The 144,179-nt window shown below is 34.1% G+C and overlaps 5 protein-coding genes and 1 long non-coding RNA gene across 18 annotated transcripts; 3 read left to right on the top strand and 3 right to left on the bottom strand.

Annotated features, from left to right (window-relative positions):
- The first annotated feature begins 30,405 nt into the window (after positions 1 to 30,405).
- On the top strand, positions 30,406 to 77,236 carry tow (target of wingless repressor). 4 transcript variants are annotated; one of them, XM_075305723.1, is made up of 6 exons: positions 30,406 to 30,605; positions 45,514 to 45,817; positions 66,807 to 66,981; positions 67,051 to 67,108; positions 67,180 to 68,145; positions 75,090 to 77,236. In XM_075305723.1, the coding sequence occupies exons 2-6, from the start codon at positions 45,739 to 45,741 to the stop codon at positions 75,327 to 75,329; spliced, it is 1,518 nt and encodes a 505-aa protein (XP_075161838.1). In that variant the 5' UTR covers positions 30,406 to 30,605; positions 45,514 to 45,738; the 3' UTR covers positions 75,330 to 77,236. The 4 variants fall into 4 exon arrangements, with proteins under 4 accessions (XP_075161838.1, XP_075161837.1, XP_075161840.1 ...); XM_075305722.1 differs by having other exon boundaries at positions 30,406 to 30,736; XM_075305724.1 differs by lacking the exon at positions 30,406 to 30,605 and adding an exon at positions 44,223 to 45,125.
- LOC142237044 (uncharacterized) lies at positions 63,363 to 64,470 on the bottom strand. Its single transcript, XR_012722309.1, has 2 exons — positions 63,647 to 64,470; positions 63,363 to 63,589 (listed from the first exon to the last, which is right to left on the bottom strand). It is a non-coding gene; the product is annotated as an uncharacterized LOC142237044 (long non-coding RNA).
- A 7,149-nt stretch (positions 77,237 to 84,385) lies between the features above and the next one.
- Positions 84,386 to 91,701, bottom strand: LOC142236051 (uncharacterized). Its single transcript, XM_075307310.1, has 4 exons — positions 91,544 to 91,701; positions 88,412 to 89,751; positions 85,489 to 85,667; positions 84,386 to 85,408 (listed from the first exon to the last, which is right to left on the bottom strand). Coding segments are annotated over exons 1-4 (2,091 nt in total). The 5' UTR covers positions 91,546 to 91,701; the 3' UTR covers positions 84,386 to 84,838.
- Positions 91,702 to 96,201: 4,500 nt separating this feature from the next.
- On the top strand, positions 96,202 to 104,513 carry Exo70 (exocyst complex component 7). Its single transcript, XM_075308345.1, has 11 exons — positions 96,202 to 96,346; positions 96,412 to 96,577; positions 96,631 to 96,779; positions 96,845 to 97,216; positions 99,866 to 99,927; positions 100,007 to 100,175; positions 100,231 to 100,518; positions 100,579 to 100,870; positions 100,940 to 101,262; positions 104,048 to 104,181; positions 104,266 to 104,513. The coding sequence occupies exons 1-11, from the start codon at positions 96,302 to 96,304 to the stop codon at positions 104,366 to 104,368; spliced, it is 2,103 nt and encodes a 700-aa protein (XP_075164460.1). The 5' UTR covers positions 96,202 to 96,301; the 3' UTR covers positions 104,369 to 104,513.
- Positions 98,927 to 99,810, top strand: mtrm (matrimony). Its single transcript, XM_075308357.1, has one exon. It carries the CDS (start codon positions 99,008 to 99,010, stop codon positions 99,665 to 99,667), a length of 660 nt encoding a protein of 219 aa, XP_075164472.1. The 5' UTR covers positions 98,927 to 99,007; the 3' UTR covers positions 99,668 to 99,810.
- LOC142237032 (agrin) lies at positions 104,366 to 131,484 on the bottom strand. Of its 10 annotated transcripts, XM_075308355.1 has the most exons (8): positions 131,355 to 131,451; positions 123,678 to 124,158; positions 123,153 to 123,589; positions 106,396 to 106,787; positions 106,206 to 106,312; positions 105,619 to 106,131; positions 105,356 to 105,553; positions 104,366 to 105,160 (listed from the first exon to the last, which is right to left on the bottom strand). In XM_075308355.1, exons 3-8 carry the CDS (start codon positions 123,409 to 123,411, stop codon positions 104,617 to 104,619), a joined length of 2,013 nt encoding a protein of 670 aa, XP_075164470.1. In that variant the 5' UTR covers positions 123,412 to 123,589; positions 123,678 to 124,158; positions 131,355 to 131,451; the 3' UTR covers positions 104,366 to 104,616. The 10 variants fall into 10 exon arrangements, with proteins under 10 accessions (XP_075164470.1, XP_075164462.1, XP_075164467.1 ...); XM_075308347.1 differs by having other exon boundaries at positions 123,153 to 124,116; positions 131,355 to 131,484; XM_075308352.1 differs by having other exon boundaries at positions 123,153 to 124,116; positions 131,401 to 131,461.
- Between the last annotated feature and the right edge of the window lie 12,695 nt (positions 131,485 to 144,179).

The raw sequence follows: 144,179 nt of genomic DNA, 5'->3' as shown, positions 1-144,179 counted from the left end.
TGTTACTTTCGGTATTAAAAAGGACCTTAACAACAACTCCTTTGACAGCAGACTAGCCGATTTTGACGAAACGGCATCAAAAATTAGTCAAAAGATGAGAGGAAGTCGTAAACAATAGCGGAGAATACATTATTGATTAATTTATTATTATAAATTAATCAATATTAGAAATTTTGATTTCATTCGATCTTTCTTTGATTAAATAGAAAATAATTATTCAAGCTTGAGATCGTTTTTTATGCATTGGTTTCTTTATTCTTCAATATTTCGAAATTAAGTGGAAGCAATCATTAGGAGTAAATGTACAATAAAAATGATTGATGATATTTTTAATCATGGCATGTAAATTATATATCAAAAAATTGTTTATCAAATTACAAGAAATTATAGTGGCTTATGCTAATAAAGACTATTGATTTGATAATTAAAGATTTTAACAAATGTATATAAACAAGTATCAGAAGAACAGGAAAATGAAAGTCTTGTTGTATTTCGTGTTCTCCTGATACTTGTTGATATACGTTTGTTACATACTTTAATTGTTAAAATTTCAGGAAATCTTAGGATAATTTGAATTTTAATTTTGAATATAATAAGCTACACTCAAAAAAAAGTTTACTTGGATCCAAAGATTTTGACCTTCCTTTAAGGATTTTGGTATTGATTCCGAGCCAAAGATACGGCTTCTTTAAAACAAATATATTTTTTAGCGACCTATCTGGTTTTAAATCTAGGATCAATAAAATTATTAATTAAGATAGAGATTCCATTTATCGAATTTTCATTCAATTTTCGCGGTATACTCATAAAGCTATTCATTTACAAACAAATGACACCTTAAAAATCCAAATTATAACGGATACAAAATGTTTTCTTAATTCCAGAAACACTTTAAACCAAAAATGCTAAATCCTCAAAATAAGTCTTAGCCTATATTTGAAGCGTTTTTGTCTTAAATCTAAAGTTTCAATATTTCAGTTAATTTAAGGACAATTTCTTTAAATCAAAAATGTGTTTCTTTACTTTAAGGAAAATTAGCCTTAGTTCAAAGACATGCGCATTTAACGGAGGGACGCAAATTTACAAAATGTGTGTCCTAAATTTAATGAAAACAAATTTTGAAGCAAAGATTATAAACTTTATTTTAATTAAAATTTCATTATTTTAAAGAAATGTGTCCTTAAATTTAGGTTGCGAAATCTTCAATATCACGTAACTATTTTTTCAGTGTATAATATATCTCAAAATATCAGAATCCATAAGTGATGATTCAGTTATTGTACCCATGCTATTTTCGAGTATTCCATTTTAGACATCTAAATTAACTCTTTCATATTTACACTGCAAAAAAAAGCATACTCGGTTCCAGATTTTGTCTTTACTTTAAAAAATTTGGTATTGATTCCGAGCCAAAGAAGCGGAGAATACAAGTAAGGATACTTTTAAGACACAATTCTCTTTTAAATTTAGGTTTTGTGTACTTGCTTCTAGGAAGCAAATTTTAATTTTTCGCTTTTTCAGCTTTTTTCTTCATATGCTATCAAAATACTTTAAAAACGAGTTAACGGCAACTTTATTTTCCAAATTAGGACTCGACTTCGACTTAGAAATTATGCTATGTTTGAAGTAAAAAACTTCTTTAAATTAAAGGTTTGAAAACATGTCCTATATTTGAACGATTTTTTGCTTTGTAGTCAAGATGCGAAAAGACAACAAATTTAAAGAAAATTTCATTAAATTTAAAGAATTTTTGAATTATTAAAGTCAAGTTGACCTTAGCCTATAAATTTTTTCTTTCGTGTTAAGATACCCATTTTTAAGTCAAATCACTTTATTATAAGGACAATACGACTTCATTGAAAAGTTTATGGACTTTTGGACAAGGAAAATAACTTTATTTTAGAGAAATGCGTCTTCTATGCTAAGCAAAATTTGTATTCGTATTTTAAAGACATGAAATCTTTGACCTCACGACAATAATTTTTTCAGTGTATGTACATGTCAATTCTTGAATTTTGGAGAGATATTTGAGTCCTGGAATACTCCAAGACATTGGAAAATGCAAATAACTCAGAATCATATTAGAAAAATTAAATAACTTTGGAATTATAAAATCGATGTAAGCCCATACAAATGAAAGTTAAAACAACAAGTTTTTTTGGTTCAAATTTCATAAATACAAAATCTAAAGCTGAAACCCATAAAAAGGGGCCAAAGTATTATAAGCTTAAGCGCAAACATACCAGCACTTCAATATACCCAAAAATAATGGTAACAATCGAATTTGGCAAACAGCCGTTCTTTTACCCACGCTCAATGAAAACAAAAGAAAAACGCAGAGCTGATTTACATGTAGCCAGTCTTAGCTCTTAAAAGCTGAATCGACGAAATCGACGTAGCCCGAAAAAAGTCAATTATTTTCAAATGCTTATAGACAAGAGTAGTAATGCTATACTCTCCCTTCTCAATCATTTATCCATCCCCTGAAACCAATTTATCCATCACATCATGCTAGGATATTGAAGGATATCGATGGTTTTAAATGGGAAAATTGAAAAATACATCGGTCGAATAAGATATAAATTAAATGATTGATTTCTTACAAGAAATGTGGAGGAAAAAAAAAACATACAGGCTACCATCTCAAGAGAAGTGGGGGAAGAAGTAGGTAAACAAATGAAACAAGGCTAGCTGAAAAAAATTCGTAAAAATGCAAATTTTGTGCTTAGTTAGTCTCCCCCGTCATTGGTAGTGAATTTGTCTACCTCAAATGAAAAACAAAAATGAAGAAGACAAAAACATGAGTTTATTTATTTTTAGTTCAATATGGCCTCAATCAATTTCTCGTAATTGAAGCAAATGATTTACATAACAATTTCCACGAATAATCTCTATACACTGAAAGCAATATAGACCTAATATGAAGGATTATGCAAGCTAAATTTTAGAACACGTCATGTAAACAATTTTTGAAAGGGCAGGGATTTCCATGACCGACCTTCTTTAAGTACATTAAAAGAAAGGTTTTCTTGGATCCAAAGATGCCAGTACACAGAAAAAAATTTCCGTAGTTAAACTAACGCTAAATTAAACTTATTTTTATTGGAAAAAAATTATTTGTTTGTAGTTAAATTTTATTATTTTTTGCGAAATTTTCCACAGCCCAATGAAAATTTCGTGTTTTTAAGTATGTCTCAAACATTTTAAGAACTAAACGCAAATATAAAGTTCAATGACCATACTCATAAGTTCAATATGAACTAAAGCAAATAAAAATTTTCGTACGATTCCCAAAAATAGTAAGAATGAACTACTGTATGGTTAAAATGGTGATGATTTAGCGCCAATGATTTTTATACCCTCCACCATAGGATGGGGGTATATTAACTTTGTCATTCCGTTTGTAACACATCGAAATATTGCTCTAAGACCCCCATAAAGTATATATATTCTGGGTCGTGGTGAAATTCTGAGTCGATCTGAGCATGTCCGTCCATCCGTCCGTCCGTCTGTTGAAATCACGCTAACTTCCGAACGAAACAAGCTATCGACTTAAAACTTGGCAGAAGTAATTGTTATTGATGTAGGTTAGATGGTATTGTAAATGGGCCATATCGGTCCACTTTTACGTATAGCCCCCATATAAACCGGCCCTAAGATTTGGTTGCAGAGCCTCTTGGAGGAGTAAAATTCATCCGATCCGGTTGAAATTTGGTATGTGGTGTTAGTATATGGTCTTTAACAACCATGCAAAATTGGTCCATATCGGCCCATAATTATATATAGCCCCCATATAAACCGATCCCCAGATTTGACCTCCGGAGCCTCTTGGAGGAGCAAAATTCATCCGATCCGGTTGAAATTTGGTATGTAGTGTTAGTATATGGTCTATAACAACCATGCAAAAATTGGTCCATATCGGTCCATAATTTCACATATAGACCCCATATAAACCGACCTCAAGATTTGACCTCCGGAGCCTCTTAGAGGAGCAAAATTCATCCGATGCTGTTGAAATTTGGTACGTGGAGTTAGTATATGGTATCTAACAACCATGAAAAAATTGGTCCATATCGGTCCATAATTATATATAGCCCCCATATAAATCGATCCCCAGATTTGACCTCCGGAACTTCTTGGAGGAGCAAAATTTATCCGATTCGGTTGAAATTTGGTACATTTCGCTAGTATATGGCCGCTAACAGCCATGCAAAAATTGGGCCATATCGGTCTATAGTTATATATAGCCAATGGCCAATCACACAAAAAATTGGTCCATACCAAAACTAATCTACCAAAATTTTATTTCTATAGAAAATTTTGTCAAAATTTTATTACTATAGAAAGTTTTGTCAAAATTTTATTTCTGTAGAAAGTTTTGTCAAAATTTTATTTCTGTAGAAAACTTTGTCAAAATTTTATTTCTATAGAAAATTTTGTCAAAATTTTATTACTATAGAAAGTTTTGTCAAAATTTTATTTCTGTAGAAAATTTTGTCAACATTTTATTACTATAGAAAGTTTTGTCAAAATTTTATTTCTGTAGAAAATTTTGTCAAAATGTTATTTCTGTATAAAATTTTGTCAAAATTTTATTTCTATAGAAAATTTTATCAAAATTTTATTTCTATAGAAAATTTTGTCAAAATTTTATTACTATAGAAAGTTTTGTCAAAATTTTATTTCTATAGAACATTTTGTCAAAATTTTATTTCTATAAAAAATTTTGTCAAATATTATTTCTATAGAAAATTTTGTCAACATTTTATTTCTATAGAAAATTATGTCAACATTTTATTTCTATAGAAAATTTTGTCGAACTGAATTATATACGTATTTAATCGGCCTTTTTTTTTTTTTTGTTTAATATATCCCCCGATTGGACTAACTTACAATTTAGAAGACGGTGTTAAAGATACCTTGCCATCGGCAAGTGTTACCGCAACCCAAGTAATTCGATTGTGGATGACAGTCTTTAGTAAAAGTTTCTATGCAATCCATGGTGGAGGGTACATAAGATTCGGCCTGGCCGAACTTACGGCCGTATATATTTGTTTCTTCTATGAGAGGATGTAATTTCGTGAACTGCAGTTAAAAAGTACAACAGGGCCTTAAATTTTCCTGGTTTTAACAACGCTTTGTGGAAATCTCAAAATATGGAGTAAAATTTAGTTCAATTTTCGTGAGAGGTTGTTCATTCTTCCTATAAAACAGTTCACTTTTTTTCCGTGTACATCCACATATTCGATACCATATCAAATCCGTCAAAAGTGTTGGGTGCTATATATAAAGGTTTTTGTTCCCCTATACATACATTTAAATCTGATTCGATCTCGACAAAATTTGTTAGACTTCTACAAAATCCATAGACTTAAAATTTCAATCGGCTAATACCCTGGGGTGGAACGCAATGTTAGTAAAAAATATGGGAAACATTTAAATCTGAAACAATTTTTAGGCAACTTCAAAAAAGTGTATTTATGATTTATCGGCCGATATAAAGGGTGATTAAATTGTAAGGGCCGATGTTGAATGTAAACCACACCTAAACACCAAGTTTTTTTTAAGAATTTTATTTGACATTTCTCTATTTCAGAAATGGCAACAGTGGATAATCAATTTTCGAAAAAAATCATCTTCAGTGATGAGGCACATTTTCACCTTAGTGGATTCGTTAATAAACAGAATTGCCGCATTTGAGCGAATGAGAATCCAAGAGTGATTGTCGAAAAACCAATGCACCGACAAAGAGTGACTGTTTGGTGCGGTTTATGGGCTGGTGGTATCATCGGGCCGTATTTTTTCCAAAATGAGGCCGGTCAGGCAGTTGCTGTGAATGGTGTTCGCTATCGTGAGATGATAACGAACTTTTTATGGCACGAATCGGAAGATATGGATGTGGACGATATGTGGTTTCAGCAGGACGATGCCACTTGCCACACAGCTAACGAAACAATGGCTCTTTTGCGCAACAAATTCAATGGCCGTGTTATCTCACGTAATGGCGATGTCAATTGGCCGCCAAGATCATGTGATTTGACACCGTTGGACTTTTTTCTTTGGGGTTATTGGAAAGAAAAGGTGTACGTCGATAAGTCAGCAACAATTCAAGAGCTAAAGGATGAGATAATTCGGCACATTAACGGCATAGAACCTCCATTATGCCTCAGCGTCATCGAAATTTGAACCATCGGATGAAGGTGTGCCACCGCGGTCGCGGCGCCCATTTGATGGATATTTTGTTCCATACATAATTGAGTAATATGTCATAATAAAATAAAATTACAATAATTTCCTAAATAGTTTGTGTTTTATTCAAAATCAACATCGGGCCTTGAAATTTTAACCACCCTTTATATGTATTAGAAGTATAAGAAAATTTAAGTCATTCTTACAAATTTTCGAAGTAGCAGTGACGATCCGAAATCAGAAAACATATATGTATATGTAAGCTACATCTAAATCTGAACCGATTTTAACCAAATTTCGCATGCATACACTAATAGAAAAAGTTTCGTTATATAAACGAAATGTGTCGTTAAGTCAGCCATTGAAACAAATTCATTAATACAACGAAATTTTTCGTTATTATAACGAACTTTCTGTTAATCAAGGTAACGTTTCGTACTATTAACGAATATTTTCATAGTATTAATGAAAATGTTTCGTTGTATAAATGAAATTTTTCGTTGTATAAATGAAATTTTTCGTTGGCTGAATTTTAATGAAATTTTCTTTGTGTGTAGTTACAATGATAATTCTACACCCTGTGCAAAATTTCACCTAAATCGGATTACAACTTTGACCTCTGTGGTCATATTATTTTTTTCTAAAATTCGTAGAATTTTGTAGAGAATGTAGTTAACTCATATTTTGCGGACGGTAAAAGATAATTGCACACGCATGCAAACTTTTTTGTCATCGAAATCAATTCAAAATTGCGGGGTTGACAGCTAAAACAAAATGTCATACCCCCGAGGAAACCAATTTTCAGTGCCTACAGGTCAGCCACCGTGGGAGCCACCGTGGTGCAATGGTTAGCATGCCCGCCTTGCATACACAAGGTCGTGGGTTCGATTCCTGCTTCGACCGAACACCAAAAAGTTTTTCAGTGGTGGATTATCCCACCTCAGTAATGCTGGTAACATTTCTGAGGGTTTCAAAACTTCTCTAAGTGGTTTCACTGCAATGTGGAACGCCGTTTGGACTCGGCTATAAAATGGAGGTCCCTTGTCATTGAGCTTAACATGGAATCGGGCAGCACTCAGTGATAAGAGAGAAGTTCACCAATGTGGTATCACAATGGACTGAATAGTCTAAGTGAGCCTGATACATCGGGCTGCCACCTAACCTAACCTAACCTAACCTAACCTAACCTAACCTAACCTAACCTACAGGTCAGCCCGGGGACCCACTAGGGACTTTCACACACAGAATAAATTATGTTTATATCAAAAGTTGCAGAATTATTTCCAAAAAAGCGATTTGGAAACATTATTCGCTGGATGGTGTCTAAGATAAAAAAAATTGATTTTTTTTGCAGTAATCATGCAATATTTTTGGCAAGACTCTAGGACTAAAAATTTGATAACACTGTTGTGATTGCTTTTTCACAGTTTTAATAGAACAACCACAGTAGAACATTCGCATGACACAGAATTAATTAAGAAATTATATTCTTCTACAGCATTAATTAAAAACTTTGGTTATACTCGTATTTTAGATAAAAGACGACTGGTCGACCATCCAGCCATGCAACCAACTGAAGAAGGAACTAAAGCTCCACGTAAAATATACCCTGAACTGCTGTCTGTCTGTCTGGCCGGTAGTGTGGATATTTTTAAAATCATTAAAACGATGCCTTACAAAATTATGCAAATTGATAGCTGTGCGAAAAAATCCTTTCTACCATAATAAAACTGTAGTCCAACTGTTTTCATAAAAAAATAGAAATAATAAAAGCCCCTAAAACATTATCATCATTCTCATCAACAGCACCATCTCCAGAAATATCTCATTCTCCTTATGGCCCATTTAATTAATGCTTCATGCTTGTAAGAATGACAATTGTCACCGAAAAAATGAAAATGAAAATATTGTTTTAACAAAAATCAACAAGATTTCTTAAATTTCTTTTTTTAATAAAAATTCTTTGATGATGGGTGAAGGCAATGGCAAGTGTGAAAAATCAAAAAGGGCCATCAAACTTTTTTGGGATGTTGGAGAGGGGGGTATGGTCTACTTGAAATCTCATAAAAATTAAAACATAGAATGATTCCATCCAGCTTGGTGATGCTTGGTCAGTCATTCTGCTGGAATGACAAGCTTGAATTTTTTAAGATTTCTCTTATGGCCACCACGTGACAACACTCATTCCAATTTTGTTGCCTTTGCAGTGCTGTCCCACGGATGAATGACGCTCACTGGGAACGGGGATGGAAAATTAAAATATTTTTATTCCTTTTTTCTGTTATAATTCTCATATAATTTTGCATAATTATATTCATGGAAAAGTCCTCCCTGTTTTTTTTTTATCTTCAAAATGAAAAAGATTTCGTTCAACATTAAATTTAAAATTTTTAAGTTAAAGCATTGATGGAGATTTTTTTAATGGAGGAAAAAATTGTTATTATTTAATAAGGATATAGTTTTTAGTATAGCATAAATTAAAAAATGAAAACTTTTTTAAATCCCAAACATTGATTTAATAAATTTTAATGGAGAAATCGTAAATACATGCAATGGTATCAATACTCAGCTCAAAATCTTTGAATTCGAATAATTTTGTTTTAAGTGTACCATTCTACATTTCTTGTAAAGTTCTCATATAAAATTAGAAAATATCAGGCAAAGATCGAAAAATGGTACCTTAATTTTACACCAAAGCATTCCTCTACATAGTCTGAGTGTACATCAGAGAAGTTTTTATAACTTGGTTTTTTCATACTTTTAATGGATAATTTTTTTTTTATTCAAATAGGTTAAAAACAGAGTAAGCATTCATAAAATTGTACAAAATATTTGAATTTTGTCGAAAAAATGCTAAAACCAATCTGAAAAAATTGCGAATTTTTGAAAATATTTGAGGTCAAACGTTTCCGAGAAGCGTTAGGTTAGGTTAGGTGGCAGCCCGATGTATCAGGCTCACTTAGACTATTCAGTCCATTGTGATACCACATTGGTGAACTTCTCTCTTATCACTGAGTGCTGCCCGATTCCATGTTAAGCTCAATGACAAGGGACCTCCTTTTTTATAGCCGAGTCCGAACGGCGTTACACATTGCAATGAAACCACTTAGAGAAGCTTTGAAACCCTCAGTAATGTCACCAGCATTACTGAGGTGGGATAATCCACCGCTGAAAAACTTTTTGGTGTTCGAATCCACGACCTTGTGCATGCAAGGCTTACCATTGCACCACGGTGGCTCCCGTTAGAATCTATTAAAAATTATAAAAAATTATAACAAATATTTATTTGACGAAATATCACAGAATTTTTTAATTTACATCCAAAACATTGAATTCGGATCACACCTAAAGAAATGATGCAAATTCAGCGCAACGGCTGTTGAAATGGAGGACTTCCGTCACATGACAAGCCCATGTTAAATTCATCGCTTCTGCGTCAATTTTGCACCACTTCCGGATCCAAAAAGAACATTTTCATTACTTTTTTGGCGACGCGTTTTTTGCTGGGAGCTGGATAGAGGTCACAATGCGCAACATAGGGTACATGATTTTGTGGCCTAGCAATAGGCCCTTCCCGTGGCCCGTCTTTTGAATTTTAAGTTTTCCAATCTGCATGCATTTTCCATGCAACGTTGATGATGATACTGTGATACTATATCTGATGATCTACTGCCGTGATAATCCCTCCTCTTAAGTAAACTTAGCTGGACCCTCAACTTTTACATAAAAAAAAAATTGTGTAAAAAGGAAAAGAACGCTGACCGGACATCGTTTTCGTTAGTGAATAATGAATTAAAAATTAATTTTTCATTCAATGTAGGAGAAAAACACAATACTCCACAATAATTCATTCTCCTTTGCGATTTAAAGTAGGTTAACTAATATTATCATATCTCAATGCAGAGAGTGAGCCTAAAATTTCGATGAGTTTATATGTTGGGGATAAATAATTGTGTTACTATCTGGACGGGGGACTTACTTAGACACAGGTTTGTTTTTCAGTATATAAACCATATCGGTTCAGGCTGCCTTTATCTACTTCCCATACATCAATCCACCTACAAATTAACCTTTCATAAAAAATAAAACAAAAAACAAAAAAATCTACCCAAACTCACATGATGAACGACATTTGCAAATTGATTTCATTCAAAAAAAGATGTTTGACAGTTCACCGTATGTTTAACATGAAATTAATCCGCATCCCCCTTATTTTATTTCTTGTCGTCAAAGTCACCAGAAAAAAATTTCTCGACACAATGAAGGGATTTTTTAACCCCATTCCTTGGACAAAAATCAAACAATGCATGGGAAAATTCACCCAAAAATAGAAAGGACTCCACCAGCGAAGGATTCACATTCAAACAAGTAAAACAATTTTTCACTTCAGAGCATTTATTGTGTCGAACAAATGTCAATGGAATGCCATGGCGGTGGAGGCAGAACTTCTTAATCTACCACCCATGCTCTCCATTTGGAAACAATATTCAAATTTTCGGTTCGGTTCAGTTATGGTGACGGTGTGTCAATCCAAGCGCAAACATGGACAAATCTCAATTCCCCAACATGGCAATGCATCCTTCACGCACACATGGATGCTGCCAAAAGGGTTACCATCGTCATACCGATTTGGAAGGACACAATGTAAGCATAAATGCCAAATACGGAAGTGGGTGAAATCATATCCATAAAGTTATGCAAGTCTTTATCATATGTAAATCGGTAGATATTGAGGGATAAGCGATTTACAAGGAAAGAGTGGAGTGAAAAAGGCCTCTTACATATTGTGCAAAGCAAAAACCTATTGTATCACCTACCTTTCAATACATATACAATATTGTGTAATGACAAATTTCTTTGATATGAAGTTATTTTAATTGAAAGAAAACTTGTAATATTAGTTTCAAGAAATTCTTCCTCTTCGGCGTTATCGTCCTTTTGTTAAAATCAAATATTTCCGAAGCACAGCCAATTGACTTTATTATAAGGAAAAACCTTCATAGCTTAAATTCATAATGGAGTTAATCTTCGTACATTCAATGTCACACCAAATTCTTGTCTGAGGCCCACATCAAGACTTTATCTCTCAATATTACACTCCTGGTCTCTACCCGAAAATATGTGGCCGTTGTATGTATATGCCAATTCAGATGTCATCAACATGTGGAGTTGATTATAAAGCGTTTAAGCAAATTAACACCGAAGCTCAGGAACACATTAAACGGATTTACATACGGGTAATTCTTATAGATTGTGGAGAAGAGAAATTCGAATAAACAATTTGAGATATATATGTAAGTAAATCGCTTTTAATCTACCATGTCTTGGGGTATTTGAAGTTTGACATATCAATCCAAAATTAGTTGTTACACATCACGCTTTACGCCTAACATATATGCAATATACAGTGTAGCTGACGTCAAGTGATGAAGATAGAAGTCTTGTTTCACCACTTCCAAATTGTTTGAATGGGGCTGCGAAGTGCTGTCCCGTCCATAGCATTTCTTCCCGTCCAACTTGTTTTATACCCTCCACCATAGGATGGGGGGTATATTAACTTTGTCATTCCGTTTGTAACACATCGAAATATTGCTCTAAGACCCCATAAAGTATATATATTCTGGGTCGTGGTGAAATTCTGAGTCGATCTGAGCATGTCCGTCCGTCCGTCCGTCTGTTGAAATCACGCTAACTTCCGAACGAAACAAGCTATCGACTTGAAACTTGGCACAAGTAGTTGTTATTGATGTAGGTCGGATGGATTTGCAAATGGGCCATATCGGTTCACTTTTACGTATAGCCCCCATATAAACGGACCCCCAAATTTGGCTTGCGAGGCCTCTAAGAGAAGCAAATTTCATCTGATCCGGCTGAAATTTGGTACATGGTGCTAATAACCATGCAAAAATTGGTCCACATTGCTCCATAATTATATATAGCCCCCATATAAACCGATCCCCCGATTTGGCTTGCGAGGCCTCTAAGAGAAGCAAATTTCATCCGATCCGGCTGAAATTTGGTACATGGTGTTAGTATATGGTCTCTAACAACCATGCAAAAACTGGTCCACATCGGTCCATAATTATATATAGCCCCCATCATTAACGTAGCTAGACAATTTTCCTAGGGGGGGCTATAGCCCCCCCTAGCTAAAAATTTATAGGCTGAACTTATAGGTTCAATTATTGTTTTATTTCATAAAAAAGAATAAAAAATAGACATCAAAATAATATATAATAAAGCAACTAACTACTTTTACACTTTTCCCAGCAAAAAAAAAATTGGGATTTGTTTTAAAGGCACAACTTTAAAAGCACTTCCAAAAATGTCCTCACAAAGAAGTTAATTATATTAATTACACAGGAAGTTTTTTACTTCAGCTTTTTCATATTTTAATGCGTAATTTTTGTTTTCTTTTTTCAAATAGTTTAAAAAAAGAGTAAGAATAAATAAAATGGTAAAAATTATTCAAATTTTGCCACAAAAATTAAATCCATTATAGAAAAATCGATAATTTTTGAAAATATTCAAGCAAGCGTTAGAATGCATTAAAAATCATAAAAAATATAAAAATTACTATAAATTAATGTTTCTTGAAGCTCGAGGTCTTTATAAATATTTATATAATTCTAACAAAAGGTCGACGAAAAATCAAATAAAAAACGAATAAATAAAAATTATTTATTTGGGAAAATATATTAATTCACATTCAAAACTCTGAATTCGGATCACACCTTAAGAAGTGATGCAAATTTTTTGCAACGGCTGTTGAAACGGTGGACATTCGTTCTATGACGAGTTCCTATTACATTCATCGCTTCTCCGCCAATTTCGCACCACTTCCGGTCCCAAAAAGAACACTTTCACTTCTTTTTTTGGCGACGTTTTTTTGCAGCATTATTAAGATATTAATTTATGAAAGAATAGTTTTAATACCAATTACTATTTTTTAATTAAGATGACTAAACCAGACTAAACAATATAATAAAGGAGCTTTACAGCCTGTTTCTGTATGTCGAATAAGCTCTGTCGATCGACTAAAATGGAAACAAACAGCTGAATTTATAACCAAAAAACAGCTGTTTCTATGCATTTCAGTCGATCGATTGAACTCGTTCGACATACAGAAACAGGCTGTTAGTTATTTAACTAAACCATAAGTTCAATCACAGTTCTATTTCATAAATATCAGACTTCAAACATTGTCATCGGCAACTGTTACCACAACCCAAGTAATTCGATTGTGCATGAAAGTCTTTAGGGGAACTTTGTGCGGTTGTATATACTTGTTTAATTTTTATAAAAATGTAAAATCGTAAATAGGTTTTCAAATTCTGGGGGGGGCTAAATTTTTTCTGGGGGGTCTAAGCCCCCTCCCCAGAGGCCTTCCTACGCTTATGGCCCCCATATAAACCGATCCCCCGATTTGGCTTGCAAGACCGCTAAGAGAAGCAAATTTCATCCGATCCGGCTGAAATTTGGTACATGGTGTTAGTATATGGTCTCTAACAACCATGCAAAAATTGGTCCATAATAATAATAGCCCCCATATAAACCGATCACCAGATTTGACCTCCGGAGCCTCTTGGAAGACTAAAATTCATCTGATTCAGTTGAAATTTGGTACGTGGTGTTAATATATGGCCTCAAACTCCCATGCAAAAATTGGTCGGTATCGGTCCATAATTATATGTAGGCCCCATATAAACCGATCCCCAGATTTGACCTCCAGAGCCCGTTGGAAGAGCAAAATTCTTCCCATTCGGTTGAAATTTGGTACGTGATGTTAGTATATGGTATCCAACAACCATGCAGGAATTGGTTCATATCAGTCCATAATTATATATAGCTCCCATATAAACCGATCCCCAGATTTGACCTCCGGTGCCTTTTGGAGAAGCAAAATTCATCCGATCTGCTTGAAATTTGGTACGTGGTGATAGTATATGATATTTAACAACCATGCCAAAAGTAGTTCATATCAGTCCATAATCATATATAGCCCCATATAAACCGATCCCGAGAACTCTACATAACTTTTTTGTCTAATATATACCACGTATGGACTAACTCACAATTAAGAAAACGATGTTAAGAAGTTTTAAGATACCACAACCCAAGTAATTCGATTGTGGATGACAGTCTTTCGTAGAAGTTCCTAGGCAATCCATGGTGGAGGGTACATAAGATTCGGCCTGGCCGAACTTACGGCCGTACACGCATAGAAAGAACATGTTTGGACATAGTTGCCGCATCCATTTAATGCTTATTTAGAGTATGTAATTGTCCCGAAAACCATGTATTTTGTCTTTGTAAAAATAATTTTCGAGCGGGGAAAAATATATGTTGTCAATATGCATTTAAATGGTTCTCAAATGCCGTACCTGACCATTCAATTTTTTTTACTTTTTTGCAGAGAAAAAAGTATTTTTATAGTTTACGTATAGACATGTCTACAACCATTAATTTTTTAATTTTTTTGCAGCGACAAGAATTTTATAAAAACATTGAGTAGGTACACACGATTTTCATTTTGCGCGTCAGTCGTGTCTTGATTGTTTCTTGGAATGGACGGAGAATATGGAATTATTGTGTTTATTTATTCAGAAATGACACGTGGTTTTATGCGAATACAAAAAAAAGAAAGTGTAATTAAAAAAAAATTACCTGGTTTTTGTTCTGCATTTTGATATATGGTATAATTTATTTTTATTTGCAGTTACATGATGTCTGCATTGGTACATTTGATGGGTATGAAGTAAATATGGAATGATTACTTATTGTTGAAATTGAACCAAACTAGAGTGTGTAAAAATATGTGATGTTTGTGTGCACGATATTATAAATACAAATAAACAATGAATTAGTTTATAAATAAATAAAAACAAATAAACAAAGTTGATTTTGTGTTTTCTTTTCTCAAGTTGAGTCCTTTTTTCGACGACAAAAAAGTTTTTTCATAAAAATCAAAAGATTTTAGGTTGTGACCATGTTCTTTTAACTAGAAGAAAAACATTTTTGACGAATAACATAACATGTTAGATCGTGACCATTGTCTTTTAATGGAAACAAAATTCTTTTTATCAATATAATAACATTTTAGATGAGGACAATAGTATTTATACCCTTCACCACTACTGTGGTACAGGGAATAATTAGTTTGTGCATTTGTATGTAACGCCAAGAAGGAGTAATCATAGACCAACCTTTTAGTATACGGGTCGGCTTAGAATTAAATTCTGAGTCGATTTAGTGATGTCCGTCTGTCTGTCCGTCTGTCTGTTCATGTATTTTTGTGTGCAAAGTACAGCTCGCAGTTTTAGTCTGATTGTCCTAAAATTTGGTATAGGGTCCTGTTTCGGCTCAACGACGATCCCTATTGATTTTGGAAAAAATCGGTTCAGATTTAGATATAGCTGCCATATATATTTTTCACCGATCTGGTCATAATTGGCGTGTATATCAACCGATCTTCCTAAAATCCCGTACATCCGAATATTTTATGAGTCTCGAAAAACTTGCAAAATATCAGCCAAATCGGTTCAGATTTAGATATAGCTCCCATATATAGCTTTCGCCCGATTTACACTCATTTTCCCACAGAGGCCAATTTTTTGCTCCGATTTAGTTGAAATTTTGCATAGGGGGTAGACTTAGTATTGTAACTATGCGTGCCAAATTTGGCTCAAAGACGATCCCTATTGATTTTGGAAAAAATCGGTTCAGATTTAGATATAGCTGCCATATATATTTTTCACCGATCTGGTCATAATTGGCGTGTATATCAACCGATCTTCCTCAAATCCCGTACATCCGAATATTTTATGAGTCTCGAAAAACTTGCAAAATATCAGCCAAATCGGTTCAGATTTGGATATATCTCCCATATATAGCTTTCGCCCGATTTACACTCGTATGACCACAGAGGCCAATTTTTAACTCCGATTTAGTTGAAATTTTGCACAGGGAGTAGAATTAGCATTGTTGTCATGCGTGCCAAATTTGGTTGAAATCGGTTCATATTTAGATATATCTCCCATATATAGCTTTCGCCCGATTTACACTCATATGACCACAGAGGCGAATTTTTAACTCCGAATTAGTTGAAATTTTGCACAGGGAGTAGAATTAGCATTGTAACTTTGCGTGCCAAATTTGGTTGAAATCGGTTCAGATTTGGATATATCTCCCATATATAGCTTTCGCCCGATTTACACTCATATGACCACAGAGGCCAATTTCTTGCTCCGATTTAGTTGAAATTTTGCACGGGGAGTAGAATTAGCATTGTAGCTATGCGTGCCAAATTTGGTTGAAATCGGTTCAGATTTAGATATAGCTCCCATATATATGTTTTTCTGATTTCGACAAAAATGGTCAAAATACCAACATTTTCCTTGTAAAATCGCCACTGCTTAGTCCAAAAGTTGTAAAAATGACTCTAATTTTCCTAAACTTCTAATACATATATATCAAGCGATAAATCATAAATAAACTTTTGCCAAGTTTCCTTAAAATTGCTTCAGATTTAATTGTTTCACATATTTTTTACTAATATTGTGTTCCACCCTAGTGCATTAGCCAACTTAAATTTTGAGTCTATAGATTTGTAGAAGTCTATCAAATTCTGTCCAGATTGAGTGATATTTAAATGTATTTTTTTGGGACAAACCTTTATATATAGCCCCCAACACATTTGACGGATATGATATGGTATCGAAAATTTAGATTTACAAAGTGGTGCAGGGTATAATATAGTCGGCCCCGCCCGACTTTAGACTTTCCTTACTTGTTTTCTTAGAACCATGTTCACTGAGCCAACATGGTTGCAGGTTAAAATGTTACATGGTCGCCGCAAAAATAGCTGCTATCATATTATTTTGCTCTTCGAATATGATTGTGACAATCATGTTTCTTCTCTGCGTGTATATACTTGTTGTTCTTAAAATAGGAATGTGAGTTTTGCTTAGCATAGAATTCGCATGACGTTTGTGCCTTGTTATTACCTAACATATGGCGATTTCGATTCCAATAAAAGGTGCAACACTCTCGAAATTGGTTACAAAACATCAAGGACACTGTCATAGCTTTTAAGTACAGCACCCCTCAAAATATTATAATTTTGGTTTGATTCTATCATTTGGGTGAAAATAAAATGAGGGAAAATGTAGTATAACGCCAAGGCTACATACTTTTTCCCAGTCGAAATGATACTTAAATAAAGCCATACACTAGGCAGTATTTTTAGATCATGGCATCGACTAAAGCCTATTTTTTTAGCCCTCAAAATGATTACAAAACTAAATTAAAATATAAAAGAAGTTTTTCAATATGGCTACGATCACAGAAGATTGAACTTAATCCATTACCGCCCTCTATCCCCATATGAGAACAACTATGAGCTATCCGTTATTTTTGTAATTTTAAACACACGTATGACAACTTTATACTGCATCTGATCTATAAACGAAGACACTTGGTCGTTATATTCTTGTTATTATTCGTATAACATTCGTAAAATACTTTCAATAGTTTTATGTGATCTAAAATCTATAATTCTTCGCATATAATATATCGATTGTATGTAGATAAAATTGTTAAGTTTATTGTTTAAATAAAAAACTTTTAAATTTGTACTACCAGGTAATGGAGATTTTTGGAGATGTTCATAGTTAATCTGCCCAATGTCCACACTTGGGGACACGATTTTTTCGTTACTGATTTAATAAAAACTCATAAAATCAATTTTTGTCCGGCAACTTCATTTTGGGCGTTAATGGGTTAAGCTAAATGATTGCAAAGGGGTAAGCAGCATTGGTGATATCTTTGTCTTCCTTTCTGTATTATTGCACATTAAACTCTTTGTTGTATTCTTAGATTCTCTGGAGTATACCGTTTATTCTCCTTTTCCCTCTTTGTCTAAGTTTTTCACACTCTCAAAGTATACTTTTGTATTTGTTTGTTTCTAGGCTAAAAACTTATTGGACCCACACTCCTTCTCTCTTTACGAAAATCGATCTCAGTCACATTGAAAATCCTTAGCGATTATTACGTACGTTTACGTGCTTCAAATGAATGTGAGGTCATAAGACCTCACAGAAAATGCCCAAATTAAGATTTACATTCAGCATTCAGTTTATTTTCATCCAACAACTCATTGAAACCTCTTCAAATATCGATTCTTTTTGTCATCATCGACTTAATTGACAGCTCAATCGTCAATTAATAAATGACGTTAAGAGCATTTGAATTGTTTGCATTTTTTCCTTCATTTCATTTCATTTGGTTTCAAAGAAAATCACCCAATAACAATGAAATCCGTAATGGATCCCAAAAATCCATATTCGCCTTACAGTCCAAGTCATAACGCCGCATTCAACTTCGACTTTATGAGTGGGCGTATCATTTAAATTTCCTTCCCTTTGATATTTGTTATCCCCAAATCATGCCTTCCGAGATATTATTATGACCACGGATCCTTTCACTCTCCGCACTGATGAGACACGTGCCTTGGACACCCTATGCGTTAGTTTCGACACACGCTCTTGTATTTTGTATTCTTTATTGAATCAAAACAAACACGCGCGCCACACTCACTCATCGAATCACTCTCTCACCATTCACACTTACGTGCGGCAGCAACGGTAATGTTTGGTGTTATTGCTGTTGGTGGTGTTGATAGTGAGATGGTGGTATGGTTAACGGGTATTGAGTGAAAAACAAAATGTAAACGCGTGTTGTCAATGAGTCCTCAATCACTTCCGTTTCTCCGCTTATGTTTTCTTCTTCTTTTGTTTAGCAGCTACATCGTTTGCAGTATGCACAATTCGAATGCTTTCGTTTGCATGTAATGGAGTTAACGATCTAATTGTGATAGTTCAAATGAGAATGGAACAAGATGGAAAAATAATTCCAATTAATGAATGTAGCTGTTTTGTTTGGAGAAATTATGTATACTTAAGTTTTCCTATATGCATACCACAGACGATCTCGTTAGTTAGTTTCTTTTCTTAATCACAAGTTTTCAAATAGGCATCGCAAAATCTCAACAAAAGAGAACACAATATTATTTAATTTATCGACCTTATTCTTATTATTAACTTTTTTTGTATATATTTTTTTCTGGGCTTTCAAGATCATTTTTAAATGCGCATAAAACAAAAATTGAATTATTCCATTATTTTTCTCCCATATTTCGCTGGGATTATTTCCAACCCCATCAGGGATGACTTTTTATTGGGTCTGGTCAACATAATATGGAAATACCAAAGATAATTGATAAGAAGATGCAGTCTTGTCATAGCAAAACTGAAGCACCAAAGGACTCTGCCAACAAAATATCATAAAGTTTGCGTCGACGTGTCTCTCGAATGTACTGCCGTTTGCGTCGAAAAATATCAAAACATTTGTGTTTTTATAAATTTCTGAATAAAAATCCACAAAAGCAATACCAAAACGAGTGTAGAAAATTAAAATAAAACGTATGTGTATTTTAAAGCGAATATTCAATATGGTTTTATGTGAATATTCCTGTGCAGAGCTGCTTTGGAAAAAATTGACAAATGAAACAATTTTTTTCTCATAGCCCTCTACATCTTGACATTTGTTTTCTCTCTATAAGAGCACAATGCTTAATCTTGTTATACTCAATTATCTTTGAAAATACCAAGACAATCTAGAACAAGACGCAGCCTGATTCTCCAAGAAAGAGAAACAAATGTCAAGGTGTAGAGGGCTATGAGAAAAAATTGCTTTATGTGTCAATTTTTTGAACATTCGCCTACTTCTCATATTTCATAAAATTGTTAAAAGTGGTAAACCATTAGCCCTGTATGAACGTTTTTCATTCAGTAGATCTACAAGGAATCCTCAATTATTCTGTTTATATGAGGTCTTTTGTAGTCAGAATTGCTCGGTGCTTGAATGTATTGCCCTACTCTTTACGCATTTTTTCTCAATGTAGTAATGTCTTTCGCCTGAAACTATACGAATATTTCAATGCTTGATGTCGAATTTATTTCATTTATATCTTTTGTGAGGATTGTGACTGGACTATTTCTACTCTGCTGTTTATTTTTTTTTTGTCGCTAACACGGGCTTGTTTACTAGTTATTTATACATTTTTTATTCTCCTACTTGAATTATTTCAGTGTATTAGATTTGGGAAACCGGTTGTGATGTGTATTTACTTATTTTTAAGTTTTTTAATATTAATTTTTTTTATTCTGAAGCATATGGTTAGGATTTATTACTGTGTAATACACCATTTGGGCCACTAGGCCTTTGTATTATATTGAATGGATAAATAAATAAATAAAATAAATATTTTTTCCAAGGCAGCTCTGCCCAGGAATTAACTAAAACAGCAATATCGTCAAATCAACACAATAAATAGTCTGTTCCATACGCACATTGCACCGCCGACGGAGTTGCCATAAGAACGTCTAACGGAAACTTTTTTAAAGTTTTCCTAATAAAGGTAAGTACTATGTTCGCTTTTCGCGTTGAATTTTTCGTGGTTACTTTATTAAAACAGTTCAATATAAAGCAGACAAATTAACTCAATTGATGCGTAGTTTCTTGTTCCACTAGTTTTAGGCAAAACTTTACAGGAATAAGTTTGTTTTCATTTATAATTTTGATTATTTAAGGAAAAGTAATCGCAAAAATAAAGTGGTTTTCAACTCGAAAACCGAACATAGTACCTACCCTAACCCGGGCAGTAATTTTTGTTTATTTGTGTCGCAGCAGTTGTTCTTTATTTTATCGTTTGTTTCGAAACTTTTAGGATATTGAGGAGGAATATCAATTTACGCGTTGTCACAGTTAGTCCGATATTATCAAATCCACAGAAAGGTACTTTCACAGAAAAATTGGGTGATATGATAATTTTTCTGCTAGCAATGGTTGTCTGCAGAAAATTTAATTTTGAAGCGGCATAAAATGCTTAAATATACGCGGTGAGAAATTATCAAGTGATTTTTCAACTGTCTATCTTTACAACCCTATAAAATAGGGATCTATAAATCGAAAATCGATTAATCGATTATTCGATTACTCGAATTTTTTCATGAAAATCTAAAAAAATCGAAATCGATTATTAACCTAAAAATAGGGGAGCCACCGTGGTGCAATGGTTAGCATGCCCGCCTTGCATACATAAGGTCGTGGGTTCGATTCCTGCTTCGACCGAACACCAAAAAGTTTTTCAGCGGTGGATTATCCCACCTCAGTAATGCTGGTGACATTTCTGATGGTTTCAAAGCTTCTCTAAGTGGTTTCACTGCAATGTGGAAAGCCGTTCGGACTCGGCTATAAAAAGGAGGTCCCTTGTCATTGATCTTAACATGGTATCGGGCAGCACTCAGTGATAAGAGAGAAGTTCACCACTGTGGTATCACAATGGACTGAATAGTCTAAGTGAGCCTGATACATCGGGCTACCACCTAACCTAACCTAACCTAAAAACAATCGCAAAATCGATTTTAGATTTTCATCTAATTTTTAATTTTGACTATCAAAAATCGATTTTAGTGTTCTCTGTTTTCATATTCATTGGTTTCAATTCAATTGAAAAATACCGAGATATTTCTTAATTTTTATTTATAGAAGTCTATTACCAATAAGAATAAAAATACTTATTTAATTAAGTTAAATATCAAATTGGTTTAAATGAATCCTTTATGTTTTCAATTTCCTTGAATTTATTTGGGGAAATAATGATAAATGATTCGTACATGTTAAACATTTTATACTTAACATTTTAAAAATATATTAAAAAATTAAAAAAAATTAACATGACTGGAACACTAATTTTTGCATTTCTCTCCAACTCGCAAAAACAAAATAGATTTCATAAAATCGAATATTTTGTATAATCATTATTTCTATGAAATTCGATTACGAAAAATCGAATATTCGAATTTTGAATGGTAAAAATAATCGGAAATCGATTTTTGATTAAAAGTCAATAATCGAAAAGTCGAATAATCGATTATTGGTTTGTACTATAGATCCCTACTATAAAATAAACTGCCACTTAACAGAAAGTATATTGCAAAAAAAATCCTCTCCGGTTAACTTTAACAGACAATTTTTTAGCAATTAAAATCCTAACTGACAAATATATCCATAGCACGGTTCAAAAGTTCGCTGATACCATACCACAGTGTTGAACTTCTCTCTTATCACTGAGTGAGACTGAATGAGGTTATAACATACACTTTCATTTTCTTAATGAAAATTTTTTATTATATCAATGAACAATGTTCGTTGGTTCAATTTACCTGAACTTTTCTTTGTGTGTATGGGAGCCAAATCACGACCTTGTGTATGCAAGGCGAGCATGCTAATCATGCAACCACGGACGGACATTTGTAAATCGACTCAGGGAGTGATTCTGAGCACATTTTCCGAAGACACCATGTGTAGGTATATCCACTTTCCAACTTATAACGCGCTGTTTCATAGAGCGTATAAAACTCGGAATTGGAAGAGATACTTGAAACGTTAAGCTTTAAATAACTTCACAGCTAAATAGGCTCTACTGATATAAACATTGGTGATAAAGTAACAGTATGCTCTTGAAACATGTTTGGAATTATGAACGTCCCTGTCTACTCACACTACTAGTTATCGTCTAAGAAATGTTTTCTTATATGGTCATTTAATCCAACTAGCAGATAGTAAATCAATACATTCCATATGAGACGTACATAAACCTACTTCCAATTTCAATCAACCGCCAAGAAATCCGATAAGATGATATAGCACAGAAAATCCTATTGTCTGAAAATGAAGTGACCTTTAACCTGATTGTCTTCATCGAGTCGAAATATAGTTACAGAGGCACACGACCAAAGTAATAAACAACGCAAAAAGAACAAAAACAGGAAACATTTCCATTTCGGCTGACAAAAGCACATGAGAACTGGCTATTAAGTGCAACGACTAGAGCTTACAATTGCCTCAAATCATAATTCGAATTTTCATAATAAAAAATCATCCTCTGTCACAGAGACACATAACCACACCCCTTGGCCACTGGACCATTACATTGCCAAATTTATCCTCCCCCAAATTGGTAAGAAAAATGCAATGAGGTTACATTGGAATTACTGAAGGCCTTTTTGCCGATTTTACTCTGAATTCTTTGTTTGTAATTCTCCCTCATATGACGTCCTTAATTGTGTCTAGAAAATTTCCACCGCCTGCATCCAAAGAAGGAATAAGATCATCTATTAGAGCACAATCCTATTTTTGGGACGGTGAGCAAATAACATATTTGTCTGACTTTTGCGGCAAACATTGTCTATGTACACCATCCAACAGTAACATTTTCTCTAAGATATTATAACAACATTCTAAAGTAAATATGATAGAACTCTTCTGTGAGCGAGTACCTTAAAGAACCGTTGAAACACTCATAAAAGTCGGCAACATTACGATGAGTAGATAAAACACCATTAAACAAGTGTTTCTTGGTTGCACCCAGAGAAGGAATATGATCACCTCACTCATTTAACATGTCGAACCCTGTTATTTTCGCGGAAATGGCGAGAAACAACATATTTCCATCAAAAAAGGCTCCGTAATACTCGTCAAAAAAAAAACATTTTTCTCTTGAAACATGTTTGAGGGTGATCATATCCCTTGTCTGCATATGGCCGGGGACTGCAATAGAACCAAAGACCATTTGCAATTATGCTAGTCCGACGTGTCAATTATTGCACGCCAGTGGCTCTCATTCCCATATCTATCCCACAGGCCTTTGAATTCCAAACCCTGCCAAGTTTATTCTCCGAGAAACCACTCAATGATAGTGTGGCCTCCTGTTTGCTTGTTTAAGTTGTCATCATTATTTATGAAATACGACAACAGTAACGACGTTCAGTTTTTCCTTTCAGGAGTGAGTTCTACTACTAATACTGCTGCCAATATAGTTTCCCAGGACAACAAAAAGTCAGCATTGGCAATGGCACCCCAAGTTGGGTAAATTCTGAAGACAACGTGTGTCGAGTGTTTTGATTTGTAACGTTTGTCACTTTATTATTTGGCGATATTTTATTACATAATGAACACCAACAAAATGGACAATCGAGAAGGGGGGTACGGATGAGACAGACATCTATTGAATTAGAGCATTACAGCACTGTCATATTTTCTCTTTTTTAAGCGAATGTACGGTTTAGTAGAATGGAATGAGGGTTGGTATTCCCATGCATTTTCCACGATACCGTCAACATTCGTTTTCCCTTTTCCTTGCAATGATGTATTGGTTGCATTACTCCATCATATCCGGTCAAGTTATCTTTTTATACTTAACTATCATGCAAAGATATAAAACTAAAATCATTAACGGTGTGGACAGCCGTCCTCAATAATTCGTAATTGTGGATACCCCACAAACCCACGGATGGGTGCGTAGTCCGTAAATACAACATCAGCGTTTCATCTCAAAACTCGGATACCTAGATTTGTAGGTTGTTGTGACAGTGTGTTACATCTATCGTTCAATTAGTTTTTGTTCTATGCATATGGATATCTATGCAGAATAGATGATGCTCCACTAGAGTCAGAATATCCTCAAAAGCGTCTTGTCCAATCGCAATGAGTAAAGGTGTGAGCATGATACGAAACACACGCCGAGTGTCGTGAATCGCATTGATGGCAAAAGCTTGAGCAATTTACCAATCAAATGTCGTGCATATACGTGAGCCACGGAATAGTTTGTTCGTGAGTGTGCGTGAGTAACAATTTTCGGTAAAATACGCTCTCGAAAATACTCAATGCTCACGAGTCACACAATAATGTTAATAAAACTCTCGATTTTTATCATACTCACATTTTCAATAAAGTTCACCACATAAATTACTCAGGGTTGACCATATATTTAACAACGGATAATACAACCTCGACGGGGAACATGTTTCTTATTCGCGTCTATGTATTCTCAAAAAATACATTTCACACGTAACATACGACTCAATTGTAAGTCACGACAGTTATTTGAACGAGGAGAATTTTTGGGAGTGGTGAAAATCCATGTGAGTCTTCAAAGTTCTTCGTAAGTCACGACATAACAGGTTGGCTGATAAGTCCCCGGTCTAACAAAGAAAAACACATTTTTTTTGTCAAAATTCGTTTTTATTATTAAACATAGTTCCCTCAAGAGCGATACAACGATTATAACGACCTTCCAATTTTTTTATACCATCTTGCAGGTACTCCTTCGGTTTTGCCTCAAAATAGGCCTCAGTTTCGTCACCTCTTCATTGCAGCCAAATGTTTTCTCTGCGAGCATCCTTTTGAGGTCTGAGAACAAGAAAAAGTCGCTGGGGGCCAGATCTGGAGAATATGGTGGGTGGGGAAGCAATTCGAAGCCCAATTCATGAATTTTTGCCATCGTTCACAATAACTTGTGACACGGTGCGTTGTCTTCTTCATATGGGGCCGTTTTGCCGCGGCTTCGACCTTCAAACGCTCCAATAACGCCATATAATAGTCACTGTTGATGGTTTTTCCCTTCTCAAGATAATCGATAAAAATTATTCCATGCGCATCCCAAAAAACGGAGGCCATTACTTTGCCAGCGGACTTTTGAGTCTTTCCACGCTTCGGAGACGGTTCACCTGTCGCTGTCCACTCAGCCGACTGTCGATTGGACTCAGGAGTGTAGTGATGGAGCCATGTTTCATCCACTGTCACATATCGACGGAAAAACTCGGGTGTATTACGAGTTAACAGCTGCAAACACCGCTCAGAATCATCAACACGTTGTTGTTTTTGGTCAAATGTGAGCTCGCGCGGCACCCATTTTGCACAGAGCTTCCGCATATCCAAAAATTGATGAATGATATGACCAACACGTTCCTTTGATATCTTTAAGGCCTCTGCTATCTCGATCAACTTCATTTTATGGTCATTCAAAATCATTTTGTGGATTTTTTTGATGTTTTCGTCGGTAACCACCTCCACTGCGTTCACCGTCCTCCGTGCTCATTTCACCACGCTTGAATTTTGCATACCAATCAATTGTTGTTGATTTCCCTGGGGCAGAGTCCGGAAACTCATTATCAAGCCAAGTTTTTGCTTCCACCGTATTTTTTCCCTTCAGAAAACAGTATTTTATCAAAACACGAAATTCCTTTTTTTAATTTTTTTCACAATAACAAAAGTTGCTTCACAAAAGACGCTCTATCTCACAAACTAATTGACTTACAGACGTCAAATTTTGACACGAATCATTTGAAGGTTGGTAGTATATAAAAATAATATGCATTTAATACTAGCGACGCCATCTATGTGTCAGACTTATCGGCCAACCTGTTATTCTCAAAAAGTACATTTCACACGTAACATACGACTCAATTGTAAGTCACGACAGTTATTTGAGCGAGGAGAATTTTTGGGAGTGGTGAAAATCCATGTGAGTCTCCAAAGTTCTTCGTAAGTCACGACATATCTGTTCGTTAGTGCATTCGTGAGTGTGAGTCTTTAAAAGGTTGTCGTGCGTGAGTACGAATTAAAAATTTTAATTTTCCAACGTGAATGTGCGTGAGCCAATAGTTAATAATGATGGAACTGCGACCTTTAGAAGAATCTTTAAACAATCAGCTCAGATGCAATACGTGTTTTTCTTCTGGTAACGAATAGAGGAATTACAAAACCCTTCCTATCCGTTTTTTTCATAGTAACGAATAGAGGAATTACAAAACCCTTCCCATACCTTTTTTTTCATAGCAGTCAATAACAAAAGCTTCAAAGGTTTTGAAAGTAACTAATTCCATGACAACGGAAACTAAATGAAGAAAACAGCCCTGTATTGAATATGAATTGCTTTCAAGCTCTACATAAATGTGAATTCAAACATTCTACAAAAGAGTATATATTTAGAAGGAAATTGCATCAAGTTCGAATCGAAAATTCGAAGTTTTCGAACTCCGTCCAACATTGGATCCCGTAAATTTTGGGTACAGTGTTGTATTTTGGATTTATTCACACTAATGTCGTTTGTTTTTTACGAAATTAGATTGGCTCTATATTGCCACAAACATTTCATCAACTTTTAAAATGTGTAATATATATGTATAAAATACTCTTTTCAATCTCTTCAAATATGTCTTCTCTGTTTGTATATACTCTTTGGTAAGGCATCTTTAGAATATATGTCTTCTTCTAATGTGTATAGCAAAGACCAACACCATAATGAATCATGTGCAACCCTGGGTTATTTCTTGTGTAGCAACGACATAAACCAATTCAGTCCAAAAAGGGATGCCGAATTAGATTTTAGTCTGATATACTCAAAAGAACCGATTGAATTTAATGTAGAAGTAGTTGATATCCAATGTGGAAGTAGTTGGTATCCATTGGCGTAGCTAGGGAGGTCCTAGGGACCTCAGAAAATGTTAACTCCCCCCCAGAATATTTATAGAGTTTTGTTTAGATACGTGAGTTTGTGAATCGAAATAAGATCCAGATATGTGATTTTGTGATATAAAATATAAGGGGAATATCCGACGAGATATTTCTATTTATGTAGCTTAAAGGACATCGGGCGAAAAACTTAATTTTTTTTCTAGGAAACGAAAGTTTTCATTTATTATTAAAATTGTTTCTTTGAAACGAAACAAAGTTTGTTAAGGGCAAATGGGTACCATAAAATATAATTTATTTGCAATTAAAGAAACATCTTTTTTTGTGCAGCACATCTAGGTAAAAGGTACAATGCCTTCATTAGAACCATACAAAAACAGTCTGATATAAAGTGGCTCCAAAAAAAATTAAAAATTTATAAAAAAGGGTGTTAAATTCTAGAACAAGCTTCAACTTTTACACGGATGAAAAAGACTGTTTTTCATATGTTTGGCTATAAACATTATATGTTTGGAACACAAATTTTTAAACACACTATTTTTGAGTGCAAGCATATAATGTTCATAAACTAGCATAACATGTTTGGGACATATATGTTAATATGTTAGAACATATTATGTTTGGGACATAAAATGTTTGTAAATATAATATGCTTGGATGCATACATATATTAATTTAGAAATAGCCTATAAACATATATGTGTTTAGTAGCTTGGAGCGCTATTTAACAGGGAGCGATATTGAATTAAGTTGGTGGTTGTTGCTTGTTATTACAAAATTAACATTTTATTTTTCCTTGGGCAATTGATCAGCTACTTCTTTGATCCTTACAAACTGTGTGGTCCGCTGTTCGAATCCCCGTCCGGCAAAAGGTAAAATTAAAATAAAAAAATCATACAATTGAATAATTTCTTCTACAATGTTTGTATTACAGAAAAAGGTGCTAAGAACTAAAAAATGTCGTGGAAGTGAGAAAGATGTGGGGGAATATACAATTAGGCAGAAACAAAATTTTGAGCATTCAGGTCGAAAACCTATGTTGTTAGCACCAATATTACCTGTTTATTTTCATAATTCATTATGATTGTAAATATATAAATAAATAAATAAAATTTTGAGCACAATATTGTTTGGGAGAATTTTTTTTAAGCATATAATATTTTTGGGTGCAAAATGCTTCCAAACATATTATATGTTCACATAATAACATATTGTTTTTTGGAAGACAACATTATTGAATTTGGATGCAAAAATACAAAATGTTTGGAAATTGACTACCCAAACATATATTGTTTAGACCAATATGCTTTCAAACATATTATATATTGGAAGAGATCAAACATATAAATGTTTGGGCAATAGCCAAAAATGTATATGCTTGAAGCAAAATATGTTTGGGAGTATATGTTACAGAAGCGATTTTTTGTGAGCGTGTAGAAGTAATGAAGAATATGTTTCAAAAATCCAATAACGGCGGAATTGTATTTCAAGGAACACGTTTTAGCTGGTATTAGTTCCTCTTTCAAGTTATAACAAAATGTACCAAAAATATATAACTTTATTCTGTTTTTACTGATTCGTATTTGATTTTAGCGTATAAGCTCAAACTTAGAACACATCTTTAGGGAAAACTGCTGAAAGAAGAATTTTCATTTCGGAACAATGTCATTTGAGACAAGCAAAGATTTCTTTTGACGCTAAAAACATTTTTTAAAAGCAAATATATAAGATAAATATATAAGCTCTAGAAGAAAATAATTTAATAGAAAGGCCAATTTCATTTGTCTATAATTTCGCTCCGGAGGAAAGTATGTTTCCTTTGGGTCTGGATATGAAAATCCTATTTGTCCATATATCGTTTTGCCTGAGTCGCGGATTCAACTCCCAAAACTGTTTTTGACATTGCTCATATAAGTAACATTTTTAGATAGTTCCTCCTAAAATTATTCTTACAATATGTTTAAAAATTAAACACATAAAAAAGTATAGTTGTGAGCCCAATTATCTACTTCTTTGGCTAGAGAGCAATCCCAAAATCATTAGTACTTTTTTTAGTGTATGAAATTACTGTTTTCATTTGAACTATTTTGAATCGAAAAAGTTAGCCCGAGAAGTTTTCTAGCTCCGACAATGTTGGTATCTATCAATCCTTAAGTATTTTTAGATCGTTTTTTAAATCGTTGTCCGTAATAAAGAAAACGTTCTATGTCACAATTTAGCTCGAGAATTTCTTTAAAGTAATAAAAATTTTTGTCTACACTCAAAAAAAAAGTGAACTCTCTATTTCACTAAAGCCAATATTTTTTTTCGTACGTTAGTTAAATTCATCATGAACTTCGTATGTCACTAAAGACATTCTTGCAATTTTGAACTCCAAATTTTGAAACTACAAATTTTTCTTTAACAAGTGAAAAAACTTAATTATGTCTAATAAATTTTCTTGAATTTGTTAAAAAATATTTACTTATTTTAATGACATCGGCGTGATGCCAGCGTTTGTAATACTGTTTAGTTAAAATTTTCTAAAAATGTTCAAAATTATCTAAAACTAACCGAAATTTTTCTTCCTGGTGGGTTCACTGTTTTTTTTTTCAGTGTAAAACAAGCAAAAACCTTGTTTGCGTCTTTTACATTATTTGAAAATATATCGTTGAATGTGAACACCCCATTACATTCTCCCCAAAATAAGTGACAGCCGTTATTTCAACATTACTGTAACGGTAAATAAACACTTTGGCATTTCATTTTCTCTCGCTCTCCCAATCTCTCTTTCATTCTCGCATATAAACTTTTATAATGGCTCTGTGCTGAATACCTACTTTGCCTTCGAAGGAAACACCAAAACGAACGATTTAAGCGCAAAGTGGTCATTGTCGTCGGTCGCTGACGTTAAAACTACAAGACAAAATTATTTTTTTGTAAAAATTTATTTTATAATTATTTTTTTATGTTTAAACTAAATACCAGATTAAAAAGAAAAACGAAAATGTCATGAGCCAATAAATCGCGGTATATATTGCAAGTGGAAGTGATTATTGGTAAAGCAATGTAAATTAACAAAATTTACTGTAGAGAAATTTGCCTGCAATTCTAGATTGGGGGAAACGAAAAAAATGTATGCGGCCAAAGCAACAGAAACAAAAACAACAACATAAGTAATCCATAAAAAGTGAGTGTGTGAAAATTAATATACATGTCCATGTTTCTGTACGAAAAAACATAAAATACCGACAAAAAAAATTAATTAAATATCGAAATTTGGGAATGTGAAGTGAGTTTTAAAAAATCAATACAGCAAATGTGAATAGCATCAACAACCCTACTCTCTAGCTGGAAAATCACAAATGCCATCAATAAATTATTTATGTGAATCATAAAGGAGACGCATTTTAACAAAAAAAAAAACAACAAAGAATATTAATGTCTACAAAAACAACAATTAGTATAACAAAATTAAAAATGAAGAAAAGAAGAAGACAAAAATAATAAAGCAACCACCTCATCATCATTATTATTGTCGTCATTAGCAATCATCGGCAATCGACAAGCGAAACACCACCACCATTTGCCGACATCCATTGAGACTTTCACCGCCACCCTCACCACCCATGGGAAGCAACAACAACAACAATGCTCCTTTAAATCATTAATTTAGTGTAGTTTTTCATAGATAAAAGCGGCGCATTAGGCATTACTTATCGGGTCAACATCAACACATTTATTTTTGTTGTTATTGCTGCTCTTCTAATGTCGCGACTTGTCCCCCAACCGAGCCCCACATCTCGCAGCCATCCCAATCACCCACCCACTTTCTCCCAAGCGTAAACGAAATACGATTTTCATATATCTCTCTATTGGGGATAATACTAGGAGATACACTCGTGAATTCATTCTCTCGTCAACTCTCACACACATGCACGTTACTCATTCGTCACACACGAAAACACATCATAAAGAATTGTTACAATACATAAATTTTTTAACACAAAAAAGATCCCCAAAATAAAAATAGAAAAAATCAATTCCATGATGTGGACAAGCAACATCACCAAACCATCCATACGAAAAGCTAACGTAAGAGACCTAAACAGAAGTAGGTGAGATTGTGAAAATCTTCATGAGGTTGTGTCAGCAAAAATACAAGAGAACGTGCGAGTGTAGATGTGTACAAACTTATGTTGTATGAAAGAGGGACAATAATAGAGAACTGACGGGAAATGTAAGAGCTGTAATTCAAGCTAAGAGAGTGAAGGAATGATTGCCGCTACAAAAGTCGGGCGTAATTTTCTACTGTGCCGTTATTTTTGAATAATTATGACTACGAAACATTTTTGTGGTTGATATATATTCAAAGAGAAATAATTATTGGAATTATTTACACCACAAAATTGTTTGAAAAAATTGTAATTTTAAATGTAAGCAATTTTCTGTGAAAATGAGTGGGTAGGCGGATAATTTTATATAGTCATATCGGAAGTAGAAAAGGATGTGAACGACTAACCTACTTCAATGGCAAATTTTAGACATATTATTACAAAATTAACTCCACTTTTTGATCACATTCAAGTTCACCGAAAGAGTTTTATATACAGAAATGTATATGGTTGTACAAACAGATTTTTTTACCTAAGAAGTATGGCAAACTACCACGTTATCATGCTCCCGGACAAAAAAAATCAATGATGGCTTAACCCCTTACTAATTCTGGCTGTATATTTTCAGACTCGGCTATAAGAAAGAGGTACCTTGCAATAAAAATTGAATGGGCTGCACTCAATTATATAAGAAAATTTCGTGGAATGTTCGTGATAATTCCTATTCGAGATATATACATAAGTTTAGAACCAAATTTAAAGTCAATCGGATTATATAGATATATTATCCTATTTCAAACACATCCAAATCTTGTCGTAATGTACGCACAAAAGTATTCGGATAGATATCCCTTGACAACTTTACCGAAGATTAAAAGACGAAAGCATATTCTATATTGCAAATGGACAAACGGACGAACAGTCAGACCTACAATGCCATAGAGGTTATTTTATTGTTTTAGGCGTGCATCATACGCCTCTTTGTACAGTTCAATCAATAATGATCATACGTAACATGGTATAATGTTAATGTTAAGGTTGAGCTATTCCCCTGTTCTAGTTTACGAATTCGCAAAATGCCAAATTTTAATTGCCAATAACTCATCAACCGATTGCCATGAAATTTTTACAACTTAATTTCTTTATCCATGGAAGCAGAAAAAAAATCGTATTATTATATTGTTGTTCTTGTTCGGAAAATAAAAACTGAGGAAGACATTTTGGTCAATCTATAGAATTGTCTGTCTTTGGGGGTGTGGACCACCAAAGCATATTCCAAAATACTTTTGTCATGGTTCTTTTCAGTCTATCTTGTTTTTGTGTAAGATCGTGTGTCTTTTCGAAAGTTTATGGGTTTGATTGATATACGCGACTTGTAAACAATGTAATGAACTGTAAAAAATTAATAACTGTCGTTTAATGGTTGACAAATATACCAATGTGAACTTGGTAATTCATCGTGTTAGTTACTTGGTAATTACACAATACACTAACAAGAGCAAAAAAGAATTTGAATTGACTCTTAGACTCACAAGCGGACACATCTCATATTGTAATTTTTTGGAATGTGATTTTAGAATACAAAGTATTTTTTATTGCAAAAATACAAATATTGTACTAAAAAATTGGTCACAAAAGTTTAAACTTTTCGTAGCAATTCAAAAAAAAAACTGTAATAAAAGGTCGACATTTACGATACCCGTTTTCCAAACATTTATTTTGTTGCGTGTACGGAAAAATACATTACTAAAAATTACCCATAATTTTTGATGAAAATATTCAACACAAGAAAACATTGCGTTTCTCCGCGTATTTTCCATAGCTTTCTCAAAATTAATAAATATTTGTTTATAAATATTATGCTTAAAATCTTTGGACTTCATCCAGCTAAAATAAAAATGGGGAAAAACTATTTTTTCCAAACAAACACAAAACAAATTTCCATCTATTTTTAATACCCTCCAAACAAACGTATGATTATCATTGGAATATAAAAGGTAAACAAAATCTAAATAAAATATATCAGGGCCAAATAATATTTTGTATAAATATTAGAGGCAATTTTAACATTTGAATGATGTATACCCCGCTACGCCAATGCATTTTAACATATAGGAGATGTGTGAGTGAATAAAGAAGAATACTCTTCCTCACGAATATTTTTTTATTGTCACGAACGAAATTTTTATTTAGGCATTTTAATTGCACAAATCTACCAATCAAATATTAGGCGAAGGTCAATCTTGAGTCATGTCGATAGTTAATCTTCAATGAAATTTTTTTGAGAACATTTGTTTTTGCAACGATCCTCTTAGTAATGCAACATGCCATTGCCTTCATGTGGTATTTCGTTTAAAGACACTCTCTCCCTCTCTCCGTTGTATTTTGGAATATGATTCGTATTAATAATGTCTCTCGATATTTATACGCAACATTGCTTTTTAGGACATTCCCTTTAATGGGTTTTATACCGCTATATATGTGAGCTCTTAGCATATGGCCATTCAAGAGAGCAATATCGAAGAATATAGAAAACGATAAAAATCTTATTGTTACGTTTTTATATTGAGGCGTGTTTAATAACCCGATAATTAAAACACAGTCCTTTTCAAATAACGACAATCTACAATTTATTAGTTTAACTGATGGCTTCACTTATTTGCTCTACGATGTGTACTGTATAAACTTTAGCTTACGACTGACTTGACTGCTCCCTCCGCCAGGGGCTTATATACCGTGATTTGACGATTTCGAAAATTCTGGATAGTCTGGCCTACAACCATCTAGAACTATCTTGTACAATTTATCTAACACCACATATTCAACTGGTTATCTTCATTGCCTACAGCCATCTGGAATATTCTATCGGCGTTACTTTATAGGTGATATGGCACACATACTTTTAGGCTTATGCTAATAATCTAGTGCATTCTACTAGATTAGGTAGATGTCGTGCAGGCATAAAACAAAAGGCGTTACTTTTACAATGAACGATTGGAAACACAAAAGATGTTTAAGAAATTACTAGAAAATAAAGAAATGACTCTAACAAGTTATGACATAATTTATCGTTACAATTTGAAATTTAAATTAACGTAAACTAATTTAAATAAACTTAAATCAAGAAATATCACATTCGTAACACTGCCTCCCGCTTAAGCCTGTTCGTCCCGAATAGGCACAGAACCCGTTCCGTATGGAGCCAAACGTCCCAGGTGAACGACTTTCATCTTTGACCTTGGGCTGTCGTCTTTTTGAATGCGGTATACAACATCATTGATCTTCTTGATGACTTTATATGGGCCTTCCCACTGTGTTTGTAGTTTAGGACATAATCCTTTCTTTCGGTGCGGGTTGAATAGCAGAACCAGTTGTCCTTCACTAAAGCCCTCAGTGTTTGCTGCACGATCATATCTCGCCTTCATTCTGTTGCTAACCATTTTTATTTTGTTTCGCACTGATTCGTGAACTTTACCAAATGTGTTTGGTATGTCGTTACTGGTTTCTTCCATGGCGAGCTCATTGGGTGTAGCGCCAAATATCAAATCTCCGAGCAACTTCAATTCCGTTCCGAATAGGACCTTGGCCGGTGTTCGTGACGTAGAATCATGTATGGCTGATCTATACGACAGCAAAAACTTTGGTATATGATCGTCCCAGTCTCGTTGGCCGTTATCCACCACCTTTCGAAGATGTTCTTCCAGAGTGCGATTAAACCTTTCTACCATGCCATCAGACTGCGGATGCAATGGCGTAGTCCTTGTTTTCTTGATACCAAGGGAGTCACACATCTCTTTGAATATGGCCGATTCAAAATTTCTTCCTTGGTCTGAGTGTATCTCGGTCGGCACACCGTAGCGACATATCCAGTTCTTGTCGACTACATCTACAATCGTCTTCGCCTCTTGGTTAGGAATGGCATAAACTTCTGGCCACTTGCTGAAGTAGTCCATGACCACAAGGACATATCGATTTCCAGAATCACTTACTGGGAAAGGCCCTGCAACGTCCATTGCTATTCTTTCAAAAGGCGCTCCTGGCCTATACTCTTGCATAAGACCTCTACTTTTTCGTCTTGGCCCTTTCGCCTTTATGCACTTCTCACAATTTGCCACCCATTCAGCAATTGATTTCTGGCATCCAACCCAGTAGAATCGTTGCTTCACTTTCTCGGCTGTTTTGGTTATTCCTAAGTGACCTCCACTAGATCCATTGTGGAATTCCGTCAAAACATCCTTTACCTTGGAATCTGGCACGATTATCAAGTTGCGGCTATTCTTGCCATCTTCACTTTCCCACTTACGTTGTAGGGTTCCGTTGACCAGACATAGACTGTCCCATTGAGCCCAGTATGATTTCATAAGTGGGCTTTCGGCTGCGATGTCTTTCTTACTGGGTTTCTTATCTTCTTCTTTCGCCGAAATAATTTTGCTCAAAATGAGATCTTTACGCTGTTCTGCTGGCCAGTCCACTCCAGATTCGACGTGCAACAGCCTGATATCGACGATTTCTTCCTTATGTTCAGCTTTCGAGCAGTGTTTGCACTCGACATTACAAGGTCGACGTGACAAGGCGTCCGCGTTGCCGTGTTTGCCACCTTTTCTATGTTCGATGGTGAAATCATAGCTTTGGAGTCTTTCTATCCAACGTGCCAGCTGAGCTTCCGGATTCTTGAATTGAAGCAACCATCGTAGAGCTGAATGGTCAGTTCTTAGCAAGAAATTCTGTCCATACAAGTATTTGTGGTAATGCTTCACGCTTTCTATGACAGCAAGCAGCTCTCTTCTTGTTACGCAATAGTTCTTCTCGGGCTTGGATAACGTTCGGCTAAAATATCCGATGACCTTTTCTTTACCTTCAATCTGTTGAGATAGTACACCACCAATTCCGTACGCACTAGCATCTGTATCCAAAACAAATTTTTCGCCAGGAATTGGATACGCCAGAACAGGAGTTGAACATAAAAGTTCTTTTAGATGATGAAATGACTGTTCCTGTTCTTCACTCCACTGGAACTTCGTACCTTTTTGCGTTAATTTATGGAGGCTTGCGGCGATGCTGGCGAAGTTTGGTACGAAACGCCTGTAGTATGTGCATAAACCAAGGAAGCTGCGCAACTCGTGGAGATTCCGTGGACGTGGCCAATCTTTTACTGCTTGAATTTTGTCTTCATCGGTGGATATGCCCTCTGCTGTAACATGATGACCCAGGTACTTAACTACTCGCTGGAAAAGCGAGCACTTCTTGGCGTTAAGTCGTAAGCCAGCGGCTGACAATTGCTGGATAACGTCTTTCAAGTTCTTAAGGTGCTCGTCAAATGTTTTGCCCATCACTATGATATCGTCGAGGTATATCAAGCAGGACTTCCAATGCAACCCCTTTAGCACCCGCTCCATCAATCGCTCGAACGTAGCCGGAGCATTGCAGAGCCCGAATGGCATTACATTGAATTGCCAAAGACCGCCATTAACGCCAAAAGCTGTCTTTTCTTTGTCTTTCTCGGCGATCTCTACTTGCCAATATCCACTCTGCAAATCAAGCGTGGAAAACCATGTTGTTCCGGCTAGTGTGTCCAACGTGTCATCAATGCGTGGAAGCGGATAACTGTCCTTTTTGGTAACATCATTCAATTTTCTGTAGTCCACGCAAAATCGGGTACTTCCATCTTTCTTTTTGACCAGCACAACTGGCGAGCACCAAGGACTTGATGATGGTTCAATCACACCACTTTCCGCCATTTCCTTAACGAGCTTTTGAACCTCATCTCGTTTTGCTAGAGGGACACTTCGTGGTGCCTGTTTTATGGGTCTTTCTTCTGTGGTATTTATTTCATGCTTCACCACAGATGTTCTCCCTTGATTTTTCTTCTCAATGTCAAAGGTGGAGGCATTTTTCCATAACAATTTCTTGGCTTTATTTTTCTCGGACGGTGATAGATGACGTGTCCAAGTTTCGACATAACCTTCCAGATGTTTCATCACTTCATTATGCTTCTTTGGAGATTTGCTTTCCAAGTTGACTATTGCTTCGGCAGGAGTACATTTGCCAATGTCCGAAAATTTTCCAATTTGCTCTTGATGGTCAGATAAATTCAAAACTCGAACTGGTATAAGTCCTTCTTCATTTGTTGTTACCAGGGCATTTGCTATCAAGATGTTATTGTTTTTATTTTCTGTTGGTTCAACAACCCACAATTTGCCGACTTCACAATCTCCATTCATAGAAACCCATATAATTGTTTCGGCATTTGGTGGTATTGACTCTGGCTGGCTCATTGTCAAATATCTGACAGGCGTATTCTCACTGTAGCCCACGTTTACCGGTATTTCGATATCGCACCAGGTCATTACACGACGCTTCAAATCCAAGTTGAGACCAAAAGCAATCATAAAATCCGCTCCAATTATAACTTCGTCCACTATATCGGCCACAATGAATTCATAATTAACGGATTTGTTTGCAATGGTTAACTTTACAGGAACCTTTCCATTTACAGTTGCGGGTTCACCTGTAGCCGTGCGTAGTTTGACTCCAATTAGTGGTGTAACTTTTCCTCTTACTAAATCGGATCTAATAATAGATTTCGATGCACCAGTATCCAACGTCAAAGTTCGCTTGTATCCATTAATACCACCCGCAATAGTCAAATTGTTATTTTTCTGTTGAACTATTGCTATAGAGATTGTGGGGCCATCACATGTGGGAGCCAGCTCTTGCCCCGCTGAACTAGCTCGATTTAGTTTAAATGTGAATCACTGGACTGTGGGTTCACCCACATATGGCTATTGTTTGGCGGTGAAGGCGATTTCGATCTTGATCGCTTACGACGTGCTTTACATTCACGAGCAACATGTCCAGGCTTATCACAGTTATAGCACTTTATTCTGGATTTAGTTGTCTCCTGCTTCATTTCTTGCATTGCCTGCTTAACTGCTTCTTTCACTGAGTCAATCACGGAATTTGATTCATCTTGCTCGGTCTCCACTCTGCGTACCTTGTGAATTTGAGGTCGTGCCAACAATCTCGCAGTTTCTTGTGCAAGTGCAAATGTTACTGTTTCTGCGAATGTAGCCTTTTGTGACGCATATGTCGCGCATTTTATATCAGGGTCTCTAATTCCATTCACAAAGGTCTCGATCTTGATGCAGTCCACAAGTGGATGACTTTCTCCTGGATATGTCAAAAGCACCAACCGCTCAACCTCTGTTGCAAAGTCTTGTAGAGTCTCATTTGACTTCTGGACTCTTCCTCTTAATTCCATTCTGAAGATGTCTTGCTTATGTTCTCCGCCGTACTTACGTTGAAGTGCCGCTATTACGTCATTATAATTATTTCTAGAGGCAGCGGGAATGCTTTGTATCACATCAGCGGCGTTGCCCTTTAATGCCAATAGAAGTTCAATTGCTTTGTCATTGTCGTTCCATAAATTTCTAGAAGCAACCAATTCAAATTGGAATTTGAATACATCAAATGAAGTTGAGCCATCGAAAACAGGAGGTTTGGTTTTCGAGCCCTCGATAACGCGCTCTGGTCCACCTTTAATTTCCAGCTCTGACATTTTTCTTTCAATGTGTAGAAACTTCTCATCATGAACCATAATTTTCTCATCCACAGAAATAATCTTCTTATCCAGCTCCCCAATTTGGCTTTCGATATGGTCCACACGTTTTTCCATGCCTTCAGCAATTTGTTGAAGATTCTCATTTAGAATTCTAGAATTTTCGTCCATCTTTTTTGAATTTTCGTCGAATTTTTCTTCCAATTTTCTAGAATTCTCTTGCATTTTTAGAGAATTTTCTTCCATCATTTTTCTAGAATTCTCTTGCATTTTTAGAGAATTTTCTTCCATAATTTTTCTAGAATTCTCTTGCATTTTTAGAGAATTTTCTTCCATCATTTTGCTCAAAATATTGACCATCGATGTGTAATCAACAACATTAGAAGCTACAGATGGAGTTTCCAAGGCGCTGGCTACTACTGATTCGTCAAGATCTTCCTTATAATCGAACTCATGTGTTTCGATATCAATACTGCGCCGCTCGAACTCTTCCAGTAGTCGCTTTTGTAATTGGGCCTTGTTTCCTGTAGTCGGCTGCTCCATTTTGCTCAATTCCTTCTTCAAGTCTTCCACTCGAAGCTGATTAAACTTCATTGTAGATTTTTTTTCCCGTTATTTCACTTCCGACACCAATTGTTACGTTTTTATATTGAGGCGTGTTTAATAACCCGATAATTAAAACACAGTCCTTTTCAAATAACGACAATCTACAATTTATTAGTTTAACTGATGGCTTCACTTATTTGCTCTACGATGTGTACTGTATAAACTTTAGCTTACGACTGACTTGACTGCTCCCTCCGCCAGGGGCTTATATACCGTGATTTGACGATTTCGAAAATTCTGGATAGTCTGGCCTACAACCATCTAGAACTATCTTGTACAATTTATCTAACACCACATATTCAACTGGTTATCTTCATTGCCTACAGCCATCTGGAATATTCTATCGGCGTTACTTTATAGGTGATATGGCACACATACTTTTAGGCTTATGCTAATAATCTAGTGCATTCTACTAGATTAGGTAGATGTCGTGCAGGCATAAAACAAAAGGCGTTACTTTTACAATGAACGATTGGAAACACAAAAGATGTTTAAGAAATTACTAGAAAATAAAGAAATGACTCTAACAAGTTATGACATAATTTATCGTTACAATTTGAAATTTAAATTAACGTAAACTAATTTAAATAAACTTAAATCAAGAAATATCACATTCGTAACATTATGTTGTATGAAAATTTTTCAAACTAAATAAAGGAACGTAATGTGCTTGGAAAACATTTCACTTCAGTTTCCCTCAAGATGTTTGCGGAAAACGTGGAAACTCGTGCGAAAATGTACAATTGCGTGTTGCTTTTATTGGTCGCATTGCATTGAAGTGTGTTGCGTGTTGTGTCGCTATAAGAAAATGGGTATTTGAGAAATAGAAGGGGCGAGACAAAGCCCCAAATACATGGAATTTTATTAATTCGTCAACTAATCCTACCGACAAAGAGATAAATAAATAAATGTCTAGTAACTGACAACTCCAACAAATACGTCAATGTGTCCAAAAGCAACACACACAGTTACAAATTTAGCTAAGTGAAAGGACGATATAAACGCCGAACTAGAACATTGTGTGTGGTGGTGCTGTATTTGTTTACTAAGCATAGCTTTCGGCCTGTTCGTCTGTCGTTTTGTTTGTCTGTCAGTCATATCCTATGAATGATGTGATGATACGACAACGCCAATACCACAAATGACACAGGCAAAACGGAGGAATGTCAACGAGGCGTTAACCCTAGAAAACATAAAATACAAAGGAAAACACATCGCTGCTCTATTGCCTCAGTTCTCTTCTTCTCCCATTTCTCTCATCTACTCTTCTTCACCCACTTTTTTCGTATATGAATTTTTGGTGTGTGCAAACAAGGCTGGCTATAAAACTTAAACATCGTGAGGACAAAACGAAGAAGTTGGCTGGTTGCCTGATTGCCTACTGTGACCTCATGGACAGTACAACAGTATAAAAAGAAGATAAAAGAACGCCAGCCCCTTGTATTGTGGTGAATAAGTATGAATGGAACACAGAGTTAAATTTGTTAAAACAAAAATTCGTATAAACCATAAATAGAAGTAGATGATCTTATTTTACAGTACTGGGCAAAGTCGGTTAAGTACTCCCTTGATGGTTTTCAGCTTGGCCTACTAAGTCGAACACAGGTATTATGGAGGACGTAGCTCTCTTCACCACCTTCACCACTCCACCTGATAGATTTTATGCATGGTTTATTGTACAGGACCGAGGAAGGAGGTATCTATTGAATACACACAGAGCACACTCTTTCAAGAGGTTGTTTTTGTCCTTTAGAGACATATGCGAGAGTTTACAGTTATTTATGTAGAATTCTTTACTCGTTACTCGCTTTTGCATAGAGTTGCCAACATTTTGAGAATTTAAATTAAAATTGTAACTGTATGCAAGGATTTTCAAAATTAGTTTGAGTCAAAGACGCATTGTATTTATAACAACGGCATTTAGAGGAACCAACTACACTTTAAATTTAGTATTCATTATTTGAAAACTAGGATGCAGATCTCATTTATGGATTTTTCTGACTGACCGGTATGCAATCCGAAAGACGGGTTTGAAGAAAACGGTGGGCTGTGTGAATCGGTTCAACCGGATTACATAAAAACACGTAATTTTGATAGGAAAATCTAATTTATTGTCATAAACAAAATTAAATTATTGAAAGATATACACATCTTTTTATTCGTATATACATCGTATCCATTTCGAAATGTTTTCATTGCAGTTTATTAAAATATCCAGTCTAATTTGTACTAAATGGGCAATTATACAATGTGGTCCAAATTTACTAAAAAGATATGTGATCTAGAAATGAGTTGGAAAATCAATACCGCGGAAATCAAGTTAATATTATATATGGCGTATTTTTTACTAGCTTAATTCGTGTTGGTTACTTTATTTTTCTTTCGCGAGATAGAAAATTTATTAGAATTTCAAACAAATTCAATTAAAATCAACAACATGTATTTGTTTTACTCGTAGTATCTTGTTAGAATAAATTAATTTTTCACTGGAAGTCTAGTCTTGAAAAATTTCACTTTTTCAATAAACATCACTTTTAACTTCCCAGAAAAAAAAAGCGTCGCCAAAAAAGTAATGAAAATGTTCTGTTTGGATCCGGAAGTGGTGCTAAATTGACGCAGAAGCGATGAATTTAACATGGGCTTGTCATAGGACGGAAGTCCTCCATTTCAGCAGCCGTTGCATTGAATTTGCATCACTTCTTTAGGTGTGATCCGAATTCAATGTTTTGGATGTAAATTAAAAAATTCTGTGATATTTTGTCAAATTAATAATTTTTATAATTTTTTATAATTTTTAATGGATTCTAACGCTTCTCGAAAACGTTTGACCTCAAATATTTGCAAAAACTCACAATTTTTTCAGATTGGATTTAGCATTTTTTTCGACAAAATTTAAATAGTTTGCACCATTCTATGAATTCTTACTCTGTTTTTAACTTATTTGAAACAAAAAAAACTATCCATTAAAAGTATGAAAAGGCCAAGTTATAAAAAAAATTAATTAAAAGAGCTTCCTGGGTAGTTAAAATAAAGAACATCATTGGGAGTGCATCTTTTGGAAGTGTTTATACCCTGCGCCACACTGTGGAACAGGGTATTATAAGTTAGTGCATATGTTTGTAACACCCAGAAGGAGACGAGATAGACACATGGTGTCTTTGGCAATAATGCTCAGGGTGGGTCCCTGAGTCGATATAACCATGTCCGTCTGTCCGTCTGTCTGTGAACACATTTTTGTGATCAAAGTCTAGGTCGCAATTTAAGTCCAATCGCCTTCAAATTTGGCACATGTTCCTAATTTGGGTCAGAATAGAACCCTATTGATTTTGGAAGAAATCGGTTCAGATTTAGATATAGCTCCCATATATATCTTTCGCCCGATATGCTCTAATATGGACCCAGCAGCCAGAGTTTTATACCGATTTGCTTGAAATTTTGTACAAACATAACACTTAGTCCTATAGTCAAGTGTGCAAAATTTGATTGAAATCGGTTCAGATTTAGATATAGCTCCCATATATATCTTTCGCCCGATATGCACTAATATGAACCCAGCAGCCAGAGTTTTATACCGATTTGCTTGAAATTTTGTATAAACATAACACTTAGTTGCATAGTCAAGTGTGCAAAATTTGATTGAAATCGGTTCAGATTTAGATATAGCTCCCATATATATCTTTCGCCCGATATGGACTTATATGGCCCCAGAAGCCAGATTTTTTGCCGAATTTGGTTGAAATTTTGCACTAGGAGTACAATTAGTAGTATAGCCAAGTGTGCAAAATTTGACTGAAATCGGTTCAGAGTTAGATATAGTTCCCATATATATCTTTCGCCCGATATGGACTAATATGGTCCTACAAGCCAGAGTTTTGGCCCAATTTGGTTGAAATTTTCCACTAGGAGTACAATTAGTAATATAGCCATGTGTGCCAAATTTGATTGAAATCGGTTCAGATTTAGATACAGCTCCCATATATATGTTTTTCTGATTTCGACCAAAATGGTCAAAATACCAACATTTTCCTTGTTAAATCGCCACTGCTTAGTCGAAAAGTTGTAAAAATGACTATAATTTTCCTAAACTTCTAATACATATATATCTAGCGATAAATCATAAATAAACTTTTGCGAAGTTTCCTTAAAATTGCTTCAGATTTAAATGTTTCCCATATTTTTTTACTAAAATTGTGTTCCACCCTAGTGCATTAACCAACTTAAATTTTGAGTCTATAGATTTTGTAAAAGTCTATCAAATTCTGTCCAAATCGAGCGATATTTAAATGTATGTAGTTGGGACAAACCTTTATATATAGCACCCAACACATTTGACGGATGTGATATGGTATCGAAAATTTAGATCTACAAAGTGGTGCAGGGTATAATATAGTCGGCCCCGCCCGACTTTAGACTTTCCGTACTTGTTTTAAAGTTGTGCCTTTGGATGAACTTCCAAATGTTTTTGCTGGGTTAGTTTTATTTTATTATTCTCACAGTTTGTGATATAATTAGACTCAATTCTCAATCTGGCAACTTTGTGAATTCAGATTTAACAAAATGATAATCTATTTCAATCATGCCCTTCGTTGCTCTTCCCCACACTGGAGACACATCACACATATTTTTGGGTTGTTCATTGATGGCTCCATTCCTGCAGGCTAGTTGCGACTCCGAGGGAGTCTATGTAATGGGGGTAGTAGAGACATTTATGGTATGTTACACAGCTACAGCATACTGCTTTGCTCGCTCTTTTAACATTGTCACAGTTTTAACAGCCATATTCATTACACTGTTAGTGAGTACTTCTACATATGTGTATGTGTGTGTGTGTGTTATTGTGCAAAGTATGTCCCGAATGGTTGTGCGCAGTTCCAAAAGTCTTCTTCTTCACATTTTTATTCATCCAGAGATTCCTTAATCATAATCAAATACTCGCCAAAGCATAACTTCACTTTCATAGACCAGTAAACGAAAAACGGCTAAAAACCGATAAAGACAAAAATCAAAATGTCCCATTATTCTTAAAATAATTGTGTGCTAAATACTCCAAAGCCACAACACAAAAACCAGAGTTTTGCCAAGACTGAAAACAAGTTGAAAATTTAAATGAAATTCAAAGAAAAAATGTGAAACCCGAAGTGAATGCCTGTGTAGACCTGAAGAAAAGGATAAGTGAAGTGAAATGATATAGAAAACCCCCGCAAAAAAGTTAATTCGTACAAGCAGTGCAAACTAAATGCAGCCCCTTGGCTGCTGCTGCTGCTGGCTCGGGAATCCCAAACGTACCGAAAACAAAAAAAGTAATTTTGAAAACCGTTCCATACCGTACCACAAAGCAAAATAAAACGAAAACCACAAACACCACTCCGTACCATCTAGTCTTTCCTCCTATATTTATATACATACATATATAGTAAAACAACATAGAACATACATACATCTACGTATATGTTTATATATAGTTAGATATACGTATTTGTATATATTAACAAAAGCCCAGCATCTATTCTATATTCCTCCAAATGAAAACGCTTCCTATTTTACAACTTTACAACAATAGTGGAACATTGTCGTACTCGTTTCTGAAAATCAATGGCCTTAGCAAAAAATATTGGTGTTGTATTCGTTGTGGTGATAATGATGATGGTGGTGATGAAGTACAAAGCAAAATTTCTTTTGAATTTTTAGTTCGGCCACCCAGTTAAGAAGGAGCAACAAAAAGGCAAAGAAGCGGCAGCAACAACAGCAGCAGTCACTGTTACTAACACAGCATCAAGACCAACAGCACAGTGGTACCGGGATTCACTAAAGCCAACCAACCAACCAACGGAATTAAAAAGAGACACGCATCTAACAAACAAACATATACTCGTATCTCCCCACACACACACATTCATTTCTGTTTAACAAATTATGGGCTGTGGACAAAGTAAAATCCATCTTTATCCTCGAAAATCGAAAAGTAAAGCGAATGGCAAGAAGGGAGGTCATGGTAAGTACTCGTTCAACGATCCAAATATCATCATTCAGATAGGGGGTTTTAAAATATTGGTATTATTGATTCCCGAAAATTTCTAAACTAAACTTACACTCATAGAAATAGTTTCATAATAATTTGTCATTAACATTGAGTCATCTAAACAAATTGTAAATATTGCATATTAGTATTGGAAATTTTCAGTGGATTAATGAAAAATTATTTTTAGTGGAAACTATTAAAGAAATTATCCTTGTTGTATCACAATTACCCAGCAAAATCTCTCATTAAGGTGGGTACTAAGTTCGAGTTTAGCCGCTAAAATCAAAACTAAACCTGCAAAAACAGAATACAGTTATATCTTCTTGTTGCAAATTTTATTACATATAACTTGATGAATAATGATCCAATGCAAAATTAAAAATATTTATTTTTGGTGAAATGAATTATTAAAGAAGGTGAGGTTAGGTTAGGTTAAAGTGGCAGCCCGATTAAGTTTCAGGCTCACTTAGACTATTCAGTCCATTCTGATACCACATTTAACTAAAACTACGTATTACATATGGGCACTTCTAGTTTTAACTACTGAACCTTCACTATTATTTTCTTTTGTTGAACCAACCAGATTGTTCCAAAAACATTAACAGACTGCTTAAGTTAACGTTTTCCAGGTCCGCCAGTAATCTAAAGCTATATGCCCCTAAAATTCGCTTACGCCTTACACAAAATGCAGGACACTCACACAAGAGGTATTTAATTGATTCCTTGTCCTCCGCATAATGACAGCTCATACAGTAGTCATTATACTTCGCACCAATAGTTTTTGCAAATTCGCCTATCAGGCAGCGACCCGTTATAGCAGATATCAGAAGTGATATCTGACGTCTTGAGAACACTAGCATATCTAGCGTGGGATTCAAGTTTAAATGGGGGCATATTTGCTTGGTGTCGTTACAACCCTTGCAATTCTCCCATCGAACATTTGCCATCATGACAGCCTTCTCACGTAGTAAGAGCTTGCAGGTAGCCAGAGACATACCAACAGATTCTAGTTCCCCTGGAATATGTAAGGTAGCTCCTAGCCTTGCTAACTCATCTGCTTCGCAGTTCCCCGGTACGTTCCTATGGCCAGGCACCCAAATTAGGTGAATATTGTACTGCTCAGCCATCTCATTGAGAGATTTGCGGCGGTCGATTGCCGTTTTCGAATTAAGGAACACAGAGTCCAAGGATTTTATTGCAGGTTGACTGTCTGAGTATATATTAATGCACACATTTTTTGGAACATTACTTCTCAGCCAATTCGCCACCTCTCTTATTGCTAATATTTCAGCCTGAAAAACACTACAGTGATTAGGTAATCTTTTCGCTATTCCAGATCTTTAGAATATACTCCGAAACCCACTTGTCCATCCAATTTGGAGCCATCAGTGTAGAAATCTATATATCTTTTATTCCCCGGGGTCTGTGTACACCACGCCTCACTGTTGGGAATTAGAGTTTCGAACTTTTTGTCGAAAAGTGGTTGCGCCAGAGTGTAATCCACTACGTTTGGCACATCTGGCATTATTTTGAGGACCGAACTGTGACCGTACATTTTTTTTCGACCACAGCGATAGCTCGCGCAACCGCACAGCCGTTGTTGCAGCTGACTGTTTGGCCAAAATGTCTAAAGGTATTAGATGCAGCATGACATTAAGGGAATCTGTTCCTGTCTTACTGAATGCGCCTGAGATACATAAGCACGCCATACGCTGAATTTTATATAAACCTGTCGGTTGTTGAAGTGCCGGCCACCAGACTACAACACCATATAGCATTATAGGTCTAACCACTGTCGTGTATCAGGGATGGAAAATGCAGTACTAAAGTACTTTTTTCAATACTTTTTCACCCCCGTCAGTACCGTAGTACCCCCGCGAATGATTTAGTACCTTTTGTGTAGACATTTTTGAGTCGATATCAGATTTATGGTACAATAGCTTTGACAAAATATTTTAATATTTTGAGAAAGTCTTTATCAACCTTATTTGCTAATAGTCTTTTACAAATATGGCAAAACAGACATGTTCATGTGGGAAGAAAATCTCGATTTTGTAAAAGATATAGTCAAAACAGGATTTTATTGAACTTCAAGAATGTTTTAGTCGAAAAAAGAATGCGATTCTATATTATCAATTTTTTATTTCGGTAGAAAATGTTGTCTAAATTTTATTTCTATATAGAATTTTTGCAACATTTTATTTTTATAGATAATTTTGTCAAAATTTTATTTCAATTGAAAATTTTGTAAAAATGTTATTTCTATAGGAAATTTTTGCAAAACTTAATTTCTATAGAAAAAATTTTTTTGCAAAATTTTATTTCCCTTCGTTTTGTTTTGTTATTGTTGGTTTTGTTCTTTAAGCATTGTTGTTGTTTTTTTTATTGCAGCTTAAAACCAAGTGTAGCTTAACCAACAGAGGAAAAGAATGTTTGTCAAATTTATTTGGGCAAAGCCCTATAGACTGCAAGATGATTGGATGGACGCACGTTTCGGAATTACCACATTCCTCATCAGCATCCCCTACTTGCAGCAAAACTATCAACCAATTATAAGAATAAATTCAGGCAGTTCATTAAACCCAACAATAAACCACACTTGAACCTTCCGAAAAAAAGGTTTTTGTATGATAGCCGGCTATAGAAAATTTTTGCAAAATTTTATTTATATAGAACATTTTTTCAAAATTTTATTTTCTTTAAAATTCAGTCTCTTGACAATAATCTTCCAGTGAAATTTTTGTTGAAATTTAGTAAAAAGTACCTTTCCGCTCAAAAAATACCTTTTTTGTACTTTCTTAAAAATTGTATTTTCCATCCCTGTCGTGTATAGCCAACACAATTTTCGGTTTTAGTCCCCACTTTTTTCCTATTGCCTTTTTGCACGAGTACAAAGCTATCGTGGATTTTCTCGCTCTTTCTTCAATATTAAGCTTAAAGTTCAGCTTCCTGCCCAGAATAACGCTAAGGTATTTTGCACACTCACCAAAGGGAATTTCAATACCCCCTAAGGATATGGGCTTAACCATGGGAGTTTTGCGATCTTTGCAGTACATGACTAATTCTGTCTTTGCAGGATTTACTTCAAGACCATTATCTTTCGCCCATTTCTCAGTCATCCGGAGGGCTCTCTGTATAACATCTCTGATTGTGGATGGGAATTTTCCCCTGACTGCTAGAGCCACATCGTCTGCGAATGCCACCACTTTTATTGACATCTTTTTCTAGGGAAACCAGAAGGTTATTTATAGCAACATTCCAAAGAAGAGGTGATAGAACTCCTCCTCGGGGAGTGCCTCTGTTCACATACCTTTGTATGTTTATTAAAGAAAAGTAAGCGTAAAAAATGCCAACTTTGCCCAGTAATGCTGAAGGTAATCCTACTTAAAAGGAAATAACCACTCATTAATTGGTATCGCTCCGGATTGCGTTTACATACGCATGTCCTACACACAAAAATTTATTTTTTCTGATTCAATCACGAAATTAATTGATCCAATTAATTTTTAATTGAAATGTCTTCAATCACAGAAATGATAGTATCAATTAAAAAATTAATTGAAGGTCAATTAAAAAGTTAATTGATCCAATTAAAAAATTGATTGGTACTATTATTTTTGTGATTGATTTTTGTTTCAATTAAAAAAATTGTTGAATCAATTAATTTTTTAATTGAATATTTTTTAAAACTCAATTAAAATTTTAATTGGAAAATTTTTCGTGAAATTTTTTTAATTGAAATAAAAATCAATCACACAAATTAATAGTATCAATTAAATATTTAATTGGATCAATTAATTTTTTAATTGACTGTCAATTAATTTTTTAATTGATACTATCAATTCTGTGATTGAAGACATTTCAATTAAAAAATTAATTGGATCAATTAATTTCGTGATTGAATCAGAAAAAAATTTTTTTGTGTGTAGCATTTTTAGGTATAGTCCCCATATAAACCGATCTCCAGATTTGACTGGCGGAGCCTCTTGTAGGAGCACATTTTATCCGATCCGGATGAATTTAGGCCCTCTATCTACGAAAATTGGTTCATATCGGTTCATATAGCTCAAATCTCTTTTGGGATCATTTCTGATAAGGATATGGCAAGACCCATCAACTCAGAATCATCTACTGACTTGAACTAGGTCCTGCCCTACGGGAAATTGGTGCAAATTGCCAATGACGGACCTATCACAGAACTGGTACCTGTGCTCCAGTTAGTTGCGATTTTTAAATAGTCGTAATTTATTTATTTCCGTACTCGCTTGATATTAAAATCTTAGAGCCATTAAGATTATAATATCCAGCATTTTCACATTTAGTGAAATAAAATTATCAGAATAACCTATTGTTCGACATATTTCAATATTTTTATACCCTCCACCATAGGATGGGGGTATATTAACTTTGTCATTCCGTTTGTAACACATCGAAATATTGCTCTAAGACCCCATAAAGTATATATATTCTGGGTCGTGGTGAAATTCTGAGTCGATCTGAGCATGTCCGTCCGTCTGTTGAAATCACGCTAACTTCCGAACGAAACAAGCTATTGAAACTTGGCACAAGTAGTTGTTATTGATGTAGGTCAGGTGGTATTGAAAATGGGCCATATCGGTCCACTTTTACGTATAGCCCCCATATAAACGGACCCCCAAATTTGGCTTGTGATTGCTCTAAGAGAAGCAAATTTCATCCGATCCGGCTGAAATTTGGTACATGGTGTTAGTATATGATCTCAAACAACCATGCAAAAATTGGTCCATATCGGTCCATAATTACATATAGCCCCCATATAAACCGGTCCCCCGATTTGGCTTGCGGAGCCTCTAAGAGAACCAAATTTCCTCCGATCCGGCTGAAATTTGGTACATGGTGTTAGTATATGATCTCTAACAACCATGCAAAAATTGGTCCATATCGGTCCATAATTATATATAGTCCCCATATAAACCGATCCCCCGATTTGGCTTGCGGAGCCTCTAAGAGAAGCAAATTTCATCCGATCCGGCTGAAATTTGGTACATGGTGTTGGTATATGTTCTCTAATGACCATGCACAAATAGGTCGAAATCGGTCCATTATTATATATAGCCCCCATATAAGCTGATCCCCAGATTTGACCTCCGGAGCCTCTTAGAGGAGCAAAAGTCATCCGATCCGATTGAAATTTGGTCCGTGGTGTTAGTATATTTTCTCTAACAACCATGCCAAAATTGGTCCATATAGGTCCATAATTATATATAACCACCATATAAACCGATCCCCAGATTTGACCTCCGGAGCCTCTTAGAGAAGCAAAATTTATCAGATCCGGTTGAAATTGGGTACGTGGTGTTAGTATATGGTCTCTAACAACCATGCAAGAATTGGTCCATATCGGTCCATAATTATATATAGCCCCTATATAAATCGATCACCAGATTTGTCCTCCGTAGCCTCTTAGAGGAGCAAAATTCATCCGATCCGGTTGAAATTTGGAACGTGGTGTTAGAATGTGGTCTTCAACAAACACGCAAGAATTGGTCCATATCGGTCCATAATTATATATAGCCCCCCATATAAACCGTTCCCCAGATTTGATCTCCGGAGCCTCTTAGAGGAGCAAAATTCATCCGATCCGGTTGAAATTTGCAACGTGGTGTTAGTATAAGGCCGCTAATAACCATGCCAAAATTGGTCCATATCGGTCTATAGTTATATATAGGCGATCCCCAATCACACAAAAATTGGTCCATATCGGTTCATAATCATGGTTGCCACTCGAGCCAAAAATAATCTACCAAAATTTTATTTCTATAGAAAACATTGTCAAAATTTTATTTCTATAGAAAATTTTGTCAAAATTTTATTTCTATAGAAAAATTTGTCAAAATTTTATTTCTATAGAAAAATTTGTCAACATTTTATTTCTATAAAAAATTTTGTCAGAATTTTATTTCTATAGAAAATTTTTCCAAATTTTACTTCTATAGAAAATGTTGTCAAAATTTTATTTTGTCAAAATTTTATTTCTATAGAAACTTTAAACTTAATTATATACGTATTTAATCGGCCTTTTTTAGTTTAATATATACCACGTATGGACTATGTGGTATATATTACGGTGTTAGGAAGTTTTAAGATACCTTGCCATCGACAAGTGTTACCGCAACCCAAGTAATTCGATTGTGGATGACAGTCTTCAGTAGAACTTTCTACGCAATCCATGGTGGAGGGTACATATGCTTCGGCCTGTCCGAACTTACGGCCGTATATACTTGTTTTTCTTCATTTCGGGTTCGATTGGGATGTCCAAATTGAAACAGATTTCTAAGAGTTTGTCCGATACTTGTTCCTGAGGACCTGTCTATGGGGTGCTGCTGCTAAATTGTTCCAGGGCGTGTCCTTTCGGATGAGTTCAAGACGCGTCCTAAAATGTAAATTTACCCCGTCAATGACAAACGTATCTATACGTTTTGACCAGAACTGGGACTGGTCCATAAACACCAGGGACTAGTCCTGTACCGGTTCTGTGGTTGATCCATTTCCCGTACGGTGGTGTCCGTTCGTCGCAATTTTGAACCGATCTTAATTAAATATATAGGATAGATATACGGAAGTTTTTTCGTACCATTTAGTAATTTAGTTATTAGTCACCGTGCCACCGTGGTGCAATGGTTAGCATGTCCTGCTTCGACCTAACACCAACAAGTTTTTCAGCGGTGGATTATCCCACCTTAGTAATGCTGGTGACATTTCTGAGGGTTTCAAAGCTTCTCTAAGTGGTTTCACTGCAATGTGGAACGCCGTTCGGACTCGGCTATAAAAAGGAGAGAAGTTCACCAATGTGGTATCACAATGGACTGAATAGTCTTAGTGAACCTGATACATCAGGCTGCCACCTAACCTGACCTAATCTAACCTATTAGTCATTAATTCGGGAATTTCGTTTGCCTAAACAATCGTTGGGAAAAAAATATTTTTTCTTTGGGTGTATATTTTCAAGATTATTTTTTGTGGTTTCAATGAAAATATCATATGCGATCAGATTTTGATGTAGCCCGATTTAAAGATATCTTTTTCAAATTTGGCAAAAGGTAATCCCCAACAATAACCCGGAAATCTGCACTATAACATGTTCCTTAAATCAAATTGAAGTATAACTCCAATATGTATATCCCAATTTTCAAATTTGTCTACATTCACCTCTAACCTAACTCACACAATTACACCCACAAAAAATATCACCTCTGTAACATATACTTCCAAAAATACTCGGTCTCATGCATATATATTTTCAGAATTTGTTCAAGAAAAAAGTTGTTTGTACTGTGGAAACGTATTATGTTTCATCCTAAGCATATCTTTTTTAAGCCCAAATGGTAATGTCCTTTCTTTATTTTTTAAATAAATATTTAATGCTCTCCGCTATTTTATTATTTTTGCACGATTTGTTTTCATGCCACAAGAATACACAACTGAATGTGTAAATTCAATAATGTGACACGAAATTGTCGTGACACGTGTGTCTTGAACAAAATCTGAAGCAACTATGTCGTGCGTGAGAAATAAAATGGTTTCATGAATGTGCGTGAATAAAATTTCTGCAAAATCACCCTCACGGAAAAATTTAAGATTTAATTCTTACTCGTATGTTAACTGAAATTAATATAGCTGTCGAACTATTTTTTTTAATTATTATTTAAATTTTAATTTCATGAATAAATTTTTTAAAGATATCCTATTCATGAATTTTTGTTACCTTTGCTCATTCCCGGTTGGAAAATGTCGTGAGTCTCGTGAATTTGTCGTGAATCACGTGAATTGTCGTGAATCGTGAGCGAGCGTGAGTCTTTAAAAGTAGTTCGTGCGTGAGTACTGATCTTCATTTCGTGAATGTGTGTGAGGGTGAGTGTCTACAACACGTATCGTGCGTGAGTGTGCGTTAATAAACATTTTGCTTCGTGAATCTGCGTGAGTGAAATTTTACTCACGCGCATACCTCTAGTTTATACCTAAACATTTCAAAGTTTTGGGATGCCTCTTTCATACACCACCCGCATACCAAAACGAATGCAAACCATATTTATTCGCAACAAAGATGTTCACCATTTGCTCTCATTTGATTCTTTCACTGGTTTATGTTGATTTCTTTCGTTATGTATCTCCGCCCATAGACCTTATAATAAATAGATGATCCACTATTCTCTTTAAAAAAAAAATGTGTCAGTTCCAAAAATTAATTTTCTGACATTTCGTTTTGATTTTTTCGTAAAGAGTCAGTCCCAAACATTAATTTTCGCGCATTTGCTTTTGTGTTGTTCGTAAAGAGCAATTCTACTCAAAATTAAATTTCGTATTTTCGCGGTTTTGGTCACAATTTTTTTTCAAATATGAACTTTTAATATATTAATTTATTTATAAATGCTCTTTTGCATCATAAACGTTCTAATTTTGTGTAAAAATTGGCAAACTACAAAAAGGAAAACGAAAGAGATTGTAAGCGTGCTCTTATTTTTCTCGTTTATTCTTAATCTTCGAAACTGTCAAACATAGTTTGACACCCATGGCTCATCTATGTTTTATAAGTTCTATGTCTCCGCCGACATCCTCATCATTATTCTCTATTCTCTCTCGCTCTATCTGACATTGCTAAACATATATATGTTTGTACGAAATGTCTAAATTTGTATATGAACATTATGTGTGTGCACTTAAAAATAATGTGTTAAAAATTTGAGTTCCAAACATATAATTTTTACACTTAAACATATGGAAAACATTATTTTTCGTCCGAATTCAGTAGGTTTAACTTAGGACATAACGTGTTGGGCCCCTCCAACTCTAACACTGACTTAGTAATTCTACAAATAAATAGAGCGAAATGAACATTTTTGGCTAGAAGCGAAAAAAAAATCACCCGCTTCGGATCCTTGGCCACTTAGACCATATTCCATTTGCCTCTGATTTTATTATCAAAGAAGAATGTTATTCGTGATAGAGCTCAAGCGTAAAAGTATGGTTTCTGATAACACTGTAGCTACATGAAACTTTTAATGAATTATACATAAATTAAATTAAATAAACACAAATTTAACTGGCCACATATACTGGCACCTTGAAAAACCATAGTGCGGAGCCATTTACTTGTTGAATAGTTTAGCTGTATGTCCTTATGCACAATACTTTAGATTACTTTCCTATAAGAACAACAACCACAAAGACAAATTCCTATATAAAGTTATGCTCTAAATTAAGTTATGGATAGTTAATTCACTTAATCCTTACGCTGCTGGCACAATTATTCTTAATATAATTTTTGCAATTTAAGTGGAAAATGTACTGAATTTAGTTTCTCTAGCTGAGAAACAAAGAAAACCCATTGCTGTCTCAAATCAAATTAAACCGGAGAGTTTCATGACAAGTCAAATTTATCAACCCACTATGTTACTGCACCCACCACCAACTTTTATGTTCGTATGAATTGTCGTAACTCATATCTTATTTGGACATATAGAGAGCAGACATACTCAAACACCTAATGGGTGTACTTACGTACATACATACATGGATGTACGTGCTTATATGCTTTTGTAATTCATTGAATATTTCTCTCAAACATATGCTAATGTCTGTCTGTCGGTGTGTACATGCGTTTGTAGAGACAACGTGTATTCATTGAAGAGGGTGCCTCATACATTTACAAAACATAAATAAACGGTACTTTTGTACATTTGTTCGAAGGATTTAGGATTTGTTTGGACCAAACAATCTACCAACACCACTACTACCACCTGTTCATCGTTTATTTAGAACTTTCCTCTGTACCTTGTTCATTTATATACCCAGTAGGGAAGTTAGTGTGGCCTTCTTATGTAATGCTTAGTATTAAGGACATTTGAGCGAAGATACATAAATTCATAACAATTCCATCACAACTCATACAATAAGGTGCTTACATATGGATTAAATTATTTTATTGGCTCAAGTTTAATGACGAATTTCGTTAATATTATGAACCTCGATTTCTCCAAGTGTACAAGTAATGCCTTTGGAGCCTGGGTTTTCGAAGCTCCAGATGTGAGTATTTTGTTTGTTGACATAGTCTCCCATCTCGAAATGGTCCTCGTCAGTCAATATGAATATTCGCGAATTGTAACTGTAAGATTTTTACAATTTTTATAGTGAATCTTAATCATTTCATCGTGTTGTTGAAGCATTTTTAGTAATAGCGTAGATGTCAAATGTCAAAGAATATAAGCTTCCGAAATACCGGGAAACGCGTTTAATTTCAATCATTCAATATTGTTGTGTACAGTGTTTTAGATCCTCAACATAGCTTTCTCCTACTGGGAAAATTCCTATTTGGATAGGCAGCTTAACTAAGCTGACATCCTTGACGGATACAGAGACTGGAACAGAGAGAGAGAGAGAGCAAAGATATTCTTGTGTGTGCGTAAAATGCGGCAAAGGAAATGCCTATACAATGGTGTCATACGATTCACATAATAAGCGTTTAAAAATGGTTTAGACGGGTATAGTTTAATAGCATCTGCCCTTGGAAAAACGGCAGCAACTGCGGTATAGGAGCAAAACTGAAATCATCATGTAACACTCTTTATATATTCATGGTGTTCACCTTTAAGTTGGATAAAATATGTGTAAATCTATTGCCGTCAAATTTACACATACATTTGAATATCCAATTAGCTTGATGAACAGATGTACCTGTTGTTGCTGGAGTAATAATTTAAACTGAATGGAATTCAATCCAAGTTAATAAGAGATGATGAAGTGCTCTATAAGCCAACTTCACTGTTATGTGAAACGAAGACCGGCCGTGTATAAGATATGGTGTAGAGGATAGAAAAATCCTTCGATGACCAGCTATACACCTTAGCCATATGCATAGACAAATCTCAATAAAATCAATGAAAAATTGACATTGGATGACTGAAAAAATCTAAGAAATAATTTTATCTTAAGAAAAGTAGAAACACAATTGGTTATAAAATTACCCAGTTCTTGAAAAATGAATTTCAAACAATGATTCCCGATACTAGGATGTCATGTAACTTAACCCTTTGACGACGAATGAGACATATATGTCCCATTTCGTATTTCCGTTGTAGAATCTTCATTTATCAACCAATTTTCAAAGAAATAGATTCTATCGACGCAGAACACATGTAGCTATGAAGTTGTAAATTTAAATTAGGGTATTTGTGGGTATTTTGTGTGTGGGAAAGTTATAAACATGAAAAATGTGGATTTTTTACTTTTTTTTTTTATTTCAAGTATTGGTTGAGGAGGCTGTATTTTTTTGTATCCTCTATCGATTTATATGGACTAATTCGGCTACATAGTTTTTCTAAAAAGATACCGACACTAATGGGACATATGAGTCCCATTCAACGTCTAGGGTAAGAAAAATGATCAAACAATATAATGTGGGGATTGTATGGATACTCATTACTATTATTAATCCAAAAAACTTCTAAACTCTTCTTGGCTTATAGGAAAAATAAAAACGTTTTTAAAAATACATTTTGGATTGAGAGCAAGCTTACACAAAGTGATTAAAACCATGCACGCCTGGTCATGAATACTTGCTAAGTTACGTATTTTTTTTTGTGTTGGTTGTTTTTAAAAATCCTAACAAAGCTCTTGATGGGTTTTGTATGTGTGAATTACAGTATTCAGTAAGTAGTAGAAGTATTTAAAAAAAAATCTGACTATATATCTACCTTTGAAGACGAATGCCCCATGAAATTTCTTGTAGAAGGAAATATTTTGTTAACATTTTGACGACACTTTATTTAGTAAATGTAACTTAGAATATAAATTCGCAAGAAAAACTTATTTTTATCGAGCGGTTAATTCTTCATCGTTAAAGGATTAACAGAGATGTGGTATATTATAACAGGTTGGCTGATAAGTCGCCGGTCTGACACATAGATGACGTCGCTAGTATTAAATGCATATTATTTTTATATAGTACAAACCTTCAAATGATTCGTGTCAAAATTTTACGTCTGTAAGTCAAGTAGTTTGTGAGATAGAGCGTCTTTTGTGAAGCAACTTTTGTTATTGTGAAAAAAAATGGAAAAAAGGAATTTCGTGTTTTGATAAAATACTGTTTTCTGAAGGGAAAAAATACGGTGGAAGCAAAAACTTGGCTTGATGAGTTTCCGGACTCTGCCCCAGGAAAATCAACAATAATTGATTGGTATGCAAAATTCAAGCGAGGTGAAATGAGCACGGAGGACGGTGAACGTAGTGGACGCCCGAAAGAGGTGGTTACCGACGAAAACATCAAAAAAATCCACAAAATGATTTTGAATGACCGTAAAATGAAGTTGATCGAGATAGCAGAGGCCTTAAAGATATCATAGGAACGTGTTGGTCAAATCATTCATCAATATTTGGATATGCGGAAGCTCTGTGCAAAATGGGTGACGCGCGAGCTCACATTTGACCAAAAGCAACAACGTGTTGATGATTCTGAGCGGTGTTTGCAGCTTTTAACTCGTAATACACCCGAGTTTTTCCGTCGATATGTGACAATTGATGAAACATGGCTCCATTACTACACTCCTGAGTCCAGTCGACAGTCGGCAGAGTGGACAGCGACCGGTGAACCGTCTCCGAAGCGTGGAAAGACTCAAAAGGCCGCTGGCAAAGTAATGGCCTCTATTTTTTGGGATGCGCATGGATTAATTTTTATCGATTATCTTGAGAAGGGAAAAACCATCAACAGTGACTATTATATGGCGTTATTGGAGCGTTTGAAGGTCGAAATCGCGGCAAAACGGCCCCATATGAAGAAGAACAAAGTGTTGTTCCACCAAGACAACGCACCGTGCCACAAGTCATTGCGAACGATGGCAAAAATTCATGAATTGGGCTTCGAATTGCTTCCCCACCCACCGTATTCTCCAGATCTGGCCCCCAGCGACTTTTTCTTCTTCTAAGACCTCAAAAGGATGCTCGCAGGGAAAAAATTTGGCTGCGATGAAGAGGTGATCGCCGAAACTGAGGCCTATTTTGAGGCAAAACCGAAGGAGTACTACCAAAATGGTATCAAAAAATTGGAAGGTCGTTGTATCGGTCTTGAAGGGACCTATGTTGCATAATAAAAACGAATTTTGACAAAAAAATGTGTTTTCTTTGTTAGACCGGGGACTTATCAGCCAACCTGTAACACTGAAAAAAGTGAACCCTATATGACACTAAGGCCAATTTAATTCTATTTTAGTCCATGGTATTATATTACGTTTTGAGAAATTTTCCTGAACTTTAATCATTTTTGCGTACGTTTTTAAATTAACTGTAAAAGGAGAAAATTTTATACACAAATGAAGCAGTTTTATAAAATAACTGAAAATGCCTGTAATCAGCGCCTTTAATAATTCTCTAGCTTATGTCACCTCCTCACGATATTCTTCACGTCTACAAAAATCGCCAGTTTGAACCGAAATTTCCCAGTAAAAATTCCAAAATATTCGTTGAAAGATATAAATGGTTATAAATTAAAAATATAAGCAGTGGACTTCTTGCATAAAGAGAACCAACGATCTTTAAGTCCTTGTTTGAAAAGTGGAAACAAATTTTGATTTTGTGTCATGCTCGCGAAACTAACTCGTAAATCATTACTCTATAGTAGATCTTCATCAGATTTCCCTATGTCATGATATTAGATTTCGAAAAATCCCCAAAAATCTTAAAATTTTCCATCAAGTCCCCACACGCAGAGAAGGAACATGATCACCTCAAACATGTTTCAAGAGCAAAATGTTATTTTTGTATGGTGACCATGTAACATGTTTGTCACTAAAATGTTATTTTATCGTCAAATATAAACTGCTTGCCGAAATCAGATACATGATTTCCGAGAAAATAACATGGTTGCGAAAACCATGTTACATGGTCACCACCCAAAAATAACATTTTTCTCTTAAAACATGTTTGAGGTGACCATATTCCTTCTCTGGGTGCAACTGAAAAATTAACGGACATTATTGTTGCCAATACTTTCTGTAATGATTTTGAAAATATATTGAACTCCCCTGTCTTATTCATTGTTTGTTGAAAAGCTAGAACACGATTCGGCAAACCGATAAGATGAAACTAATACTTTATTTATTTCCATAGAATTATAAACCATGTAGTAATACATTCTGAAGAACTCTTCAGAAGAGTACGTCAACAAAATATTCGTTTGCGAATACAGATGAATTCAGTCTCATTGGTTTTCATTACGAACAATGTCGACGGTATCGAGGTCACCTATGCTAAAGGACTCCTTTAGAGAATTGTTTTATTTACCCAGTTTTGTCTTTCTCCCATATTTAAATTTCCTTTTTGTTTTCATCTGCAACAATTGTTCATTTGTGATCCACATCAACATTGCATCACATATTAAAAAGGATAGAGGGAAAGAGGACTTTATTTACATCGCGTTTCCCCAATGACTGATTGATTTTTACTAATTTGTTACTTTGATTGAAGGGTAGCACAAGCACACCCACATTTTTATATGCATAAATATGAGAATGATTCAATGAATGAAGAACACACACACAAATGCATACATTTATTTAACATTTGTCCTGTGTACAGAGCAAACAATAGCCAGTCAGTAAAACAGAAGGCACTGAGTTGTTGTGTGACAGTAGAGAGCGATGCACATCCATTCACTCTCACACATACCAACACACATGATTTGTCATTCAGTGCTAACGAGGTGTACTTATGAGTGAAAACAAAGGATTCAGGTCATGCAAATCGAATGTGTTTTCATTTGCAAGAAAACCAGTCCACACTCACCTCCCCCGGAGTGTTGAGTGGTAATAATGCAGTAGCCAATGCACAATACATATTCTAGGACCTGCATGCATTTATTTATTAGGATTTTATTAACATTACATTAATATGATTTTGCATGTGTATTCGTACTAGGCAAATTATCCATTTGTGTGCGCTCTGAGTGTTTCAGTAGGCAGTCGTGCAAGGAGGATAATACATTTTAATTAAAATCTTCATTGGTTCATTGTGCAGGTGGACATGTAATTTACGGTAAGGTCTGGTATAGTCATGGATAACGGGTGGGGCTACAGAAATATATACATGTACATTTTTTTTATTTGGAAATATGTTCTTTATGTAGTAAAACCAATTTAAGCAGACAATACCCAAATTGTATATAGCGCTAATTAGTACGATCTGCTCTTTGAATTCATTGATAAATTCTGGTTGATCATGTAAGGGTCAACAACATGACAATATGCCAACGGACTAAGTCGACTCAGTAATTGGTATCAGGGATGGAAAATACAATTTTTAAGAAAGTACAAAAAAGGATTTTTTTGAGTGAAAAAAAAATTCAACAAAAATTCTGTATGTGTGCGGGAGTGAAGATCAACCTGTTAGAAGTGGAATCTCGTGAGCCGAAATAAAGTCAAATCTATTCGGAGTAATAGTTGACTTTGCACTCCAGATGGTAGGAAACGATCCAATATTAGTACAGTGGAACGAAAGAAAAAACAAAAGGTTTGATTTTAAACCCATCTAAATTGATTTTAAACCCATCAAAATTGGATTTATTTCTTTTCATTGTACTTCTTGCCAGTATGGATGTTGATTTCAAACAGAGAGGATGATTTTATGATTTTTTACGGAAGCTGTTCTTCGACATTGCTTGACAGTATCGTTAAGTTTAGTTGTCATTTTGTATTGTTATCGATTTATTTCCGGTTCCGGTTTTCGATCTCCCCCCGATCCAGACTTCCTGGCTGTCGACAAACGTTCCCCAAACACTTTAATTACATTTGTAACGGTTTATTTGGCAACTTTTAGCGATTTTGCCAGCTTTGCGTGCGAGTAGCTCGGATTTTCGCGATGCGCGAGCAAAATTTTGATACGCTGCTCTTCTTGCTTGGACGGCATTTTGACAACTGAAGAGTGAATTCCAAAATCAAAATAGCAACAACATTCTACACACACACACACCTTCAAAATGCAAAATTGAAAGAAATACGTCAAGTTTATATTGACCAAATGTTGACCGTATCATCCTTTATACTTGTTTAATTTTTATAAAAATGTAAAATCGTAAATAGGTTTTCAAATTCTGGGGGGGTCTAAGCCCCCTCCCCAGAGGCCTTCCTACGCTTATGGGTGTTTGGAATAGCTTCTTTTTAAATTGATTAGCATTACTTAATCATTGTATGTTTCGAAGGAGGGAGTTCCAGAGACGCGTACTGAATATAAGGAATTGTTTCTCGGATGTTTGTTAGTTTATTCTGGGTTGAATAAGTATTCTTCCTCTATTTGACCTTGCAAATTTAATATGTTTGTATAGATACTGGGGCTCACGAGTGTATATGATTTTATGAAGTTGTAGTAAACATCTTCGTTGAAGTAGACTATGGAAGATGAGAAACGAAAATTGCGAGATTCTGTCTCTTCGTTTTTTATTGTATACATAGCGTGCTATATTGTTGTATGCAACATTACGTTTAGAAAGATCAGCAGAGAAACAATTTGCATATATCTCACACCCATATAATGGTGTTGGAACCAAGTAGGTCTTGGCGAGTAGTAGGCGAATATTGCAAGGTGTTGACGTTTATACTGCCCATAGATTTCTCAACATTCCATGTATTTTTCCAACAACTAAATTTATATGATTCGTCCAGGTAGGTTTAGATTTAAATACAAGTCCAAGATTCTTCAATGATTGAACACATTCAATTGGAGAACTGCCTATTTTGAGACCATTTTGCATACCTACGGTGAATTTTCCCAGGTTTTGTAATTATGACGCATTTAGTTTTTATAGGATTCAAATGCAGAATGTTATCCATAGCCCATTTTGAAACCAGCTGAAGATCGATATTTATTTCAGCTTTACATTGCGATATATCAGTAGAACTGTGATGCAGTTGGACATCGTCCGCATACATGTGAACAGAGCATGAGCGGAGAAAATCAGGTAAATCATTAATATAAATAATAAAGAGTAAAGGGCCGAGAATAGATCCTTGTGGAACCCCTTTAGAAACATTTAGTAGACCTGACATTTTATCCCTAACAGAAACCAATTGAGCGCGTTCAGACAAATATGAATAAATGAGTTTGCATGCAGTTTCAGAAAAATGGAAATAAACACGTAGCTTTGTTAATAAGATGTCGTGATCAACTGTGTGGAATGCTTTACTGTGGTCTAAGAGGACCATGCTTGAATCTACCCTGTAGGAAATGTCAATAGTGAAACTGTAGTGAATCACTACTGACCATGTCACCAGTACTACTGACAAAGTATACCCCACACAATGTATTTTACTATAGACATTTAACATATGCTTCTCATTGAAAATCCACTACTGACAGTAGAACTACTGACTAGATGGTACTTATGGGACCATATGGAGACATTGAAACTAATGAGTCAGTAGTACTTTGTCGCTCCTTTAGTCAACACTTTTTGTTTGTTTTTTTTTTTTTTTTTTTTTTTTTTGTAAAAAATGTTACATTTTTCATTTAATTTCTATTATTTATTTTGTGTATTTGCACAAAATTAACATACAGTGAAATCAAATTACACATGGGTCCTATAGCTAGTTCAATAAATATGTTAGATCAAGTTGTCCTCGTTGTCATCGCTTCCATCTTTCTTATTTTGTGACTTGCTTCTAGTGGTTTACTTGCATGTATCTCTTAAATATTTATCAGACAATTCCGCAGAATTGGCAATAACGACTGAAAATAGAAAAATTAATAATATATAATATAATACGTAGCTTATACAGATTTTACCTATCATAGCCGCTATGATCTAGGCTTCCCTCCTTTAATTTATTCGGTAGTTCCTATGGGCACTTTCTGGTTGATGCTGTTTCGAATAACCACTATTTTAACTTAAAAACTCTGATATCTGTTGGTACTATCCATCAAAGACGCAATAAAATGTCCACCGAACTCTGCCTAGGCTCACTGTCCTCTCCTCGAAGTTTTTTTTTGCGATATTTATATACGATTGTTTTTCACTAGTCTTTTTAAATTTCTTTTGCTCATATTAATTTTTTACAGCTGTCAAAAATGTCTACCAAATGTAGACCATTTGTTGACTATGTCACCATAACAGTTGACAAAAGTGGTGACTTTGAGACACTAAACCCCAGTCTTCCTACAGGGTAGCTTTTGTCGTATTTCTTCAACCACTCCCAAAAGTGTAGTGATGCAACCACGTTACTTCCTGAATCCGGATTGTTGTTTACATAATAGATTATTTTCGGTTAGATATGTATTCGTTTGATTATTCATTATCTACTCCATGATTGTTGAAAGAAATGGAAAAATTGTGATAGGTCGGTAATTGTTACATTTCTTGGGAACTGGTATAATCTTTATAATTTTCCAACCCTTTGGAAAAGTAGACTTTGTGAGTATTGTGTTAAAAACTTATGTGAAGTGGGGTAGTAGCGCCGGCAATAATATTTTTCGAAAATATGGATATAAACTGTCAGTACCAACTGAATTCGACTTAACATCGAAAAAACTTTTTAAGAACTTCCGCTTCCGTCACGCATCGAAAACTGAATCCATTTTCAATAGCCGCAAATGACATGTCGTTATATTCGCTTTTAGTCCGATGAATATAATTTCCATTTGTAAAATATGCATTCATTTAATTTAGGTCAACAACATTTAAAACCGCATTTTCCAATCCCAACATTTCGAATTTCTTTCCATTTTTGTTTTCCATCGATAGCAGCTTGAAATTTACGTCGAAAGTGATCTCTCTTTTAGCTTTCGATTTCTTTAGAAAGACGTTTTCTATTAATTTTGTAGAGGTCAAACAGTTCATCTAACTTAAATCTCTTCCCTCTTCTGTATACAGTATCTCTCTCCTTGATGAGTTGCATTATATTGTTATCGAACCAGACAGACTGTTTGTTGTTTATTAGTTTCGTTTTTAGCGGAACAAATTCTTCGAAAAATGAGTTTATATTTTCCTGTAAAAAAGCCAGCTGGTCATCAACATGTTCATGATCATATAGAATATTCCAGTTTTTTCATCTATGCGATTTGCTAATAATTCCATATTAATTCTTTTAAAATCTCTGTATGAAAAGTGTGGCGAAGGCACGACGAGACTAACTTCATAAGTAATAAAGAGCAGGTCGTGTCTCGAAAAACAAAGTGCCGATATTTGGTCGTACAACAGAACTTTGTCTTTTGAAATTGGTGAAGATCAGATCTGTGAGACTGCTACGAGTAGGCGTGAAGTGAGTTGGTAATGACGTATTAATAGGCAATAGCCCTACTACTTGCATTGAATCAGAAATATAATTGTCTGTAAATATGTTGCAATTGAAATCACCGGCAATAATTATGTCTTCTTATTTAAAAGAAATATCACCAAGAAGCTTTATCAGATCTGAACAATCAAGATTGCGATGAGGTCTATATATGCATCCCAAAAGAATTTGTTTATTGGAACCAATAGTAAGCTCAACGAATAAATATTCAATACGACTGCCATTTTCGGTTTTAGACAAAATCTTGCATTTTATACCTCTTTTAATGTATATTACTACACCACCTCCATGAGAGACCCCGTCAGCATGAAATAAATTATAGTTTGGGAGCGCTAAAATATTGTCTGATACTGCAGGCTGAAACCATGTTTCAGACACACAAATTACATCTACTACGGAATCAGAAAAAATATGTCGGAATTGATCCATTTTATTATTAAGGCTTTGGGCACTTATATGTATCACTTTCAATCCGCTTTTTTATTCTAGTATTCTTACCATATCCAGTACGTTATCTGCAGAACTATACATTGTATAACGGCTCATATATTAAGTAATGCCTTGTGACTTAATTTTTGCTTGTATAAAATTTAGAAGCATATTAAAATTTAAAAACATAAATGACTTAACTTTCTTTAATATATTAGTGTTACTACAACAAAGAATAAGTATACAAAAAGACGAATAAATATTGCAGAGTTCAGGCTTCCATCACTTTGACGAGAAAACCTTTTGAAATCATTGATATCCTCAATACGTATAGTTGTCCAGATGCATTGTTTTTCACGTATACTATGCCTCGAATAGTGTATGTCGATACCAGTATCTTTCGTTTTTTTAGCCCGCCTGAATATCTCATAATTTTGAGCTGTGAGATTTTCATGTACATAAAACTGTTTATTTGAGTTTGTAAAACCTATATGACATAACAATTGTTTTTAGCACGAAGTTTTTGTCGTCAGTCGATAGAAGACTTACGATAATAATGTTATCGTTATGTTGTCCATCAGTCATGTTTTTATTACGTTGGCGATATATTCATTGAAGAAAGAAGATGATACATTCCTAATCCTAGCATCCACACAGCACAAACTATCGAGGTGTCAATCCTGACTAAGATCATTTGATAAGTTTCAAAACATTTCATCATGGTCTTCTTGGAACATTATTTCTTGTATTATCTACTTTTCGTCCCCTTAGCCATTCGCTTCATTACCTTCACTCACTTTTAACAACTGCTCTAAAAAAAAGCATGACGGTCTTTACTTTTTGATTCCGAGCCAAAAAGCGGAGAATTGAAGTAAATACACCTTTAGAACACAATTCTCTTTTAGATTTAAGTTGTGCGTACTTGATACTAGAAAACAAATTCTGATTTATACGTTTTCATATCGAGTCACTTAAGTATAAGGACAAACCGACTTCATTGTCTATATAGCAGCGCGTCCCAAATAGAGGGATATCCGTATTGAGGATATCGTTATTTTAAATAATTGTAACCTTGGATTGAAAATCAGTTATTTACTGAATGTTTATTAAATGTCATTCTTTGGATGCAAATCAAGTTTGTTGTATCCTCTATATTACAAAAATATCCCATGACAATATAATTTGCTTAATGTTTAAACTGCTATATTTTTCCTGTTTTATTGCAGGAGATTCCGAAGCCGACACAGATGAAGAAGAAGGGCATATCGAAGATGCTGAAAATCGCGAACGTGATAGAAACGACGAATCAGAAGAGAATAGCAATAAAGACTCTGTGGAAACGGACGAAGAAGTATCGGTGTCGCTACTGCGAGCCCGAAACCTATCGCTGTTACAAAGCCAGTGAGTAGAAACTTTAAGCAAATTTCAACTTACAGAAGCACATTTTTAATTAAAAATTTCCCGCTCTAGGGAGATCTCCAGTAGTCAGCAGAATTTTTTCCGAATGCTCGACAAAAAAATTGAAGAGGTAATTTCCATCATTCGATCCATTGCCAACCATTTCACTTAACCTTAATTCTCTTAATTGTCTCCACACAGGGACCGGACTATGATTCGAACAGCGAGACGGAAATAGCCTTGGAAGAGGCCCGTTTAAATGCCTTGGTCCAGCATTGGGAATCGGCAAGTTTAACAGCTTCCATGTGCTCCTCGGCAAGTCGATCGCTACAGACAACACCAGTACGTCAGACTCCGGCTAAACAGTTGGTACAGACGACGCCAAGAGCATTGCTTACGACGACGGCCATACCACCACAAGTTATAAACTCAGAGTTTCTACCTCATCCTGGTGCACCATCAGCGGGTGCAGGTGGCACACTGAAACTTACGCCTAGTAAGCAAATAACCATTCCTCAAATGAATTCGGGCATGCTGCACCAGATATCGGTGATGCCCCAAATACCAATGGGTATAAATGCCGTAGAGACGTCGGCGTCGGCAAATATGGCCAACATTAATGCAAATACGTCCAATACCTTGGCAATAATGCAACAGGCAGTGGCAAATCAATCACCCAATGTACAAACGGCGCCACCGCAATATATGCTGGCCATACCGACCGGATCGTCGCCTCTCTTGGGAAAGACCGGTCAAGTTAGCCCCAAGCGTTTGGTGGATAGCCGTTTGTTGATGAATTCTAGTCCGTTAACACAACAACAACAACAAATGCAACAACCCCCGCCGACCAATCCAATACATCAGCAATTTATGACCGCTGGCCCGCCAAATCTGCAAACAACACCACTCAATTACGTCAATGGAGGGCGAGCGGCAACTCAATCGGCTGTAAATATGCAAATGACCTATTACGGCCAAACGTCAACAATACCGCCAACATCACAACAGACAATGCAACAATACGGAGATGTTAATGTCCAGCAACAACAACAATACGAACAACAACCACAACAAACTCCACATGGCCAAACACAAACATCATCATCAATGTCATTATCAACCTCTTCCGCTACATCATACTATGGTGATGTGGTACATAATGTTCAGGCAAGTATTAATCAGAACCGATAATGAAAAAACATCAACAAAAAATACACATATTCAAATGAATTCGAATGATTTCTCAGCATAGGCCTGAAATCATAAGGATTAATGGCATCAATCGTTTCAGATATTAAAAAAATATATATAGAAAAGATCCGAAAATCGAATGTTTCAATGCTCCTGTTGATAAGAATTGTAAACTGAAGTACTCTCCATAAGGAATGATAGGACTTGTTATTAGCAACGACTTGTTAGCAATCAGGGGTTATTCTCAAATAATATTCGAAATATCATAGAGGGAGCCTAGCCTTCCGCATTACTATGAAATGAGCGATTTATGATAGTCTAGCCTAATTCTAACATGGGAATAGGCTAGACTATCATAATTGAAGAATTGCCCGACAAGCCACGGTAGAAAAAAAACCTGATGCTTAGTACAACAGATACAGATACCCTTAATATAATATCGCATTAGTTTTCATTTTAAAGCAGATCAATGCGATCTTTTTCACATAGACTTTGTCAAGATTCATTTGGTAACCTCGAAAATAAAGTGCAGATTGGCCCTTCGCAGAGTGGTCTCTCGCAGGACGGATGCCCGTACTCCAGTTTGTCGCAATTTTTACATTTTCATCCAATTTATTGATTTCTATAGATTCTAGATATTAAAATCTTATTGAATTTACACATTTACTGAAATACAAACATCTGAATATTCTATTGTTCAAAATATTCCGAAAGTTTTAACTTTCTGGTGCGATTCGGAATGAAACAGGTTCTTCCCTGCCAACATTTTTTAAATTTGGGGGCGCTTCTGAGAATCCCCACTATGTCGAAAACAGTCGTATACGATATCCAAAACTCCTCGGAAAAGCGCCGTCACTATTGAGAAGTTGTACCACGCCAAGTTACTACAAAAAAGTATCGCATGAGTGCAATTACTAGGTGCCTTTTTTAATAAATTTAGAACGACGCCAATAAGAGCCCCTTCAAACAATCAGAAAAAGTGAATTTTAAGATAGTTGTAAAAGAATCATTGTGCTCAAGTAAAATCCGATTGTTTAGATGATTATTAATTTTATTAAACATTTATAAATTCTCATAAATATAACATTTATACGGCTATCACATCACATTTAACATATTATTATGCATTAATAAAAGATTGATGTTGAGTTACAAGTTGCAAGTTACATGTCGTAGCGTCTATCAGCCAGTGTTTTTATTCCCAATGGAGGCAGCGTGTCTCGAAAAATATTTGAAAAACTATCACTTTATTCCATTTGGAAAGTCAACAATTGTTCACCAATATACCTTTCACAATTTTAAGCGAAATAACTATGTTTTTAGCACTTCATTATCATTTTTATTTAAATAAAATATAAGAAGCTAGTTGTGCTTGGTGTTTCACAAAATATAAAATGGCTCTTGTAACAATAGTGATGGCAAAATACTTCCATGTACATTTTGTACTTTTTGATATATTTACCCCATCACAGTTGGCGATAGTTGCAGTGTCACTTACGAGTCTGTGATATCGATTAGTTTTTGGTGGAACGCATTTCTTCTTATGACCACTTAGTTTTAATCAGATTTTTGTTTATTTTAATGGGATGTTTAGGCAACAGTATATAAATGCAAGTTTATTTCATCTTTTTTCCCGACGTTTCCTCGGCTTTTTAGACCTTTTCCAGAGAATTTTTTATTTGAAATAAATTCTATTTAGATTTCACTAATTGTAGATTTTAATTCTTACTTACAATTGTTTTACATTTGTTTCATTTATAAATTATTAAAACTGGGCATCACAAACAATAATAATAACTAAATAAATAAATAAAATGTAAATATTGCAGCAAAACTTAAAATCTATATCACAGAACTATGTATGTTTTCTCTTTAAATTATTGCAATGGAATACTGTAAGTTGGTGTTATCTTTGTCTTCCTTAGTGTTCATTGACGTCTCTATTCTCTGTTGAATGCGTAGGCTCTCCAGTGTATAACGTTTGTTCTCATTTCTCTCTCTGTCGAAAATTTTAACAGGTGTGAAGTCTATGTGATGGCCGCTCTCTTTTATGTGTTGTGCTAAAGCTGTGCTTTCTCTATGTTTGTTTATGTCGGCTTCATGTTCTGCCATTCGTATTTTCAATTGTCTTATTGTTGTACCCACATAGTTGATGTTGCATATCTCCCTTTCGTTTCCATTGTATGTTAGTTTGTATACAACGCTGTCTAATTGCATTTTGTCTGTTTTTTTTTTTTTTTTTTTGTAAACAATCGTTGCAGTGTGTCGTTTGATTTGTATGCTATTGTAGTTGTTTCTTCCTCTATTGATCTCAACCAAGTTTTGCATTCCGTCAATTTGGGGGTAAATGGGACACTGAAAAAAATGTTTGAGTTCTCAGTCTGTATTTTTTCTTTATGATACATTTTGTTAATTAGATGTGCTGGAAAACTATTTTGTCGAAGAATATTTTTAATTTTTTATATATTTTGACTTTTGAATCTGTCATCTCTCAGGTACATTACTTTCTGTATAAAATTTGAGGCTGTGTTTATCTTCATAGTTTTAGGTTGGGTTGAATGATAGTTTATCATTCTTCCCGCCGCTGTAGTTTTCGTGTACCAGTGTGTTATAATTGAGTTTCCATCTTTTATCATTTTCATATCTAAATATGGGATTTCTCCGTTTTTCTCCTTTTCAATGGTGAACTGAATTTTGGTGTGATACGAGTTCGGTAATTTCATTATTTCCTGCTCGTCGTCCTTGTTGATTATTGCCAGTAGATTGTATTTTTTTATTAGTTTAATTTTTATATTTTTACTGTTTAACTCCAATATCACTTCATCCAAAAGATTGTCCAGCACAATATTGGCTATCGTCGGGGAAAGGGGGTTTCCCATTGGCATACCATACGTCTGATGGTAAACAGTGTCGTCCTGCTTGAAGTAATTATTATCGTTAAGATAGAATTGAAGTATTTGGAGTATTTTTTGTTTTGGAATTTTCGTGTATTCTTTAAGTTTGTTCCATTTTCCTATGATGATCCTAATAGCTAAGTGTGTCGGTATATTAGTAAATAATGATACCACGTCAAATGAAGTCGTCTTTTTCCAAATTCACGACCTTAATCTTCTCCTTTACTTCCGTTGAGTTTTTCACATTGTACGTCGGGGATTAAAGATTCTTAAGCATGTGCAAGTCCATAGCATGGGACTCTCATCGATGATGAGATGGGCCTGAGAGGGACACAATCTTTGTGTATTTTAGGGAGACCGTATAGTTCTGGTGCTACCGCACAATTTGACGTTAGCCTGAATTTTTCCCATTTTGTAATATATTCTTTTTTGAAAAGTTCTTGTACAATATTGTTATTTGTCCTTTGAAGTTGGATATTTTCGTACTTTTCTGTATGTGTTTTCGTCTTCTAGTATATCATTCATCTTGTTGTTCTAATCTTCTTTGTATATTACCACTGTCTTATTTCCCTTGTCCGCAGTAGTGATTCTGATTTTGTCCTTATGTTGTGATATGAAATTTTTTGTGTTTTCATAGATTCCTAATATAAATTTTTATTTCTCCGTATTTTTTATATTTTTCTTGTATTCGCAAATTCTATTGGCCCATTTTGCTCTTGTGATATCCTTTTCCTTGTAGTCTTTTATGGTCTGTATCCATTGTTCAATGTCTGCGATCAGTGGTACTGGGGCGAAATTCTTTTTTACATATCGGTAATGCGAATTTGTTTCCCAACAATAACATCCATTTGCTTTCTCGACCGATTTCAATGTCTGTAAGATTTATAGACCAATCCACGTTGAAGTGGAAGTCAAATTTGGAGAATTGATCTTGTTTCAGACGCTCTATTTTGGAAAAATGAGTCTGTTTTGTCCTTGATTTTATGTTGTTATGTTATATCTTTTCCATTGCTCTTGTTTAGTGTATGTGCCATTTCTCTCTCAATGTTGTGAATTTCAGTTTTTATCTGTTTTAATGTGATATGGCTCTCTCTCACTCTCTCTCTCTGATCTTTACGTTGAGAAGTTTTTGCTGCAAGTTTTGGTGTATTTTGTCTGCTTGTTGTTTTGTTGAAAAGATCTGGTGTATGTATTGTTGCATTCTTTATATGTTTTGGTGTTATTCCTAGTTTTCGGCATTGAAGGAGAAATGTACGTCTTTCTGTTTGCTTTGCTAATTTACTTATTGTTCTGCAGTACTGTTTGTGTGATGTTTCCTTGTTGTACTTAAGTTGTATATGTTGAAAAAAGTTCTTCATTTTCCTGTTTTCGTTATCGGGACTGTAGATGGAATGGAATGAAGATTCGTGATCACTTCCAACTTAAATTTCTTGAGGTATGCCAGATATTTCATTAGGTGGAATTATGTCGGCTTCTTCCGTTGAAGTTGTACCAGCTACTGTCATGTTTGCTGTAGAGTTAACACCACCTTCTCTAGATCGACTCAGGGGCCGTATCGTCTCCTTAGAATATTACACATTCCACGAGAGTAAAGGTGAGTACTAAGTTCGAGTTTAGCCGCTAAAGTGAAAACTAAATCAGCAAAAAAGGCATAAAACTATACATAGAATAACCCAAAGCAAATTTTCACAAAGTTTGCATTCCTTAAAATGGATTATTAAAGGAAAGTAATCGGAAAAAACGACGAATTTAGTGGCTAAACTTGAACTTAATACCCACCTTAACGCAAAATCCAAACAAAATAGTATTTGTTTATTTACTTTTTATCATTTATCCATGTTCGTTTCTTCTTCTTTTCTGTATTTTTCTGTTCCTTTCCGAGTATTACTTTAGTTGCCAACTCATATTTTGACAAATACAAAATTCGCATATCATGGTGACTATGGTGCGACTTGCACTGATAGATATTCTGGATAGAACACCAGTGCAACGATTGCTATACAAAAGTTGTAATCAGTGCAAAAAGAAAACAGCTCTATAGTATTATTTTGGGGACACAATTGAAACATTTCGAATAACAGTTGTGCGGATCTTGATTATTTTCATTCGAATTGTACCGTTTCTTCAATTGGTTAGCATGTGAACGAATTAATTTGTATTTTTCTTGGCCTTCTTGACTGAATCAATTTGTCTTTTTCTTGGTCTTGTTGTTTCAATTCGTTTCACAATATTTCCTTGTAACCAAAAGTATTTATAGTTTCTGTATACTTGAGCGTAAACCATTTAATCAATGTTAAAATATTTTGATTTTGCTTCATGTTGTACATATTTTCTTGTATAAGGTTATGGTTATAATTTATTTTGGTTTAGGCTTCAGCAATTCCATTTCTTCTATTTAGGAACAATTCCGATGGAGACTTTGAGTTGGATGGTGGTAGATTGATACGTTTGGAGAGAAGTTTCCAAATTTTCCTAACTTGATCCTTCTTCTTTAAGTTTCAATAATGCTCTTTTCAAGGTTCCTACTAGCCGGTCCGCCTGACTATTATATTGAGTATGATAAGGCGCTGTTTTGATATGCTGTATTCTACGATCACTTATAAATATTGAAAATTGAGCACTTGCAAATTGTGTACCATTGTTAGGGACACAACTATGAGGATCACCATACCGGGAATATGTCTCAGACAAAGAACCTATGATAGTTGAAGATGTAGTAGTTCAGGCCATCTTGAATCAGAGTATATGCTTACAAAGTAGTAGAGATCTTTGCAGGGCCCAGCAATATCAATGTGGATGCGCTCCATCGGCTTATTTGACAAAAGCCATGTCATCGATCATTGGCCAGTAAACGTAGTTTCTTGCTAATGCCTTCATCCTTTGCTTTGCTTAGAATGCATTTTCTTAATTTTATTGGCACCATAATAATGTGGTTTAACATGAGAACATCCCTGGACATTAGATAGTTGATCGTTTCTTGTAAAATAAGCTTTGAAGTCCGGAACTTCAAACTTTTGTAATAGCGGTTATGACAGTTTGAATTGTTTTAAATTTTTCTGTTGCTTTTTGAACCATATTTAACGTAAAACTGAGGAGCAATCATCTCCTAATTTGGCTCACGCTATAGCAATGTCCTCCTCTGGCTTTATAGTTGTGTCAATGAGTCGAGACAAAAAGTCTACACATCCAAAATCCTTGGTGTGTCAAATAAACCAACGTACAAGCTGGTATTCCTATCTTGATACCGAAAATTACTAACAATGGTTTATTATTGTTGTATAAAATAAACCGTCTTCCAAATATGTGCCGATGGAACTTTTTAACTGCAAAATTTAGTGCTAAAACTTCTTGTTATGCGTTAGCTCAATGTTTGTCCTTACTCTACACAAATAAATATCATAACAACATGCGACAGACAAAACAGAATGCTTGTATTCTTCTATTTCATGAAAACTTTAAATTAGTTAGGCTCAGACTATTCTATCTATTGTTATTATTACTAAAGCTGGTGAACTTCTCGCTTATTAATGAGAGCCGCCCGATTCTTTTTTAAGCTCATTGACAGGAGACCTTCTTATCGATCGACGTTTCACATTGCAGTGAAACCACTTTGAAGCTTTTGATACACTAACAATGTCACCAGCATTACGAAGCGGGGATAAACTTTTTAGTGTTCGGTCGAAACTGGGTTTGAGCACACGGACCATTGGTATGCAAGGCGAGCATGCTAACCATTGCACCACGGTGGCTCCCATGGTGCGTGAAAACGTTGAAAAGATCTCGAAAAGTGTCACTCATGTGGAAAAATTTATAAAATCGTCACAATACGTCCACAATGTACAATTCAAATTCAGTAGGCAAATTCAGTAGGTAGGCAAGATAGCATAGTCAATACAAAGTTTTTTTTTCGAAACTCTGCTCTATGACCCACCACAAGCACTAAGTATTGATACAGTTTTGTACAAAATTATTATTTCGATTAATTAAGTAAATATAATTCATAGTTTTCATTAACATTTCTTACAGACAACTAATACTGAATATAGGTTCCCACCTGCCATTAGTGTGCAACGTTTGGCACCTCAGGTCCAGAGGCAGCTACGCGAAACACAAGAGCTTATTAAAGACTCATGTCCACAGCTCTATGCGGCTGGTTATGGTAGTCCCGGACCACCATTACGTAATCAAGCAGCCGTCAATGCACGCAACCATCCCAACAGCCGAAGACCTACCCTGGATACACAATTCTCACCGGAGCTCTCGTGATATAGTATGAACAAATAACTTCAGCAAAACCAAAAGCCAAACTAAAACATACATCCCCATACTTTCGACAAATTGATATAATCACAAATTAAGAAAACTCTTCTAACTGTGGGAAGAAACCCCAAAACAAATAAGCTAAAAACGATACACATACATTACTACCTATTTGCATACATACATACATACAAGGTACATACTTATGTATATCTAGATCATTTAGAAGGAAGCGTTAAACTGACAAGCTAACTAGATGGCCGTTATTGGAATAAATCTCCATGGGATGGAAAGAATAATCATGGATTAGAAGCAACAGACTTCTTACAATGTTGCAATATGGATTCAATAGTTAAGCAAGGAATAAAGCCATAATAGACAAAACTATAGAAAAATGCAATAAGAAAGAGCAGAAGAAAACTACATAGATAAAAATGAAGAATACCACATTGAAACCTTTCATCCTATATCTATAGTCCACTGTTTACAGCGAGAGAATCGTCATGTTTTGCAAAGAAATGCATTTACTTCATCATTCTCAGTACGGATTAAGCAACTAAGCAAATATTAAAACCAAAATAGAAAGGCCTTCAGAAAAATGTTATGAAAAGAATACACCAGAATATAAACAAAGAAATAGGTCAAAATAGATAAACCCTATTCAGAGAGATGGATCATACATTACAAACAAGATATATCCTTCATCATTCTTAATACATTTCGTTACGGATTCAATAACTATGCAAAGTGAGCAAAAATAGATAAACCATAGCAAACCGTAGCTTGTGTGAAAGTGAAAGAAGCGAAGTAGAAAGAAATTAGTGTTGCATATATTATGGATTGTTGCATATTTACGGAGAAAAACTATTCACTATAAACAATGTATTTACTTCACCCTTTTTATAACGTTGTATTACAAAATTCACAATTATTCAAAGAAATAAGTCAAACTAGACTAAAGAGAAGAACACATCTAAAGAGAAGTGAAAGATGCAATTCAAACACCTGACCATTTTTTTGTTTTCAATTTTTTATCGGTATATGTTTTCCACAATAAATTTTTCATCATAAATTCATTGTAACTTCGTCAGTACTCATCGTGTTCACTTAAATATATGTAGGTATTCGCCCCCAAAATACTTTTATATTCATAATTCTTCGCCATTTCATTTGTATGGTAGTTTTTGACGTCGCAGCCGCCCTTTTTTCCAAATCAATATTTGTATCCTTTTGAAAAGTTTTATTTTCTATGTCATTCTGTACCCTGATGCACCATATATATTTACTAAATAGGATTTAAAAACAAAAACTGAAAATTATTAAAACAATTAAAGAAAATGTGGAAAACCAAATCCCAAAAAGCAACCTATGACATTTAATGAAAGCCAATAAAGAAAGAAAAACAAAATATACTTCTAAAAACACTTAAGCGAATATAAAGTAAAACAACAATAACAATAAAAAAAGATGTACCAAACTGATGAGAATTATTAACGTGTTTTACTTGTGTGTGCGTTTATCGTGTGCAACGGTACACACACTGTACTGCAAACCAACCAAAATCCCTCTAAAAAGGAAACTTACAACTTTGTAAACGTAATTGTATTGTATTTTGAGTAATTTTTATTATTAAAAATAAAGCAAACAAAAACCGAAGACAAAAAATAATGGTAATGTGTAGCATATTATTATTATTATTATTATGAATATATTGTATTTATTTAATTATTTATTATTAGTTCTATATAATCTAATTTGATGTAAAATAGTTTTTTCTTATATCAAAAACAAAAAAATGGAAACCAAAAACAACACAAAACAATGGAAAGTAATAAATGAAAGCAAAAATGAAGATAATAAATAAAACTAAAAAGAAAAATGTCTGATTTAAGACGTTCGACAAGTTGCAAAAATCTCTTTTACATGGAATTTGACATTCTAGAGGTAAGTATAATTTACGTTTATGAATCTTCGTTTTTTTCTTTGTCTCTCTTCACTACTGCCGTTCTAACTTGGTGGCCCTTTCCAGAAATAAAAGGTTGCGCTGCAACTGTTGCACAACTTTTAATTTGTTGCTGAATTCGAACATTATTATTATGTGTATAACTTTATATATTCGAAATCTTTTATTTATACACTCAAAGAAATTTGTTACTGGGGACAGCAGAAAAGTCTGCTGAAAAAAGGAAAATAGTCACTGTTTTAGTTTGGTTGAATCAAATAAAAGTGTCAAAAGGACCTATCCTAACACAATTAAAACAATATATTATGAATATCTACAGTAGTATTTATCCAAAAATCTGAATATTTATCAAATTGAGGCATAAAGATTGAGTTACATACCATACGTTAATGCGTCCGTTGATTGAAGAGTTGAATTTTCTCTTTGAAAGCAATAGTTTTGTTAGAGTGCTTTAAACTGAAAAATATCAACCCATCCCACCCATTCTTTAATTGAGTTACACAGCCTGCGTCGGAGCACCCATGAATTTGCTGATTACATTCCTTGCCTCTGCGCTTTTTGTTATGTTTTTGTATTCCACGCACTTTTTACAGTATAGGACTTTATGTATTTTAACTTCAATCAATAATTTCTCGTCCCTATTTTAGATTGTTCTTCGTTTCTTGATTTGTTTACATGTTGTCAACGCACCCGACGCATTGAAAAGTTAAAAGTTCGTCAACTTTATGCGTCATATGCATACGTTACTTTTGTCGTGTAACTCAAATAATTGTAGTTCCAACATTTTAACTTTTTTTGACAATAGCATATAACGTACGTACGCATGACCGCATGGTATGTAATTCCACCTTAACTCAACCTGAACAGCAAACAAAATGTTTGCTGATCGTATAGGAGCTTGTAAGTATATTACAGTGCAAAAATATACCAAGAACTACATTTGGTTCTTAAATATGCTCTGAAGTACAAAAATATAACAACAGCCATCGACTGCTGTTTTTAGCAGACTTTTTTCTATGAGTTTATTATTTATTTGTAGAATGGAAGAAAAAGTTTAAAAACTAAGATACGTGAGTTTATGAGTCAAAGTAAGATCCAGATATGTAAATGCAATGAATAACAGGTTGGCTGATAAGTCCACGGTCTAACAAAGAAAAACACATTTTTTTTGTCAAAATTCGTTTTTATTATTCAACATAGTTCCCTTAAAGAGCGATACAACGATTATAACGACCTTCCAATGTTTTGATACCATTTTGGTAGTACTCCTTCGGTTTTGCCTCAAAATAGGCCTCAGTTTCGGCGATGACCTCTTCATTGCAGCCAAATTTTTTCCCTGCGAGCATCCTTTTGAGGTCCGAGAACAAGAAAAAGTCGTTGGGCCAGATCTGGAAAATACGGTGGGTGGGGAAGCAATTCGAAGCCTAATTCATGAATTTTTGCCATCGTTCTGAATGACTTGTGGCACGGTGCGTTGTCTTGGTGGAACAACACTTTTTATACCCTCCACCATAGGATGGGGGGTATATTAACTTTGTCATTCCGTTTGTAACACATCGAAATATTGCTCTAAGACCTCATAAAGTATATATATTCCGGGTCGTGGTGAAATTCTGAGTCGATCTGAGCATGTCCGTCCGTTTGTTGAAATCACGCTAACTTCCGAACGAAAAAAGCTATCGACTTGAAACTTGGCACAAGTAGTTCTTATTGAGGTAGGTCGAATGGTATTGCAAATGGGCCAAATATGTCCACTGTTACGTGTAGCCCCCATATAAATGGACCCCCAAATTTGGCTTGCGAGGCCTCTAAGAGAAGCAAATTTCATCCGATCCGGCTGAAATTTGGTACATGGTGTCAGCATATGATCTCTAACAACCATGCACAAATTGGTCCACATCGGTTCATAATTATATATAGCCCCCATATAAACCGATCCCCCGATTTGGCTTGCGGAGCCTCTAAGAGAAGCAAATTTCATCCGATCCGGATGAAATTTGGTACATGGTGTGAGTATATGGTCTCTAACAACCATGCAAAAATTGGTCCACATCGGTCCATAATTATATATAGCCCCCATATAAACCGATCAGAGTTGACCTCCGGAGCCTCTTGGAAGACCAAAATTCATCTGATTCAGTTGAAATTTGGTACGTGGTGTTAGTATATGGTCTCAAATACCCATGCAAAAATTGGTCGAAATCGGTCCATAATTATATATAGCCCCCATATAAACCGATCCCCAGATTTGACCTCCGGAGCCCCTTGGAAGAGCAAAATTCATCCGATTCGGTTGAAATTTGGTACGTGATGTAAGTATATGGTATCCAACAACTATGCCAAAAGTGGCCCATATCAGTCCATAATTATATATAGCCCCCATATAAACCGATCCCCAGATTTGATCTCCGGTGCCTTTTGGAGAAGCAAACTTCATCCGATGTGGTTGAAATTTGGTACGTGGTTGTACACGGATGAAAAAGACTGTTTTTCATATGTTTGGCTATAAACATTATATGTTTGGAACACAAATTTTTAAACACAATATTTTTGAGTGCAAGCATATAATGTTCATAAACTAGCATAACATGTTTGGGACATATATGTTAATATGTTAGAACATATTATGTTTGGGACATAAAATGTTTGTAAATATAATATGCTTGGATGCAAACATATATTAATTTAGAAATAGCCTATAAAAATATATGTGTTTAGTAGCTTGGAGCGCTATTTAACAGGGAGCGATATTGAATTAAGTTGGTGGTTGTTGCTTGTTATTACAAAATTAACATTTTATTTTTCCTTGGGCAATTGATAAGCTACTTCTATGATCCTTACAAACTGTGTGGTCCGCTGTTCGAATCCCCATCCGGCAAAAGGTAAAATTAAAATAAAAAAAATCATACAATTGAATAATTTCTTCTACAATGTTTGTATTACAGAAAAAGGTGCTAAGAACTAAAAAATCTCGTGGAAGTGAGAAAGATGTGGGGGAATATACAATTGGGCAGAAACAAAATTTTGAGCATTCAGGTCGAAAACCTATGTTGTTAGCACCTATATTACCTGTTTATTTTCATAATTCATTTTGATTGTAAATATATAAATAAATAAATAAAATTTTGAGAACAATATTGTTTGGGAGAATTTTTTTTAAGCATATAATATTTTTGGGTGCAAAATGCTTCCAAACATATTATATGTTCACATAATAACATATTGTTTTTTGGAAGATAACATTATTGAATTTGGATGCAAAAATACAAAATGTTTGGAACTTAGACTACCCAAACATATATTGTTTAGACCAATATGCTTTCAAACATATTATATATTGGAAGAGATCAAACATATAAATGTTTGGGCAATACCCAAAAATGTATATGCTTGAAGCAAAATATGTTTGGGAGTATATGTTACAGAAGCGATTTTTTGTGAGCGTGTAGTATATGATATTTAACAACCATGCCAAAAGTGGTCCATATCAGTCCATAATCATATATAGCCCCCATATAAACCGATCCCGAGATTTGGTTTTGGAGCCTCTTGGAGGAGCAAATTTCATCCGAGTGAGTTGAAATTTGGTACATTGTGCTAGTATATGGCCGTTAACAACCATGCCTAACTAGGTCCATATCGGTCTATAGTTATAGATAAGATAAATCGATCCCCAATCACACAAAAATTGATCCATATCAAGTACATAATTCTATATAACCCCCATATAAGCGACCCCCGTATTTCAATTCTGGCTCTCTACACAAAAAAAATATCACCAAAATATTTCCAATTAAAAAGTTAATTGAAGTTGAAAATTTTTTTAATTAATAAATTAATTGATACAATTAACTTTTTAATCATGATAGAAACATTAAGTTAATTAAGTCAATGATTGAAAATTTTAAAAATTTTAATTAAAAAATTAATTGATACAATTAACTTTTTAATCAAATTCGGAAGACTAATTCAGTTAAAAAAGTGCTGATTTTTTTTTTTAATTAAAAATGTATTTCAAACAATCATTTGTTAATCCAAATAAAAACTCTAAGCCAATTCAGAAAGTAATTAAAAATAGTTACCTTTTTTAAAATAAATTAATTGAGTTTTGCAATCAACATCAATTAAATTTTTAATTGAATCAATTACAAAATTAATTGAAATTTGCTAAAAAATCAATTAATTTTTTAATCAAGAATTTTTTCTATGCCCAATTAAAACTGTGATTGATACTATCATTTTCGTGATTGAAGACATTTCAATTAAAAAATTAATTGGATCAATTAATTTGGTGATTGAATCAGAAAAAAATTTTTTTGTGTGTACGTACCGTGCTCTCTACATATCGATTCGTAATTATTTGTAGACTTAACTATACATAACTTTTTTGTCTAATATATACCACGTATGGACTAACTCACAATTTAGAAAGCGATGTTAAGAAGTTTTAAGATACCACAACCCAAGTAATTCGATTGTGAATGACAGTCTTTCGTAGAAGTTTCTACGCAATCCATGGTGGAGGGTACATAAGATTCGGCCTGGCCGAACTTACGGCCGTATACACTTGTTTCTTCTTCATATGGGGCCGTTTTGCCGCGATTTCGACCTTCAAACGCTCCAATAACGCCATATAATAGTCACTGTTGATGGGTTCTCAAGATAATCGATAAAAATTATTCCATGCACATCCCAAAAAAACAGAGGCCATTACTTTGCCAGCGGACTTTTGAGTCTTTCGGAGACGGCGAGTTAACAGCTGCAAACACCGGTCAGAATCATCAACACGTTGTTGTTTTTGGTCAAATGAGAGTTCGCGCGGCACCCATTTTGCACAGAGCTTCCGCATATCCAAATATTGGATTTTTTTATGTTTTGTGACAGTGTTGGGCAAAGTTTATTCTAAATAACGAATAAAAAGATAACGAATAAATTCCATTTAGTTTTTATTTGGAATAAATAATTTTTTTATTCGTTTGTGAAAACAAATAACTTCAATTTATTTGTTATCTTTTTATTTGTTATTCGAAAGTTTCAAATAAAATTTCAAATAATACACGTATGTGAAAAATTTTTTTTTCTCATTACCTCCTTCGCTTGAGAACGTTTTAGGCGTTTATATCTCTGGTACTCTTCAAACGCATCCTTACCATGTCGCCTCTTAAGGTGAGATATGAAGTTTGATGTTGAATTTTTCTCTCCTTTTATCTTAACAAAATCAGGCTCACATTTCACGCACACAGCACTGATATTCTTTACTCCGTCTTCTAAAATTCTGTAGAATTTTCCATCAAAAATGGAAAAACCAGATTCACTTGAATCACTATTTTTGGATGTTGTACCTTCCGGTTCCATTCCTAGTTATAAAGACAATTATCGCTCCTCAAAAAAAGATTATTTTATCAGAAGAATTCAATAAATTCAATTTATTTTTTTCGATTCAAAAAAATTATTATTTGTATGACAAATAACAACTAAGGAATGACGAATAATTATTTGTGACACAAATAAACAGATAACAGTTGAAATTTGATTTCAAAAAATTCCAAATGAAAAAATAACGAATAAAAAATTATTTGTTATTTGAATAAAAATTTATTGAATAACGGCCATCACTGTTTTGTGGCTTGTTTTGATGTTTTCGTCGGTAACCACCTCTTTCGGGCGTCCACTGCGTTCACCATCCTCCGTGCACCCAAAGAAATTTGTTAGTAGGGACAGCAGAAAAGTCTGCTAAAACAGCAGAAAGTCTGCTGAAAAAGGGACAGCAGAAACTGTTTGCTGAAATAGCAAACATTTCCTGCTATTTTTTAAGCTCGATTACACCAAAATATGTTTTATTTTGGCCGAATCAAGTAAAAATGTCAACTTAGGAGCTATCCTAACATAATTAAAACAATATTTTATGAATATCTATAGTATTTGACCAAAAATCTGAATATTTATCGAATTGACCTATAACAGCAAACTAAATGTTTGCTGATAGTATTTAGGAGCTTGTAAATATATTACATTGCAAAAATATACCAAAAACTACTTTTGGTTCTTAAATATGCTTTGGGGAAAAATTTATGACCTAAAAATTTTATAAATTGTTGTTCATTAGGCCCTGAAGTACAAAAATATAACAGCAGACATCGACTGCTGTTTTCAGCAGACTTTTTTCTACGAGTGTACCAATTTCTATGTATGTAGCTTAAAGGACATCAGGCGAAGATGATAAAAAAATAAATTTGATATGTCTTCATTTTAACCACACAAAAACGGACTGAAATACAATAGCTAGACATGTCTCTTTCAGACCCAAACAAAATTTAAACATTTAAAAAATCGAGACCAGTAGTAAAAATGGCGTAGATTCTTAATATTGTCATGTCTTTCCGGGTATATGACATACATATATATCTGACTCTACCAATATACACTGATGTGGAACTAAATCCAATAAAAAGAAGCCATCGGTAATGGAATTTTTTTTTATAAATTCCATATATTTATAATTCATCGGTGTCATAGATAACGCAGTTTGACAGTTTATCCAAATTCTCTTTGATTGTCGTTTTTACAATTTTCGGATTTTATCCACAATTTGATTGTTTTATAACCAAATTATATATTCAAAAGTTTATGTTGTATCAAAAAAATTGCGAACAAAAAATCTAAAATGCAAAATTGAATTTTGAGAAAATTTTATATTTACAATTATTTGGGGTTCTGCAACATATTTGATACTGAGAGCGATATATCTATGATAATTTATCAGTGATGGCAAAGTACAATCGATAAATAAAATATCGATAACGATGTTTTTACTCTGAATTGTTTATGGTAAAGATGAGGACGAAATCGAGCTTTAAATGTGGCAAATTTGTGTACGATTAGATTATTCGCCGAAATCTTTTCTTGTGCACTTTCTATATGCTGAGAATAATTTATGAACTAGATAAAACTGGGTAAGTAGTTGAGGTGAAAAACTGTACCAAGAATTTCTAAAACTATGTGGCATTTTGAATTTCTAAACAACATAGAATTGTGGAAAAAACGTCGAAAATTTCTAAATTTTTAAATTTAACAATCCACGGATTAAAACACTGTCGGGTTTGTTTTGAATACTTGCGAGTAAACGTTTATTATTTTTATCTTTTTATGTCATATTTTTAATTTGTTTTATTTTTTTTCTAAAATCTATTATAGATAAATATATCCACGATATTATCTTAGATATTTTTGAGATATTGATGATTTCATCATTGTTTTAATAATAAAATCTTTTGTTTTGTTCAATAAAAAAGCGTAAAACTAAAAGTATTAAGAATAACAGAAAAATACAACCAAAAACAAAGGAGAAAATATCGAAGAGAATTCTCAATTACAAAGTAATTTTGTAATAATTAATAATACTTCAACATTTGTCTTGTTGCGCGACAATACGACACGACGACAAAATCATTAGTTGTAATTCTTATGTAGTAATTAGTGTAAGCGAAGTTGTAGTTTTACAACGACGATATTGGTTTGGAATTGAAAATAATTAAAAGCCTCTGTAGGTTTCTTAATTAGAAACCGGTAGTGGGGGCGGGGGATAGGCGTACGCTGATGCGGGAACGACATACGCAGCTGTGGGTAGAGGAGGAGCGGCAGCTTGTTGGACGTAGCCGCCAGCAGCTAGGGTTTTGGGCAAATAATTCGCATACTGTCCGGCAACAGCTGAGGGTGGTCCAAAGCGAGATTTCTTATCAGTCGCCTCATAGCCAGGCTGCTGTTGATGTGATTGGGGAGGCTGTTGATGATGTTGAGGTGGCTGTTGTTGACGTTGCGCTGGTGCTTGTTGGTGGTGATGGGAAGGAGCCGTTGAGAATCTCGATTGATGTCCATTGGCTCTGGTCATCTGTTGTTGTGAATTGTGTTGTTGATAACCACCACCTTGGGCCTGTTGGTTGTACTGGTAAGGCGGTCTCTGTTGATGACTTTGTTCAGAGGGACGTCCATAATTATTACCACCATTGTTGGGGCGACCTCCAAATCGTTGGTAATTATTTTGCTTGAAACCTCCATGCGAATTATGTGAGCGGCCTCCTCGTCGAGATGATGAAGCCATGTCCATTAGCCGTGGATTTATGACCTTTATGGCAAAAAAAGAACAACACGATTAATAAAAGCGAACACAGTTTATAACATGATGACCATATTGATATCTCTTACCTGATTTGCTTCCTTGAGGACTTGGATCAAGTCGTTGGCTTTGTTAGCATTCGTCGTGGTGAAAAGCGTGTATGCCGTTCCCGTGTTATTCGAACGTCCTGTACGCCCGATGCGATGTACATAATCTTCCGAATTGGATGGATAATCATAGTTGATGACGAATTTAACATCATCGACATCTGTTCGTAGTTTAGTTAAAATAGAAATTCAATCGTTATGTTAAGCCAAGAAACATTTTGAGGGAGGCAAACAGACAATGTATACTTAATTTCAATAGTTGGAACAAAAATTTCTCCATCAATATACAAAAAATACCATATTTTTATAATTATAAGATTAGTATTGGTAGTTTTTCGTTTTTTTTTTTTTTTAGATTGGACCTCGACCTTTTTCACATACATTTTTCGCATTCTATTTGGATTATGGCATGTCCTCGTCGTCGCTCTTTCGTCGACCGAGACGACATCCATTGGTAAGTTATGATTTGAGCAAAATTAAGAAATTATGAAAAATATAACATATAACATTTGTAAAGCTTATTCATTTATTAATTAAAACTAAAAAACAAAGTAAAGTAGGTGGTGTTTTCTGTGTAAATATATACAAGTACTCAAATATATATCATATATATATATATATAAAGAAAGACAGATAGTGGTACTTACCCCTGAGATCCACCTACGCTTATGAAGTTACCTTAAAAAAAAAGCTGCAATAAAATTCATATACACAAAACCAAAACATCAACAAGGAAATCGTGGCAATAGAATTTACACACAGCTGCCAATCGAATTCATTGTTAATAATAAAAATGATATGATGATATACATATATTGAGTATTACGGATTAATTGAATTTAGCTTTCTATTGATGTTTATGTTGGATTTTAGGGTTTGATAATAGTTTTAAGATTTTTTCTTTGCTTTTTGTTTCTTAAAAAAACACCAATACTACTTAAAGCAACAGTTTGTTTTAGTATATGCTATGGCCTAAGCGTAATTAAAATCAAAATAAGGATGACAGAAACTAATTTATACTATAAAAAAGTACATAAAAATCGAAGTCCATTTTTTGTTTTTTGAGAAACTGATGTTATTTTTGTTCACTTATAAACTATCCCAATCGAAATTAGGCAATACATACATACAAATAACCTATGATAAAATAGCCAGTCAAAAATATATCATTGAAGGTCGCATTGAATTTTATAAGAATTAAAAGAAATTTTAAATTGTTTTTAAAGCATAGGTGTACATACATAGTAATGATTACCATATCATCACCATCATATGTAGGAGTATGTGGTAAACTCACAAACGCACTGAGCTCGAAAACTACTGGATTTCTAAAACAATATGGTAATAAAAAAATATTTTGACACTTTTTTGGATAATGCGTGTTTTTGTTCTTGGGACTTACACTATGTTCTATTCGATAGCGATCGTTTTTAATAATTTTTTTAATTTAATCAACAACAACAAAATTTAGTTGAAAATGTGAAACATAAAAACTGCCGAAGTATAAAGTCTGCGTTAGTTTTGCTATCTAATCAGACTCAATACCATTTTGTTATATGTTTTAAACTTATTGTAAACTAAAAAGAAATTGATATAAAATGTGTTTAACAAAAATAAGGTAATAAAAATATGAAACTAATTTTAAAGAATAATAATTTCAATGTTTTTTTTTTTTTCATTGAAGGTCATGCGCTAACGAAAGAACATTTCAGAAATGATGGAAATGTCAAGTCCAATTAAACCATTCTGCAGGTTACTAAAATAAAGTCTTATAGAGAACAAAATAAATGAAGAAATTCATTGCAAATATCTCCGCGTATATTATTATGTGTCATCCGCTGAATGGAGTAGATGTGTATGAAAAGGTAAGAAACATGCATAGAATTTGTTTAATGTAATCTATAAAAGTTTTCGTAATCCCAAAAATCGAAATTGTACTTAGATGTATCTTTTTCAATTAATGAAAGAGAAAATTATTTCTTTATTATTTATGTTGTATATAACCATACATTTCAAATATTCCACCAGCTTTCGAGTACTTAAATTTTTTACCGATTAATTTTCAATATGATTTTTGTTTTTTTTGTATCCCAAATACCCTTTACACAAGAAGGGAACTTTAATAATATAAGGGATTATTATATTCGTTATTGTTTTTTTTATTTAGGTTTTTAAGCGACTTCAGTATTTTTGTCCTTGACTGACCTACAAGAAGAATGCATTACAATGTATTGGAACCAGCAATGTATGGAAAAAAGTATTCTCCTCATTATTTCACACCCCACACCATCAACATCATCATCAATCATCAAACTTCAATCAACAAGAACAGTGTAAATAATACAAAACTTTCATATATGTATGTAGCCCTTGTTTTCATTTGTTTCTAATATGAAAATCTTAGTGGACAAACAAATTGTCCTAATACTGTGAACTCAGCACTTGTCAATTTTAGTGGAAAAACCAGGGCTCGCTTTACTATTATTATCCATTTTTGTAGAATAATTAACCATTCTTTAAATATTTTCCTTTATATAGTGTATAGAAAAATAACCTGTTTTTTGTTGTTGAATTGCAAGAAATATTGAATCATAATTCTGTGGTATTTTTTAAATTCGGTGTTGGGTGGTGTTTTCATTGGATTCATCGTGCAATTCTGATTGACCGGGTGTGACGCTCACATGATCACAACGATCTTAGTGTATTGCATCAAATCACTGCAACAAGATCACATACGACGAACCAACATACTCAAATAATGAAAGAATTCGTTCATTTAAAATTTCATCCACAGCATCACTCTCCTCTTGCCATTTGTAATAAGATGTGTGGCAAATACAACATTGTTTTGCACGCATCAAATGTGCTTTCTTCGTTTGTGTTCAAATGTAAACATATCGCTTACCTAATCCTCTAGCAGCCACATCGGTCGCAACCAAAATGGCATTGCGGCCATTGCGGAATGATGCTAAAACAAAGTCTCTCTCTTGTTGTGACTTATCACCGTGTATGGCACATGCACGCCATCCTTGACGAGAAATGGACCGAGTGATTTCGTCAACGCGTTTCTTTGTCTCCACAAAGATAATAGTCTTTGTATCTTTTTCCGATGAAATTTCACCCAAAAGTTTCAAAAGCTTGAAATCTTTTTCACTTTCCTCACAAACATCGACAATTTGCAAGATATTGTGATTGGCCGACAATGTTAGTGAGCCAATGTTGATTTGAATGTAATTGTCAAGGAATTCTTCAGCCAAATTTCGAACCTCTTTTGGCCATGTAGCAGACCACATCAAAACTTGACGGTCGGGACGAATTTGTTTAATGATTTTACGGATTTGGGGTTCAAAACCCATATCCAACATACGATCAGCCTCGTCGAGAACCAGATATGTGCAGCGTTTTAGATTGGTGACACCACGTTCAAGAAAATCAATCAATCGTCCAGGAGTGGCAATAACGATTTCAACTCCCTGCTCCAGGTCACGAGATTGATAGTGTTTAGGAGCGCCACCAAAAATGCAGGTATTTCGCACATGAGTATGAGAGCCGAAATCGTTTGCCACTTGCTGAATTTGCTGAGCTAGCTCACGAGTGGGCGCTAGAATCAAAGCGATCGGGCCGTCGCCATGTTCCAAACGTGGTTGATTATTGATATGAACCACGGCTGGCAAGACATATGCTAACGTTTTACCCGAGCCGGTTTGAGCCACGCCCACCATGTCTCTCCCACTAAGAGCGATTGGCCAACCCTGAGCTTGAATGGCCGTGGGTTTGTCAAATCCCATTCTTTTAATGCTATCCATAACGTACTCGGGAAAACCTCCCTCAGAGAATTCCATGCTGGGAGTTGGAATGCTAGAGCCCTTCAATGTAATAGCATTCACCGACAGAAAACCATCAACTTCCGTTTGGGTACGAGCTACAACGGATTCACAGGGCTTGTAAAAGTTTTTCTGAATTGGCGTCAGAGACAATTCAGACCATACAATATTAGGCAGATTGTCACCATTTACTCTACCCGGAGAGTTCGACTTGTTATTATCATACGGACGACGATCATTGGAATTATTATATTGATTATTTTGTGGACGACCATAGGGGGTTGGTCGTTTGTGTGGCATGCCACCACCGTTGCGCATAGGACCACCTCCGCCGCCACCACGATGTTGCTGATCGCGGAAACCTCCACCACCACGGTTCATGGGTATATTTGAGCGATTTTCATGTCCACGATTCTCAAACCTGACAAAGAAAAATAAAAATAGAAAACATAAATTTAGTTTTATCTCAAATAAAACTACAATTTTGTTGGCTTTTTGATAATTTCTCAATATATTACCCACCAACGTTAATAATATATGTACATATTTGTTATTAATTTTCGTACAGAAAATTTAAAATGATAATTTTCGCTATATTTAGGTTAAAAATTTAGCATTGTATTTACGCAATGTTTCATTGGGGATCTCCTGAATTTACGCTAAACTATCCAAGACCATCAGTATTTGAAAAAAATAACTTGAAAGCTTGTCGCATATTTTCATCGCTTTATTTATTGGGTTTGGGGTATTTATAGGTACGATACAAATATTTGGCTACCGATAATACTGATACTGGAGGACTGATACAGGGGTACAATAATCGTGGAGAGGGTAGTTTTGGACCTAGGTTGGGTGGGCGAGCGAGGAGCCCAACATCAAGGCCTCTATATCGTTGTTTTCCCCAGTGTTAGTGCAGTTTTGTCTTTGTAATTCCCTCTTTCAATGTTTGTGCTGTGTGTTCAATGTTGGCGGGTCGAGGACTTCGCCCAAAGAGACCGCCGTAGCTAGTCGGACGGCCATATTGAACGTTAGGATATACACGCACATAACAGAGATGGAGAAAATGGGAAATAGTTTTATTTTTTTTTAATGAAAATGTGGGGCATTTTTAATACAGCAAGACACAATACGTTTCAAAGATCAATATAAATATGTAAATAATTAAATAATTAAGATACACTTAGGGCTAAGACCTTTATGTACTATGTATATACCCATATTTATTACATACAGTTTGTCAAGAAAGTGTTTTGACAATGGGTTAAAAATTATGTTTTGTTCCAAAATTAAATATAATGAAATTTAAAAAAAAAATTGTTATGTATTTTGCAAAGTATACATACGTACACAGAATTAAAAATTTAATAAAATATTTAATATTTCAATTATTTCTAGAATTTGAAATAGTTGGCAATGCCAAAAGACTTTCTTGACATACTGTATGTTCAATGGAATGGAATTCTAAGTTCAATTGAAGAAACCCCTAAGCCAAATAAAACGAAAAGCAAATGTGGCAATTGTACAGACAAATAGTGACAAACAAAATGGCTGAACTCAACAATGATATCACTGATTTTGAGATAGAAAAAATACATGCGTTTGTGTGTCTGTAATTCGTGTATATCTATCAGCATACATACAGGTAAATAGAAAACTCGCCCTTTGGCGAGTGAATATTATGGCCTAATTAGAGAAACGAAGTGAAAAATATTTCTTTTTATTGCATTGTAATACATACAAAAACACAATGCAGGCAGAAAAAATTAAGTATGTATACATTTTTAATTTGTTACCAAGGCATCAAACAGTTGGACGACTGTTTCTCGCTCCCCTTGGAATTAGTTACGTATATAGTGGATTCTTTTTGTAGGGGCTTTTCATATGTATGTATGAATGTATGTATATAGAAGTATTCATATACATATTATATAGCAATAGTAGTTAGTTCATTTAATTAACTGGGAGGAAATCACATATACCAAAAGCTGAAAACCCCATCAGTCCGAATGGGAATCTCGATTGAAAATAGTTTTTTTTTATTATTCTGCAGAAATTTCGTAGTATGTACTGTATAACATTATCGATTTTTTTTCAAGGTAGCCATTTTGAATTTCAGTTTTGGTGTATATACATACATTATAGATACACATTCATGAAAATTTTCTGCTGTTTTAGAAAGTACCTAAAATATATATAGCAACTATTGTACTTACATTTTTATTTTTTTTTTTTATTATTTCTTGCTTTTATAAGATTTATGTAATTTGAATTTCAAGTTTTTTTTTCAATATTCTTGATCCCTTGTTTAAATTGCTGTATTTCTTCACAAAAAACACTTCCTTCCACTTCAAGTTGAGAAACACGAATGAAGTCTCTTCTTTAACTTTCTTAAATTCATTTTCAATAATTTTTGACGCCGTTGCAACTGAATTAGTTTGGATAGTATGGTAACGCAACTACGTAACGGGGCATTTATTTCAATTTATTTCTACAATTTGAGATTTGCTTGAATTCAATAGGTTCTCAAATATTATTGTTAACTGGATAACCACATTATATTGGGTTTTTTAGAAACCCTACTTGTAAAATTTATATTTAGATTATGTCAATACACCATTTACCAAATTACAAACCCGAAAATGCTTCTATATTCCACAACTTGTTTGTAAATTATCCACAGATCGTTAACTATATTCGCACTACACTAATTACCAATAAGTTGCGATATATAATATTTTACAACAGTTGTATATTCAAATTAAGTAATGATAGTTTTATTGAAATCCACTAGTAATTCCAGCTGTAAATGTACTGCAATTGATCAAGATTTCAGCCGAATGAGTCTATTCCGAAGAATGAACACGCGATTTGGACATTTTGTGTACAATTAACCCAATAAACACAAACGTTTGAAAAATGCTAAATTTCAACAAATTTTCAAACATTTTTCCAAAGGATTAGGGTAATATTCAAGTTGAGAAATTGTTGAGAAAATCGCGTTCTCAACAAAAAACAGACATTACTCTCAACAGTGAAATTCAACACATTAGCAATAATATCTCAAGTGTTATGCTCAAATTGAAATGCATCGCTACTCAATAATTTGTCAAACAATTTTCGATGCGAGTCAAATTCAAAATTAACATCGTTGCAAATACTTTTCAACCTAAATTTGTATGAATGATATCCCCACTTCAAATTGAAAGTCAAAGCCAAAATTCTATGAATTTTGTATAATTTATTCATTTTCATCAAAATAAAATATATAATAATACACTACACTTCATAATACACTACACTACATAATACACTACAGTACCAATTGATAAATAATAATTTTATTAAACATATCAACAAATAAGAAAAAAAACAAACAACAAAATTTTAAATATCTTAAACATTATTAGTAAACACTTTTGCATTGATAATTCGATTTCCTTCCTTTTGGTGTCATAAAACAGCATTAAAATTTATTAACATGCGGGCAATTTGAAGTTAGGAACGCACTGGACCGCGTGTTAGAATTGATTTCCAGCAGAAGGAACTCGCAAAATATCAATTTTAAACTGATAATACCATATGAATTAAACTGACGATGTGATGCACAATTTGATCCAGAAGTTGTTGATTTCAACAATTTGTTGTTTTTAACAATTTTAATAGGTTGCACTTGTAATGTTTCTGGAAACTTTTTCTTGTCGATTCATTGGTCAGCTTCTTAATGTTTGCAAGAATGTAGCATCCAAAGATGTTAGTTTTCTGCAAAGAGATTTAAATTTAGTGACTTCTCTAAAGTGTTGATTTAATTTTTCATATTGACGTACCAATTATTATAAACTATTTGAAGCAGTTCCAGTTAATTGTCCACCATTTTTTCATCGGTCAGCTTTTTAATGTTTTCAAGAACGTAGAATCCATAATTTTAGTTTTCTGCAAAGAGATATACATTTAGTGACTTCCTTAAAGTTTTATTTCATTTTTTATTTTCACTTACCTATTTTTATAAACTATTTGGTTATTTGTCTAAAATTTTCCATTTTTTTATTTCCTGCAATTGACCACGAACTTCGTTGCACAAATAAGTATTGAAAACCACATGTTTTTTCGTTGCATTTTAGGGTAGTGTTTTGTCAAAGTTTTCTCATATTATCTTCAACACCTTTTCAAAGATTTCGTCAACATTTTGGCAAATTGGAAGTAATTCGCAAACAATTTGAAGATGTATTGAAGATGAGCTATTTCAAGTCAAGTTGAATTTATGTTGAAAATTATATTTACCCTCAAACTGAAAAGTTGTTCCATTTGAAAAACGCTCATCCTGTGTTTCCTCTTGTTTGTACGAGTGCTTTGCCGTAAAGGCTTGGTCCCTGCCAGCATTTCAAAGTTGCATTTCATCCTCATCGCTACCACAGACTCATAAGTGACACTGCAACAATCGCCAACTGTGATAATATTTTGCCATCACTATTCGCATGAAAGTATTTTGCCATCACTATTGTTACAAGAGCCATTTTATATTTTGTGAAACACCAAGCACAACTAGCTTCTTATAATTTATTTAAATAAAAAGGATAATGAAGTGCTGAAAGCATAGTTATTTCGCTTAAAATTGTGAAAGGTATATTGGTGAACAATTTTTGACTTTCCAAATGGGATAAAGTGATAGTTTTTCAAATATTTTTCCAGACACGCTGCCTCCATTGGGAATAAAAGCACTGGGTGATAGACGCTACAACATGTAACTTGCAACTTGTAACTCAACATCAATCTTTTATTAATGCATAAAAATATGTTATGCGCTTTACAGATTATCAGTTATTCCGGACGGAATGTCGGTGTTTGTAAAGAATCTTATAGCGTGTCGGATCGATACGACTTGTCGGCGATGACTAAATATTCGGTAAATGTGTTATCGATCCCATAAACATGTAGCAGTATCGATTATGCCTTCGGACTTAACTTATAATGTGCACAATATATGGGATATGTTCGACACGAGCACTGTCGTCCGGAATAACTGATAGTCTGTAAAGCGCATTAAATGTGATGTGATAGTCGTATAAATGTTATATTTATGAGAATTTATAATTGTTTAATAAAATTAATAAACCTCTAAACAGTCGTGTTTTACTTGACCACAATGATTATTTTACAACTATCTTAAAATGCACTTTGTCTGATTGTTTGAAGGGGCTCTTATTGGCGTCCTTCTAAATGTATCCAGAAGGGCACCTAATAATTGCACTCATGCGATACTTTTTTGTAGTTACTTGGGGTGGTACAAGTTCTCAATAGTGACGGCGCTTTTACGAGGAGTTTTGGATATCGTATACGACTGTTTTCGACGTAGTGGGGATTCTCAGAAATTCAAAAGATGTTGGCAGGGATTAAAGCCTGGTTATGCATCTAAAATGTGGCGTAGCCGTAACATAATATCAACGTATGGTTTTGGCGATTAGCCAACTTAAAAAAAAAAAAACGTACCAACAAACTATCAAGAATTGGCAGAATTTTTTTTTACATTTAAAATGAATTTCACTAAAAATATTAATTTCTCATCGTCCATTTTAACCAACACAATAGTACATTTTTAATAAAATATATTTTCACGCTAATCGCATTTTTCATCGATGACGCTTGTTTTTTGATCAGCTGATCCGACAACGACACGTACATTTTTGTTTTTTCCTGAATCTTACGACAAGTTTACGTTGTGAAAACGTTGGGTAATCATTTGTATAGGCTGTCGTATATCAAAAATAAACAGGTGATACGCCACGCTACGCTTACGACCGGTTTTTGGATGCATAACCAGACCTTAATTTAGGGATGCCAGACGTGCTCTTTTACATGTGCTCTTTTTTTCAAAATGTGCTCTTAAAACAAGATAGGCCAAAAGAGCACGCAAAAGTGCTCTATTTTTAGTTAAGTACTCTTTTTTGCTCTTCGTATGCATCACAACAAATATTACTTCAACGCGATTCAATAAATGGTAAAAGTAAACTGAACATACGTAAGTGTCACACTACGAGATTTTCCTATGCCGTTATTTTCTAGTTCTAATTCTAATTAGTTCTAATTCTAATTAGTTCTAATTAAATAGTGTTTTACTTTATAAATATGAGTTGAAGAAGAGCACGCCGATGTTGCTTCTTCACTTTGTACTCTGTTCTGAATGCAAACAAACTTCTTTCAATAACATTTTTCACAAAAACACCAAACAAATGACTTACAAAGTATTGTAAGAAAATTAGCTTGAGTTGATGTGTATTTTATGTGTATGTTATGAACATTAAATGTTTTTATTTTATTTGAAAAAGTGTGCTCTATTTTTTTTCGTATGTGCTCTTTTTATAAACTGAATGTGCTCTTCTTGCCTCTTGAAAATCTGGCATCCCTACCTTAATTCGTCCTGACAAATTCAGATGCCTTTATTGGTTAGTTTACTGTGAATTCAATAAAAAAATCAAATCAGCTGACTTATATTTCTATCATATTAGTGTACACTGGCGGGAGCGCATATAGTTTTGCCGTGCGTGTTGAAATGACACACCTCCGTCTAAAAGGGTATTACAGTAATCCCTCGATTTACGTCGTGATTGGTTCCGGAATCGAAACGACGTAAACCTAATTAACAATTGCTCATACTTACTCCTAAGTCCATTTATGTATGTATGTGCGTGTACATAATTAAAAAACTTCAAAAAGGTATTTCAGTAATTTCGGTAAGAATTTCAAAAAAAAAAGTATCGATGTCATTATCGTTGAAATTTATTTTACGTATGGAAGGCGTTTCTGATAAAGTGGGCAAAAAAATCGACGACGGAAATCGAAGTTTGATGGAACAAAAAATTTGACGACATAAATCGAAACAACGTAAAACGAGACGACGTAAATCGAGGGATTACTGTAATCAAAACAAACAATCATCGGAAGAAATTTGGGTGTTTTCTCTTATTCTCAATAATAAAATGAATTTAGACACAAGTGTTCAAGTCCATTCAAAATTGGAGAAGGTAAATATTAGTTTTGGTCGGATATTAAGGTGGTCAAATGATCTTACGTTGGATTCATGTACTAGGAAACCTCCAATATGGTAATCTTACGAGAAAGAGTTGAAAAGTATCATGACTTGTCCAATCAGATGTCAGGAATATTGACAACGTTTGAACAGCGTTTGGGAAAATTGGAGCAAACAATACTGCCAGTATACAAAGAAACTGAACAACTTCAAAAACGGCAACAGAGTAAGTGAAATACTAGGAATGGAATTATAGATTGGGAGAATCCTACATTTTAGATTTGGAAGCCACCCTCAATTGCCTGGAAACTGTATTGTCCCACTACGATGTCACTCAGGAGGTGTGCAATTTAATCCATCAAGAGCCAACCGAAGGAAATGTAGCTGTCTTTTTAGAAGCACTGGGAAGGCTTCGTTCTGCTATGGAGGTATACGTCAGTGTATAGTTTTTGTGGGGTATATGTCATAGTTTTTCTTTCTTTACTTTCCTCAGTACTTTCTTCACCACAATTCTCAAAGTGTTGAGTTGGAAAATGTCACAAGCTTGTTCAATACTGGTTGTGAGGGCCTCAATAACCATTACCGTTCTTTGTTGAAAAAGAACGGAATGCCTTTGAAGCCGGTTGATATTTTAGATCTCATCTACAGTGAAGATGACAATTCATCCAATGACGAATATACATCTTTTCGACAACTGACACAAAGTACCAGAGAGGAATTGTTCACAATTTCTCATTGGTTGGAACAAAATTTACGATTTGAGTACACTGTCATATATGCCACGGAAAGAGGTGAAGTCGTATTCCGATCACTACAAAATTTAAAAGATCATCAGAAAAGTAGCAGTTGGGGAAACGAAGCATTGGTAAGTACACAGATTATCAAGGGGCGTACACGTTTTATAATGTTAAGTTTGTTGTTAAGAAACCAAACAGTGCTTTAAAAAGGGCAAATATTATGTGCTTCCATTTCATTTTAATCTTTTCGATTAATTGATTTTACAAACAAGCCTAAACGGCCACAGACGTACTCATCCAAAAATATAAAAATAAAAAAATATACTAAATTTGCATTAAAATAAAAAGAGTTGGAACTACAACCAAAGACTGCAATAGTTGACATAGATAAAACTTAATACTAAGTACATAGCATAGATTAGATAAAAGAATTGTAAAAATATTCGAATTTAAAAAATTGTAAAAAATAGCATATTTTTTGTTTATGGCCATCTTGGTAAAATGGTCGAAATTTTACCTTCTTGACCAGCTTTTATTGAAATTGAGAGTTGACAACAAAATGGAACACAGTACTGAAATTCAGAGATATAATATTTTGATGACACAAATGAAAAACAAATAAAATTCTCCATTTTAGAGATATTTCAATAGGGTTTCCAGTATACTTATGATCTTAAAAATGGCGCACATTTGCTGTCGCTATTGAATACCCAATGGTCAAGTCCCTTTAACTAAAGTTTAGTACTGCGAATAATGCCCAAAGCATTTGGTGAGCGCAGAATAAATGGATAAAAAACGAAGACCGATGGAAAATCGGAAAGTCCTCTAAATATGCTTTCAGAGTCGGCATAAGAAGACCCATACTGTTTTTTCGATTTTTCGACAAAATGTCAATTTGTTTGAAAAATTTTATCTTCAACTTTAGTACACCTCCCCAGGAGCAGAAGGCAGCGGAAAAGTCAATTTCGATCGACATCGGATATCGTTTTTGAAGTACACCAAGAATAGACTACACTCAAAAGAAATTTGTTAGTAGAAACAACAGAAAAGTCTGCTAAAACAGCAAAAAGTCAAGGAAAGCAGTCACTGTTTGCTGAAATATCAAACATTGTCTTATATTTTTTAAGCTGGATTACATTAAAACATGTTTTAGTTTGACTTGGTTAGATTTTATAATTTGTTGTTCATTAGATCCTGAAGTACAAAAATATAACAGCATACATCGACTGTTGTTTTAGCAGACTTTTCTATGAGTGTAGTCAAAGACTTCGCCTTTCCGATTTCTATGGGCAAATGTTGATTAGTCCACCTGCAACAATTATTTGTTTGAATTGACAACGCACCAATTTGGTTCCCTTTTCGATCGAACATCGAAAGTTTACTTCTTTAAGAAATTTAATTGATATATTACGAATAGTTGGCTTCGATTAGTCGAAAATTATATTTTCTACTATTGTACCATTATCCTATACAGGGTAGTTCCATTTTGCACTAGAATTACAGTTAGTGTTTACACTCACAAATATCTAGTTTATAAATTTACTAATAATCTTACAACCCGAATTTTTTATATCAACAGTTGAGGGCATATAAGCTATCGTCAATATTATAGAATTAATATAGATAATAAAAAAATCAAAGTGCAGTAGATATTCTATACATAACAAAACCAGCAGGAAATGGTGTTACATATAGACAAAATTTGGTGCTTCTTTTAACTGTCAAAAAGTTTACTCAAATGGAATTGACTCGACTATCGCTCTCCCCTTTTACTACCACTTCCAATCGTGTAACGGCAACTTCCAATACAAAAAAAAAAAAAACATTTACATCCAGTACAAACTCAGTTTTGTATACGTCTTTAAAGTGTTAGCGTCATTTTTTGTTTTTTGCAAAGATTGATAAAAAAAAATTGAAATATGGAAGATTGTCGTACACCGACTTTAACAGCAGGCCGGGAGTTCATCTTTAATGTTACTCCCACAATGATGAACAATAACGCAACATCATGCTTTCAAGATGTACATGCGAGAATGTCAACTATGCGTTCCTATACACCAATCCATTCGGAAGTGCATTCGCCAGCTATATCACCTATTTTTAAATTGGCAAATTCGCTGGCCAGTCCTGTAACAACCCATCACAGCTCATCGTTTAACGAATTCAAAAAGCCGTCTCTATTATCCAAACCAGTTGTCAACTATACACCATCGCCAACATCATTTACACGTAATTCTAGTCGTTTTCTCAGCCCTTGTCCTTCGTTTATGGGGGCTTGTAATTTCAGTGCTTCATTATCACCTTCACCCACATCGTTGAGGGTAGCAGATTGTAGTAGTGAGGTGATAAGTCCGCATTCATGCAATGAATCCAATTCATCCATCTTGAATCACGAAATGACAATACGATTGCTGCTCAAAACATTGGGCTTGGAACGATATTGTGAACACTTTGAAAATGCTGGTATTGATTGCAACAACCTGATGAATGTCAAAACAACTGATCTTAAGGGTATTGGCATACAATCCGATGATTGCGAACGTATTATGGAAATATTTAATAATTTTTTTACCTCTTAAGAAGGATCAAATTCAAAATGGCGATATTTATTTTAGAATCGTATATTAGTGCATGTCTTTTTTATTTAAATGTAGTTGATTTTCAGAATAAGATTTTTTAAAGAAACACTTAATAAAACTGTTATTTAATGTTCTGTAATAAATCGAATGAATTTTATTTATTTTTAAACGCACATTGGGTAAATTTATTTGTTTTAGAAATCTCGTCATTCTGGGCGTCAGGAAACCAAAAAGAGTCCATCTATGCGTCTTCAGCAAATGTGAGTTAGCCTCGTATTGGCAGATTTAATTGGAAAAATGAAATTTCTACTCAATTTCTACTACTTTTTATGTTTCTAGTTTTGAACGCAAGGCAAACAAATTATATTTAAAAGCCACCCAGACTCTAAATAGCACAGGGATATCCATTAAAAAGGCCACCTCACATTCAGAACATTTATCCTGTGAAGAATATGCAGATGGTGATCAAGAACTGGATAAATATTTGGTTATGTTATTGGGTTTACAAGTAAGTATACTAGGTATTTATGGTATTTGTATATTTGATCAAATATTCTCCACAGAGGCTCTTGAATTGGGAGAGAGCTTTGATGCAAGAAATCATACCAAACTCTAAGCAATCGGATGTGTTTGCAAAATTGGCCTATAAATCTATTGATATGGTGGTCAAAGATGCTGAGGCAATAACAAGTCGTATAATGCGTAGCATTTCACGGAAAGAATGGACCTCAGCTTTGGGAATATTTAAGACATTGAAGAATGTGTTGCTACTGCAACCAGATATTGATCGAACATATGATGTTCAGCAAAGAGAACAACTTACTAAAGTCCTGAACAAATTACAATACACGGTAAAGAAGGATTGAGAGGTATTGAGTTTATGCTATACAATAAAAGTTTTTCTCGTTCAGGGAGCCAAAGCTTTGGAACATTTCCTCGAAGTTGTACGAGGGGATTCGGGCACAAACATAGTTGGTATGAGTTCCAGCACATTGGGATACGTAAATGTGCCCAAGGATGCCACGGTCCATGAATTGACATCCAACACCATATGGTTTATAGAGAATCTATTAAATCATTATGATGTTATAGGTGTTATACTACAGCCCGATGTTTTGTATGCCACACAATTGGATTCGATATTAATTAAAAAACAACTGCCAGAGGAAGAGCACAACAAGGCATTACTAGCCATTTACATCAGTGAGTTTATTAATTTCTTCAAAAATAGCATAACGATTTTATAAATATCCTATTTTATTTCTTTGATAGAAAAAGCTTTGGCCGAATTGAATTTATCAATTATGAATAAATGTGAACAGTATAACGACCAGGCCACCAAACATTTGTTCCGTTTAAACAATATTAATTATATTCTAAATTCATTAATTACTTCTAATCTTATTGATATTGTCACCATTGCCGAACCGGATTGTCGTAATAGTTACATTGAAACAATTAAAGAGTTGAAGTTTTCCTATCAGAAGACCTGGTCCAAGATGCTATCAAATATATCTCCCTTGGATGAATTACCCAAACCGGTACAAGGCAAAGTCAAGGACAAAGATCGCAGCATACTGAAAGAGAAGTTTTTGGTAAGAACTTGTATGATTTCCAAACGTCATTTTTTGCAATGTTTGTAGGTTTTGTAGCAAATAGGCAGACTGGGAAAAACTATAATAAATTGTATCATCACTTAGTAATGCCATTTAAACGGACAGAAGTCGTTGATAAAAGACAAGTTCACAACTTGTGATAAGAAAATTGACTTGATAGCCTTGGTTAGGTTACGTTGTTTTGAGCTCACCACAAGTGTTAAGATTCTCTCTTATCAATGAGTGATGCCCGATTTCATGTTTGGTTCAATGAAAAGAGACCTCCTGTTTATAGCCGAGCTCAAACGGCGTTTCACATGACGGTGAAACCACTTAAAAAAGCTTATTAAAGTATTATTAAGAGCGCGACTATATACACAGCTGAAAATATTTTTGGTGTTCGTCACTGGAGTTGAACCAGGGTTTAAAATTCCAATATGCGTTGATGACTACGACTGTGGAATGATTCGAGAAAAACAATGAAATGAAATGAATGTGCACAAAATGATTGCGTTTGCAAAGACAACGACTTCGGCACACACATATGCATAGTCGACAGTCACAAGCACACGAAGTAAAACGACTAACGACTGAAATATCCGCAGCAAATTTATTGACAGTAAATTGAACAGTCAATGAAACGACTACAATGACTGCGGTAAAAATATTTTGACTATTAAGAACAAATAGTGTTTGTTTCTATTTTGTTCACACTTCGAGTTGTTTTTGTTTTGTTATTAATGTAAATTGAAGTCAAATCATAGCTATCAAATAATTCTGTAATTTATTAATATTTATATGCAGGCAACAATTTGTTTGTTAATTTTTGATTTTGTAAATTAAAAATAATAGAAAAGTAAATTCAAAAATTTTATTAAAAAATGTTTTTTAGCGCTATCGAGATATGAGAGATTAAGTTTGACCATCAGAACGTTTTCCAAAGTTTCATGATTGAGACGATTTCGGTTGTCCATTGGAACTCGTGTCCGAATTTTCATGATGATTTAAGTTAAAAAAGTCTATTTTTTAATTCACTACCGCATATTTTATATATTGCGTCTTCGTTGTCCCAAATGTTAAAATTTTTCTAGTATTAAACTTTTATTTAGCCTTGGTGCCATTACGATAATTTTATGCACTGTTTGTTGCGAACAACACCAACGACAAACTCAAACGACTTACGCATATTCATTCCCTAACATCTACAACCAGGGCTGCCAATAAAATTTCAAGAAAAATCGTCACTTTTTTCGATAAAAATCGTCATAATCGGCACTTGCATTTTAAAAATCGTCAAAAAATCGGCAATATAAATGATATTAAAATTAAACGTATTTTTTGGGTAAACTTAAAACAAAATATATAAAGAAATCAGTTTTGTATACAAATAACATTACCATAAAAATCATTTTTTTGTTAAACAAAAATATTTCGTAATTTTTTTTATAAAAAATCTATTTTTCTAAAATATTGTTATTAATTGAGTAACATTTTTAATTATATATTTTGAAATTAAAGAAAAAGTCTCATGTTTTCCAAAACAGGTGATTTTTTATGGTGGTTATTTTTTATACTGTACTAGAATTTTATCATAATTAGTAAAAGTTTCTATTGCATATTCTGTGTAAATCATTATCAATTTTGGTATTAAAACAATTTGAGTTATTTCATTTTAAGTTGTTTTAGTTTCTTGTTTTTTGTCTACGTTTGCTGTGGAGTTTGGAAGAATCATGGTTATTTGTACGAATTTTGACAAAACTCAAAAAGCCAAAGTACTCCACGTTCTGTTTCCGAATTTTTTTCCCAACATTTTTCAAATTTATTTTAATATTTTCAAAAACTTCTCCAAAATGTAAAAATTTAAGCTCGGAAAAAAATCGGAGTTGTCCATTTTGTGAGTAAAAAATCGTCAAAATGCCGATAAATCGGCAAAATTGGCAGCCCTGTCTACAACACAATTCTCTTGACTGCCGTCATTCTTTAGACATTTTCGTCAGAATTACTGTTGCTATTTGCTATCGACTTGTGTGTGTGCGAAGTCGTTGCTGTTGCAGACGAAATGATTTTATGTGGAACTGTTTCATTTCATTTTTTTTTTCATGTTATACTAACCTTAGCACCACAAAGGCATACCTAACCTAATGCATTCAATTATTGGTCTGAGACGACATTAAGTTACTGTTGATTGTCGATTTATTAAATGTATTATCTCCATTATTTGTAATAACACCCACAAGTCGTTTTCCGTACATGATAATCGCTATAGAAATTAAATTTCCGATTTGAGTTCTTGAAATCTTGACATCCGAAAAGTGTCAATTTCTTATGATTTTTCAAATTTGACTCGTAGCATTTTCAAAACAATTTCTATATTTCCAAATTTCAAGCCAATGGTCTGAAAAATGTTCCTTCATGACGCTCAAAAGTCAAATCTTAATATAGGCTTAGATGAGTGCTATCTGGAGATCGGTTTATTTAATTATTTATTAATTTAAAACAGGATAATATAATCAGTGATATAAAAACAAGTTCCCACGACGATCGGCTGCGTTGAAGTCGGAGCCCACAGGAACTTAAAGATTATCACATTAGTTTCTTCAAACTGCTAGTACTATAAAAACTATAGTCAAAAATATTTTTAATTTATGGAGTTTCATAGCAACAGTATAATAGAGGACATAATCATATTGCTGTTCATATTACTTAGGCCCGAATGTTTGAAAACATTTCGCTTAACTGTCTCAATTTAATACATTTTGCTGATAATTTTCTATTCAATTCTAAGGCATTTAACAAAGATTTTGAAGAAGCGTGTAAAATTCAACGAGGCATTTCTATACCTGATGTTATGTTGCGTCAAGGTATTAAGCGTGATAACGAGGAACATATATTACCAAAATACAATGAATTTTTCAATATGTGAGTATTAGCTTTTTTCATTTATTTTTTCCTTAAATGGAATGGAAAATACAATATCTCTCTCTCTCTCTCCTCTCTCTTTAGGTATGCTGGTGTACACTTTAGTAAAAATCCTGAAAAATATGTGAAATACAAACCCCATGAAATTAAAGCCTGCTTAAATAAATTGTTCGATGACTCGGCCTAGTTGTATTATTTTAGTTATTTTTTTTCTTTTTATTATTTATAAATTTTAGTTATAAAAAAGGTGTTTCTTAATATATAACAGTTATCAACTAAAAAATAAATAATTCCATAAATATATTTAAAATATATTCATATAATAAGCAAGATTTCTCATTGCCTTTGTCTTAAGTTTGTGTGTATGTGGGAGTGTGTGCGGGATATGGGGGAATGTATGGAGTTTTTTTTTCTAATTTAACCTGTTTTTTCGTTTTAGTAAAGAAAATTTGTTGAAGGTGCTTCCGGTCGACCGCAAGCACCGAAATGCTGTATCGTTATGGTACTGTTGCTGCGACAATTTTCCATTTCAAGGAAACATTCATTGGAGTAGGTCATATTATCACTGCCACAAACCGGTTCAAACTCTGGGGGACATATTTTTGCACATCCCTTGAATTGAACATTGCTTAGGCAGCGTTTCAGAGGGACAACAAACACATGCTTGCCACAATTCTCCTTGCGCATGTGACATTCTGATTTGTAGAATTTATTGTCGGACCCACACACAAAGTTCGGTGGTTGTGCATCACAATCTGTGTCACAGTCGGCTGTTAGGGGGCAATTCTTGAGGGATACTTGAACCACACGCAAGTGGCAGGTTCTTCGTTTAAATTCACACAGTGAAGCATACGTATTTCCATCGGATCCACATATAGGTCCACTTTCAATGTCCTGCCTGGTACAACGTTCGCCACAATCTTTGAGTGGAGATCGCAAATCGGTACATGGTCCTATATGGGCTAAATTTACACCTCTCCTGCAATAAAAAGAAAAATTGCTTTGCTGTTACAGCAAACACCAATTGCCTCTCACAGCCGAAAGTTATAAAAGCGTAAGATGGGAAAATGACATGCTTAATACAAAATTTCCATTTTGTTTCTATGAAAAACTCTAGTAATTATTTCCCGTCTTCCTCTTCTATTACTATAGATGGTTAAAAATGGTAACTTACAAACATGTTGCATGAGCCAATTCACATTCATTGTTGTAGGTCTTGGCATCAGTGCCACATAATTTATCACTTTTCTTGGATGAAAATATCGAGCCATACAAATTATTGAAATCTTTACAGGGAGGCAATTGCTTGCATCTGGACAAGCGATTTTTACACTTGTCCATACTCATCTTTTGTATGGATTTGCGCTGTGGTCTATAAACAAATGGCAGAAATTAGTTTTGTTTTTTGGATAAACAAGATTGGATTTGCATTCTTACCCGCAATTCAGCATCTTTAGTTCACACAGAGATGAGTAGATGTTTCCATCACTTCCGCATACGTAAGCATTGCTATCAGTTTTTGGACATTCTGTGGGACAATTTTCAACTTGATTTCCATGTCGTTCCTGGGGCATACAGAATGACAATGGGACTTCAAAAATGTGTTTGCCACAATTAGATGAACGCATTTTACAAGGACTGGCATAAAGTCGGCCATCCGAACCACATGTGGGTCGTGCCACACGCCAACAAGACTCTCTACACATTCTGGTCGATTGACAATGTTTGCGACTCGTCTTAACTACACCTTGACCACAAGTCAAAAGCTTCATTTCACATGTGGAGTTATAAACATTTCCATCCGAGGCACAAACAGGACCATCTTTGGGCGATTGATTACAGTCTACAGGGCACGATTCACGAATAGCACTTGTATTGCTGCAAGGGCCTACATGGGCCATTTTAACAGCTGCCATGCCAACACGACATGCTTGAACACGCAACATGCACCTGCAATAAACCAGAACCAGTTATATAACGAAACACCTTTACATTGTTCAGGTAAGTTTATCACAATCTCCCACCTGTTGAGATATGTGCGACCATCAGTTCCACAAACAGGATCCTTTTCACTAGGGCAACGGTGTTTGCAATCTGAACCTCGAGCCCTTTCACAGCCATCACTAACATCCTGTAAATAGGAAGCAGTTAAACAACCAGATCGTAAACATACTATTGTCCAAAGTAATGGGTGAATAAAATAATAGGACCTACCTTTATGGCACTATTTCTGGAGCATGTTTTCTTTTTCATATCACATAGATTGGCATAGATCAAGCCGTCGGAACCGCATACTGCATCGACACCCACGGTTAAACTTGGCGGACAAGACCTTGGGCAGTTACTAACACTTGCTCGATTTTGACGTGGTATTAATGGACTTAATGCCGATTCTAACAACCCATAGGATGAATCATCATTTTGTATATCTTGTTGGGAAAGACCATCAGTTGTTGCGATTATGGCTTCCTCTGGTATTTGTGTATCATTTGTTGCAGGCTTTATTATCTTATCCTGCTGTTGTTCAGATTGTAATTCAATACGACTATAACGTATAATTGGTGCTTGGGCAGGTAGTCTAATAAATTTTATTGGGGAGTCTGTTACTGAAAGTGTATGTAAGCATAGGTAAAAATAATTTAGACACATACATTTTTAAATTAAATAAATCGGAATCTGAATTTCAAAGACCTACAGTGATTAAATTTGATATTTGGGACCTTTGAAATTTCCTTGGATATATATTTTAAAGGGTTTAAAAGTCGATTAGAGGTGAATCACCTGAGTCGTGAACGAAATCCAAAGCAACTCTCATAAGTGTGCGTGAATGGCACTAAATCAAATATGTTCGTGTGTGAGCATGACTGAGAAATAATCATTTTGTGAATATGCGCGAATAAAATTTCTACAAAATCACGCTCACGAAAAAATCAAGATTCTTAATCATATATTAAACACGTCTATTATTCTACTAAAAATGGTAGATTTTTTACTGTTTGGCAGAATTCTTGATGTTTTGGTAGATTTTGCGAAACATTCCTCGCCAACTATGAAGACCTTGAATTCTTTATAGAAATAAAATTTTGACAAAATTTTCTATAGAAATAATATATTGACAAAATTTTCTATAGAAATAAAATATTGACAAAATTTTCTATAGAAACAAAGTAATGACAAAATTTTTTATAGAAATAAAATTTTGACAAAATCTTCTATAGAAATAAAATTTTGACAAAATTTTCTATAGAAATAAAATTTGTATTGTTGATTTCAGGTTAAAACCATGCATTGACTAAACTATAAGAGGAGCTTAACCAACAGTGGAAAAGTATTTTTGTCAAATTTATTTGGAATTCTTTTTTAATTTGGTTGATTTGTGGTAAACTCTCCATCAAATTTTGGTAGATTATTTTTGGCAGTGGTAACCGTCCTAAACCCCATTCGTTACAAAAACCCATTTGTGAGTTTTCAAAACATGTGCTTTTTTATAATTTTTTAGTTAAACAGCGTTTTATAATCATTAAAATTGCAATTTGCAACCTCTGCCGTGCGAAAAACAAATAGGTGAAGAGAACGACTACGTGTTAGGTGGCAGTCCTATATTCCAGGCTCACTTAGACTTTTCAGTCCATTGTGATACCACAGTGGTGAACTTCTCTTATCATTGAGTGCTGCCCGACTCCATATTTAGCTCAATAACAAGGGACCTCATTTTTATAGCCAAGTCCGAACAGAGTTTCACATTGTTGTGAAACCACTTAGAGACGCTGAAAAAAATTTGGTGTTCGGTCGAAGCAGGTGTCTAATTATGATTGGCCGTCCAGGAAGCGTTACCTGTAGAAGATCAACCATTTCGTTGCATGCGTGGCACGTCATTGTTTAATGTGAACGTTGTCCAGATCAACATCAACCAACAACGGTCATACAAATGTATCAATTCAAAGAAACTGTTATTGTTTAATGTGAACGTTGTCCAGATCAACATCAACCAACACCGGTCATACAAATGTATCAATTCAAAGAAACTGTTGATCGAACCTCATCTGCGAAAAGTAAGAAGGACCTAGTGTCTCCTCCAGACCATAAACCGCACCAAACAGTCACATGTCTAGAATGGAGAGGTTTCTTCGCACTTACTCCTGGGGTTTCCGAGCAGTGCTGCCGCTACTACTGCAATCGAAGTATTTTGCTTCATTTTCACAAAATTTACTTCGTCACTCCTTCTTCCAAAAATCTGCTTCACTTTTTGTTCTGCTTCAAATTTTTAAATTTTTCCCCATATTACCTAATTATTTTTCCTATTCCTTTAATTACGATGAACATAGCGGTTTTAATCATTGAATTATTAACCGATGCGGACCAATTTTTGCATAGTTGTTAGAGACCATATACTTACACCATGTACCAAATCGGATCGGATGAAATTTGGTTCTCTTATGGGCTCCGCAAGCCAAATCGGGGGATCAGTTTATATGGGGGCTGTATATAATTATGGACCGATGTGGACCAATTTTTGCATGATTGTTAGAGATCATATGCTGAAACCATGTACCAAATTTCAGCTGGATCGGATGAAATTTGCTTCTCTTAGAGTACCCGCAAGCCAAATTTGGGGGTCCGTTTATATGGGGGCTATACGTAAGAGTGTACCGATATGGCCCATTTGCAAAAGCATCCGACCCACATCAATAACAACTACTTGTGCCAAGTTTCACATCGATAGCTTCTTTCGTTCGGAAGTTAGCGTGATTTCAACAGACGGACGGACATGTTTAGATCGACTCAGAATTTCACCACGACCCAGAATATATATTCTTTATGGGGTCTTAGAGCAATATTTCGATGTGTTACAAACGGAATGGCAAAGTTAATATACCCCCATCCTATGGTGGAGGGTATAATAAAATGAATTCTATTGTTTTGTTTTTAAAAATATATGCTATTTAATTTTTATTCAATCTACTCTACTTTTTTCCAAAATCTACTTCACTAAATTTTTCACTAGCGGCAGCACTGTTTCCGAGCCTCTGATGCCACAATTTTGCTTATTGACGTAGGAACCGAGGTGGAAATGAGCCTTACTAGTCAAGATGATTTTTCGATGAAATTCCAGATTTTGGTTCCTATTTCAGTAGAGAAAAATGTTTGCCGTTTCAACTACCGCTTTCCCCTTTTCAATTGACAAAAAGTGTTTTTGGCTTTTTTGCTGTTATGAATAACAAATTTTTTTGAGTGCAGAGATGACCGTCTGCCCCTCTGTTCAAATCACGCTGAGAACATGGAATCGCGGTATCTTGGAAATAGTCGCATATAAACCTTTTTGAGCGACCATAATTAGGCCTTCACTAGTTATGGTCCGGTTCAAGTGAAATGTGATTTTCTCTTAGGGAAACACAAAATATAAATCCAAAATTTGATATGATCCCATATAAACCGGTAATCAAATTTAGCCGCCAATATTACAAAGACATGTGATCTGTAACATTCCAAACAGTATGATTTTTAAACTTTAATTATTGCAAAATTTATGGAGGTGTAATTCAACGCGGGCGAATCGAATCGTATGTACCATCCATAATGGGTAGCGTACAAAAATCTACTAACGACAATAGTTCTCAATTCCATAAAATGTGTTGTGCTAAGTGTGAAAAATATGTGAAATCTCATTTTCAAACGACCTAAGAATAATTTCTAAATTCCTTGTTAATTAATAAAAAAACATCCACAGGCTCTATAGCTATAAAAGTCACAGAGATTTTGGTCGTACATAAATCGCTTTTCTTACGGATGGGCTTATATAGAGTCTCAAAAAAAAAAAAAAAACTACAGAACTATAATCTGATACAGGTTTACATGCACGGATGAAAAAGACTGTTTTTCATATGTTTGGCTATAAACATTATATGTTTGGAAAACAAATTTTTAAACACAATATTTTTGAGTGCAAGCATATAATGTTCATAAACTAGCATAACATGTTTGGGACATATATGTTAATATGTTAGAACATATTATGTTTGGGACATAAAATGTTTGTAAATATAATATGCTTGGATGCAAACATATATTAATTTAGAAATAGCCTATAAACATATATGTGTTTAGTAGCTTGGAGCGCTATTTAACAGGGAGCGATATTGAATTAAGTTGGTGGTTGTTGCTTGTTATTACAAAATTAACATTTTATTTTTCCTTGGGCAATTGATCAGCTACTTCTTTGATCCTTACAAACTGTTTGGTCCGCTGTTCGAATCCCCGTCCGGCAAAAGGTAAAATTAAAATAAAAAAATCATAAAATTGAATAATTTCTTCTAAAATGTTTGTATTACAGAAAAAGGTGCTAATAACTAAAAAATCTCGTGGAAGTGAGAAAGATGTGGGGGAATATACAATTAGGCAGAAACAAAATTTTGAGCATTCAGTTCGAAAACCTATGTTGTTAGCACCTATATTACCTGTTTATTTTCATAATTCATTATGATTGTAAATATATAAATAAATAAATAAAATTTTGAGCACAATATTGTTTGGGAGAATTTTTTTTAAGCATATAATATTTTTGGGTGCAAAATGCTTCCAAACATATTATATGTTCACATAATAACATATTGTTTTTTGGAAGACAACATTATTGAATTTGGATGCAAAAATACAAAATGTTTGGAAATTGACTACCCAAACATATATTGTTTAGACCAATATGCTTTCAAACATATTATATATTGGAAGAGATCAAACATATAAATGTTTGGGCAATAGCCAAAAATGTATATGCTTGAAGCAAAATATGTTTGGGAGTATATGTTACAGAAGCGATTTTTTGTGAGCGTGTGGGAGCTATACAGTAATCCCTCGATTTACGTCGTGATTGGTTCCGGAATTTGACGACGTTAATCTAAATGACGTAAACCGACTTAAAAATTGCTCATTCTTAGTCCTAAGTCCATTTAATTAGGTATGTATGTGCGCTTTTATTCATAAAAAAAAATAAATAAATATATACATAAAGCAAACATATAAACAAAAATATAAGAATTCATTATTCAAAAATATCAGGGTTTAAAAATTAAATTGATACATATAAAAAAACATCGTCACTTCGACAATTTCGTTATATATGCAATATCAATTAGATTTTGACGAATTTTCGGTAAGAATTTCCGAAATAAATCGGGTATGATCTGGATTTCCCTTCAAATAGATTTCACCTTCCACTTTGATTTCCCACCAAACTTCTGTGGTTATTCTTGGTTTCCCATGAAACAAGATGCCTATCAATCATATAGAAAACATGTGAAAATTGAAAATAAAAGATTTATTCAAATCCTTTTTTTTTTGGAAATAAGAAAGATGCCACTTAAAAAAATCCGTGAAAAGTTTCCCCGTCTGTGAGGGGAAAAGTAGCTTACAGAACAACCCCTACGGGAACAATTCCCCACAAGTCTTTCATGTGAAACCCAGAACATACCCGAATGTTTCGATGTCATCATGGTTGGTACTTATTTCACTTATAGAAGGCGTTTCTGATAAAGTTGGCAAAAAATCGACGACGTAAATCGAAGTTGGATGGAACAAAAAAGTAAATCGAGGTATTGCTGTATATAGTTATATATGTTATCTATATGAAACTAATTTTTTTCCGTGGAAGTCATGGATCAATACTAATAGCACGCAACCTATTTCAAGTGGATTGAATAAAACTTTAACCTCCAGTAGGCTTAAAAAGGACATTATGGCTATGGGCTTAAATGCGAGCTATATCGATATTGAAGATTGTAATAGTGTGACAATTTTTGTTCGCAAGGCGAAATTTCTTGTAGTCTAATTTTTTCAACACTCTACCTCTCTCTCTCTCTCTCTCTCTGACGTCTTCTTTCAGCCTTATATTCATACAAGCCCTTGTTTCTCTACTACATCACTCACACTATGAGGTCATGTGTGGAATACAATTTCAAGCTTAAATACCTCTCGAAGAAAAGAAGAATGGATTGGTCAGATTGGTGGCGCATTCAAAATAACATCATCGTACACGAACATTGGCCCAGCACGTATGTATTTCAATTCGCACACATACTTTCAGGTCCGAACCATTAGAAGGCTCATTGTCACGATCACACATTACGTACAGCAATGCATGCGCATGGTGATTGATTGAAATGGAACTCTTACTCACACCATGGAATGATACAATTCTCTTCGCCTATTAATCTGCAGAACAATTGTTCATCGGTCCCCTGGCGGACTGATCATAGCGGCAAGAAACTGCACGCCAATTAAGATGACCGGCAAAAAGTGAAAGTAATGTGGAGAAGATCGAGAAACATGGTATGGCTCCAATGAAAGGGGGATATGATTTCCTTTTGCTATTAGTAAACCTTGAATTTACTCACCGGGTAATCATAATGGGAGATTCCGGTCGACAAACTAAGCACCAAACGTTTTCCTGTTCCAAATAAGCATCACTGTGTATACACATGACCAATATTAGCTTTACTTTTACTATTCTGGAGGTGATGGCTCTATGATTATGGTCGATAGAGCCCATCAAAGCAATATGTGAACATGATAATGATAGTGATGCTGCTGCGCGTCATTGCTCATGTATGGGTGTGGCGGTGGAATTTGCTGGTTATTAATTTTTCTATGGCAGTCTAACACTCCATAGACCAATTTTATATTATTTTATTTTTATTCAGTTTTTCTTTTAACTTTCATTCATTGCTTATGGATGAGGTGGGCCAAATGTCTCCAACGTGATTTTCTCCCGCCATAATAAAATTCAATTAGTTCGCATGCCAGATTAAATTGCCGTGGCCCACCTATTGGACGGATGGCTATGGTCATCCTTCTTTATTATGTCCAACGAATGATATGGCAAGAGAAGACCAGATTCATCTGACTTGAGTGACCACTAGTGGCACATAAAATCTGATTATGCTTATCATAAATCCTCCCCTGTCTTATAATTAAATCCAAGCGTACACAATGTTGTGTTCGATGCAAATTGTTATGTTAGCACTTGGCAAATTGTGCCCATTGCAATGGTTAATGCAAAACTATTGACGAACTCGTTTGTTCGTGACAGGAATGTGGAATAGCTGAAATCCCCTACATAAATCTCCACTGGTCTATGTTTCTAGTTTTTCGTTTTTTGTTTGGTGAAATGGGCATAAATTTGTGAAATTTATGCAATGAAGGGTGCTTGACGAATATACTGCCTTTTTAGTCACGTGACTAAAACTTAGCTACGGCGAAACGAATTCCCGCATATATATCAATCGTTTTTTAAGTGAATAATGATCCTATTCCCGGATAGGATTATAAGTCCCCGGTCTGACACATAGATGGCGTCGCTAGTAGTAAATGCATATTATTTTATATAGTACCAACCTTCAAATGATTCGTGTCAAAATTTGACGTCTGTAAGTCAATTAGTTTGTGAGATAGAGCGTCTTTTGTGAAGCAACTTTTGTTATTGTGAAAAAAATGGAAAAAAGGAATTTCGTGTTTTGATAAAATACTGTTTTCTGAAGGGAAAAATACGGTGGAAGCAAAAACTTGGCTTGATAATCAGTTTCCGGACTCTGCCTCAGGGAAATCAACAATAATTGATTGGTATGCAAAATTAAAGCGTGGTGAAATGAGCACGGAGGACGGTGAACGCAGTGGACGCCCGAAAGAGGTGGTTACCGACGAAAACATCAAAAAATCCACAAAATGATTTTGAATGACCGTAAAATGAAGTTGATCGAGATAGCAGAGGCCTTAAAGATGTCAAAGAAACGTGTTGATCCTATCATTTATCCGTCGATATGTGACAATGGATGAAATATGGCTCCATCACTACACTCCTGAGTCCAATCGACAGTCGGCTGAGTGGACAGCGACCGGTGAACCGTCTCCGAAGCGTGGAAATACTCAAAAGTGATTTTTGGGATGCGCATGGAATAATTTTTATCGATTATCTTGAGAAGAGAAAAACCATCAACAGTGACTATTATATCGCATTATTGGAGCGTTTGAAGGTCGAAATCGCGGCAAAACGACCCCATATGAAGAAGAAAAAAATGTTGTTCCACCAAGACAACGCACCGTGCCACAAGTCATTGAGAACGATGGCAAAAATGTATAAATTGGGCTTCGAATTGCTTCCCCACCCACCGTATTCTCCAGATCTGGCCCAGCGACTTTTTCTTGTTCTCAGACCTCAAAAGGATGCTCTCAGGGAAAAAAATTTGGTTGCAATGAAGAGGTGATCGCCGAAACTGAGGCGTATTTTGAGGCAAAACAGAAGGAGTACTACCAAAATGGTATCAAAAAATTAGAAGGTCGTTATAATCGTTGTATCGCTCTTGAAGGGAACTATGCTGAATAATAAAAACTTATTTAACCAAAAAAATGTTTTTTTCTTTGTTAGACCGGGGACTTATCAGCCAACCTGTTATCTGTTAGTGGAACTCAAAATCGGTACGAAAAGTCCAAGGTTCCTGCCCTTAAAATTGGAATACATTTATCGCATTTTTTTACGAAGTACCTCACATTTTTGCGGCAAATAAGTTTTTTCTTTGTAGTTCAATAGTTTAGGTTAGGTTAGGTGGCAGCCCGATGTATAAGGCTCACTTAGACTAACCATTGCCACCGTGGTGCAATGGTTAGCATGCCCGCCTTGCATACACAAGGTCGTGGGTTCGATTCCTGCTACGACCGAGCACCAAAAAGTTTTTCAGCGGTGGATTATCCCACCTCAGTAATGCTGGTGACATTTCTGAGGGTTTCAAAGCTTCTCTAAGTGGTTTCACTGGAATGTGGAACGCCGTTCGGACTCGGCTATAAAAAGGAGGTCCCTTGTCATTGAGCTTAACATGGAATCGGGCAGCAATCAGTGATAAGAGAGAAGTTCACCACTGTGATATCACAATGGACTGAATAGTCTAAGTGAGCCTGATACATCGGGCTGCCACATAACCTAACCTAACCTAACCTAGACTATTCAGTCCATTGTGATACCACATGGTGAACTTGCATTTCATTAATCATAACTTTAATTTTCACTTACTCTCTGGACACCTACTCAAATCGATGCTTTCGCCACACTGTGCCCGATTATGTTCAAAACCATCTTACAACTCGTTGTCATTATATCTATCACATGTGGATGGCTAATCTTCGCACAGCTAACCAAGAAGAATTAAAAGTGAGAAAAAAATTTCATACGCAATCAGTTGTTTATGACCATTGTGGACAAGTTTTTCTAGTGGATACTGAGCTGAGGTATCATTATGGAAGTATGCTGTATTTCTTAGCTAACGTGAGATATCATATTGCCGAGTAATTTGTTAAAAATGTATGCCACATAGTAGATGTTAAATGGATCTGCATTTCTTTCTTTCTTTCTACTATTAGGCGTGTCCGTCCGTATATTCGTGCTACAATTTTAATGGTTTTATTGTCAGTAATAACTTCCAATATAGTTGTTGTTGTATAAGCAACAATTATAAAAATGATGTAATCCATTGATTAACCTGTCTGATATAGATAGAAATTATTCTAATTTGTGAGATGTGTTGGAGAGTGTTAAAACAAAGATTTCTTAATCTTAAATTGCGATGCCATTTGTTTTTTCCTAGCATTTAGTTTAACATAGCTATAACGGCTTTATTTATTATTGATATATGTACTTAAATAGATTAAAAAGTCCTTTTTAATAATAGAGATAGTGAACTTCTCTCTTATCAATGAAGGACCGCGGTTATAAAATCGAGCTCCTACGAAACGTCACACTATGTGTAAAACCATTTAGAAATCAACTGTCTACGGTTCTCTTCGTAACAAAAAAATTTACTCTGATAGCAACATTTTGTAAAAAAATATTGACCTAATACGAAAGATTATGCAACCTAAATTTTAGGATATGCAATTTAAGGACACATTTCTTTTGAATCGAAATCCACGCCGTAAGGGTAAAAAACTTGCTCGTGAGATGAACATATCGCAAGAACTGATGCAATAAATATGGAAAAATGAGTTTGGACTAAAGCCATTGAAGATTCAAAAAGTGCAAGAGCTCATCTTTGCACAAAATAATGTGAGACTGGAAAGTACCAAGGAGTTGATTCGCTTGAACGAAAGTGGCCAGTTACAGAAGCCATGAGGAGCCATATCTACCCGCAAAGAAATAATTCTTTCCTCCCAAACGAAATTTTAGACTAATAAAGATCGTTTCTCATTTTGAAAACTTTTTCAATTAAATAATTAATTGATACTATTAACCTTTTATCAAACTAGAATCTAATAAAGATCGTTTCTCATTTTGAAAACTTTTTCAATTAAATAATTAATTGATACTATTAACCTTTTATCAAAATAGAATCTTTAAGTCAATGATTGAATTTTTTTTAAATGTTCAATTAAAAAATTAATTGATACATTTAACCTTTTAATCAAACTTGGAAGAGTAGGACAGTTAAAATGGATATTTTTTTAAATTCCTAATTCATTTTTTTGAAACTATGAATTTTTGAATCAAACTAAAAAGGATTGAAAATAGTTAAAGAAATGATTGAAATATGGTATAGCGATTAAAAATAACTTCGTTTTTACTTAAAAATTAATTGCATTTTGCAATCAACATCAATTAAAAAATTAATTGAATCAATTAAAAAATTAATTGAAATTTGCTAATGAAATCAATGAATTTTTTAATCAAGTATTTTTTGATGCATAATTAAAACTGTGATTGATACTATCATTTTCGTGATTGAAGACATTTCAATTAAAACAAGTATATACGGCCTTAAGTTCGGCCAGGCCGAATCTTACGTATCCTCCACCATGGATTGCGTAGAAACTTGAAATATGGGGGTCGCTTTGTATGGGGGCTATATACAATTATGAACACGAGTCTACCAAAAATGGCAGATTTTTTACTGTTCTGTAGATTGGTAGAATTCTTGATGTTTTGTAAGATTTTTCAAAATATTCCTCTCCAACTATGAAATGCTTCATAAATTTTCTATAGAATTAACATTTTTGGCAAAACTTTCTACAGAAATAAAATTCTGACAAAATTTTCTAAAGAAATAAAATGTTGACAAAATTTTCTATAGAAATAAATTTTAGACAATTTTTTTTTGTAGGAATATAAAATTTTTGGTGGCTATATATAATATAAATTGATACGGACCAATTCTAGCATGGTTATTATCGGCCATACACTAGCGAAATGTACCAAATTTCAACCGGATCGGATGAATTTTGCTCCTCCAAGAGGCTCCGGAGGTCAAATCTGGGGATCGGTTTATATAAGGGCTATATATAATTATGGACCGATATGGACAAAATGCATGGTTGTTAGAGACCATATACCAACAACATGTACCAAACTTCAGCCGGATGGGATGAAATTTGCTTTTCTTAGAGGCTCCGCAAGCCAAATCTGGGGATCGGTTTATATGGGGGCTATATATAATTATGAAACGATGTGGACCAATTTTTGTATGGTTCTTAGAGACTATATACCAAAAGCATGTTCCAAATTTCAGCCGGATCGGATGAAATTTGCTTCTCTTTGAAGTTCCGCAAAACAAATCTGGGGATCGGTTTATACTGGGGGCTATATATAATTATGGGCCGATATGGACCAATTCTTGCATCGTTGTTAGAGACTATATACCAACACCATGTACCAAATTTCAGCCAGATCGGATGAAATATGCTTCCCTTAGAGGCTCCGCAAGCCAAATCTGGGGGACCGTTTATATGGGGGCTATACGTAAAAGTGAACCGATATGGCCCAATTGCAATACCATCTGACCTACATCAATAACAACTACTTGTGCCAAGTTTCAAGTCGATAGCTTGTTTCGTTCGGAAGTTAGCGTGATTTCAACGGACAGACGGACGGACATGCTTAGATCGAGTCAGAATTTCACCACGACCCAGAATATACTTTATGGGGTCTGAGAGCAATATTTCGATGTGTTACAAACGGAATGACAAATTTATATTCCCCCCATCCTATGGTGGAGGGTATAAAAATAATTGGATCAATTTATTTTGTGATTGAATCTGAAAAAAAAATTAGTGAATGTAGAAGTAATTATTCGATTTTATAATTTTTTAAAATTTTACCTTTCGCCTGGACGGAGAATTGAACCGTGGATCATACACTTTGTAAGCCAACACACTATCCACTGGACTACGAAGCTGTTATTGCACCCACGTTTTCGTGGGTGCACCCACGAGCCGATTAAACAAACTTTATTTAACAGAAACGTATATTTAGTTGAGCACCGTGGAGCAATGGTTAGTACGTCCGCCTTGCATACAAAGGATCGTGGGTTAGGTCCCTGCTTTTTTTGTTATAAAAATTTTATAACAAACGAATTTTTTTGGTTTAAAATTTTCGAAAAAATTCAAAAAACTAACAAACGAAAAACGTTTTGGGTAGACGGTTTTCAAACGTTTTTTTGCGTGTAATTATACATTTTGTAAACAAACAAAATTATCGAGCTTACTTGCCAAGGAAAAATGACTTTGGCATTTTGGAGTATCATGTGGAGTCGATCATCTCATAACAGCGCTTCGGCGAGAATGTACCAAAATATCGCAGAGCTACTTTCGTGCAGCGTGTATGACTTTGTTGGCTGATTTCCGACTTTTTTCCTTTGGATCAATAAAATTCAAAAAAATATATACAGTGAAACCTCTGAAAGGGTGACACCCACGGCCGCCTACATTTTGTCCACGTTTGAGAGGTGTCCAGGTATGAGATTAATTTTAATGTGTTAATATAGCAAGCGTCCCAAACAACTGTCCACATTTGGGAGGTGTCCGGGTTTCAGAGTGTCCAAGTTTGAGAGGTTTCACTGTATAGTGTTTTCTATTATTGTATTACTTATCAGCCACCCTGTATATGAATGGTAGTCAAATAGGAAGTTTTTATTGTTTTCGTATAAAAACAAAACAATGTAAACAGTTGGATAATTCGTGAGTCCTGCACTTATAAGAACGCTATAGGGCTTAGATATTAGCTGTACTTAGCCAACAGTAGTAGAGTGAATAGCATGTAAGAAGGCTTTATATAAGGCAATTTTTCTGGTATTAGGATAACACCTTATACAAACCCTATCAATAGAAGCGATATGGGAAGACCTTTACCTCCTAATGATAGTCAATATTATTTTGAAACGGAATTTAAGTTTGAGTGCTTGACAAATAAGGTCCGTTATAATGTATGTACAACGTCGCCTTTCCCTACTGGGAGGATGTAATGAAAAATACAGTCTCTCACACATCTATGTTGTACAAACCTCTCTCCAAATCATTGTTATTATAGACTCTAAGTACATTTGAGAGGGAGAGAAAGAAAGAACAACAACAAAGCGTGGTGGTGAAAAAGGACAATGTGTGACTGACTGGAAAACATAATTAAACCGCTATTTCAACTTTTGAGCTTTGCTTTTCAAATTGTTTGTTCATTTGTTAACAGCTTCATTGTAATGAAAAAACCAACGAAATATAAAATCATTATAAACAGTGAATGTGAGTGTTTTTAATTTTTAATGGTTTACAAATTACAATTTAATGAAAACAACAATTAAATCATTCATAGGTGGCTTTTGCTCACATAAAAATGGTATAGAAAGAAAAAATAGAAACCAACAAAAACAAAGAAAATACCATAGGGCAGTTTGCTCCCGGTAAGATGAGCATTTACCGCGGCTAGAGCTACATACACATCAGCATACCTGCATATCAATGTTGGCTGCTGGCATGTTTTACTTGCAAGTATATAGCCAGCAGCACTCCATTGCGGTGATAATTGTGTGTGCTTGCCCGGTCATAAAATTTTAAATGAAAGTTTTTTATGAAATTTTTTGCCAAGATTTCTACAAGGTAAACTCTTATTGGAGCCTAAAGCATCGGCAAACAGCGTGCACACACCACTCAAAGTGAAAAGTTTGTCGAAGCTCACATTTCAATGTCATTGTATGACATCGACTCCTATGGCCAGACCGTACCATGTCTCCATACATATGGAGATGAAGGCACATAGTAGATTTCTCTCTCACTCTCTTGACACACTGAGGTCATCCATCCAGGCAACTGTCGTTACTTAAACCCACGACTTTCAATTAGTATGCTGCATATAATTACACTTTCTATGAAAGTAACATGAACTTAATGGCATGGTGGACTATAAAATATTAACAGAAATAAAAAAGAAAATCATGCACTAGCATAATATGAATATAATTGTGTACACAGTACAATACACGTCTGCATCTTTCAATATGTTCAAATATAATTTCACTTAATGTGTTGTATCTTCCCATTAGCATAGCCTAAACGATTTTCTATTAATGCATGTGTCTGCATCGAAAGTTGCGTAAAAATTACTTGGAAATTGTTTAAATTATAAGGAACTATGGGAGCGTATGATTGTTGACTAAACTAAAAATAATGTTAATCATACGCATACATGTAAAGGAGTAGATTTTTTGATATCCCAATGCCCATCAATTAATATGAAAATGTGGATTATTTTATTTGTGGAATATCAGATTAATGGGATGCCAATTCAATGATACAATTCAATTCCAGAAACGCGAAAAAATACAAAAATATTTTTCAACATTTGTTAAATCTAATCTGCAATGTGGTTCATGTGGTTCGTAAAGAGAAAATTTGCTAAAAATTAAATTTTGTAGTTTGGCGGTTTTAGTTGTAATTTTTTGTTCAACTATAAACTTTTGAATATTTAATTTGATTATAAATCATCTGGTGTATCAAAAATGTTCAAATTGTGGATATAATAGGAAAAATGTATGAACGAATCTCAGAGATAATTTGTAATTGCCCCTATTTTCTTCGTTTATTCCTCATTTTGGGAACTGTCAGACTGCGTTTGACACCGATGGGTCATCTATTACTTAGTTATCTATGTCCTCCAGCATTTAAATGTGAATAGCCATTGTCGTGTCGTGATGTTGGTAATGTTACATCGCGCCCAAAAAGTGGACGAAATCTACCGTTTTTGATTTCAAAAATGATCCGAAAAGTAAATGCCAGATTCGATAGAAATCCACGCTGAGTTGAACAACACATATTAAAAATGAACTTGGACTAAAGCCATTGAAGTTACAAAAAGTGCAAGAGCACACCGATGCACAAAAAAGTTGGACTGAAATGATCGGGTTTACATGCCAAAGAGGTCAGAGGAAAATCTACCCCTTCGATTGCCCACCAAAACTGAAGTGCCGCTGCCCCTAACGGCTGTTGGACACAAACATTTCGGCTACAGACCATGGACATTCCTCGCTTCATCTCTACCGCACAATGGCCCCCAAAATTTCCGGATCTCAATCCGTTGATCTTCTGCGCCTGAGGCATTTTGAAAAGTAAGGTTGGCACTAGAAAATACCAAATTGTCGACCATCACAAGACGGCGCTTCGCCTATAATGGACCAAAAGACCGCAGAGTCACTTTCGAGTGGGCTTTGTCGGCCGTTTGAAGGTCATAATTCGTGTCAGTTATAGCCAATTCGAACAAACCTAAACTGACCCTCAAATTTGATGTTTTTGATATTGAACAATAAAATTTAAAAAAAAATATTTAGCGCTTTACTTTGTTACATTGCATATCAGTCACACCTTATAAATAGTGCCTACCATATTGTGGCATGTCGTTCGGACTCGCTTCCGCAACCAGTCAAATTACTTCGGTATCTCCCTTGTGCTCTAGATCTGATCCCATTGATGGCTTTCGGGTGCAATATCTCAAAAGAATGCTAGCATTAAAGAATTTTTCATCCAATCACGAGGTGATCGAACGAATGTGGAGACATGTTAGTAAATACTATAAAAGAGAAATCAGCAGTGGGATTCTGTATTTCTTCACGATAATCCCATCGTTTACGTTGTCTACGAAAAAACGTGTTTGCAGTAACGATCGTGTCATTCTGTAACTAATCTGTAGCAAATGTTGTTTAAGCTGCGTTGCGCTTGGCAACCCTGCTACGAAAAACTTTGGAATGATGAAAACAGTTGGCAAAATTGGAACTTGTTTGCAAATTTAAAAGAAAAACACAAAGCCGGAAGAGAAAAATGGGCAATATTCTCAATCTATATAAAATTCCCTTTAATTTAATACCATTTAAGGCAGTTCCGCCGACAAAATTCTTAGAACGGCTTAGAACCTTCGGATTTTTAAAATGTTGCAGAAAACTCTTTTGTAATAGTGAAGGGAGCCATTTTTTCCTATTAAAAGTAACCTACACCTACCTTATTTTGCATGAATGAAATTTTTTTGATGATAACGAAATAAGAAAATAAACAACCAAAAAATCTTCGTTGTTTACTTAACGATGTATTATTGTTATCTGCACAGAAAACATCACAACTGATTTTAAACGATTGAAAATGTAGTTTAAAACGTCTGCAGAATAGCTTGGATGTTATTTTTCTTGTTATCCCTTCTTAACGATGCGATTCATCGTTAAAATTGAATAAAGAATCCCACTACAGGAGTTCGGTCTTACCATTGGGGGCTTTTTAATTAAAATTTCACTTAAGAAGAATTTGTTTGTTTAAAGAAAACGATTTCTGGGTAGGTAGGTAGATTCGGGGCGGCATAGTCTATTGTTAGGGTTTTACCAAACACGCTCTTTGTTTCGGTCTCGTATTAAATTGGAAGCTCTAAAAATGTTTGCAACCCAGATCTGCTAATCATTACCAACTTTGTCAAACTTCTTGACAGATTGACCTCTTTTATACAAAACTAACACAACTGTGGCTATTGAGCGTTAACCTTCCAAACAGTTTCGCTTGAACTCAATTTTTAATGTGAGTGTAACTGCTGACACCTCTTTTTCCCATGAAAAATACTCCAAGGGTTTTCTATTTGTCTCTCGAACCCAAACCAAATTTCAATCGAGCATATTTTTTGTTTGTTTTTGCGGTACACTTACCTGCAGCCGCTTGAACGGAATATTGGCCAAGTGCCAGTAGTGCACATAGAGACCATAGCAAAAGAGGGTGAAGTTGGTATTGGTGCCAGAATCGTTGAGTTTGCTGATGGTGGGTTGTAATGTTGTTAACACTACTTTTCGATGATGACAATGAAGTTGGTGATGGCAGCAGAGGCTGTGGTAGACCAATGTCATTATCTTTAATTGTTACTGCTGCCGCTGTACTTCTCGTTGGTGTTGTTGGCGTTCGTTGTAGCATTTTCACTGCACTAACAAATTCGGTGTAAGCTTTCGCCACTTACTTCGTAGTTGTCTCGGTCGCTACGGAACGTCTTCTTCAGACTTCGTCTTGACAACAATTGAGGTGTCACCACCAATAACTATGAAAAATGCTTTGCCGTTTTTTTTTTCTTATGAAGTGAAGAGATAACAACCAGCTAAGGCGAAAAACACAACAAGATGCACAATATCACAATAGATCACACTAGACCACTAGGAGGCTGTTGGAACTGCTTATGTACTTACTACCAATGGGACAAGTTTAGTTGCTTGATATGGTGGCAGATGCCCGTCTTGTATGTGGTTATTGCGTTTTTATGATAGTTTATTGTTGTGGTTGCGTTGGTCTTCAATGGTTTTTATAATCGTTGATGTTGGTGCTACGGCGGTGGTAGTTACAGTTGATGGTTTACTACCTCAAATCATGAAGAAAGTTTAAATACACGGTGCCACACATAAAAATTACAATCTTTCTGCGGAAGATGTCTATTTGTCGACCGTTGTCTGCCTGCCTAATGCATGGAACGTTACTGGCATACGCATAAAATCAATACCGCTGTCGCATCTGCTTGGTGCTATCATTCCCACATTGTCCACGACTGAAACTCTTTGTCATCCGTTTCATTTGCCAATTATGGATGAGATACTGTTTCGCTTGATGATGACGGTGTCTATGTATCCGTCCCTTTTGGAGAAAAAAACCGAGAATCGGTATTGAAATCACGACCTTATAACACGAATAAATTACTTAATTATTTCAATGATTGAATCATTACATCACCACTTCACCACTAGGATGTTTATTAGATTTGTATATATGGGCAGTAGTCTTGTAATGTGTCTATCAGATCAGAGTTCAAAGTGGGCAATTAATTTGGAGTGAATTATATACATTTAATAACAGAGAATATAATGTGATACATATGCAATACTCTTGTAAGTCAACCCTGTGGATACGCGTAATGTCATATTGCATTTATGGCCTTAAGATAGTTTGCGTTAAAAGTACTAATTCGCAATGCATTAAAGATGGTACTACGTTCGGTTTTTGGATTGAAAAAAAAAATCTATGAAAACATCAAATCAGAAAACTATGAGGGTTCTTATTTATTTATTTATTAAACTTATAGTAAATATAAGAATAATAGAGAAAAATCTAGCATTAGCCACTTAGGCTATCAGCTATCTGGATAGATAATCCTTTCAGGTTTAGATATATGCAAGTTCCCTAAAGAACTTAATTTAATTAGACTTTCCTTACTATTTTTCTTATGAGTGAAGAGTGCTCTAAAACCCAAGTTAGATAAAAACGGGAAGCACGGAATTTATGGCGTTGACAGATTCTACTTTGCTTTTAATCAATTCTTTTGCTTTCAATGCTACACTTTTAACTATTAAAAATTTGCCTCAAATTGAATTTTTGAAATTCTTGACTTTAACCAAAATTTCAGCTTCTTCTACGTTTCTGTTTTTCTGTTAAAAAAAATATGTATATTTTTTTTTCCATAGAACTTATGGTGATCAACTTTCGTTGTCATTTCCATTTTATTTTTATAAAGCCAACATTTCATTGCTATGTATATCAACACCATATTTGAAAGAAAATTCTAAAAAAATATTAAAAATTCATATTGTTTAAAATCTAGGCTGTTCCTATATTTGGCAAATAAAATGGAATACTAAATTTATAATTTAATGGACTTGTAAAAATATGAAATGTCATCAAACCCATTACGATTTTTGACGGATTTTAGCTTAACCAGTTTAGAATTGTGTTAACGATATTTATGCGCCACTGTGTTATTTTATCGTTGAAGCCCACATTAAAAGTTATCATGTTTTGCTAAAGATTTTCGCTATGGATGGATGAGCACAACAATGCATCACCATGTTGTCATTTCAAATTTTATAAAATTTACTTGGCTAGAGAAAAGCATCAACTGATTCTGATGAAACTATTTCGGAATTCGAATGTAATGAAATTGTAATTAATCTTTAAACGATAAATTTTGCATCAAAATAATTCAATTTTAAGTGAAAACTGTCAAATGTTTTAGTCCAGAGCAATTACAAAAAAAGTGAACCCTCTATTTCACTAAAGCCAATTTAACTTTATTTTAGTTCATGGAATTATTATGTTTGGTGAAAGTTTCCTTTGCTCTAATAATTTTGAGTACGTTAACATAGTTAAATGAACTGAAAAACTGAAAGAAATTATACACAAATGAAGCCTAAAGATTTACTAAATTCATACTTCTAACAAAATAGTTCATTACTTTTTTAAATTTGTAAATTTTACTACAAATGCGATCATCTTGAACTTCATAGGGCACTAAAGACATTCTTGCAATTTTTAACTCCAAGTTTTTCCTTCAAAGTCCCAAATTTTCCTTAACAAGTGAAAAAAATTAATTATGTCTAATAAATTTTCTTGACTTCGTCGAAAAATATTTACTTATTTTTGAGATATCGGCGAGATGTCAGCGTTTGTAATACAGTTTAGTTTAAATTTTCTAAAAATAATTTAATTTAATTTCCAACATTAACTAAAATTTTTCTTCCTGGTGGGTTCACTGTTTTCTCAGTTTAGTTGTTTTGTTGTTTTCCACACTGAAAAAAGCTTACCCGGTTCCATCGATTTGCTTTTTACTCTTGTAATTTCGGTATTGATTCCGAACCAAAGAAGCAGAGAATTGAAATAAGGATACATTTCAGACACAATTCTCTTATTCTCTTATTTTTTCAACACTTTTTAGCTTTGTAGTCAAGAAACAAAAAGTTAATATAAAAGACGATTTAATTAATTTTGAGTTGACCTCAAAATTCTTAAACATACCCATTTTAAAGTCGAATTACTTAGGACAAGTATAAAACTTTAAATTAGAAAAAAATTAATTTTTAGCTTCACGACAATATTTTTTCTGGGCTAGTGCATCAATCTTGATCTTGATCAATCTTCATGGATGACTAATGCGCTATTCAATCGCTTCTATATATAGGTAAGTATCGTCTGATTTTAAAAATTGTGGGTTATTTATTAAACTATCTTATTAAAATTTACCGGAAGTGCTTTCAAGGCTGAAATTGTAGGCCTAAAATTTCTCTGGAAAAGTATCTTAACTGTTCAAAGACCATCAATAATGCAAAGAATTTTTTAAATTAAAATTTTTTTCACATAGTTTACAAAAAATCACTTTTCCTATTCTTTGCTGGTCATGACTATTAACAAAAAAAAAAAACAAAAAACTTTAATATGTTTCCTGCTATTTGTTTAATGTGTAATAAGGTTAGTTAGTTATTCGGCATTTCCTTTGTTATTTTCTGTGGCTCGTTAAACTTAGACAAAAATACCCTAATTTGTACTTTTAACAAAACGATATTAAATAAAAATGCGTTTTTTTGTTTTTTTTTTTTTCATTTCAAATCACGATGATCATGTAATCTGGCCTTAATGAGCTGTGTTCTTTTTCTTTGTTTTTATTTGTAGACTGGTTAAACATAAGCCAGAGAATATGAAAAATTAGGCCAAGCTTAGCATTTAGTCAACACGACCAAATACCGAAAATGGAACAAAACTACATTCATCTGCCCCCACTACATCCTCCAGCCTACCGTTGCTTTATTTCGGCTAAACAACGTTTTTCAAATTAACGGATGACCGAAGAAGAACTTTTGTATGGGTATATGATGTGGTTGTTGTTGTTGTTATCGTTGCATACAACAATTTATGGATACTCTTTGGAGATGACTTTAAGCCTAAGTTAGTTTTCATTTGTTTGTGCTTGCTTTTTCCGTAATAATTTATCAGGTTCTCTCACACTCTTGCTCTTAACTTGTATGTCTCCAAAAAGAAATCTTAAATGCAAATCCCAGGTTTTTTGTTGATGTCGTTTTTTTTGTTGTGTACAAAAATCTGCAATTAGAATGACACTTTTGCTTAACGACATCGTGTAAATGAAGTACACACATATACAGACGTACAATCTCATTTTGTATGAATGCAAACTTAGGATGCAAACTTGGGTACATACAGTGGCGTGCAGAAATGAGTCCAGATTTAATTTGTTTACTTTCTGAACCATAGAATTACCAATAACAATGAAAATCATCTATTCTGAATAAAACGAAATTATCAGATTAAATATTATTATTAAGTAAGCCATATTTACACTTACACTTGTGCATACACAGAACAAATTATTTCCAATTAAAAAGTTGATTGAAATGTTCAAATAAAAAAATTGAAGACATTTCAATCACGAAAATGATAAATAGTATCAATCAATTAATTTCGTGATTGAATATATATTTTTTTTTGTGTAGAAACACCAATTGAAATTGAAATTTGTTTCCTAGTTTGTATCAAGTACACAAAACATAGATTTAGAGACGAATTATTTCTTAAGAGTGTTCTTAACATAATATATGACGTTTTTGGCTTTGATTCCAAATAAAGTCATTCAAATATGGATAAAATCGTTTTCAACACCTCTCCAACTACTGCCACAAACAGTAAAACTCTAATTTAGACTTGGCAATTACTGTGATATTCCTTATTATAAAAATAGAAAACTTCCCAAACGGAGTATAACTAAACTGAAACATACATTGACACAAAAGGAAAAATTCTGCAACAAATTTCTTTAAAACAAAGAAATTTTAATTAAATGAAAATTCATAACCTTTGCTTTAAGAAATTCTTTCTTTAAATTTAGTACACGAATCTTTGAAATTTCCATCCCTCCGTTAAAATCGTATGCCTCTGAAGGAAGGCAAAGTAAAGAAAAACATTTGATTTAAAAAAATAATCTTTTAATTAAAAGAGATATTGAATCCTTGGATTAAAGATAAACAAACTAGAAAATATGCTATTAAAAACTACACAAAATCTAGAGACTAATTTTCACTGTGTTTTACGTAGTTTAAGCAAATTTCCAAAAAAAATATTTAAAAAGTGTACGATCCATTTCTCGACAGGTATGGAATTTGCTACATAATATCTGCTAGTATTATTCAATTTAAACCTATTTTGAAACAAAATATACCTTACTTCAATGACATACGTCCTTAACGCAAGGACACACACTTCAAAGATTCACGTCCTAAAATTAATAAACGCAAATTGTAAACTTTCTTTTAAGTAAATTTTGCGGTCGTGTCGCGTTAAGGTTGCATACTCATTCATATTAGGTCAATATTTTTTCAGTGTGAAATATCATCACTTCTCAAGAACTAAGGCGAGATCAATACAGCGGTTGTTTAAAAAGATTACATCCGTCTTATGACATAACCATTTAAAACTCATTGCTTCTGAGCCAATTTCCAAAAACACAATTTAGATATGAGGTATACGTGTGATAATCGTTTTATTTAATTTAGCGATATTTTGTCTTCAAAATGCCTTAAGTTTTAAGATGAAATGCCGACGAAAAAAGGAAAACAATTATCACACAAAGATAGGGATCTTGCAAAATAATTTTATAGAATTACGCTTTTTTTCATGGCACAATTTTCAGATAGATCTTTTTGTTAATTCGAACATTTTTATTTACATTAATGTGACATATTTCGGAAATAAGTATACACACATAAGATTGAAAATCTTTAAAACAAAGTTCTTTTAAATGTATTTTAATTAAAATATCTTAGATGACGGCATAAGCGAAGTCAATCGAAATATTACAAATAAAAACATCAAAGTTACTTTTTGAAATTTTTTTTCTTAAAAATACAATAAAAACGATAACCAACTAGAAATTGTATACATTGTATTTTTAAGTCAATAATATTTATTTAATTATTTTCTTTTTGCCTTTCATTGAAATCCTTACATACACACAAAAAAATAATTCTTTCCTCCCAAACGAAATTTTAGACAAACAAAGTTCGTTTCTCATTTGCTTTTCGTTGAAAGGAAGTGTATTTGGAAGAAAAGTATATACTTTTTGTGATAAACGTTTATTCTTTTCCAGGATGTAAAAACAATTTCATAAAGACTACCTCTAGCTAATTTTCCCTCACATCCTTCTCACTTCCACGAAGTTTTTTTTTGTTATTAGCACCTTTTTCTGTAGTACAAACAATGTAGAAGAAATTATACGATTTTATAAATTTAAAATTTTTTTTTTACCTTTCGCCTGGACGGAGAATCGAACCGCGGACCATGCAATTTGTAAGCCAACACACTATCCACTGAGCTATGTAGCCGTTATTGTCATCAATAGACAATTACCGATATAAGTTATATTTATATAGCATAGCTTGCGGCGCCCACGAGCCGATTAAACAAAGTTTATTTAACAGAAAAATACATTTAGTTGGGCACCGTGGATCAGTGGTTGCTACGTCCGACTTGCATGCAAGGGTCGTGGGTTCGATCCCTGCTTCGACCAAAGTTTTTTTTTACATATATTCCAGATATGCTCGTAAGATTCCGAAAAAATGTTCAACATTACATTCTACTATATTAAATTTTTACTATGAACTGTAAAATGTGTCTTATTAAAGATCTAAAGTCAGAAAAGAACAGTGTTTGATATAAACGAAATGGACTGTGTTGTTGGTTCAAAACTAACTTTTTTTTATTGAAAAAATAAAAATTTTGTAACAAACGAATTTTTTTTGTGATAAAAGTGTATACTTTTCGAAGCAATTCAAAAAAACTCTAACAAAAGAAAAACGTTTTCCAAACGTTTTTTTTTCTTTGCGTGTATGTGTAAGGTTTTCTACATCTCCTAAAAATCACTGTGCTAACTGAAACTTGTGAAAATTTTTGCTATTCACTGTGAGGATGTACATATGTGCACATACATATATGTCGCGTAAGTAATATCGCATCGTGACACTTGAATGGAGTTTCCATTGGGGTTTTTATTTTTTTTGTTTGGTGTGAGGCGATTGTATCCACAAATTTGTACCATACGCTTATGCACGTTGATCGTAACTATGTAAAGAAGTGTGAGTGTGTGTGTATAATTTGTTTGTAGGAGACACTAACGCGCACTACTTTCAATTGACCTCTTGACAATTAAGTAGTGTGAATTTATTTAATTCAGAATCTGAATTCCACATGGCAAGTGAACAAGTCAATTAACAGTTGTCTGCCTATTCTCCTGTGTATTTTCCATAAATCTTAGAAAGCCGGCTACCAGACATTAGTTTGTGGTGAGTGATTGTAATTGTTGTCAATTCCCATATAAATCTTAATTAATTGTTCGTTGTATAAAATTAAATGAAATTAATCGGAAAAATGTGTTCGCCCCATTTGAACTCTGACTCCAGCAACATTTATGTGTGTGGCTAATAATGAGCATATTAAAGATTTAGTATAACTGTTAATTGTATCGTAAATGTTTTGTATAACAGTGTTTGTGCTTTCGTTTCCGTTTCCTATGGATTTTCAATTTCATGGAGAAACTGCCGCATTATGTTAATGAGAGAGTATTGGATATTTTATCTTAAAGTTGCAATTCGTTATAAGTGTTGTCCATTAATGCAATACATTGTTATTTGTATGTTTAACATATATAGATATAACACTTTACACTTTAATATACTTTTATTTTCTTTATATGTTTATTGTATTAGCGTTTATTTATTCGTTTGAAACTTTTTTGCCTCAATAATGTTATTATCATTGTTAGTTTTCTTTTCTCTATGACACTTTCATCACTTTTCTCTATGATATCTTCGCTTCAATTTCTTTATTAAATTTTCTTGACTTCCTCTAGCTCACACGTCAGACACAACGATCTCCATTCACTTATTTATACTGACATTAAATCCATGCAACAAACAAATAAATGAAACAATACAAAATCTTTGAATGAAGACGCTTCTATTCTTTCTTTTTCTTATTAGAGCATCTTTACTCTCTCACTCATTATATCTATGTTGCGGATGTAAGTATTGGTGTACATGTACTTGTGTGTATATTTTTATTTGCCGTTTGTATGTTACTTTGCTTTACTTTTTTCCGTTAACTCGACTTGGACTTTTGAAGCAAACGATCGAACGATGAGCAAATACTGAATGAGTGTCGCCGCGTTATGTCTCCTAGTTTTATATGGTAGCAATGCCAGTGAAAGGCTGAATCGTGTGGCATCCGAATGGAGCAGCCGAAGATTCAAACAACAAACCGCATAAAATTTCTGTTGCTTTAAATTGTAGCTTTATTGTTTATTTGTTGGCTAGTTGGTACTTACACTACTCTCCAAAGTTGTATATCCATCCATAGAGTCCATCTATTTAAATCAATAAGAAGGTAAAAAAACTAATAATACCAAAAGAAAGATAAAACAAACATCCAACCGATATCGAATAGGCTCCAAATGGCATCAGGTTATAAAGAAAATGAAAACGAAATTTGCTTTCGTGGATGGAAGGTATTAACCCATTTTGCGGTTTAAAAAATACAGTGGAGCAGCCCAGGTGAAGAAACATGGCATTGTCTTTAATAGGAAAATTACATGGAAAAATTTACACTAAGATGAATTTGTTGATATACCTCTGGCTACCTGCAAGCTCTTAGGCTTAAAAAGGCTCTTATCATAGCTAATGTCCAATGGGAGAATTACAAGGGTTAAAACAACACCAAGCAAATATGGTTCCATCTAAATCTAGACTGTAGATATGCTCTTGTTTTCAAGATGTCAGCTATCATTCGTTATATCTGCAATAACGGATATCAGGAATAATAGGTATTTTTAGTTAATGCGGTAATCCATAGTAACTGAATAGTCTAAGTGAGATTCACAAAAAGCGCCTTGCCACTTAAACCTAACCTAACCCTGTTTTGCACTCGTTTTTGTCATTCCCTTTGTAACACAACAAAATATCCGTTTCCGACTATATAAAGTATATATATATTCTTAATCAGGGAGAAATTCTAAGACGATATAACGATGTCCGTCTGTCTGTTGTAATCACGCTACATCCTTCAATAATAAAGCTATCTTGCTTAATTTTTGCACAAATTCGTTTTTTGTATACAAGCAGGTCAAGTTGAAGATGGGCTATATCGGTCCATGTTTTGGTATAGCCCCCATTTAAACCGACCCCCCGATTTGGCGTCTTGGTCTTCTAGAAACCGTATTTTCTATCCGATTTGCCCGAAATTGGAAACCTAGTGTGCTTAAATGGTGCCTATCGGTCCATGTTTTTCTATAGCCCCCATACAGACCGATCTCCTGATTTGACTTCTTGGGCTTCAAGAAACTGTATTTTCAATCCGATTTTCCTGAAATTAGACATCTAAAGGTATGCCGAATATGGTGTGTATCGGTCTATGGTTTGCTATGGGGGCCCCATACAGCCCGTCCTCCCGATTTTACTTCTTGACCTTTAGAAACCGTAGTTTTTATTCAATTTGCTTGAAATTTGAAATCTAGAGATTTTTGAAGACCATAAATAGGTGTTCCGAATAAATTGCGTATCGGTACACCCAAAGAAATTTGTTAGTAGGGACAGCAGAAAAGTCTGCTAAAACAGCAGAAAGTCTGCTGAAAAATGGACAGCAGTTACTGTTTGCTGAAATAGCAAACATTTCCTGCTATTTTTTAAGCTCGACTACACTAAATCATGTGTTATTTTGGCTGAAACAAATAAAAATATCAACTTAGGAGCTATCCTAACATAATTAAAACAATATTTTATGGAAATCTATAGTAATTGATTAAAAATCTGAATATTTATCGAATTGAGGCATAACAGCAAACAAAATGTTTGCTGATCGTATTTATGAGCTTCTAAGTATATTACAGTACTAAAATATACCAAAAATTACTTTTGGTTCTCAAATATGCTTTGGGGAAAAATGTATATGTAACCTAAAAATTTTATAATTTGTTGTTCATTAGGCTCTGAAGTACAAAAATATAACAGCAGACATCGACTGCTGTTATTTGCAGACTTTTTTCTATGAGTGTATAGATTTTGATATATCTCCCTCATAACACATCATTCGCACTCATCATCACCTTGGATATTATCGAATTCGCTGCCTAGCCGACGTGACTGAAGTATTTTGAGTTTGCGACTTTTGTTACTTTTTCTAAATTTACAGTCGCAAACCTAAAAAGTTTGATACAGACCATCTCTGCAAGAAACCTATTTGAGAAGCTTATCTACTCTAGGTCTATCAGGGGCTTCTCTTGCAATCTCTCCTTGATCATATTCGCTTATTTCAGATTGTAAGAGAATATCATCTAAGAGCATTAATATTTCTACAATTCACTTAGGAGTTATTCACATGGCTCGGACGTAAAGAGAGTGGCTGAAAACTAATCACATTGATTAAAACAAATACCTATATTATTTTATCTATTGTTAGAACAATTAACAGTAAAATTGTTTATGAGGAGAATTCTGTACTTGAATTGCAAGACCTTGTCTTGTTGTGCAGCACGCAGAGAAGAAACATGATTGTCACAATCATATTCGAAGAGCAAAATAATATGATAGGAGCTATTTTTGCTGCGACCATGTAACATTTTCACCTGCAACCATGTTGGCTCAGTGAACATGGTTCTAAGAAAAAAAAAATTGTCCTCATCTAAAATGTTATTATATTGATAGAAAGAATTTGTTTCCATTAAAAGGCAATGGTCACGATCTAAAATGTTATGGTATTCGCCAAAAATGTTTTTCTTCCAGTTAAAAGAACATGGTTACAACCTAAAATGTTTTGATCTTTATTAAAAAAAAAAACTTTTTTCGTCATCGAAAAAAGGACGCCACTTGAGAAAAGAATACACAAAATTAACTTTATTTATTTGTTTTTATTTATTTATAAACGAATTCATTGTTTGTATTTACTATGTCGTGCAAGCAAACATCACATATTTTTATACACTCTATTTTGGTTCAATTTCAACAATAAGTAATCATTCCATAGTTACTTCGTGCCCATCAAATGTACCAATGCAGACATCATGTAACTGCAAATAAAAATAAATTATACCATATATCAAAATGCAGAACAAAAAAAAAACAGGTACATTTTTTCAATCACATTTTCCTTTTTTGTGTTCACATAAAACCACGTGCCACTTCTGAATAAATAAATTAACACAAAACACAGTAATTCCGTATTCTCCGTCCATTCCAAGAAACAATCAACACACGACTGACGCGCAAATTGAAAATCATGTGTACCTGCTCAATGTTTTTATAAAATTCTTTTCGCTGCAAAAAAAATTAAAAAATTAAATTGTCACGACAACAATGTACATGGTCTTTATGGCCATGTAATGGTTCTATACATGTCTATACGCAAGCTATAAAAATACTTTTCTCTCTGCAAAAAAGTAACAAAATTGAATGGTAAGGTACATGATTTTCCCGACCATATAATGGTCTCAAATTCTATTATTTAAATAATAGAACATGTTTGCGGCATTTGAGAACCATTTAAATGTTTATTGCCAACATATATTTTTCTCCACTCGAAAATTATTTTTACAAAGACAAAATACATGGTTTTCGCGACGATTACATGCTCTATATAAGCATCAAAAGGATGCGGCAACCATGCCCAAACATGTTTTTTCTGTGCGTGAGGTAAACATTAAATAAATTAAATAAATCTCAAAAATTTCAAATATTTGCTCATTGTCAATTCCTGTAACCTTTAACCCCTTCACTTTTTGAAAAATTTTTTTAAAAAAATTATATTATTAAAATTGTTTTCTTTTAATATGAGTTAGATAACACTTTTTTTTAAAAGGCTAAATTTAAAATATCAGACATGTAGGTAAACAAAACCAGGATTAATAGAACTCGTTAAATTAAAAAAAAAACATTCAAGGTGAGTACTATGTTCGGGTTTTTCACCAAACACACAATTTCTATCAAGTTTTGTCAAATTATGATGGAAAAGATCCAATGTATGATTGCGAAACATTTAATATTTCTAAAAAAAGTTATCGTGAAATAGCTGGTTTCAGCTTGAAAAGTGAACATATTACTCACCTTTAGAGGTTAAGATTTAAAATGTGGAGAATAACTTCATATGGGCCTGGAGTAACAATATTATCAAAATTTAAATGTATTACAATTTCAAAAACCAGATTTTTTAATGAGTTATTTCACTTATAGAATATAGGAATAGAGTACCTAAATTGTTCCACTGTGGCAATATGGTAATATTGCATATATTCAAACGCTAAAACTATGGTTTATGGCGAACAGTTTGCTATTTTAACATCTGCCAATACTGCTATTATGGACCACCACACTCACTGGTAGCTGGATTGCATGAACTGACTAATGGTTCCATAGTTGGTTAGAGGGATAGATGGACATGCAGCTACTAGTTGGTCAATGTGTAAGTAAATAGAGTATAAATAATTGCTAAGCTACCAACCTATATTTTTTACCGCATAAATACTTGAACTTCAAACAAATTTATTTGTACTGCAAACCAGTAAGCGCTCTCTTCAAACAATGAGTGTTGAATAGAAGTTCAAACAGATGAGTGCCCATGTATTTCAGTCAATGTGTGTGTATGTACTTACCGCCTCTCATAATGCAAGAAACTCTCTGGGTGCAGACCATAAGCGTAGGAAGGCCTCTGGGGAGGGGGCTTAGACCCCCCCAGAAAAATTTTAGCCCCCCCCAGAATTTGAAACTCTATTAATGATTTTCCATTTTTCAATAAATGTCAATATTTTTTTTTAATTTTTAGAAAAATAAAACAAGTATATACAATAGCACAAAGTTCCGCTAATGACTTTCATGAACAATCGAATTACTTGGGTTGTGGTAGCAGTTGCCGATGGCAATGTTTGAAGTCAGATATTTATGAAATAAAGCTGTGGTTGAACTTATGATTGATTTCGTTTAGTCAATTTAATTAAAAAATAGTAATTGATATTAAAACATTCTTTCATAAATTAATATCTTAATAATGCTGCGAAAAAGCGTTGCCTAAAAAGTAGTGAAAATGTTTTTTTTTTGGGTCTAGAAGTGGTGCAAAATTGGCGGAGAAGCAATGAATGTAATATGAGCTTGTCATAGGACAAATGTTCACCGTTTCAACAGCCGTTGCAATAAATTTGCATCACTTCTTAAGGTGAGATCCGAATTCAGTGTTTTGAATGTGAATTAAAAAATTTTGTGATATTTTCCCAAATAAAAATAATTTTTATATTGTTTTTATGATTTTTAATGCATTCTGACGCTTGTTTGAAACGTTTTTCCTCGAATAATTTCCAAACTTATCGATTTTTCTATAATGGATTTAGCAGTTTTGTGGCAAAATTTGAATAATTTGTACCAATTTATTTATTCTTACTCTTTATTTAAACTATTTGAAAAAAAAGAAAACAAAAAATTACACTTAAAAATAAGGAAAAAAAATAAGTAAAAAATGAAGTAGTTAAAATAATTGAGGACATTTTTGGAAGTACTTTTAAAGTTGTGCCTTTAGAACAACTCACAATTTTCTTGCTGGGAAAAGTGTGGAACTACTTTTAGTTGCTTTATTATAAATTAATTGTCGAGTTATTTTGATGCCCAATTTTTTATTCAATTTTATGAAATAAAACATTAATTGAACCTATAAGTTCAGTCTATAAATTTTTAGCTAGGGGGGCTATAGCCCCCCTAGGAAAATTGTCTAGCTACGCTAATGGTGCAGACACATTCAAATTCTTACGGACATAGAGAATTTTAAGAGATTGATAGCCAGTGGGGGGTTTACGAATCCTAGTAGGAAGATAGATATTATTTTCAGTATGGATATGGGGATAATGGTTAGTCTCCATAACCACACTCCAAATTTCCATTAGCAGGTTTGGATAATTGAAATGTACACACAGAAATAAAACTCTGTTGTAAAACTGATGCTAAAATGAACTAATATTTATTGCAAACATTTTATTTTGTTTTAGTTTATTTTTAAACCTGTGTATTAAATATTCCCAATCCCAACGATTTTTTCTTTATTCCAAGTATGTCTCAAACATTTTATGAACTAAATGGCAGTGAAATTTCAATGACATAGAAATTAGTTCAATTCTAACTAAAACAGATAAAGTTTTTCGTACACTTCTCAAAATTAGTACGAATGAACTATGTTTTGAAATTCAACCCAATGAAATCATTTAAGATGAGCATTAACCCTCTAATGCCCAAATTTTTTTGCCAGCTGATTAAATTTTCAATGTTAACGACACGAAAGCAAGAAAACTAAACAAGAAAAATTTATACGGTAAAATTCAGTATATGCTGCAAAGCCTCTTGAACAATTTTAACTAAGTTTTCTTTTTATTTTACTCATTTTTATTCTCTTAAGGTGTGTTTTACTAAAACATTCCTTATTAAATGAAGATCGCCTAAAGGCGGGCTTAGGCATTAGAGGGTTAAGTTCGAGTTTAGCCGCTAAAGGTGGATATTAAGTTCGAGTTTAGCCGCTAAAGGTGAGTATTAAGTTCGAGTTTATCCGCTAAAATCGCTAAAGTGAAAACTAAATCAGTAAGAAAAATGCATGGAATTATACATATTTGTTGCAAATTTTATTATAACTTGATGGGGAAAAGCCCAAAACAAATTTTCACAAAGTTTTTATTCCTTAAAATGGATTAATAAAGAAAAGTAATCGTGAAAAAATTACGTTTTTAGCGGCTAAACTCGAACTTAATACCAACCTTAAAATCGTAATTTTTTCACGATTACTTTTCTTTAATACTCCATTTTAAGGAATACAAACTTTGTGAAAATTTCCTTTGGGCTATTCCCCATCAAGTTATAAAGAAATCTGCTACAAATATGTATAATTTTATGACTTTTAATGATTTATTTTCACTTTAGTGAAAATTAACGGCTAAACTCGAACTTAATACTCACCTTAAACTCGAACTCAATACCCACCTTTAAGGTGAGTATTAAGTTCGAGTTTAGCGGCTAATTTTCACTAAAGTGAAAACTAAAGCAGTAAAAAAAAGTCATAAAATTATACATATTTGTTGCAGATTTCATTATAACTTGATGGGGAATATCCCAAAGCAAATTTTCACAAAGTTTGTATTCCTTAAAATGGATTATTAAAGAGAAGTAATCGTGAAAAAATGACTATTTTAGCGGCTAAACTCGAACTTAATACCCACCTTTAAGCAGAACTATGATAGTCAGTATTTGCTTATAATTTATATTCTATTAATGACATAGGCGTAGGTAAAGGAGTTTTATAACCCATACAACTCCTTTAGCTACGCCTGAATATAAGCAAATGTCATCTCCCTCTACCAAATACCATGCAGTATTTCTTCAAACTCTGATTATGAGTTAAATATTCTGTGTCTTGCGCAACAACATGCATTTATTTTTCACTTTTTGAGATATCTTCACAATGAGCACACATTTTAGCTTTCACCCCTTACGAGAATGTTGCTAGCTACGCCAATGTTTAACTGACAATTGTGAAGTAGTTCATGTCTCTCATAGAAATGTTGGATTTTTTATTCAGTGTAAAAAGAAAATCACACAAGTATTGGATCATGAATGAAGCATCAAATGTTTTTATTCCAATATTTTGTTTATGTGGTTTTTTGAGCTTTTTTCGAGGAATAGACAAATCTTTGAAACTCAGTTACAGTTTCAGGAGTCATGGCTTTTTTCATGGTACAATTGAAATAAGGAGCGATATGGCAGCAGTAAAAAAATCTATTAAAAACTGAGCTGCTGTGCTTTCATACCCTTCTAGTGTTGGCAAGCAATCCATTGCATAGTTTTGTTAGAATTTGTTGAGTTGGTTATTACCATGAATTGTGGTTATGTCGATCAGTGGTTACAGCATTGAAATTTAGTACAAAATAGATACGAGTCTATTCCTTTCTTTTTGAGAGCATGGAGCGTTTACTTGCGCAAAGAAAGAACAGTGGGCGATATTCTTCGTTCTATCCTGAATAAAACAACAAAACGCAACCGATATAAAGGGTGATTTGTTAAGAGCTTGATAACTTTTTAAAAAAAAAAAACGCATAAAATTTGCAAAATCTCATCGGTTCTTTATTTGAAACGTTAGATTGGTCCATGACATTTACTTTTTGAAGATAATTTCATTTAAATGTTGACCGCGGCTGCGTCTTAGGTGGTCCATTCGGAAAGTCCAATTTTGGGCAACTTTTTCGAGCATTTCGGCCGGAATAGCCCGAATTTCTTCGGAAATGTTGTCTTCCAAAGCTGGAATAGTTGCTGGCTTATTTCTGTAGACTTTAGACTTGACGTAGCCCCACAAAAAATAGTCTAAAGGCGTCAAATAGCATGATCTTGGTGGCCAACTTACCGGTCCATTTCTTGAGATGAATTGTTCTCCGAAGTTTTCCCTCAAAATGGCCATAGAATCGCGAGCTGTGTGGCATGTAGCGCCATCTTGTTGAAACCACATGTCAACCAAGTTCAGTTCTTCCATTTTTGGCAACAAAAAGTTTGTTAGCATCGAACGATAGCGATCGCCATTCACCGTAACGTTGCGCCAACAGCATCTTTGAAAAAATACGGTCCAATGATTCCACCAGCGTACAAACCACACCAAACAGTGCATTTTTCGGGATGCATGGGCAGTTCTTGAACGGCTTCTGGTTGCTCTTCACTCCAAATGCGGCAATTTTGCTTATTTACGTAGCCATTCAACCAGAAATGAGCCTCATCGCTGAACAAAATTTGTCGATAAAAAAGCGGATTTTCTGCCAACTTTTCTAGGGCCCATTCACTGAAAATTCGACGTTGTGGCTCGTTAGTAAGTCTATTCATGATGAAATGTCAAAGCATACTGAGCATCTTTCTCTTTGACACCATGTCTGAAATCCCACGTGATCTGTCAAATACTAATGCATGAAAATCCTAACCTCAAAAGAATCACCCTTTATAAGGGAGCCACCGTGGTGCAATGGTTAGCATGCCCGCCTTGCATACACAAGGTCATGGGTTCGATTCCTGCTTCGACCGAACACCAAAAAATTTTTTCAGCGGTGAATTATCCCAGCTCAGTAATGCTGGTGACATTTCTGAGTGTTTCAAAGCTTCTCTAAGTGGTTTCACTGCAATGTGGAACGCCGTTCGGACTCGGCTATAAAACATAGGTCCCTTGTCATTGAGCTTAACATGGAATCGGGCAGCACTCAGTGATAAGAGAGAAGTTCACCAATGTGGTATCACAATGGACTGAATAGTCTAAGTGAGCCTGATACATTGGGCTGCCACCTAACCTATAGATTTCAAAAACGAAAATATTTCATACAACTGATTTCACATTTGATTGCAAAACTTTGCTCTACTACACAGAAAAAAAATTTCCGTAATTAAACTAACGCTAAATTTAACTTATTTTTACTGGAAAACAATTATTTGCTTGTAGTTAAATTTTATTATTTTGATCGAAATTTCCCTAGCTTAATGAAATCTTACTTTTTTAAGTATGTATCAAAAATTTTATGAACTAAGGAGTATAAAGTTCAATGAACTTCAATGAAAACAAATGAAAATTTTTGTACGATTCCCAAAAAATAGTAAGAATGAACTACTGTATGGTTAAAATGGTAATGATTTGGCGCCAATCATTTTCTTCTTTACTTTTAGTTAATTTTTTCTTCTATGAGATGATGTAATTTCGTGAACTGCAGTTAAAAAGTACAACAGGGCATTAAAATTTCCTGGTTTTAACAACGCTTTGTGGAAAAATTTTTAACTCAAATTTTTTCCTTCAAAATATGAAGATTTTTTAAACAAAAGAAAACACAAAAATTATAAACTTATTTTTGTCACGTTGCAATTAGTAAAATATTTTAGTTAAAAATTTCTAAAATAAACCTAAATTTTTTTTCTTGGTGGGTTCACTTTTTCTGGGTGCAATTTCTTTTTGCTGTAAGATAACCTTACCTGTGAAAAAAAAAACAAAATAATTTTAAACAATTATTTTTTCTTTTGTTATATTCTTCAAATTTAATGAAGATTTTATTTTTTCTGTATCATACAACACAAAACCTGCGGCCACTGTTTCTTCAAGTGTGTCTTTAATTTAGATCTCGTTAATCAGCCCACCATTTTCAGCTAAACGAAATTAATTACCCATGGCTAGTTAAGAAGGCCAATATAAGCTAGAAAATCGACCAACAAATAAGTAGAGGTAGCGTAAATTCTCACATGGTAATAAATCAAAATTGTGAAGAACAACGGAGTGACTCGTGTGCTGTAAAATCCATCCAAGACATAAACTTTTTTTGTGTTTGTAGAAAGGTATTTATTTTTTTATACATAGATATTCATAATATTGTAATAAATGTATGACCTATATATCATTAATATTTTTATTTTCTCAAATTTGTGGAAAATATTGATCATTTTTGCTATGATGGTGATTTCTTTTTCAATAAAGGTGAAACAGCATATTAAAATAAAGACCTGTGTTATCTTCTGCAATAACTAGTATTAAGGTCGTTTATGGAGACCGTTAAAAATGGATTATGTTAACAAGTAAATAGCAGTTTAGGAATTAAACGTCATAGTTTACTAGCTAATAAATGGTAACGCAGCAAAAAATTGGAAGTTCTTTCCAAGTCATTAAATTTTTTGAAAATCCAAATATAACATCACAACTGAAGAACTAATGCTAAATCAATTATGCACAGAAAACAATTTTTCTGATCCAATCACGAAATTAATTGAGCCAATAATTTTTTTAATTGGTATTGCTTCAATCACGAAAATGTTATTCCCCCATGTTCGCAAATCGCAAGAATTTATTTTTCTTGTAACGCAAAAATTGAGATACTCTCGGACTCCAAAACAATTTTAATTTGAACTTCTCATTAAAGAGATCTATACTACCAAGTTTTAAATTTATAAGTTTGAGGGTTAAGAATATATTGTCAATGGAAAATTTTGCGATTTGCGGTTTCGAATTTCGGAACCAGAGGGATTATCAATCACAGAATTAATTAGAAATAAAAAATATACTTGATTAACATTTACTTGGTTTTTTGGAACACTCAATTAAAGTCTTTGTTAGTTCATTTAGAAATGTAATTGATTTTGGTTGCAAAACTCAGCTAATTTTTTTTTTATTCATTTACTTATTAGTGATAGTTTAACTTTACGAATTTTCCAATTATAATTATAGTTGGATTTTATGAAAATATTTTCTTTCGAACAAAATTGTTAATTATATTTTTAATTTTAAATATTTTTTATATTATTATAATTAATTATAATTTAATCAAAAATAAAAATGTAAAATTTTAATAATTATTTTAACTGACTTTTTTATTTTATTAAAAAATTAATTGTATCAGATAATTTTTTAATTGATGTTTATACATCAATCAATTGCATTGAAAATATTTTGGTAATATAGGCTACTCTGTTTACAAATGTTTTTGGCCATGAAGGCTTAGTATTACTGAATAAAATAAATATATAAAAAAACATTAACATTTCATTCAAATTTTCTGAGCTACATTTTTGCAACATTATTATAGCAACTTGTTACTGACGGAGTTTGGGTGAAAAATTAAACATCACCCAGAAAAAAGGCCAACTGAACTTTATTTTAGTTCATGAAGATTAGTTGATTTTAGTTAAATTTTGTACAATATGAGTAAATGTTCCTTATTTGAATAATTTTTGCTAACTTTAATGACGTCAACTAAAAATAAGAAAAAAAGTTGTATACAAATATAGTGCACAATTTTTCTAAAAAATAAAATAGTTAATATTTTCCTAAAATGGCAGAAGTTTGCTTAAATTGAGTTCATAAGTCTCTCAAATGAGTAAATTTTACTAAAATTGTACCTGTCTCGAACTTCGTACAGCGCTAAAGACATTTTAACAATTTTTAAATCCAATTTTTTCTTCCAACATATGAAATTTTCTTAAACAACAGAAAAAAAATAATTATTTTTAAAAAATTTTCTTCAATTTGACAAAAAGTATTAACTTATTTGTAACATCTTGCAATTAAAAAACTATTTTAGTTAAAATTTTCTAAAATAAACCTACATTTTCTTCCACGGTGGGGTTACTTTTTTTGGGTGATTTTGACAAAAAATACAACAATTATTTTTGACAAAAAATACAACAATTATAAATTCATATTTAAAGTTATTACTCTTTCAATAGATTTATCAATAAAAACCCTGTTGAAAAAGTCGGAAAAAGCCGACGAAACGTCCAGGAAATTATGAAATAAAATTGTTTTATTTGCATCTTCAAACAAATTGACCGAAAATAGCCCATCACAAATAATTAAAAACTTAAATATTACATTGGTCATTAAAGAAAAATAATTATTAATAAATTTTTCTGGTTTAATTAAATCAATATTTTTGATTAATTGGCGGCTAATTTTGAGTCGAGATGAGTCGAAATATTCGGCGGCGGCTTCGAATGGTAAAAACTGGTCGGCGGCGGCTAAAGTAGGCGGCCCTACCAGAGAATGAAGCCGAGCCATTTTTGTTGACGGCGCTATACGTTTTCAAAAATATTATAGCAACTCGATCCTGATTGGATGTGTGTAGAGGGTTCAACAGTGAAGGTGAGTACTAAGTTCAAGTTTACCCGCAAAGGCCGGTACTCTGTTCTGTTTTCGCGTTGAAACTCCATACAAAACCAAAAATTGCGAAAAACTAGCGAAATTTTTTCCATTTGTGGTACTTTGTTTTTCGAGTTGAAAAACTGACGTTTATAGCATGGCGCCATTTGCAATGTGAATTAAGAAATAATTTATTTATTTATTAAAACTTTTTCTGTGGG

This window comes from Haematobia irritans, chromosome 4 (assembly GCF_050003625.1).
Source record: "Haematobia irritans isolate KBUSLIRL chromosome 4, ASM5000362v1, whole genome shotgun sequence".
In the NCBI taxonomy this organism is placed as follows: Eukaryota; Metazoa; Arthropoda; class Insecta; order Diptera; family Muscidae; genus Haematobia; species Haematobia irritans.
This window is presented reverse-complemented; position numbering and strand designations above follow the sequence as displayed.

Excerpts from the sequence above, each read along its gene's own strand:
- tow (XM_075305723.1), top strand. The coding sequence starts at position 45,739 with ATGGGCTGTGGACAAAGTAAAATCCATCTTTATCCTCGAAAATCGAAA. Across the intron at positions 67,109-67,179 it reads TCGACAAAAAAATTGAAGAG|GGACCGGACTATGATTCGAA; the intron begins GTAATTTCCATC and ends GTCTCCACACAG. Across the intron at positions 68,146-75,089 it reads ATGTGGTACATAATGTTCAG|ACAACTAATACTGAATATAG; the intron begins GCAAGTATTAAT and ends CATTTCTTACAG.
- LOC142236051 (XM_075307310.1), bottom strand. Across the intron at positions 85,668-88,411 it reads TGTGGCTGCTAGAGGATTAG|ATGTCGATGATGTTAAATTC; the intron begins GTAAGCGATATG and ends AACTACGAACAG. Across the intron at positions 85,409-85,488 it reads TCCTCAAGGAAGCAAATCAG|GTCATAAATCCACGGCTAAT; the intron begins GTAAGAGATATC and ends TTTGCCATAAAG.
- Exo70 (XM_075308345.1), top strand. The coding sequence starts at position 96,302 with ATGAATTTAGACACAAGTGTTCAAGTCCATTCAAAATTGGAGAAG. Across the intron at positions 99,928-100,006 it reads TCTATGCGTCTTCAGCAAAT|TTTTGAACGCAAGGCAAACA; the intron begins GTGAGTTAGCCT and ends TTATGTTTCTAG. Across the intron at positions 104,182-104,265 it reads TACAATGAATTTTTCAATAT|GTATGCTGGTGTACACTTTA; the intron begins GTGAGTATTAGC and ends CTCTCTCTTTAG.
- mtrm (XM_075308357.1), top strand. The coding sequence starts at position 99,008 with ATGGAAGATTGTCGTACACCGACTTTAACAGCAGGCCGGGAGTTCATC.
- LOC142237032 (XM_075308347.1), bottom strand. The coding sequence starts at position 123,411 with ATGCTACAACGAACGCCAACAACACCAACGAGAAGTACAGCGGCAGCA. Across the intron at positions 106,313-106,395 it reads CCAGAAATAGTGCCATAAAG|GATGTTAGTGATGGCTGTGA; the intron begins GTAGGTCCTATT and ends TCCTATTTACAG. Across the intron at positions 106,132-106,205 it reads GGTCGCACATATCTCAACAG|GTGCATGTTGCGTGTTCAAG; the intron begins GTGGGAGATTGT and ends GGTTTATTGCAG.